Source organism: Vigna unguiculata, chromosome 3 (genome assembly GCF_037176805.1).
Source record: "Vigna unguiculata cultivar grain cowpea cultivar isolate G323 ecotype 2 chromosome 3, ASM3717680v1, whole genome shotgun sequence".
NCBI classification, from domain to species: Eukaryota; Viridiplantae; Streptophyta; class Magnoliopsida; order Fabales; family Fabaceae; genus Vigna; species Vigna unguiculata.
In genome coordinates, this window is record NC_140794.1 from 63957308 (window position 1) to 64087226 (window position 129919).

At 30.3% G+C, this 129919-nt stretch overlaps 11 protein-coding genes across 12 annotated transcripts; 6 read left to right on the forward strand and 5 right to left on the reverse strand.

Annotated features, from left to right (window-relative positions):
- Positions 1-15967: 15967 nt before the first annotated feature.
- On the reverse strand, positions 15968-17433 carry LOC114175551 (uncharacterized). Its single transcript, XM_028060304.2, has one exon. It carries the CDS (start codon positions 17154-17156, stop codon positions 16395-16397), a length of 762 nt encoding a protein of 253 aa, XP_027916105.1. The 5' UTR covers positions 17157-17433; the 3' UTR covers positions 15968-16394.
- A 3929-nt stretch (positions 17434-21362) lies between these two features.
- Positions 21363-21974, reverse strand: LOC114176185 (histone H4). Its single transcript, XM_028061137.2, has one exon. It carries the CDS (start codon positions 21909-21911, stop codon positions 21600-21602), a length of 312 nt encoding a protein of 103 aa, XP_027916938.1. The 5' UTR covers positions 21912-21974; the 3' UTR covers positions 21363-21599.
- Positions 21975-30331: 8357 nt separating this feature from the next.
- On the forward strand, positions 30332-32650 carry LOC114177447 ((DL)-glycerol-3-phosphatase 2-like). The gene is made up of 6 exons (XM_028062785.2): positions 30332-30522; positions 30685-30909; positions 31708-31768; positions 31849-31996; positions 32074-32153; positions 32257-32650. The coding sequence occupies exons 1-6, from the start codon at positions 30444-30446 to the stop codon at positions 32372-32374; spliced, it is 711 nt and encodes a 236-aa protein (XP_027918586.1). The 5' UTR covers positions 30332-30443; the 3' UTR covers positions 32375-32650.
- A 1064-nt stretch (positions 32651-33714) lies between these two features.
- Positions 33715-39094, forward strand: LOC114176329 ((DL)-glycerol-3-phosphatase 2-like). Its single transcript, XM_028061340.2, has 6 exons — positions 33715-33941; positions 34118-34342; positions 37058-37118; positions 37287-37434; positions 37624-37703; positions 38797-39094. Exons 1-6 carry the CDS (start codon positions 33863-33865, stop codon positions 38927-38929), a joined length of 726 nt encoding a protein of 241 aa, XP_027917141.1. The 5' UTR covers positions 33715-33862; the 3' UTR covers positions 38930-39094.
- A 2345-nt stretch (positions 39095-41439) lies between these two features.
- Positions 41440-42559, reverse strand: IAA33 (indole-3-acetic acid inducible 33). The gene is made up of 2 exons (XM_028061618.2): positions 42055-42559; positions 41440-41710 (listed from the first exon to the last, which is right to left on the reverse strand). Exons 1-2 carry the CDS (start codon positions 42366-42368, stop codon positions 41629-41631), a joined length of 396 nt encoding a protein of 131 aa, XP_027917419.1. The 5' UTR covers positions 42369-42559; the 3' UTR covers positions 41440-41628.
- Positions 42560-45518: 2959 nt separating this feature from the next.
- On the forward strand, positions 45519-47370 carry LOC114176547 (putative small nuclear ribonucleoprotein F). The gene is made up of 5 exons (XM_028061620.2): positions 45519-45659; positions 45871-45958; positions 46101-46138; positions 46255-46319; positions 47131-47370. Exons 1-5 carry the CDS (start codon positions 45654-45656, stop codon positions 47198-47200), a joined length of 267 nt encoding a protein of 88 aa, XP_027917421.1. The 5' UTR covers positions 45519-45653; the 3' UTR covers positions 47201-47370.
- A 6687-nt stretch (positions 47371-54057) lies between these two features.
- Positions 54058-59423, reverse strand: ATR2 (P450 reductase 2). Its single transcript, XM_028062986.2, has 18 exons — positions 58947-59423; positions 58762-58821; positions 58598-58674; positions 58432-58489; positions 58261-58347; positions 58132-58168; positions 57276-57345; positions 56993-57184; positions 56823-56915; positions 56497-56722; positions 56306-56389; positions 56053-56204; positions 55662-55758; positions 55383-55532; positions 55211-55288; positions 55002-55124; positions 54811-54924; positions 54058-54516 (listed from the first exon to the last, which is right to left on the reverse strand). Exons 1-18 carry the CDS (start codon positions 59286-59288, stop codon positions 54436-54438), a joined length of 2121 nt encoding a protein of 706 aa, XP_027918787.1. The 5' UTR covers positions 59289-59423; the 3' UTR covers positions 54058-54435.
- A 16418-nt stretch (positions 59424-75841) lies between these two features.
- LOC114179465 (Afadin/alpha-actinin-binding protein) lies at positions 75842-81178 on the forward strand. The gene is made up of 16 exons (XM_028065813.2): positions 75842-76024; positions 76098-76126; positions 76221-76332; positions 76427-76524; positions 76615-76711; positions 76903-76992; positions 77098-77160; positions 77315-77389; positions 77474-77539; positions 77631-77708; positions 78357-78467; positions 78550-78627; positions 78714-78833; positions 79915-79958; positions 80040-80067; positions 80919-81178. Exons 1-16 carry the CDS (start codon positions 75992-75994, stop codon positions 80931-80933), a joined length of 1137 nt encoding a protein of 378 aa, XP_027921614.1. The 5' UTR covers positions 75842-75991; the 3' UTR covers positions 80934-81178.
- Positions 81179-85735: 4557 nt separating this feature from the next.
- On the reverse strand, positions 85736-86592 carry LOC114179780 (uncharacterized). Its single transcript, XM_028066235.2, has one exon. It carries the CDS (start codon positions 86527-86529, stop codon positions 85990-85992), a length of 540 nt encoding a protein of 179 aa, XP_027922036.1. The 5' UTR covers positions 86530-86592; the 3' UTR covers positions 85736-85989.
- Positions 86593-88804: 2212 nt separating this feature from the next.
- On the forward strand, positions 88805-95351 carry LOC114176889 (replication protein A 32 kDa subunit A-like). 2 transcript variants are annotated; one of them, XM_028062078.2, is made up of 11 exons: positions 88805-88918; positions 90895-91065; positions 91235-91345; positions 91415-91512; positions 91619-91660; positions 92309-92386; positions 92565-92643; positions 92760-92852; positions 92931-93007; positions 94871-94939; positions 95016-95351. In XM_028062078.2, the coding sequence occupies exons 2-11, from the start codon at positions 90958-90960 to the stop codon at positions 95095-95097; spliced, it is 837 nt and encodes a 278-aa protein (XP_027917879.1). In that variant the 5' UTR covers positions 88805-88918; positions 90895-90957; the 3' UTR covers positions 95098-95351. The 2 variants fall into 2 exon arrangements, with proteins under 2 accessions (XP_027917879.1, XP_085526881.1); XM_085670755.1 differs by having other exon boundaries at positions 92958-93007.
- Positions 95352-111408: 16057 nt separating this feature from the next.
- On the forward strand, positions 111409-115221 carry AIL5 (AINTEGUMENTA-like 5). The gene is made up of 9 exons (XM_028065321.2): positions 111409-111804; positions 111904-112225; positions 112329-112411; positions 112952-112960; positions 113177-113265; positions 113384-113457; positions 113546-113596; positions 113710-113786; positions 114071-115221. The coding sequence occupies exons 1-9, from the start codon at positions 111657-111659 to the stop codon at positions 114790-114792; spliced, it is 1575 nt and encodes a 524-aa protein (XP_027921122.1). The 5' UTR covers positions 111409-111656; the 3' UTR covers positions 114793-115221.
- The last annotated feature ends 14698 nt before the right edge of the window (positions 115222-129919 follow it).

Consider the following 129919-nt stretch of genomic DNA (forward strand, 5'->3'; position numbering starts at 1 on the left):
CCCGATACTCGAAAATGGATATTAAATATCCAAAAGCCGACTTAAAGTTTATGGGCCCAGAAATTGAGCCTACATCCGTCCTATATTTAAATTGCCTTAGGCTTCAACTCCTAAGTGATATGGAGAATGGCCGTTCATCCCAATGCCCAATGGAAGGCTTAAGGAACCAATGGTTCGTCTTAGAACCTTGTTATTAGCTGTAGGTCAGCAAAAGAATTGAGTTTCTTTTACCGAAGACAAATACGAAGAACCCTTTTGACCTAAAGTAAAGTAAAGAGCACTAAGGCGAAAATAGTTTTGTTTCGTGGCCCTGGGAGTTAGCATTATATTTATAGGTAAAATAGTTACTAATTGTTTTTGTTGAGAATAAAGAAAATAGGGATTGAGATTAATCTCCCTTGTGTATAAACCACACATAGGGTAATCTATTTATAATAGAGAGAGGTACAAGTAAAAAAAGTAACTGAAAATAAAAAGATTAAATAGAAGATATTGTTTGATATTGTGGTTATCAATATCTAACAATATCTTAATAATATCAAACAATATCTAACATTTCCCCTCAAGCTGGAGCATACAAATCGTATGTGCCAAGCTTGTTACAAATATAATCAATTCTAGGCCCCCGTAAAGACTTAGTAAAAATATCTACTAACTGATCACTTGAGTTAACAAACTTAGTCTTGATGTCTCCAGACATAACCTTTTCCCGAACGAAATGACAATCAATCTCAATGTGTTTGGTCCTCTCATGAAAGACAGGATTAGAGCTAATATGAAGAGCAACCTGATTGTCACACACAAGTGTCATTTGAGTAACATCTCCAAATTGTAACTCTTGAAGCAATTGCTTGAGCCAAACAAGTTCACAGGTAGTTGAGGCCATAGCTCTACATTCTGCTTCTGCACTGGATCTTGCTACAACACTCTGTTTCTTACTTTTCCACGAGATCAAGTTACCACCAATGGAGACACAATACCTAGATGTAGACCTTCTATCAGAAGGAGGTCCTGCCCAATCAGCATCTGAATAGCAAACAACTCTTATATGGTTATTAGAACCATATAACAATCCTTTTCCAGGAGATTTTTTAATATACTTCAAGATGCAAATGACTGCATTCCAATGATCTACACATGGAGAATTAAGAAATTGGCTTACCACACTGATTGCAAAGGAAATGTCAGGACGAGTAACGGTAAGATAATTCAATTTCCCAACCAATCGTCTATACTGCTCAAGATCAGATATAGGCTCCTCCTGATTTGGTAGAAGTTTAGTATTGGAATCCATGGGTGTATCAACAAACTTTGAACTCATCAACCCAGTTTCCTCCAAAATATCCATGGCATACTTTCTCTGAGATATAACAATACCATCATTAGACTGTGCCACCTCAATACCCAAGAAATATCTGAGTTTGCCAAGATCTTTGGTCTGAAAATGGTGACAAATATGTTGTTTCAATTGAGAGATGCCATGGTTGTTACTTCCTGTAAGAACGATGTCATCAACATATACTATCAAGTAAACACATCCAGCACTCGAGTGTTGATAAAAGACAGAATGATCTGCTTCACACCGAGTCATACCAAATTGCTGAACAACATTGCTAAACTTTCCAAACCAAGCCCGAGGAGATTGTTTTAGGCCATATAGGGATTTGCGAAGACGACATACCATCCCAGAAGACTCCCCCTGAGCAACAAATCCAGGAGGTTGCTCCATATAGATTTCTTCTTGCAAATCACCATTGAGGAAAGCATTTTTAACATCTAGTTGATAAAGAGGCCATTGTTGAAGAGCAGCCATGGCGATAAATAAACGAACGGAAGTCATCTTTGCCACGGGGAAAAAGTATCTACATAATCCAACCCAAAAATTTGGGTATAACCTTTGGCCACAAGACGAGCTTTGAGGCGATCAATAGTACCATCAGGTCCAACTTTGATAGCAAACACCCACCTGCAACCAACAACAGATTTCCCAGACGGCAACGGGACCAGTTCCCAAGTTCCACTATTATGAAGAGCACTTAATTCATCTGCCATGGCCTGACGCCAACCAGGATGGGCTAAAGCATCACAGACAGTTTTTGGAATGGTCACAGAAGAAAAAGAGGAAAGACATGTATAAAAAGGTAAGGACAATCGATGATAACTTAAAGCAATATAATGGGGAGAGGGATTACGGGTAGAACGCATACCTTTTCGGAGGGCAATGGGAAGGCCAGACTCAAGTGTCAGAGCCGGAGGAGACAGAGTAGTTGGCACTGGAGTGGAGTCACATGGTGGTGGTTGTGATCGATTACGGCGACTATAAATCTGAAGAGGTGGTGGAGGAGCAGGTGACTGTGGAGCAGGAACCGAGGGTGAAGAAGACACAGTAAGAGGGTCACAAACAATAGGAACATTAAAGGTATTAGAAGAGTTGTCAGGATTGGATGGAGTCAGAGGTGAAGATTGACTTTTAAAATAAAGGGAGAACTCATTAAAGGTGACATCTGCAGACACAAAATAACGGTTAAGAAAAGGAGAAAAACATTTGTATCCTCTTTGTGATCTTGTAAACCCTAAGAAAACACACTTATGTGATCTAGGATAATACAAAAACAGAAGAATATTTTAGTTACAAGGATAATACAGAAGAACATTCCTGTCCATCATCTTCTAGTATAGGGTTGGGCCTTTACTTTTTCCCACACTATCTTTAGGTAAGTTTCTCCCTTTTTGTTAGCTTTAGTGTCTGTCTCTAGCTGCCTAAGTAATTCATGGTCTGATTTACTTTGTCTACAAAATAAACAACTTTTTTGTTTTGTTTTAGCTGCCCAATAACAACCTCCATTTGTGTTGAGCTTGATTTAAACTGACTTTTTAGGCCAGTTTCCAGCCAAGTTGAGTTAGTTGCTTTAAACAGGTGTCCCCAAGCTGAGCTTAGAGTTTATGGGTCCAGGAATTGGATCTAAATCCGTCCTATATTTAGTTTAAATTTTATTAACAAAAAGGGAAATCTTATATGTAGCTATTATCTTTTTATCTTTATCTTTGTAATTTTTTTTTGTTATTATCCTTGTAACTGAAATATTCTCCTATTTTTGGAAAATAAAAACGATTTGTAATTATTTTACCTATAAATAAAATGCTAACTCCCATGGCTGAAGGACAGAATTATTTTGGCATGAGTGCTTTCTACTTCACTTTAGATGAAAAGGGTTCTTCATATTTGTCTTTGGTAAAAGACATTCAAACTTTCTGCCAGAACAAAGGTTAATTAAAAGTTTCAGCTTGACTTATTTAGCTCATTTATAACTTAACTAAGTTTGCTTTATGAATATTTTCCTATATTATTTTTCAACTTTATGAATATAACATCTCAAATTTTTTTAATTCTAATCTACTAATAAAAAATATGTATAAAGTATTTCTCAGTAGAGTAATTCATATTAAAAGGAAGTTAATGTTTTGCACAAACAACTCAATATTAGCTAATAGAACCTGAACTTTGAAATAATAATGCCAATATTCTAATAAAATATAAACTACTGAACTTTCTATTATAAACTACACAGATACAGAAATGAGTTATTAGAGTCAAACTCTTAAAAGTTTGGACTCAATTCATTTAAGTAATCAAACATTGCAGAGAGATTGGGTATGTCTATATAACTTAACAGACAAGATTAAACAAGTATTTAACAAGCCTAGTCTGAACAGTTCTGGAATAGTTTTGCTTGTTTAGACCCATAACAATGAGCAAAAAGATCACCATATACATGGTGGATGGTGTGACGGCCTATGGACAAAGCTGTGATGAATGATAAAAAGTGTACAAAATCTAAATAAAATATCATTAGTCTCAAAAGAATGCTTTGGGGGCAATGACATTTCCCTATAAATGAAAAAAACATGGGAACATCGTAGGTTTAATAAAAAAAGCAAAGAACATGAAATTCTAAAAGACAAAGAACTAAATTCTGAGTTTCTAAAACAGAACTAAATCCTTAAATTTTGAAAAAACAGAGGGCAAAAACATTGAACAGTCGAAGAACAAGAATAGCCACACTTAAGTGCTGCCCACTGGGTTGTCACTAGAGAAGGTTCTCCAGAGTTGCTTGCTTAGGTAGTTCCCAATAGAAAAGACAAGTGAAACCTAGATTTCACAGTTAAACACCAGGGAGAAAGAGTGAACACAAAAATGAAATGGGGGTCCGTTATGTTTCAAAGAATGAAGTACCCCTTAAAAGGGAATTTTTAAAACTGGAAAAAAGCATGGGATGTTCTGCCATGGGTGTTGCAGTGCTATGGCATCCGTGGCATTGCAGTGCCATGGCAGATGCCGCAGATGGTGCCATTCATTGGCAAATAACAGATGGTAAGGGGTCCACAAAGACCACGTTATGGTGTTATGGACATCGCTAGGAATTATGGATTCCTGAAGACCTGGTGCGAAGTACAATTGCTACTTACCAGTATTACCCCGTGCTGCATTTACTAGTTCTTTTAAATGAGCAGTTCTGAGCCATATATAGTGGGTACAAATTATTGCTGTAATATTTAGATTGGCTAAGAAAGGTTTCAAAAACTCTGACCGTACTAAGCAGGGTATGTTAAATTTGAAAGTAGACATTGTAAGTAATGGTTTGGTTCGTTGGAGGGGTGAGAGTGGACAGAAGAGAGTGAATTTAATTAGGTATGTTTGGTAGGAAAGACATATGGTGCTTTGTAGTCTTTCTTTATCCTTTTATTACCCATCTCATATGATAATATTCGTATATATGGTGGAAATATAAAGATTTATCAATAGCATGCTATAGAGGTGTAGTTGCCCTAGCCACCATATGCACTGCCGTAGTGTTTATTTCACTGTATCAGCCTAAATTGCAGCATTTTGTATTGTACTGATGGTATTAAAAATCCCGTGAATGGCCTTCTATGTTAACTTGTTCGAGGGGGTATTTTATGGAGGTATTTTTTATTTTATTTTGGGTACTAAAATGGTTTTAGCTTGTAGAAAATTCTTTCAAAGTTTATAACTGTACCTCAATTGTGTCTCCTCCTCTTCTACCTTGAGACTGTTGCACAAACCCAGTGCAACTCTCTGACAATCACTGTGTGACCTCTGGTGACTGACTCTCTCAGGCAATCAATGCTGCAGCTTGCTAGTTTTTTACTTCCATGTCTCATTCTCATTTTTTTTTTTCAGTTATATCTTGTAAACTTGTTCTTTTATTAACATTATCTTTGTCCATCAGTCTGTTCTCTGTTTATTATTATTCTCTTTGTTCCATCAGTTTGTTCTTTGACCATCTATCGCCCAAAGACCCAAATCCATTCACTCTTTTGGTTAGTCATGACATCCTTGGGTTAAAAATGAGTCAAAAGAAGTGGGTTAAAATATTATTGTCCTATTTTTAATTATGAACATGTCACTATTTGAGCCTTTTTTATTTTAAATTTTAGTATTTATATGCTTTTACTGTATTTAGTATGATGAAATATGAAATATATAGACTGTATAAAAGATTTCCAAATGTCCATCATTGTGCCATAACATTTTGTAATTAGTCGCTAGGTGCCACTATCCGGGATTTGATTACTATGACTGAAGAAATTATTTTTCAAGGACTGTGTTGTTGAAACTAGTTTGCTTCACTTTTCAAGTATTATGATATGATCTATGGTTAGTTTGAATTTCTTATTATTTTAGAACTAGTGCATTTTCTCTAGGTCCTCTCTTTGGTGTTTGAAAATTTAAGAGCAAGCCTTTTTTCCAAGTCTAGTCAATCAATGCATTAATGATAATGTGTCTAATTTCAAATTGTCGTGTCTTCCTTTAACGAAGTTTCTCTTCCATGCCCCCACTTTGTTGGACAATTGATATTTTCACTTAAAAAAAATATATTTTTCAAAATGGTGTTTAATCAATATGCTCTCCGTGGGCCAGTATATGGAAGAATAGGTGTCATAACGATCCTCTTTCAACAGCAGCAGTTTTTACCTACAAAAATGTCATCAGTTGTTTGTGAAGTATCTATCACCTATTGCATTTCATTAAGCTTCCACAATGATGGAGTGAAGGTATTTTGAAGAGTAATCTTAGATACACAAAGACATGAAAAATTACAAAGACATTAACATGACCAATGAAATGCATCAAAATATAGCATCAGAAATTAATACCTTTAAACTAGCGAAAATTTTGAAAGACAGTTGTTTGGAACTAACTACACATGATGGTTAAGCTGCAAACAGTGTGATTTCATTTCTTTATTCAATAGCAAATGTTAGGGACCAAAATACTGAGACAGGAAGGAAAGAGTGGGACTGTAGTAAGGTGGGGGAGAAATGAATACACTCTTTGTTATGTTTGACATTATTGAATATTATAATTATATATGGGCCTCATTTCTAAACTAAGGGAGAGATCATTAAATGAGAAGTAGGATCTACTGAAATTGTTATTTTTAATAAAATCAAAACACAAGAGGACGGGGAAAATGGTATGAAGCAAAAACATAGAGGAAACTAAAAACATTGTTGTGTTGTAAGGGAGAAACCGTTTGAAGAGTAATTCTTTCTCTTGAAACCTGTTATCCTTGTATTTTTCATTTTGGGTTTCTATCAATAATCGAGATGGGAAGTCAAGTCTTCCGGTGAACAAGTGCAAATCAACCTACAAAAGTAGGGGATCCAATGCCTCAAAGATGCAAGATAACTTGGACTGCGTTTTGTTTTTGGTTTGTGTTACTCTAAACCTTGTAATATGCACAACTTTTTATTATTTTAATCCTTTAAAAAAAATTTAAGTGCGTGTCATATTTATTTTATTTATTTGGCTTTTGTTCTTTTTGTTACTTAGTGGACACTATACTCTTTTTGGGTTTTTTTAGGATTGATTGATTGAGGAGTGAAAATGAGAAAGTTAAAAGAGATCAACAAAGAAAAAACGGAAAAACGAGAATGTTTCAATTAAAAAAAATAAGTAAAATGTGAAGAAAAATAAATAAAAAGTAATTTAATTGATATGATAGAATATAAAAAAATTAAAGTGATATATTTATGAAATGACCAAAGTATCGTTGGATTAAAAATTAAATTAAATTGAATCTTGAAGAGATGTTTTAATACATACTATTTACGTAGTTCTGAGTAAGGTACTTACGAGATAAATAATCCTTCATTATTTGAATGTATATAATAATGTAAAATTAGATTTCTAAACACAACCTGAAGTTAAACCTAATTTATAAATGTCATATATATATACATATATATATATATATATATATATATATATATATATATATATATATATATATATATATAAGAAAATGTATATAAAAAATCAGTAAAGCAAAAATCTATATATATCAGAAAGACTTTTTCATAAGTGTGGGTATTTAAAAATGTAAATATTTTATATATTTTTTTTACAATTGATATAAAAACATTTGTTAATCTACATTATCATAAATTATAAATAGTAAATTAACATATTATAATTACCACAATATATGATGCATATAATCTACATTATCATAATAAAATAATAATAATAATAATAATAATAATAATTTGTATTTAAACAAAATTTCAAGTCATGAACTATATAATAAGAAATAAAACATATACAACAAAACATGTTATGGAAGGATAAATAATTACCTTTTTTTTTTGAAATAGGGGTATTAAAGTGAGTTAACTCAGCTTACATAAGTTAACTCATCATTCGGCCCGATCCATTACAGATTGGTGAATTAGTAGATTAGCTCATTTACAAATGTTTTTTTTTTTCTTGTAATTTATTTGATATATTTATTCCATTATAATGAGAGTGAATTTTGTAATACTAGAATCAAAGTGTTTACTTAATTCTCCAAATATTATTATAAAGAGCTAAAGATTAATGTATCAACGCATATAACTTGAAAAATAAATAAATCAAACATTTAAATTATTCAAATATTATTGAATAATATTCTACTATTTAAAATATTAAATTATGAATTTTTATAATTAAAAATAATAAATAATTATAATTAAAAAAATTAAAAATTGTAAAAAATGTTAGTTGATTAAACAAGTTGAATTAACGAATGGTATAATCTTAACTTTTCTGGAACCAAATGGATCGTGTATAATTTCGAAAATTGATATAAAAGTTCGCTTAAGTTCCATATATGTTCTTATAATTGTGTTGAGGGGTGAGATACTGCTCTCATACATGTTCTGCAAATATTATTTGCTTGATTGTGATTACGAAAATTTTCAAAGTAGGTTTTGGTCAATCATACTTTATTTGTCATAATTTTGCAATTAGTGATTTACTTTAATTCTTTTCTCTGTAAACAACAGCTAACAATAAAGTAGAAATAGAAAAAGAAAAACTAAATTAAATTATTCTCACTTTAGAAACTAATTTCTTTTCTTTTTATAAAATCCAATACTAAAGCGCTAAGGCTCAGAATATCAAGAACTTTATAGAAAATTGCTCTACATTTTATATTCCCGGTCCAAAAGGAATAATTGCTCAAAGAAGGTATGAATTAACTTCTGTTCAAAAGTTTATGACTTGATCTACAAAGAGCTAGCAGAACGTTGATCATATATATACTTTTTTTTTATGTTTTTATTTAGTTCTTAGTCTTTGTCTAGTATTAAATTTATTTATATATTATTATAAATTGGAAAGATAAAATTGAAAATCTTATAATCATTTTATTAAAATTAAAAATGTTAAAAAAAACTTCAACAATACTTAAAAAACCTGATGACAGTTATTGTAGGTTTATTACATTTTAGGATATTAATTTCAAACACTACTGTGTATAGCTAAAAAATAAAAGTAAAGAATGAAGCAATTAAATATTGTGCTGAAAAATAAAATAAAATTTCAGAATAATGTTGATTTTGCCACCTCAGTGATAGACATTGGATAGAAAATAGCAAAGTTTGTGTATTTCTTTTCCTGCTTTGACCATTAAGAAAACAATCGATGTGCATTCCTTTGATTTGTAGACAGACACTATAATATTGGTCGTGTTAATTATATATACTGTGTTCATTGAGTGAGAATCATTACCTCTGAAGAAAGGAACAGTCCCAAAGTTATCATAATTTACCTTTTATCATTTTCATTCTTCAACAAGCCAATGCTGAATGAAGTCACACTTAAAATTGAATAATATCTATGTGTTCTCATCATCAATATAATTGTGTTACAGTTTGGTTTTCACTTCACTTAATCTTAGGTTGCTTACTTCAGGGTTAAGCATCTCTTAATTACTCTAATCCAAGGAACACTACTCCCTTAATTATGATACAAATTGAATAAAGAATCTAATTATGCCCATAACTCATCTCAATTCATTTTTTTTTTAACTGTCTTTTCTCACTTCACATGAACCTAATGTTTTGTTTTTTACATTAAATAAAAACAAAAGGTTCATGTTATATTACTCTTTCCTTTTTATATTAATTTATTTTCATTATCCGTTTAGGTCTAGTTATTAACTTGTCCAAAACTGATTGGATCAAGTCAATCACAAGAAAATAGACGGATTATTATATATTTGCATTTTCAAATAATATAATAAAAAATCAATTTTTAAATTATCTTTTATTTTAATTTCTATTTAAAAAAAGTAGAATGAGGTATGTCAAATTTTGAGGACCGAAAAACCAAACTATTAAATCAAACTCATTTTATCATCATTAACTTCGACTATAGAGTTTAATTATAAATAATTGTATTTATGTAATGTTCCTTTGCGTGGACGACATCGTTCATGCCTATTTGCACAGATGGATTTATGGTAATGTGGTTTTTTTTAATGGATGTGCATCGATGTGTAGGATTGAGCGAATTTGCGAAATTCCTTTCATATTTCATCTTCCATCTTCGCTTACATGTCAGGATTTGAGAGTATTTAAATTTATCAAATTAACCCTACAGTTAGTGTGGGTGTGTGAGTGAACCGGTGTTGGGTGGAAAGATTGGGAGGTGTGTGAGTGGGAATACTGTGAGGGGTTGTGTTGTGTGGCACCGGTTACATAACCGGTGTTGTGTAGTGTGTAATAGTGTGTATATATATATATATATATATATATATATATATATATATATATATATATATATATATATATATATATATATATATATATAATAAAAAATATATATAAATATGTATAATAATTAAATATATATATATATATATAATATTAATATATTAAATCATATATATATATATAATTAAATAATAATAAAAAATAATATATATATATATATATATATATATATTTATATAATAATTAATAATAATATTTTAAATAATAGTAATTGTTATAAAAATAATAATAATTTAACGTAATTTATATTTTTATTAAAATTTATTAAATAATATTTTTAAAATTTGATATTTTTATCTAATCAAAAAATCATTTCATATATTTTTACCATCAAAGGTATTTTAGTAATCTTCAAATTCTATCCATTAAAAGTTTTTTTTTTAATTTATCATATCATTCAGCGTTTATAAAATTTATTTCCAAATTCACCCACTTTACCCTCTAAATCTACTCCAAAAGTACACATATTTATCCATTCAAATTTACATAAATTCATCTTCACACTCTCTCCAAATCCATCCTACCGAAGGATCACACGTTCCAGTTATACCATTTATAACTTTTTTTATTAATTTACAATATACAAATATTTTACTCATACAATGCATAATAATTAAATTATTTTCTAAAACTATCGTTAGAGGACCAACTTTTTTTTATGAATTGCAAGGTACGTAATCGATTTTTCCACATTGATTTGGCTTTGAATTTTATTTTTACCTTAACAACAAATATAAACTTAAATATTAAATTATGGAATAAATATAGAAGAATAAAAAACCTAAATTTTTTAATTTGGGATAACTATAACAAAATGAAATTGCAAACTCCTCAGTCTATAATTATTTTCAACGTATTTTAATTTTTTTTCTATATAAAAAAAAATCTATAATTGTATTATTACTTCTTAGCTTAACAATGAATAAAAAGAACAATTTGAGAACACACAATACCCATCCAAATAATAACAAGTAATGATATACTTCTTAGTTAACCCGAAGGCAATAATGGAATACCATGTGTGTCTCCCACTCCAACTTCCCAAAAGCCATACTACGCTCCATTACAATAATTCATACTCTAATTGCATTCTATTATTTCAAGATTACATTCTTTTTTGTCTTAATCAAATGTTTTCTAAAGGAAAATTATTAATTTTCTTGAAACAGTTTATTGCCATAGTTGCAATTAAAATACATTCAAAGACTCATTTTCCAAAAAGATAAGTCATGCCATGAAAGGAGACATGTTCCAGTGTCTTCGTAATTTAAAACTTCATTGGATTTAAAAAAGAATAAAATTTAAAATTATTAAATACTCTTTATTTTAAAGTAAATGAAATTATATGCTTATATAAACACACACCCTTTTTACTTAACTAATTGAAATTTTATATAAACTAGAGACAAACTCAAATTATAATATATATATATATATATATATGTATATATATATATATATATATGTATATATATATATATATATATATATATATGTATATATATATATATACATATATATATATATATATATATATATATATCATTTTACAAACTAATTTTATGTGAAGAGAGATTGAATTAGACTTAAAGTTTATTTCTTAAAATGATATCAAAGTAATGAATTAAAGTTCGTCAAAACCCAAATTTTCAGCCCCTTAATCTCTCTTCTCTCTCTGTCACCCACACCACATAATTGCTTTACACTTCACTGCACCCCTTCTCCCTCTTCTCTTCCTCTGCCCTCTCTCTACCAAAAGAAATTATGAATCACTCTTCCTCTGTTGCAGAATCCAAACCTGAGGCCAATTCAGGATCTCCCCTCTTAGCTTCAATTCCTCCTTTTCCTCCATGTAAGTTACTTCCAACCTTTACATTCCTCTTTAATTTAAAATTGGTAGAACCTCATTCCTGTTGTTGGGAACCCTTCTCATACTTTGAACCTGCATTTCCAGCTCACTAGGTGTTACAACTGAAGTGCTCTTGGGTGGGAGGATTATAGCTAGTTAGAAATATATAGAGGTAAGGGAAGCTAACCAATCTTCTTAATTTGAATAGAAAATTCGTAGATGAGCTTGAATTACGTGTTTGATAGATGAATTAGTGTTTGAATTGCATGATTTGGTGAATAATTGATTTGTGCTTGAGGCAAACTGATTCACTGCATGTGGGAACAGGTTCGTGACCTGGTATTTTCGCCTAGGCGAGTGACGCTCGTCTGAGCGAAAACACCAGGAGACGCACCTCTGTTCCTGCGCGAAGTCTCACCTAGGCGAGCTGGGGTCGCCTGAGCGAGAAACGATCTCGCCTAGGCGAACCAGCCTAGCCTGAGCGAGAGTTCGCCCAGGTTTTCTCTTTTTGCCACTGTTAGTGTCTCGCCTGAGTGAGATGACCTCTCGCCTAGGCTAGACTTTTTAGCCTGAGCGAGAGCTACTGCAGTAGTAGTGCTCTAATTCTGTTTTCTTTGGTGGAAATGTATGTTTTAATGTATCCTTGTGCAACTTAGGCCATGTATGGTTGGAATGCTACCATTGATGTATTGTATGATTAAATTGGATGAATACAAATTATGAGAAGATGAGGTTGAAATGGAATTTCAAGGGAAATCCAAGTGGAATTGTAGTGTGTGTAAGGATGTAAGGAATCTATAATGGTTGGTATCCTGAAACTCCAATAATCATTCAAGCTCAGATAGAGCATAATGGATTATGTCGTGAGGAGTAGCAGGAGGTCCTCGTCGTTGGACTTGATCCAGTTCTAGACGTGAAGGGGACTTACCCTGGAAACGATCGAGTGAATACTCCATGTGTCCAGACTCTGCAAAGTCTGGGAACCGTTACAGGTGCAAGCCACCAAGAGCTCCAACGTCGCTTACACAATCCGGATATCGAGTCTAGAACTTATGATTGAATTATATGCTATAAATGATATTTCTAATTGTGAAGTGTATCGATGTTTCTCTTTTCAGTTAGCTTACCCTTCTTGTTTGTGTTGTTTGCTTTTGCATATTATCCTTTTGCAATGATCACCTATGGTTGGTCTGAGCAGAGCAGAAACCAGATGGAGATACCCCCTCCTGAGAAGGAGTTGGAGCCTGGCAAGGAGTGTCCGCTGTAGTTATAGGTTGCTGCTGTATATTTTGGGGTTTATGTAGTTTAATATCTTTTCCACCTACTCTTACCTTGTATATATAGATGTGGCTTTTTGGAGGACTGTACTAGATTTACATACTCTGTGTGTATGACTGTTATTCCTACTATCTGTTATGTTTGATTAGGATATAATGTTTTGTTTGATAGTGTGAAAAACTATTAAATGGAATGTTACAAGGTCAATCTTAATCAAATTAATAAAATTTGTGGTTGGATCTAATGTTATACTCACTATTAGATCATCTATTAATGTTTAGTCTTATACACAAAATATATATATCTTAATACAAAAGTTGAGTTAAAAATGTCACATTAACTAAAAATAAATTAATTTATATATATAAACCTTACTTTCCAAACTAATTTTTGAAGTTAAATTAGATTTAAGTTCACTTAACAAATGCTCTCCTCCATAAATTATGAATAAGCATACAAGGTATTTTCTGCCAAGCTTAGAATAACGTAAAGAGTCAAGTATGTTGATTACTGAAGCTTTTTGCGAATGATTATTTTGTGATTGTTGAATTCATTATCAATGACTTTTATTGTATTTAGAATAATAAAGTTAGGTTGATTTGATAAGATTAATTTTAGTCCAAATTGATTTAACAGGGATGTGATTTATATTTGAATATTCTTATCATAAAAGCAATCAATAAAAAAGTTCAGTGTTGATTTTGCATTTAACAACACATAAGATATAAGATTGGAATATGTTGTTTAGAGATATAAGTTTTATATGATGAAAATAATCTATAAATAAATTATAAAAGATTCACTATATATTCAATAAGTTTTATTTCTTTGCCTTCCAAATATATTTTATAAACTCTCTTTAGGAATATAGTTTTGATAGATCATTTGTTTTCTTTACATAGTGTAATCATCGAGGAAATAGCTATGTTAGTATAAGTTGATTATAATATTGATTTTGATAATTTATTATTTTTTAACTATCGGTTCAATTATTTTTTTCTTGGACCTAAAAGGGAATTGTGATAGTGGTTTAATCGATGGAATATGTTTATTATGTACAATTAAATACTTCAAAATATTCTCAACTTAGTTTAAATTTGAGATATTTTAAAATTGTTTAACTAATGAGTTACAATTAATTAGAGGTTACAAGATGAATCATGATTTAAGATAGGTCAGATTACAATTTTGAACCAATCAATTCATTTTAAGTAAACTCACTTAACTCGCTTAATTGGCAGGTCAATTTGCTTCGATCAATAAATCCGTTTTTATTTTGTTTAATTAAGAAAATAAAAAATATTTAAAAGACTAAATTTCTTATATTATACTTTTTTAAATATGAATATGTAATAGTATTATCTTTTGAATCAGTTATAAATTAAGTTCCAATTATTAATTATAATAAAGTAATTTAACAAATTAAATTTTAATTATTAGTTATAATAAAGTAATTTAACATGTTAATATAACAATTATTTTAATTTATTTAATTAAAAATATTAATTAATTAATTAAAAGCTCATAAAATACTTATATAATTAAATATATTTTTAATATATATATATATATATATATATATATATATATATATATATATATATATATATAAATCATCTATGTAAATTAGTACGGAGACAAAACTGGAAGTAAAAGGATGAAAACAAATTAATTAATAATTTTTGGATAATTAGAAATGTAAGGAAATTGTGGTAATTGAAAATGAAGTGCATCTGCTTAATAATGGAATTATAGTTGAAAATAGAGCAATGCAAACGTGGGTTATTGTTGATGAGTGAGAACGTGGCACTTGAGTTAATGGTAGGGTCATTAGCATGTTTTGTTAGCACACGCAATATTCATACTCCATTTAAACCTTCTTTCATCAATTTCACTAGCCCATCCCATCATAAAAGGAAATTGCTACAAATTAAAATAACTCAAAGGTCAAAAACTATATTTAACAATCAATAAATTTTAAAATATCATCCTCTTCTTTTTCAACTTTTATGTCCCCATCTTCTCTTGTTCGCAAATGACAAACTATGTCGGCGACCTCGAATGTATATGTTTGTCTTCTTGTATGGTCATTAAAAATCTGCTTTTCTTATTAATATCATCACATTTGAGGACAGAAAACAAGAGTAAATAAAAACAAATAAACAAGAACGGTACCATATTTAAAATGTTGTATTTTAATGTTTTATTTAGATGTTTATCTTCTTACTTTGATCTTTAAAACTGACGCCATTAGATTGTGGAAAGACAAATAATTGCAAGTCCTTTTTGTACTTGTCTTATTGTCCTCTATTAATTCTATTAATTAAGAATCATCCACTTAATTAAACAAAAATATAATTGTAATCACATGAGTGACAGGACTGCATATTCTGTAGCAGCCAAAGGAGGTAAGACATTAAATTCATCGAATTGCTTCTAGAATTACCTCCATATCATTTTTATATAAAACAATATTGTAATACATGTTTAGACAATTTATTTTTAAAATAAAAATAAATTTTCGTATAACATCTATATATGTATGTAAATTAAAAATAAAAAATTAGAAAAATTATACATAAAATATTTACAAATAAAGTAATTTAAAATTATAAATAAATTTGCATCAATGTTTACAAAATGACATGGAAACATGCTTATAAGAAGATCTGTAATTAAATTGACATTGTTAATCGGAAGATATGATGATGATTTAGCTGCAAAAGAAAAAAAAAAGTTGCATTATATTTGAAAAAATAAAATAAAAAGGTAGAAAACAATTACAAGCAGGAGCAGCCATTGTTTGTTTGTGTGTGTTGTCGGGTTTCTCGTGATTGTCATTGAGTCCTATAATCAATAGCCACCAACCTAAAGAACAAAAATGAACTTAGAATTCACCAAAAATAAATAAACAAATCCTATAATCCACTCTCGGAGGAAGCATGGTCCTTTATGCATCAGTCCCCAACTGTACATATACCCCTTCTAAGTGAAGTCAATATTATATTTTCCTTTTGCTCAAGCAACAACCCAATTACCATAATACCCAACCCATCCCTAACTTTCACCAAAACCACAAGCCCAATCACGTCAATTCAATAAAAAACTCTCGTCACGTCTCCCTCACGTGACTTCCACCCTACGACGCTTGGGGCAATGGAAACGACGTCGTCACCGCAACGCTGCTGTGATCTTTGCAACTCAGTGCCTTCAGTATTCTCCACGACACCTTCCCGGTGCTACGATTCCCGCCCATCTTCTCCGCCGCAAGAAACATCGTGCTCGATGCGTTCCGCCGAACCTGCCGATTCTTCATGTCGCTCAGCTCCATCTCAGCCGGCACCTTCATCGTCCCGAACATCAGAGAGTACCAGCGCGGCTTCGTCGTCTTCTTCGACGCAGCCTCCTGCAGTGTGCCGCTCCTGGCGGAGGAATTCCGGTCAACCTCCGGATTGGAGGACTCTCGCAGCCTATTGTAATCCAAACTCTTGCTGTTCCTCATCATGAGGCGGCGAGAGCCGGTGCACGTGCTGACACTGTTCGATCGCGTCACGGAGGAGAGAGACTCCGATCGACGACGGCGCGCGGGCGATTTATCCTCTTCGACGATGAGGTTTTTGAGCGGAAGGAGTTTGCCGCAGAAAATGATGTCATCGGCGGGGCACATGTCGGAGCTGCTGCTGCTGCTGAAGCCGTTGAAAATCTCGCCGGCGTTATCGTGTAACGACGAGGGTCGGAGTATTTTCTTAAGCGAGGTTTCGTCGAAGCTTGGAGTTCTGGAATCGGGGTTAAGTGGAAGGTCGCAGAGCGAGAGTGCCTCCTCTTGCTCTTCTTCTTCGTCTTCTTCCGGAGATTCCATGTATTGGGCGTCTTTCATTATGTGCGTTTGCTCTTCTTCCATTGTTGAACAAAATTATGGGAACAATGGTTGTATATATACGTGTGCGATTTTCTTGGATGCGGTAAAATGGGGTTTTACTTATTCTGTAAGGAGATTTGGGAGTGAAGTTAATAAAGTAGTTGCGAGTTTGAGTGAGAAGCTAAAAATGAAAAACCGTGATTATTAGAAAGGGAAAAAGAAAAGGAGTGGGGGAAAAAACAAAGAAGGGTGAGGAGAATTATTAGTATCTATCACACTTTAATTTTTGGGTTGGAGTGTATATAACGAAATTTATCTTCTAGGTGCGGTGCTTGTGATTATTTTGGCGATGGCTTCTAGAAAATTTATAGGAATAGTGCAGTGTCCATTTCTACTAAAGAACGGGCCACTGTGTCCATATAAATATTCCAAATTAATTTAAAGATTTTTTTCAGTGGTTGCTATTAGGCCTTATTACTGGCTGCTTTGGTGATTTAGGCCCACTTGAAGGAACCTCCTTTGCAAATATAAACACAACTATTCATGATTTGTCATTGTTCTTATTAATTACCAACATCAACACAAAATCCTCATTTCAAAATTCAAACATACCAATTAAGGTTTTTAATTAGAACATAATGAGCATTAAGTATTAATATCAAAACAGTGCATTGTTTCCTGTTTCCAGTAGTGATTTTAGTTGGGATTAGTGATGAATTTTGATTTAGGCAGCGTATGATTCGCTGCATGTTTTGTCCTGAGGAATGTAGAAGCCCCACGCCATGGACACAACCTTCCAATTATAATCTTTTATAACATACATAACAACAAACCATTAACGCACATAAAATGTTCAGTTTACTACTTTGGCTTTATACTCCAATATTTTAGAACATAAATGTCTTTTATTGTTATTATTTTCAAACATATTTTTTATTCACTTTTCTATTTTAACTCTATTTCTACTTTATTTTAAATATTTCAAATAGATATACTTTACCAATAAAAATCAATCCTTATATAAAATTATTGTATAATAATACTTACCAATAATTTTGTGAAACAAATATAACTTAATCCCAATTATAATTTAGAGAGTTATATATTATGGACTTGAATTTTTAATTAGTTTTCCATCTTGAAGCTAATTTTAATAAACAAAATCTAAAGTCACTCCCAAAATCTTAATCAAATTAATTCATTTTGTAATATTCACATGATATTATCATACTTACAAAAAGATTTCTTAAATATCAATTTTAGTGACAAAAAATATATTTAGAGACCAATTATATTGATAACCAAAACCTTGGTAGTTAATGTTAATAATCAATTTAGAGACCAATTCATAATAAAAACTATTTTAGTTACTAATTTAGAGACAAATTATAATTTTTTTAAACTATTTTAGTTACCAATAATTTTTAGTTTATAAATTGTCACTAAAATTGATCATTATTTAAAAATTTTATTGTAGTATATTAATTCAAAACATTTATATAAAACTAGGTAGATATAAATTATATTATCACCGGGCTATAAAAATATGCATATATTCTTAAATTCAAAAGTTCTCAAAATAAAATATACAATACATCATATGATGGTATATATATATATATATATATATATATATATATATATATATATATATATATATATATATATATATATATATATATATATATATATATATATATATATATATATATATATATATATATATATATATATATATATATATATATATATATATATCAATTAAAAGTTTGCTTAGTTCCATTACCACTTACAATAGAGTCTCTTCTTATACTAGTACGACCATAGAAGTTAACATACACTTAAAACAATATAACAATAAATATCAAAATAAAATAAAAACATATTATCATGTACTATATATGAATGAAAACATCTCGGACAATATAGTGTGACACCATCTCAGCAGAGATTAATAAGGATTTAACATTTCAGTCAAGACTAATAAGGGTTATACATTTTCACAAGGATAATAATGATCAAGCATAATTAACCAAGAGACATAGACATAAGTAAGATTAACAAAATTCTAAAAAAAAAAACTTAAGAAAGATAATCACCTAGACAACCATGACCCAGGTAAAAGTCCACAAATATATTATAAATAACACTATTCAGAAGGTAAATATTAATACTACCAATTCATTACATAATTTATTATTATTTGATACACATACCTGACTTAGCGTCGAAGTGTTTTTTACACGCACGTTCACATCTCGGACATTGTCAATATCTTGAACCTTGTACATTTCAGGCTATTTGAAAGTGAAATGAGAATATATCGACGTGAGTACTTAATAGTGTGAAGAAGTCTCTTATAAAAAGTATTTCGACTATATAAAAACACATCATATAAATATTTATTATTATATATGAATACTAATGAACTCACATTTAGTTATACATGATGTCATAATTTGAAAAGATCTTCTAAAAGATTTTAAAATCACAATAAACAAGTCTCATCAAAGACTAATACTTGACTTATCTTGAACCAACCATATATTCTCAATCTTTAGGCAACATAAAGCATCTACTACCATATCCGCTGTATATTTGTTACTAAGTCTCATAACCCAACCCCACACTTTTAGTTCAATTTCATGTCAAAGACATCCATAGTTTTACTTTATGCCTAAAAAATTTCTAGCTTGGATTCACACTTAGAGCATCTGAATTTGATTTCACATCTTCTTATTTGTTTCTGTAAATTTAGGTTCTTTAATTCAATTTCGTAGCTAGAATATCTCTAACTTAACCTATGTCTTAAGAAATTATTTACAAAATCAATGTTAGTTCTTACAAATTAGTTATAGGATTTAATCATCTAAAAATAAGGACAATTACACAAAAATAAGTTATGGGAAACAATCACTCAAATCAGTGACAATTAATTAAAGATGAGTTATATGATATAATTGTTTGAAAATGAGTGACAACCATTAAAAACAGTTATATAATACAATCACTCAAATATGAGTGATAATTAATTAAAAATAAATTATATGATATAACCATTCAAACATAATTCATTACCACTTGAAAACAACTGCTCAAAAATGTGTTATATCAATTTTAAATTATAGAATTTTATCAAATATGTAAGTGGAAAAAATGTTTAATGAAAACTTCAAATTAATGATTTTCAAACTTCATGACTGTAAAATCAAGTTTTTTTTACTTATTTATATTTCAAATTATGTTTAAACTAACAAAGTATAAACCCTTGCAAAAATTACTCACCTAATTATATGCTTATTTTACTCAAATTTCAAATTGAAAACTTGTGTTTCTATCCCCAAAGAAATTGACTTGAACTTGAAGATTAACATTATAAAAAAATTATGATAATATAAATTGTTAGTTATAAAAAAAAAAAAAAAAAAAGACGAAGTTAATTATCAAATAGTACTGTGAACTTAGTGATCAAGAAGGCTTTATCATGAGGATTTGGATCCGTTAGCGAGTGATCCACAAGTTCATCAAGTGGTTTCGTCATCTTCTTTAGTTACTAGCAATGTCAACAGAAACAATTTACACACAAATTATGTAATATAAAAATAAAAAACAGTTTAGACATATTTTTATTTTTGTTTCTAAATTTAAGCCATACAAAATTACTCGTTATGTTCTCTACGAAGATCAGGCTGTTCCAGAAGATCATTTACTTTTTAACTCATCAAAGTGGCACTAACCTTTTTCGCAACTCTAGAGATTAGGTAACCTATGTTCATTCAAATGAACTAAACCCATCTTGTAACCAGTAGACAACTATTGAGAAATTGAAGCCATGAATGCTACTTCCATTGTAGCCAAGCCAAACATCATTTTAATACAATTCTCCTCGGTATTAGGTGGTAACAAAGCATTTTAAAAACCTTTAAAATTTACCAGACGGGTCTGTTCAGAAAAAATAAAGGAAAGTAAAGCATCCAGCGCTACTTCGTTTAAGAGCAACAAACTTTTATACAATATTACCAGCCTGCAAGAGAGATTTTCAACGCAAAACAATCAAAACCAGAGGGCTTGCACAATCAATTTTAATCTAATCTTAACAAAACTTAAACACAACAGAATTCTTCTACAGCATAATTATGCCATTCATGCATTAACTACAATGGCAAACAAAGACTTAATTCAATAATGACACAGCCAGAAACACTTCAAATCCTAGCCGTAGGTTCAAGAAAACTCAAGAACCAGAAAGAGCTATAACAATACTTTTAATTTTTAATTTAGTGCTGTTTAGGTAACAAGAAAACACAAATGCACAACGAATTTCCCTTCGAAACGTCCAATTCATACTTACTAAAACCAATAATTCCCTGGGCTACAACTCAAAGCCAAACAAGAACAGTTCTTGAAACACTAAGCAATATCGACAGCAAAATTGACATTATAAGAAACCCTAATTTCCGAGCCATTGTACAAACCCCCAATTCTCTAACCACCGAAACCGTAGAGGGTCCTGCCTTGCCTCTTGAGAGCGTAGACAACGTCCATGGCAGTGACGGTCTTGCGGCGAGCGTGCTCGGTGTAGGTGACAGCGTCGCGAATCACGTTCTCGAGAAAGATCTTGAGAACACCACGGGTTTCTTCGTAGATGAGACCACTGATACGTTTAACACCACCACGTCTAGCAAGACGGCGAATAGCGGGCTTGGTGATTCCCTGAATGTTATCCCTCAGAACCTTACGGTGTCGTTTGGCACCTCCCTTTCCGAGCCCCTTGCCACCCTTTCCTCTTCCAGACATGGCTGACGATTTTTCTTTCTTCTCTGACACAGAACTGAATATGCAAGCAAACAACTTGGCGGGGTAGTGCGAGAATCCAGGTGTTTATATAGATACGGGAAAAGATCTTTGGCCGTTGGATTGGTTAGCGATCCGTGTGAATACGTAATTACGCCGTTGGATTGAAATGGTTGATTTTTATTGGCGGAAAGCGTGTGACGCGGATAGTGAGGTTTGAAATGTGTATTTCTCTCGTTGGGAATTGTGTCTGTGAGAAAACACATATTTTTTGCGCGGGTGCGAAGTGAATCCAATGGTGAGCGCAATTTAATTATGAAATTTTGAATGAAAATCCAACGCGCTCGTGTGAAAACGTAATCACATTTTGGGTAATTTCGGATTTGGCTTTGCAACGCGGGAAAATGTAATTGAGATTTCAGGCACTAACCTAGATCATAATTTGTGCATGCCCAATCAGCAAAAACTTTAAAATGTTTCGGTTGTCTATTCTCATAAAAAGAAAATTAAGAATATAAATTCCTTCAAAATTATGCAATCGAACAAATCACTAACGGCGATTTAGTTGATAATGGAGCATTACTTTAACTTTATTTCCACTCAAGCAATCTATAAATTTTGTGATTATAATTATATATTATAAAAAGTGATAAATTATTAATTTATCATTATAAGTATATGTCATAAAAATAAAAATAGAATAATAATAATAATATTTTCTGTTGAGGGAATAAATATTAATTCTTTCATAAATTAGTACTACAAATAAAAATATAATGTATCATATTTCAAATAGCAATTAGATGAAATTTATGCTCATTCCAGCATATCATAGGTTCAAGTTGGAGCAGAGTTAAAAATTAAAATTTTTCCGACTATAAATGAAAAAGGAATGAATTTACTTAACTCTCAAGTTATGCAAATTCAAATCGAATTAGATTAAGTTAACCATCAACCCACTTCTTTTTTATTTTTGAATAAAAAAACTGATTTAATTATATTTATCTATATTTTTTGATGTATTTAAGATCATACAAATTTAAATATCCAAAAAATGATAAAGTTGTTTTCATCCTACAAATTTAAATATTTTGCACCCTAATGAGTAATCTTTTTAATATATAATCTTATTGATGGAGCTCCATGAATATGTAAAGTATTTTTATCAACAAAAATAAATATACGTAAAAAATGAATAATTGAATTATCCTAACTTTTATATATATATATATATATATATATATATATTAAAAAAATTGTTCTTCCTTCTTCTGATAGTATTCCCTCTTCTATCGAGGAGTGATAAAAGATAGTTTTTCAAAAAAAATTATATTGTTAAAAAGTAGATTTTAAAATTTCTAATATATACATTTCGAGTATGAGATTATACATTAATTTTATATTAGTTATACTATAAATCCTCTAACCTATGACTATGATATCAAGTTAAGAAATGAACTTATAAATTTAATTCAACCTTACAAAATTGACTTATAATGTAAAGTTTGTAACTACTTATATATTATAAAGTGATACACATCTATTTGTTAAATAGTTATGCAGTATTGAAGTGTTTTCACTTAAATATTTATTGGAAGTGATTCAACTAGGATTGAAGATTGTTGGTGAATAATAAAGCAAATTTTAATTTGGTTAAGAAACCAACAACTCATGAGAGGACCAATTATATTGAGATTGTATATCATTTTCTTCATGTTAACTTAATAATGAAATATATATTCACGCAAACTAAAAATATCTTAGAAAAATCTATATAAAATGAAACATTTAAAAAAATGTGAAAGGTGTTGGACATGGATTTTTAAAAACTTTGAATTAAGCAGAAGAATATTCTAAGTTAATCACAAATATAAAAATGTTTAATTGAGTTAAATGTGTGGTTAAACACAATGAATGTATAATCATGCTAATGGAACTTACTAAATATAGTATATGGTAATAGCTTTTGTTATACTTAGACAATCTTATAACATATAGATGGACTAATCGGAATAATCTTATTTGTTAAGTTTGTAGATGGTCTAACCTAACAATAATAATTATGTTTTGATTAAATAATATTTTTTTAAGTATGTCAAATAAAAGCATTGAGTAGTCACATATTCGACACACTATCAAACTCTAAATGTCTACCCTTCAAATTCATTTAAGAAAAATCTACATATTAAGCTTCCTAAGATGAAATGCTCAATATACATCTATCGGTACAATATACAAATTCATTTTAAATTTGTTATAATATACAAGAGCTCATAAAATCGATTCGTGAGACTCCATATGTATTTTAACACATTATATCAAGATTATGTGTACTAACTTTTGAGTTCTTAGTACAAGAAAAACATGTTAAGAACAAAAACTATTTCAAGAATAACAAATTGGGTGCTAGAAAGTGTGTTGTCATCTAAAAGGCTGCCAATCTTTAATGAAGATTTGACATGTGAATAAAATATTTGAATGCAACGTACAACATCCAATGATCTTATTCAAGATGTCTATAAATAAAAATCTCATAGTGAAAAAATAAGTAACACTTTTACGGTGAATCACACGACATGTTGTGCATGTTAAATATTTTTCTTATAGTATTAAGTCTTGAGAATGTATGGAAGACTAGTTTTAAAAAGTGTTATCTTCTTAATAGTTATGGTGTAATTATTTCTACTTAACAACACTCACTACAACAACTCTGATTTATAACCGGGGTTTATTAGGAGGGGTTAAAATAACCTCAAGTAATTTGTTTATAGGGTAGAGGTTTTTTAAAACCCCGAGAAGTGTTGGAGTTTTTTTAAATGAACAGCAGGAAATCTTATTTCTCACAACTTTTTCATAATTCCTCTTTTCTTACTTTTAAGTTATATTCTCTTTGCGCGACCTAACACCATAATCTTTTCTCACTACTTCATTTCTCAATCTCAGGTAAAATTTTCTTTTGCAATCTTTGAATCTTAGTAAAAAGTTGAGTTTCCCTCTCTTAATCGTAGCTTCTCAATTGTAGCTTTCAATTTATCTGCATTTCTATTTCTAAATCTTCATCGGTCAATGGCAACTGTGAATTGGTAATGGATTTCAATTTTTTTTTCACTTTCATGTCAATTTCTTACTTTCCCTCTTTAATCGAAATTTGTCCTGCATTGCGTTCAGTGGTTCTAGTTTGTTCATTGTAGCTTTGGTAGTTCGTGTTGCTTAACAGTTGTCTCATGTGTTCAAAATTGCTTCACAGGTTTGTTACTTAACCTAATCTAAAGTTGTTACAACAATTAAACAATACCTATTGTGCGTAGCGAGGTTTTAAAATTTGCCAATGAAGGGTTGAGCATGCTTCTTAATAGGGGCAGAGTGATTCAATGATAATTTTAATTTGCTTTTAGTTTGCTTTTCCTACTTTAACTGAAAGTGAATACGTTATTTATTAAGCAGTCACTCAAGAAAATTCTGGCTGGAATCCCTTCACTAATTGATGTTCAAGTTCGAAAGACTATGATATAAAAAATAACTTAAAAAATGTTCTTCAATTGTTAAAAAAAAACTAGGACAAAATTGAACTAAAGGCACAAAAGTGGGGACTAAATTGAAACAATCAGGTATATATGGGTACTAAATTGAAATCAGTACAATGACATTTGTCACACGGGCATTATCCTGTCATGTGACACTGACATTGCCACGTGTCACAACAAGGACTTGACACGTGGCAACAAAAAAAAATTGCGAAAAAAAAAATAAAAAGTTAAAAAGGTTAAAAAATTTTAAAAAATTTTAAAAAACCAAAGAGTGCCACATGGTGTGCCGTTATTTTTTTCTGAAAGGACCTGATTGAGGCACTTTTTCAAAAGTGGGACGCAATTGACACTGTTTTTCCTGCAGGTACCAAATTGACACACTCCTACTAAAGTGAGTATCATCCGAGTAATTAAACCTAAAAGTTAGAATACATCACTTGATGAAAATGACGCAAAGAACAAATAATAAACATAATAATAAAATTTTAACATAGATCTTATATCTTTTGAACTCCAATATATGTTTGATGGTGATAAAAAAATATTCATAGCAATTACATTAAATTTTTATATTGTAGTAAATAAAAATTATTTATACAATTATAGTGAAAAAATTAAAGTATGATTGTAATAAATTAGAAAAGAAAAAATAATTAGATAAAATATATCGAAATCATATTCTACATGATTAAAATAAATAAAAAATAAAAAAATAAAAAAATTAATAAATGTGTGTCTTATAAACAATTTGGAGACTATTGAAAAGAATCGCACAAAGAAAAACAAATGTATAATTAAGGGTATAATAAGATGAAAAATATCTTAGAGATCTAAAAAAACTTTTCAAATATCAACATATATACTCAATGGTTGGAAAATAACAAAAATTATTTTAGCGAAATAAAATAGTTCTTCAAATGAAACAAAAATTAATAATAATAAGTAATTTTTTTTATATTACCTAGTAAATGAAAGGTTTATGCTATTAAAAACTTAAATTGTTAGTATTAAACATTCTCATCTTAAAGGAAAATATACAATAAATAAAAATATTAAAAAATAATAGAAATATTAAAATGTTAGAAATATTTTTTTTAATTGACATACATAATTTTAACATAATTACATAAAGGTTATGATAAGATAGAAAATATATTGGAGATGTGAAAGAGTTTCGTAACAAACCAAATAATTAAAAGAAATAAAAGATATATATATATATATATATATATATATATATATATAAGATTACTTAATTAATTGTGAATATTTTAACAATTTAAACGATGATTGAGATATGGTGGGGACGAGTATTATGGCGGGATATGTACATCCTCATCCCCATCCCCATACTCAATTGAAAAAATTGGGAATTCCCCATACCCATACACATACCTAGTCAATGCAAAGATTCCCCGTCAAAATGGGGACGGGTTCGGGTAATACCCACAGGGACGAGTTTATTTGCCATCTCTAGTACTAACACAGTTAACTTTACAAACTCCTCAAATATGATCCTCTTTCATATCATGGTCTCATATGTGAAGCCTCTTCAACTCTTACCACCTTATTGTCCTCTATGTGGATGTGAGTTTGATATAGTGGAGTTAGGATAGTACCAATCACAAATCTCCTTAAATACACTTGACCTCATCCTAGATTAACATTTCACATTTCCCCTCGAAAAAAAAAAAGTTAACGTGACAACCATGACACACTAAACTTTCACAAGTAATGTCATGCATGTTAAAGAGATGTAAGTGAATTTGTCATATGACTCTATATAGATACTCTATTTATAGTTTAACTGTTTTACTAATAAAATATTCATTTTTTCTGGTCTTTACAAACATAGTTTAACTATTTTTAACACATAACACAATATAAACTACTTCTAGTATAAACAAAACGTCACAGGGTTACCACCTAGTGGCAAAACAATTTTGATAAGGATTTAGAGTTTTCTCAAGTTTACATTATTTACACACATACAACTTCTAATAAGTAACCCAATATGTCATATTTATTATTATGACATCAAATTTAATTATCCATCTTTTACTCTCACAACATAAAGAATCAACACTTCAGTCATGTTCCCAAAAGACTCATCAATTTAACATGTTTCAAATCATATATTTTAACTAAAAATTCACTAAACCAGTCCAATACTCGTAAATTCACAATTTCACAAAATTAAAAGTTTCAATCAACTTCACATCTGATGTGAGGACCTAACAAAATAAAATAAAATAAAATTATATATATATATATATATATATATATATATATTAATATTAAAAAGTTAAAGGTTTAATATGGTTACTCCATAAATCGTTTCTCAAAACCCCTTCCAATTTTAATTCGCACAAGCTAGATTCTTCTATCCTTCTTCATTCTTCCTCAAAAATTTGATTTTCTTCCTTGTTTTCTTGAAGATCCAATGTCATAGAAGTGATTAGTCCGAAGGGTTCTACCATATAATTCGATTTCATCTTATAAGGTAAGTTCAAGTTTTTACCATCTTTGTAAAACTAATATGTTTTCTTATACATGTAGTTTTTCAGGACTACATGTAATTTATCTGTTTCCTAGATGAAACTTCATCTCGTCGTCATTCTAAAATTATGTCTTGATTATTGATAAGACTTTTTGTTGTGTAATTATAACAATTCTAAGTGGTGGAACCGTGTAGGGAAAAAATGATGAATATATCGAAAATGGTAGTTAAATTCCTTTCAAATTTTAAAATCATATGATTAAATTTAAATATTAGGGTATGAATCTGTACTTGCATATTGACTTAAATATGAGAAAAATAAGAAATTATTTAAGAAGTATTTCTGATAAAAATGATATATATATATATATATATATATATATATATGAAAAATTCTGCATTCTGGTTTATAAGTTTACTTTTTTGAATTAACATTTTCTAAAATTTAACTATTTTTTTATTTGATAGTTATATAACTAATTATTTAATTACAAAATAAATAAGAACTATTAACAATAAAATTAAAAAAATCATTTTAATTCTATAATAATAATAATATTATTATTGTTTTTTGTTATCATAAAAGATCCATATAAAACATGTAAACGTATTTTTACTAGTTTAATATTATTACTAATAATAATATAATTTAGTTTTGTGTGTCGTAAACAAAATAAAGATTTCTTAGTAAATTCTCCATTTTTATATGTGTAGTATGCAATAAAAGAAATTCAAAATAGAAATCGGTCTTGTGATTTACACAATTGTATTGTACCGTCCCGTTTATACAACATCACTCTATACATATCAAACGAAGTCGAAAGACAAAAAGAATAATATTTCAACGTTTCTATTTTCTTAGATTAAATTCTTAAAAAATCCTATATAAAATTGAATCATGAAAGTAAATGTAGTTTTTAAAGACTGAGACAAATTACCACATAAACAAACTATTCAACAATCAGCTAAAAGTGACTAAAGTCAGTTCATTTAAAAAATTCGGAGACTAACAAAAGAAGAAAAAAAATGGAAGACAAAAAAGTTACAGATTTAAAGGAGTATATTTCAGTTTAATTTATATATTGAAATATATTTATGTATTTTTAATCATGTAAATAAATATACAACTTATACAATATATTCAAAAACTAGACATAAATGTTAAATAGTTAAAAGAGTTTATATCATAGTTATTGCAGTGAAATTTATATATAATGTTTCAAAATTTAGGCTCACTAATGTATTATTGGTTTGGTCAATCATATATTTAGTCAATAGAAAACATTCTACATAGTCCTTTGTCACTATAATAAACTGAAACTGAATATTTAGTGACATAATAAATTCAATTAATTTAATTAAGATAGATTATTAATAACTCTCACACACACACCATATTAAAACATTAAAATTTAATCTTAAACCTCATCATCCACTTATATATATTAGTTTGTAACGGAGAAATTCCAACCCTGTATATAAAGTTGGAAAGTGTTATATATAATTAAATATGAAATAGGTTGATATGGTTATCATCTCCTAGAGAAGAGATATGAAGAAAAGAATCATATTCCCATTTCTGTTATCTGTTGTGTACCTTTCATGCAGCAAATTTGAAGCACTGAGGATGGATCTTATCACCAAACATAAAATATTTAGCCTATATTATAAGCAAAACTGGTCTGAGCTGAAAAAGCCCTTAAGTGGTGTCCTTATAAAATGGAAAGGTGATAAGGCCATGAATGAGTTTTTGTAAATTTTGTAAAGAATGTGTGACTTTGATGGGTTGTTACTGTTATTGATATGATATACTATTGTTACATAAACAGCCCTTGAGTTAAAAGTGAAATGCTGTAAGAAAAAAACTTTGTATTGTAGTTGAGTGCAAAGGTGAAGGATAGGGACTGGACATGATAAGGCGTTTAGCATCTCAAAGCAATAGCAGCACGTGACAAGAACACCGCAAGATGCACCAACGCCATTCCAATGTTTCCTGTGCTTCTGAAAATAAAAGGACAATGCATGCAAGAGTGTGAACAGAATCCTTGCTCACGTGAGTGAATATGTCGTGCCACCTCATGCTTTTATTATCCATGATGTCTGATCCACTGACACCACACATTTCGAAATAACACACCTCCCTAGCTCCAAATTATAGGCTGAATATTAATCATTGGATTACTTCTTATATCATTGACATTAGCTTCAACTAATCCCACTATTAATTATTAATTTCCACTACAGTTTGCCATCGTGCTTCTTTAATCTTATTTAAGTGTTTTTGTAACATGACTATGTCTGTCCTACTGTAATTTTCTCCATTTTTATCCCCCTCTCTTTGACAACAGCAAAAAAAAGTGAGAGAGAGATAAGTGATAGAGACTTGACGCAACATATTCGTGGTGCAAGATCAGTATTAATAGATGCGAACCCTTCAATCTGCAGATGTAGATTTGGAAAAAAGGAAGTAGGGCTTGCATAGTTGAATTCCTTCGGCTACCTCAAACCATGGCCGACCCTGCCGGATTCGTCTCCATTACAAAGCCAATCACCCATGTCATTTTCGACATGGATGGTCTTTTACTAGGTAATGCCATGCACACCTTGCTGGTTCTTTTTCAGACCACATGTCTATAACCATAATGTCCCTTTATTCATGATTTAGTACAACTTCATTCTGCTGGGTCCAACATTGGAGTAACATTTTCAAAGTCACTCACTTTTTTTGTTGTTGATGATTGTGTTGCAGACACAGAGAAGTTCTGTAATGAAGTCCAGGAGATCATACTTGGTAGATACAACAAAAGCTTTAACTGGAACGTGAAGGTGAAGATGTTGGGGAAGAAAGCATTGGAGGCTGCAAGGATCTTTGTTGAGGAAACAGGAATTAGTGAATTTCTGAGTGCTGAGCAGTTCCTGATTGATAGGGAGGACATGCTGCAGGTTTTGTTTCCCAAAAGTGAGCTTATGCCAGGTATGTGGGTTGAACACCCTTACCTTCTTAATTATCCTAAGATTGACCAAAAGACCAAAGTCGTAGGTTGCTACACTTACAGTACCGTTGGATCAGGATCCTTCCATGAGACAAGGAGAATCTAAATCTCACGCCGTTTGTTAATTATTTTTTTAATATTTTATATTAAAAAAGTAGTTTATGATAGAGATTCGTCTAGTTTTGAGAGAAGACACGTGAGGATTGTAGACATGTGATGAGTGAGAGGAAGGAGCTTTGACCAGGCACCACAAACTGAGTTTTTTAAAAGAGGCACACCTACTCATTTTCTTAAAAGATTTGAACCCTTAAATAATTTAAACACTCTTATCCGATTTTGAAGGACAATTTTTTTCAGGTGCAGAGATGTTCACCCTGTTCCCAACCCCCTCAATATATCATGTGTTCACACTGAGTTTAGATGGGAAGATATATATTTTTTTAATTATTTTCAAGGTAATAATAGATAAACATCCTAACTTTTATTTAACATCAAAAAATATTTTTATTTTTAAATATAAAATAATTTAGAATAAATGAACTTAATTTTTTTTATTAGATGTGAAACACCCTTACTGAACAGTTTGTATTAATTATATTTTGACATCAAATTATAACTCTGGATTTTAGAAAAAAAAAATGTCCGCCATAGAATAATTCAACATAATTTATGGTGAATCTAATAAGAGACACTCAAACTCGACATGCTTAATATACAAATTCTGAGTGGTATGCACTATCACCATGTTTATATTTTGATGTCTTAGTGATCTATTATAGGTGCTGGTCGTCTAATGAGGCATTTACATGCCAAAGGAATTCCAATTTGTTTGGCAACAAGGTACCCTTCAATCATCTTTTGTTTATGATCTACTTATTTTGAAGGATTTATTGACGCTTGTTCTAACACTTCCCTCACAGTTCTCACAAGCGACACTTTGAAATAAAAACTCAAAGACATCGAGAACTATTTTCTCTGTTGCATCATGTTGTTCTTGGCGATGACTTTGAAGTTAAGCATGGCAAGCCTTCCCCAGATATATTTCTTGCAGCAGCCAAGAGATTTGAGGTGATGAAAGTGGACAAAATCATCTGCAAATTAAACAATGTAATGATTTTCATTGACCCTGAATTGTTTGTGAACAGGATGGACCGATAGATCCTGGTAACATTCTCGTTTTTGAAGATTCACCCTCTGGAGTTCTTGCAGCTAAGAGAGCAGGAATGTAAGAGAATTCAAACATTGAACAATGTAGTTTCATGTTTAAACATATCGATGAATTGTACGATTGGAATATGATGTTTAATTGGTAAATGTTTGGTGGTTAGGTCTGTTGCTATGGTCCCTGATCCAAGGCTGGACAAAGGTTTTCAGAAGTTAGCAGATCAAGTTTTTAACTCACTATTGGACTTCAACCCAGTGGAGTGGGGTTTGCCTCCCTTTTGAAGATACCAATGGAAGATGGATGAACTTGGAATTCTGTTACTGTTTTGCTTCAGTCACAGAATGTTTCATATGGTTTTTAGAACTACTTTTATGAGTTAATCTGTTTTTTGTTGAATAATTGGACCCCTGTTGACTATCCCTTGCACATTGTGTTCGTGGAAAGATGTTCAACGGTAAGTGGGTCTCAAATGTTGCCACTTCAAAATTTCCGCTTTATGTTCTGTGCTCGTGTTTTTTCTCTTCTTAAGAATTCCATCCTAAAATTTTTGTGTTCAATTCTGCATAATTCTTTCTTCTTCATCTCTATTTTTATTCTGATTTGATTTTGTCCATATATGCTCTGATATCATTCTAATTACAAAACAAAAGAAGATAACAAGTGAAAAAGAAAAAAACAATTATAATATTAACCCTAACAAGTAGTTTAAAAACAATAAACACAAATATATAAATATAACAAAACATTAAAATTAAATTATTCTCTACTATGTGTATAATATTATTTAATAATTGATACATATATGATATAAGAATCCATCGTTCTTTAAAAGATAATAAATAATACCACCGTGGACTTGGTGAATGCTCCTATATAACTTGGTGAATGCTCCAGCACTCTGCAGTTTCAAACAGAAAACCAATTGAATTTTGGAATTCTTCTTTAACCAACACGACGAAGGTCTGTATAAGAATCGAAATATAAATTCGTTCATACTTCGTTTGACTGAAAATGGATAATACAAGTAATGTTTTGATGTTTTATTAAAATATAAAAGAAATAAAAAATATAACATTTTAATAAGTCCAGATTTTCCTTCTAAATACACTTGATTACAAAAAAAATTAGGTTAGTTTTTTAATTTTAATTGATTATTTTTTACCTTTTCCAACTTTTATGTTGTCTTCAAATAATTTCTGAACCAAATACATAATTTTTTTTTCTTAATGTTTTAAGGCATGTTTTAAAGAAAAAAAATATTTTAGAAAAAGTAAAATTATATTTTTACGAATGATTTCTTGCTTTTTATTAAAAATTTGAAGCCTCACATAAAAACGTTTGTTTTTTTTTATAAATTTAGTCAGTGCTAAAATTCATTTCATTTTTTGAAAAAAAAAAGTTTTCAAACAAACTTTATACTGTATTTTCTAAAATTAAAAGAAAGTCAGTGTTTTAAAATGTTTTTTTATTAGAAATCATATTTAAAACAATTGATTTTTTTAAATATTTTTTAATCGGCGTTATATGAGTGTTTTTTTTGTTAAATTTATCTATTTCAGCAATTTAAATAAAAAAAGTACTCAGAAATGCAAAAATTCCTGTGTATGAAAAGGGAAATCCAGAATAAATAACTAGTCCGAATTAGATTCCCGCAATAACAAAAATTGATATATTTGCATCGAGCAAATCAAGGACGAAGATCTCAACCCGCGGTTGTAGATCTGACACTGGAGAAGAAGTTTGCACTGTTCCTTCAGCTTCGTCACGCAATGGCCAATCTCTCCGGTGTGGTCTCCGTTAGAAGGCCAATCACCCACGTTGTTTTCGACATGGACGGTCTCTTGCTCGGTATTCCATCAATCTTTAATCATAGCGTGCCACATTCTTGATTACCAACATGATTTTTAGACACACATACATACACTATTATTGTTTACTGGCAATGCTCTTATTTTGTGATTGTTATGTTGGGTGATGTTTCTGCTGAAACCTTCTGTTCATTTGGAAATTCGATACCGTTGCAGATACTGAGAAGTTCTATACAGAAGTCCAGGAAAAGATACTTGCTAGATACAACAAAACCTTTGATTGGACCCTGAAGGCAAAGATGATGGGAAAGAAAGCAATAGAATCTGCTAGGATCTTTGTTGATGAGACTGGAATTAGTGATTCTCTTAGTCCTGAGCAGTTTCTGGTAGAAAGAGAGGATATGCTGCAGTCGTTGTTTCCCACAAGTGAGCTTATGCCTGGTATGTGGATTAACTAAAGGAGATTGGACACCCTTATCTAATTAACTTAAAGATTCGTGTGGCTATAAACCATGGTCTGGTCTGGTCTGGTCTGATGGAAACTGGAACTAACATACATACATGGGACGATGGAGCTTATGTATGTATCTCTTGTAGATACTTGGTTTGTTCTAACTTCTAAACATTAGTTCTTCACGGAGGGATGACCTGCTTATTTGTCAACGGTTACTAAATTTTTTATTTTGTTTTCTTTTGTTTAAATATACCAGTATGAATTAGTTACCTGAAGTTTGAAAGTACAGAAATCTGTCTGATGATGATGATGATGATGATGATCATCTATTCAGTATGACTCCTGTGAATGTTTTTGGCTTATTTCTATAAACTTCTTGGTAATGTTATCAAGATAAACCCTTTTCTTCTTCTTTCAACACGTTTCATGACTAAATTGGTGACTTAAGCTCTCATGAGAGGTGTTTGGAATTATATGGTGCTTATATGAACTTTTAAAAATAGGTCATAACTCCTAGAAGATCTTTTGAGCTTATTTCTGTAACCTTCTCGGTGAAGATTATCAAAATAGAATCCTTTTAACTTATTCTGACGAGTTTCAAGGCCAAATTTATGCCATAAACTCTTATGTGACAAGATTATTGAATAACTACTCAATTAAATCTTTTATCGAAACACATCCTAAAGCTTAATTGAGTAACTGTTTAATTAAGCTTTTTTACCCAAATACACACTGAATATTTAATTAAATATTTGAATGTCTTAATGCCTTACAGAAAGCTTTTAAAAACAACTGATGCATGTCTTATTATGTACCTGTGTCTTATTATTAAACGAGTTCATCTCATCACCTTTATTGATCACAGAAACTCATTCAAATATGTAGGTTCCACTAGTAGCTTGTCATTCTCAATGTAGAGAGACAAATAAAACGGGTTGATTTGTGTTTTACAATAATCTTTTAGAAAATATAATTTTGGAAAACTGAAAATCATTTTTAGGTAGAAAAACAAGTTTACACCAAGGGATAACGTCAAGTTTTTTTCCTGTGAAACCATCTGACAGTGGACACACTTAAAGGATGACAGTCTCTTAGAAAAACAGAGTTTACTATACACAAAACTATGTTTCCTTCATACACAGGTTAGGAACAGTAAAATATATACAGATAAAAAGAAGAAAAGGGGAAACAAAATTTTACTTTGGACTATGTTCAAATAAATTTGAACAATAACTTCGGCAGCAATCTCTTTTACTTTAGAGCAAGTAGGATGTTTTTAAATTTGTAAAAATAGTTGTTGGAGGAAGTCTTCAGTTCTTCAGAAGAGAAATTTTATTTTAATGCTGAAGGCCATCGAATGCAGGCATTAAATGTTATCTCCTCGCAACTTGATAGTCAAATGCGTAAATAGGTTGTCTTAGAGAACTTCTTGTATTTTATCTGTGTATTAGGTAAAGTTTCCATTATGGTGAAATATATGCTTGCTTTCTATGAGCAATTGTCTTGTCCGCTATTACATTTATATGTTATCCATTTTTTTTTCGGATCTTTCACTCTTTTTATGTAGTAAATATGTAAATTTATTGGTTTGTTCTTCTTACTTGTTTCACCCTCTTCGTTTAAGTAGTTCAGTTATCTTTCTTCAGTCTTTGATTAATTAAGCTGTTGTTATGCTTAAAGTTTCACACTTGATCATCACTTTGCAGAATTGAACCTTTGAACTTGTAATTAATCTTTGTTTAATGTCTGCATTCTTGTTTAATATAATTGGGCATCTTCCATCCCTTTTATAGACAAACGTGGTAAAAACTTGAAAACATTCATCTCAAAATGGATGTACTTGGGTTGGGATGAGAAGAAATTATATGGTGATATATGTCTGCATCTCAAAATGGATCCTTGTTCAATATAATTGGGCATCTTCCATCAATTTTATAGACACCTCGTAAAAACTTGAAAAGATTCTTCTCAAAATGGGTCTACTAGGGATGAGAAGAAATTATATAGTGATATATGTGGATTGAACATCAGAACTTGTACCTTCTTTAGTGTAGTTATAAGTTTTGAATTCATAAAATTCTTATTAAATGTATTTCTATCATAATTCTGTAGCTGGTGGATGCTTTTGTGTGCTACTGATATTACTGGCTTGCATCTTATTTCAGTCTTCAAGTAGATTTGTTTTAAAATGCTTGTATTGGTTTGATGGTTACGTTATTGAAAATTTGTTTTTAAGGATGGATAGAATTCCTTCCTTGTGCCATTTTAGCTACATTATATTACTACATCTCAGAATATTCGGCATGGAAGTATTTTTTTCTCAAGAGATATTCTTCATTTTCAATTGGAAATGTGCATACTTGTCGTGTCAAAGCTCCCAATTATTCAAGATCCAATGTTCTTGTTAGGCATGGGTTCTCTAAGGGGTTTCCTCCACCCAGCGCACCCACTTACTTCATAAATTTGGTGTCATTGAACTATAATCATAGATCCCAAACTCAAACTCAGAAACTACCTTATGTGCTCAAAGATTATTGTTAACTAAACTAGTCATTTTATTGTGACAGCCTTAATCTGTAGCAAATTTGTCAGCCTCAATAGACTACACACACGCACACACTCACTCACTCAAATATACAAGTTACGTGTTATTTGCAATCATGTGTATTACTGATGTCATGTGCCATTTTTTTCTATCATAGGTGCCAGCCGTTTAGTCAAACATCTACATGCAAAAGGAGTTCCAATTGCTGTGGCAACTGGGTACACTTCAACCATCTTTTTTGTTTATTTGATTTTATTTGTTGTAAGCTATTTACCATTTATTTTATTTTTGTCGAGAGGAGGGGTTAAAAAGAAGATATTTATTACCTGCTATGCTAATATCTGTTTCTAAGGATTTTGCAAAGTGTTTTGACATTTGCCCCACAGTTCTCACAGGCGACATTTTGAATTGAAAACTCAAAGACATCATGAAATCTTCTCTTTGATGCATCATATTGTCCTTGGTGATGACCCAGAAGTTAAACAAGGGAAACCTTCTCCGGATGGATTTCTTGCAGCAGCCAAGAGATTCGAGGTATACCAATTTATGAATGTGGTTACTTCTTGACTAAATTGTCCGAAGATTAAAAGATTACAAATGCCATTTTTCTTTTCCTAGGTTGAATATGGGATTTGGTTTGTTTTACTATTGTATTTCTGACTTTGTTAAGTTTGTAGTTACCCATGGTGATGTTTTAGTTTATGATGAATTGATGTTCAACAGGGTGGACCAGTTGATCCTTGTAACGTTCTTGTTTTTGAAGATGCACCCTCAGGTGTTCTTGCTGCTAAAAATGCTGGAATGTAAGTGGATGAAAGCATTGAATGATATTTTATATTGTCATATTTTTAAATTTAAATGCAACAGACTGTGGTTTCCAAAATATGTCAGCATCTGATAGAATGGATAGATAATTTTGTGCAAGATTTAGCAGTTTCAGATCCTGCACTATTACTCGCGCGGTATGTGGTTACAAATGTCTGCATGATATATATATATATATATATATATATATATATATATATATATATATATATATATATATATCAATGTTCAGGCTGGAATTGATGAAATCCGTGTTCTGTACTCAACAAATTCTTCAACCTAACAATTATGACAAATTGCATCTTTCTATTGTATATATGTTATTAGGCTCTTTTCATTCTCACTCACTCTCTCGTATATTGTGTACACGACTCTGCACATATAATATCTTTATTACATGTATGTTTGAGGAGTAAAAAACGTGGCATATGAATATCGGAAGCTGGGTAACAGATTCCACTGTCTTGCATGTTGTTGCAATAGCTAAGTTTGAATGTTATTTAATTGCGGGTGGCGGTTGATAATATTTTACAAGCAAGATAGTCAGCGAAGCATGATTGCTTGTCACAATTTTCCTGTTAACAAAATGATATTCCTACCATTTATGTAACCTCTAGGTCTATTTTTATCTATAAAATTTAACATTTACTAGGTTATAGACTATGGCTAACCTCCAAGTTTCAAGGGTGATTGATTTCCCCCCTAAAAATCTCTCGTACTGTTTTGGTTTACTGATAGATAGAAATTAGCAGAGATGTTAGAAAATTCAAAACTGGAGCTAATTCACTACTTAGTTTTGGATCTTATAACTTTCCTCACAGCAACAGAACTATCAGTCTGACTGAGATGAGCAAGTAATAATATGATTTGAAAATGGTAAATCATTAGGTGACCAGATTCTACAGCGTGGTCCCTTATAACACCCATTCATGATGTTATTTACACGTTCCTATTTCTTATGATTCATCTCTTATCCATTAGTTACATATTATTATGATTAAACATGAACACATTGTTCAATTAGAACATCAGCTTCAATTTGTTAATCTTTTCTGGTTACGTATCATTCAGGTCTGTTGTTATGGTCCCTGATCCAAGGCTGGACAAATCATTTCACGATGCAGCAGACCAAGTTTTGAATTCACTGTTGGATTTCAACCCTAGTGAGTGGGCTTTACCTCCTTTTGAAGATAATGCTAGCTAGCTGAACTTAGTTTTCTCTTACTTGCCGTCCATTTTTACAGCGGACAAAAAGGGCTGCATTTGTTTTGTACAACTAAATGACGAGTGATTAATCCATTCTCATAGATTATAGAACCTTTATGTTATTGTTCTGGGTGAATTACTAAATCAATATCGATTTATGAGATCTTGAAAGTCCACATCGTATACATATTTCTCTCGTGGCATGAAGCGTAAAACGTGATTGATTCGGTTTTGTCACTGCATTAAACCTTTAACTTTGAAGCTAATATGGAGGCTCCATATTTAAAATTCTATTACTAGTCATTGGAAACAACCGGTTACCAAAAGTTACATCTGTTAAAGATGAACATATCTAGTTGTTAGCAGGTATGTATTACGTGAAAGGGAAACATGAGGAGAATATTTGTTAAACGGGAAACTATAATTTGCACATATGAACAGTTACACACTAACATATGTTACTGAATAACTCAATGTGTAAGGAATTTATACAATTTTTTTCATGAAAGTGACAATGTCAATGTTTATACTTGTCCCATTGCACGTGAATACCATATGCAAGCAATGAAAGGTGGTTTAAGAAAAGGATCGTCCTCACCCGCTATTAAAATTCATTTCAATCAAGGTCGATAAATACAAAGAATTTGTGTCCACAAACTTTCAATGAACACTCACATAAGAAAAATATAAAAAGGATAAATAAAGCAATTTTAAGAGTTAAAAATAATAATGTATGTCTTAACTATTATTATTTTTTTGGGAAAAATTAAGAAGATTTTTTATATTAAAATTTATTAAAAAACTTATTATACTTTATAATTTTTTTAATTTTTTTTCTATGAACATTAGGTCTTAGAAAAATTGTTTGCATTTGAGGAGTTTAATAAAGGTCTACCTGGAAAGCACTTTTAAGAAAAAAAATAATGAAAAAAAATTAGTTTATGCATAAGTTAATGGAACTTTTTTCTTCTCTTTTTTCTACAAAATTACAGATTACCAAAGCAGGTCCTGTTTTTCATATGGCTCAAGAAAAAAAAATTAGGGTAATTTGATTTTCCTTCTAATTATAAATTCGAGTTTTGCGTACAAAAATGTTTTCTATGAATTGTTAATATAAGTTTTTTTACGGTATTAATAAACAAAGTACTTATATTCTATTAGTGCATATACACTGCTCACTAAAAAAAAACTCGTTTAAAGAGTTACTTAACCATGTATGTTCCGAATTTAAATAAGAGAAATTTCCAAGAATGATGAAAAAAAAAACACACAACTATAACAAATATTGTTAAAATATGCTAAGAAGTTTATTTTCGAATATAACTTATTTCGAACCATGATTTTAAGATGTTCTATAAAGTCAGGTATGAGTTAAATTTGTGAATATCAACTTTAACGGCTATTGTAATTGTAAAAATGTTATATTGAATATTTTAGTAATATATAACAAATTTTAATAGCTCTACATATAAAAAAAAAGTCATTTACTAACAAATAGAGATGTTAGGCATTTTCTTTATTAGTATAGCTTGTCTAAAACATAAAGTAACCTGTTGTTATAGACATCACTGGTCTACACTAATAATATAATGCATTACAAATAACCTCATATTTTATTTTCTAGCTAGACAAATATGCTAAAAAAAATTAATCCAACATCAAGACTCAATTTGAAAAAAACAATTCAATAAGTACAACATTTCAATAAACTAAAATCAATGTTTAAAAATAAAACATGTTTTGTGAATATTGAAAAATAAATTCAATTTTGGGATTATAGTTTTAAGACGCATGTATTGAAAAAAAGAAAAAAAAAAACAATAGCAAGAGATATAGATAATACACGCTATGGCGTATACATGAAATCAACCTTTTAGAGTTCAAATAACGAAAGTGTTTAACGAATATATTGAGGCTGGTCCTCATCAACTTGCTTTATTAGTTAAATGTTTAATTATACCAAAAGCTAATTAAACAAAGCAAGGTGTCTTAATTCTCTTTAATTAGTTGCTGTTTTACACCATTTGAATTTAAGGTTACTTTATCCTTTATGGGAGCAATTGCAACAGATAACAGTATAGAAAAAGTGATTATTGAATATCCACAAACCTAATCGACACCTACTGAGAAACATAAAAGATAATTATAGTAAAACATAGAAATCGTGAAAAATGACAAATCTTGATCAAATGTTCAGATAAATAAAATGTCCAAAAAAACATTGTTCCATTGAAGTGTCGAAAAAAAGCTCAAGTCAAGTGTATATATGTTTACTAGAGATAAAGTTGAACAAAATATAATGAAAATCATTCATCAACACTTGCTTAGAAAAACAATCCTCGTACATTAGGTTGAAAAGGTTAATTATACCAAATTTTACACACACACATCAATCTTGTGCATAAAAAAAACTAAAATTGTTTTATGAAAACCTACACTCGCACCAATTTGTGGAATCAAAATCTATTTTCCTCGGTGCCAAGAGTAAATAGTACTTGTAGTCCATGATACCATGAATTACTAACCGGGGCTTTTATTCGTACAAGAACACAAAGACTTTACACAAGAACCAGCATTTCTTGCTAACATTATCGCACGTTCCTGATCTTAAAACACATTTTCTTCTCAAATCCAATTATTTCATTAGTTTCTATGTTTTTCTCCTACATCCCCCATATAGTCGCAGGTTTTCATTGCTTACGCCGCTCTCGTTGAACCTTTTCTTGAGTTACCCTTGGTTGGAATTATACGAATTCTCTTTGCCACACGTACAAAATCCCTAATTAATAATATATCTGAAATTAGTCGCTGCATATATATGAACAATAATTATAAGAAAAGATGAGTTCATGTTCTTTCCAGCAATCTATCATGAAAAAACCAGATACACTCATTTGACATTAATTTTTTTCCAAAATTTTAACTGTAACTTGTAAAAAACATCATCTGAAAACCTGTTTAAAAAGAAATAATGTTGGTTTTCCTATGTGGCCTGCATAGTATTAATAACGAGATGAAAAGGTAATTGTAAAATGAGAAACATAAAAGCTCATAACTAAGGAAGAGAAGTGGTACTAGGGTAGCAATAATGTTAATAAATATGAACGTTAGAGGTGTGCTTACTTCCAGCTAAGGTCACCGACTAGAAGAAGATCGTTGTCCATGTCTTCATAGGCAATAAGGTAGCCAGGAATGACATTGGAAAGGTCAAGATCATCACTGTCTCCAGCGTTTTCCACAAACATTTCGCGTAGGGCTTTGGCCATACTTTCGTAGCTACCATGGTTATGGAGGCTGATGCGCTGGCAGATGGAACGACCCTCTACCACAACTGTTACAGCGGGAACCACAGTGGACACAACATCATCGTCCTCAAACCCTGGGAATCCTCGGAATTTGTTGTTACAATTGGTGGTGTTACCAGCATAGAAAGCCATATAGAAATGGAGTTTGGTAAAAGTTCAGATCATAAAGAGGTGGTGATCAAATCTGAGACCTTGTGGGGTTTCTGGGGCACTATCTTTGATGGTGCATGAATTTGATGAAGTGTTGTTGAAAAATGAAATACATATAGAAATACAAGAGAGAGAGAGAGAGAGATAGCACAAATGTCACCCCTAACTCTTAGTTTCTTCCTGTCAAAATATCTCAGTCACTTTTCATCTCTCGGTTCTTAAATTCACTTTATGTTTGTATCCCCAACCACCACATTTCTTGCTTTCAATTTTCCCACTTAAGTAAATTGTTACTGTTATGTACATTTTTTTTTCTCCTTTTTCATTTTTTTTCATAAGTCACGAATTCAGTTAGACAAATGGGTGGTAGGAAAAGTACGAGATTGAAAAAAGGGTGGGGATGTTTGCTTGTGATCGCAAAAGATGGTGTTGCCATAGATTATTAAGTTCATCTCAACTATATTTTATTGTACACAGTTGAGGAGTATTAAAATATTAGTGTTGCATTTAAATTTATGGTACATCTTGTTGTGAAGATGATGCAATTAATTATAATTATGCAATTGAGATTGCAATACATTGCATTGGTGTCATTATTCTATTTCTGAAAGCCAGATTCTGCTTAACTGGTTCACAATGTGAGGATGGGGTGATGAGAACACAGTTTGATTTGAAACTGGAAATGGGCAGGGACAAGTTCCAATGATTAGCATGATTTTGTTGACCTTAATCACTTTTAAGAGTAAAAATGAGAAAGTCTGATTTCATTAACTATTATTTTTAGCATATAGCATTTAAGACTTGCCTTCAAACTTCGATGCTAAGCATATAGCTAGCAAAGTTTGGCAGGGATTAATGAAAAAAAGAATTCGTTAAATAGCAGCAACTCAGCATAAAATTGTCATCTCTTTCTATTGTTTTAATTATTGTAAGTTGCAGAGTTAACTCACTGCCTCTCACATGTAGCTGCAACTTGGGATCATAAATTCCTAACTTTGGGATTCGATGTTAAGCGGAGTTTGTGTCACTTGTCTCTGCACAGACACCAGAGTGGTTGCATTATTACGATTATGGAAGGTTGGTTCTAGAATGAAGAAGAAAAAAGCGAGTGTGAGATGGAGAAAAAAAGGTAAAATAGGAAATGCAAATAAAACATTATTAGGGTTTGTTGTGTGTTTGGGATAGGTTAATTCTATATTAGTTCAATAAACAATTATACATATAATCGATTACAATTACAATCATTTTAGAAGTTATTTTGAGATAATTAAATTTAATAGGATGAAAAAAAAATCTTTTACGCACAAAAAGTGTGTATGAACGTTAACAAAATGTTAAAAAATAGCAATTATATTATAAATTTATAGACGCAAGAAAACATTTTTATTTTCAGGAATTTTTTGTTACAAACACAAAAATTTATTTTGCAAACAAGCATCTTAGAATTTAAGTTCTGCATACTCTAATGTGAGAAAAAAAAAGGGAGTTTCTCTCTACACCTCCAATAATCTCTCCTCTACCCCAAAATCAAATTTTTTTCCATGTTTGTCCATGGTAAAAATTAAGAGTTACTATCTCTTTTACCGCATCTGCACCCCAAAACCATACAACCTCACCCTGCACCCCCAAAATGCACCCCAATAAAGCACTAAGAATCAGATTCCATGCACCCCCAGAAGAATCTTTGACCTACGTGTTGTGCTGCGCGTCTCTTCTCCCACAACTCTTCTCCCACACCGCCTCCACACACTCTTCATCCCTCTTCTCCCACATTCTGTTCTTCTCCCATTCTCCCACAGAGCTTCCGCAGGCTCCTTTTCTCCTTTTTCCTTTCTTTCGCGCAACTCCGCAGGCCCCACCTTTCGCTCTTCTCCGTTTTGTTATTTTTTTTTTTTACCGAAACGGATTGTGAAATCCGTTTCGCAGAAAGCTGAAACGGAATACAGAATCCGTTTCCTTTTTTTTTCATTGCAACGGATTCTGGAATCCGTCTCGGAGGAGGCTGAAACGGAACCTAGAATCTGTTTTGGTGTTTTTTTTTGCTTTTTCACCGAAACGAATGAGGTATTGGGTGTGAGAGAGATTGAGGGTAAGGGAGCCATCTGCGACACACGAGATTTCAAAACCAGGGCTCCCACAGTAAGGTTGTTGCGTTCCTTGGATGTAAAAGGGAAAACTTATAGATTGGTTGTTGTTGGGGCAGGTTTTGAGTGCACATGCAGTGAATTTAGGGTCGACTTAAGAGGAAGTGATTTGGGCAAGGAGGTAGAAGATGATGATGTAGGAATTGGTGATGCGAAAATAGAGGGGTTTCAGGATAAAAAATTGGGTGTTTGGGTTCATCATCTTTGAAGGGTTTTTTTCTTTTTGTAGGTGAGGATGAAGGAAATATGAACAGGGAGGAAAAGGAGTGTACATTCTCTCCCCGTTAACTTTTAATTAATAATCTCAACAAAGGATATTTCTTCATTAATTAGAAATGGTGCCTTCCAACAGGCAAGTCGTACAAGTTGACAAAATTATTCTGAAACAACGGTGTTTTTAGCTATTCAAAATTGGTTGTGACATATAATATTCAGGTTGGGAGCATCTTTGGTTATAAAAAAAGTAAATTTTTTTTGTGAAACTGATTACAGAATCCGTTTCACATTTTTATGAAACGGAATTCGTATTCCGTTCCACAAATATTTCAAATTTTTCGTGAAACAGAATACGAATTCCGTTTCAGAAAAATGTGAAACAGATTCTGTAATCCGTTTCACAAAAAAAAAATTGAAAATTTTGTGAAACAGATTACAGAATCCGTTTCACATTTTTCTGAAACGAAATTCGTATTCTGTTTCATAAATATTTCAAATTTTAATGGATGCACAGTAATGAGGTAATGAAACGGAGAAGAAACGGGAGAAGAAATAGTATGAATGGGGTACAGAGGAGTTGGCACGGAGTAAATGAAATCTATACCCACTTACCCACTTTTCACCTATATATTAATGAAGGATATAATAACAAATTTTGGGGGTGCAGAAGAAGCTTTAGAGGTACATGGAGAAGCCTTGGAGGTACATGGAGAAGCGCCCAAAAAAAAAACAAGTGAAAGAACATATATAAGCCCAGTGGGCTGCTAAAAGGGCCTGAATCCCAATTTCATTTTACACTTCGCTGGCCCGGGGTAGAAAACCCTAGTTACCAGTTTGTGCCCTCGCAGCTTCACGGTACCAAGTTTCAGCGATTACGATCTCGTAGAGCATAGGATAACATTCTACTATGGCTGTAAGTACCTTCTTCTTGCTCCCTCTCTCCTTCATCATCTTCCATGCATTTCATTAACATAACCCGCATCTCCATAACTGAGTGATTTTGATTTTCCCTCTGCTTCTTGCACTAAGCCATTGTTGTTTGAGCATAGAAGATCACAGTGTGTGATTGATTGTGCCTTCTTTTCTAATTTGTTTAAGTTTCTTTTTTACCTCGTGTTTTGCAGACTATACCAGTTAATCCCAAGCCTTTCTTGAATAATTTGACCGGAAAGCCAGTAATTGTGAAACTCAAGTGGGGAATGGAGTACAAGGGTATGTTTCTTTGTTAGGGATCATTTTCTCTACTGTTATTTTACTGCAAAACGCTTCGTTTCAGTGTTTATTCCTTAGGCCGTCTAATACTGAATGAATTTCAGTTTGTTTATCATGTCTTGAATGTGTTTTTTTTTTTCAGGGTATCTTGTTTCTGTTGATTCGTATATGAACTTGCAGGTATATATTTAAGTTAAATTCTGAGGTTTTTGTTCCCGTACAATAATCATATTTTCAGCCTCTTGTCTTAGTTGATTTTTTTTTAAAAATTTCTTAATATCTGAATTTCTCTGTAGCTGGCAAACACGGAGGAGTACATTGAGGGTCAGTTTACTGGAAATTTGGGAGAAATTTTAATCAGGTAATTGTTTTCCACATTAACCATTCTTTATGTCTAGTGGTTGTTGTGTTTTGCTATTACATTGGGGTGTTGTTAAACCCCTTTCGATTTTGTTGATTGAATTGAGAATGTGAAATTGTGTAAACATGAAAGCTAACTAGTCATGTTAGACTCTAGAGGTCCTCAAGTCATGAGAATTGAAAACTAACAGAAAAACATATCTTCCCTGCAATTCACTTTCATAATATGCTGCATAAAAATTAATTGTGTATCCTGTATGACCCACCTCATTTGATGGTATTCATATATATGCTGGAAATATAGAGATTTTTCAATAGCATGCTATAGAGGTGTAGTTGCCCTGGCCACCGTATGCACTGCGCAGTCTTACATTTCACTGTATCAGCCAAAATTGCTACATTTTGTATTTTACTGGTGATAAAAATCCCGAGAATGGCCTTCTATGTTAATGTATATCAGAGGGGTATTTGATGGAGATATTTTTTATTTTATTTTGTGTGCTGAAATGGTTTCTGCTTGTAGAAAACTCTTTCAAAGTTTATAACTATACCTCACTTGTCTCCTCTTCTACCTTGCGACTGTTGCACAAACCCAGTAGAACTCCATGTCTCATTCTCATTTTTTCAGTTATTTCTTGTAAACTTATTCTCTTATTCCCATCAATCTTCGTTTTGCTCTTAATGTTCTCTTTGTCCTATCAATCTTCGGTTTTGCTCTTAATGTTCTCTTTGTCCCATCAATACTTGTTCTCTTTGTCTCTTAATGTTTATTTCTTGTAAACTTTCTCTTATTTCATTGTTTGTATTTCTAGATGTAACAATGTTCTCTACCTTCGAGGTGTCCCAGAGGATGAAGAAATCGAAGACGCCGCAGAAGAATAGATTGATAGAAATTACTAATTGTGATGACAAACAGAACTAATATTCGTTACCTGCTTTTGTATCTACGGTGTATGTTTTTGAATCAATGATGATGCCTCGTGAATATTGGGGTGCCTTTGTGCAAGTTGTTAGCAATCCTTCTGGTGATTCTATATAAATCTGTTACTGCACCATGTTTCTCAAACTATTACAATACTATTAAGGACTGGGCTTAGATTTTATAGAATCATGCATCCCAATATCGACAAAATGAGTAATTTAGTCTTATTATTATCATAGAAAAAACTGACATTGTTATTGTTAACTGGCATTAAGGGAGTTCATGCATAATACATTATCACCAGGCACATCTAAATAGCATAATAAGGCAAAAGTCAAAATGAATTACAGTATTTATGGTGGTAAAATCATGAATTCTTCAAATTTAAAGATGACTATGTCATCTGTGTACCTAAGATGTAACTGGATGTGATTTTGTTCTATGAAATTATAATTTTATATTTTGTAGTTCTTGAATGTATACCCTCTTTCAGTATAGTCCTCGAACTAAAGACTAAAAGTACCAATACACGACTTCGATCTATTACATTTTTCTCTTGAATGCAAAAATTGGGCTTCGTAAGTGCCAACCTAATATCAATCATTTCCCTTTTTCTTGAAAGCAAAATTGAGTTTTATTGTAAAAGAAAATGATATTTTAATTATTTTTTTACTCACTTTTAACCTATTGCTTTAATCACCATTTAGAGATATTACAGGTTTTGCAATAAATAGAAAAAGAAAACATTAAAAGCTAATACTTGCTTTCTATTTTTGTTAAAATAAGTTTTTAACAATATTTATATTGTGCTAAATTGATTCACAAGCTTACTTTTATACGATTGTTTTGAATCCAGTTTTTATAAACTTTTCTCACACTACAATTTGATCGAATACATTATATATTAGATTTATCAATGTTTATTCACTTTTGTTTTATTAATTAAATATCAATCATAATTCTTCGCAAATCATTATTTTCTTACTCATTTTGTAGGGATTTATTTTGTAAATTTTGTAATTTTAATTTTAAAAAATTTGTGTTGTATTTTATGTATTTATAATTATATCTGTTTAAAATAAATTATATTAATATTTATATTTGTAACACTTTAGTGTAACCTATCAGTTGAAAATGTTAAATTATTGTAGTATAATTGTTTCCATAAATAATATTCATCATTATTTATATGTACACCGAACAAGTTATTTAAAGTCAAACATGGTATTACTCGTTGTTTTGTTTGAAAGAAAAAAATTAGAAATGTAGTGAGTTCATAATAAATAAGCAAGATGTTTAAAAAAAAGTTACTTATTGATCATTAACCTATCTATACGTCCACATAAAAAACAAAAAATTGTAATGTTTGGTAATTGTGCCTGAATTGGTTTTTTTGTGAAAATTGATGAAGAACTAACATAAAAGGGGCGAATAATAGTTTAGCAAAAACACCCGACAAATCAGGGTTAGGTGAAGATTAAGACCAATAACAACTTCCTAATGTGGACTTTCACGTGGGAACAAAGAAGCGTAAAAAAGAAAAGGAATAATGGACCCACAATTTGTGTTGTGTGGGTGAAATTTTGGGCATGTGCACTCAAATGGTAGTATGGTATTGGAACTTTAAAGTTGGGTAGCCTCATGCTTCATGCATCATAAATTTCTCTACCAACTTCCACACCTTTTCATACATCATAAATCTCTCATGTCTTAATTAATTTTATTTTAAACTTTAAAAAGTAATAATTAAATAAAATTAAAAAAAGAACTCTTAAAATTTGTATTGTCATAAATAGGTTAAGTTACTTTCTTTTGTTATCGTTTTTATTAACAAGTGTCGAATTGATCATTTAATTATTATTTTTCTTGATTTTTTTTGAAAAGTGATTTAATGTTCTCATTGTCCATCATTTTTCATGAATGGTGTTAAAGTAAAAAAGAGTTACATATTAACACGTAACACTATTTTTAATATTGTTTGTGAACTAATAGCTAAATTAAATTGAATATTTTTAAAAAAATTAGAATCAAATTGAGATATAATAAACTAAATGATCAATTTAACACTTTTTAACAAAAAAATAATTTAGCCTCATAAATATTGGAAAACCTTGTTTTGGTATCTAATATAAGGAAATCAGTTTAAGGTTAGGAATAAATATTAGTTTATTAGAAAATTTGAGATTATATAAAATACTAACTGATCTCAATTAAACATAAAAAAAATGAAGCTTTTGGTCTGAAATATGAGCGAAGATGTCTTAAAATTAATTTTAAACCGATTAACAATAATAGATAAATTAAAATAAAACTTCCATAATCTAAAAAATGTTATAAAAAAAGAAGAAGATATGTTTATATTTTTTAAATGAAATAATATTTACAATTTTATATTTTACCAAACCCATAGAAATATAAGTTAATATCCAATTTGTAACCTTATTAATTATAAATAGGAAGTAGGTCTAAACACTTAATTTCCTCACTTGATATGACCAAATTTAGTGGACAATCCTAATCTTTCATTTTAAATACGGTGTTCTTTAGTTTAGCATTACTTTGTACTAAAACAAAACTGAATTATTATATAAGAGAAAAATATATTTTTCTTTGATTTTTTTTACCTAAGTAAATAAGCAATACAAGATTAGTTAACTCTTATTTTGCGGTAAAAAAAATATTTTTCTTTTAACATTTCAGGATCACGTGCATTGCCCTGTCATGGCGAGGACATATCTATGCAACATTTAATATTTCTACTGTTCCCTCTCTCACATGCTACAACTACATAACATTATTGTGTTTCTTCTATTCATATTAACAAGGAAAAAACTATAGCATCGATGGAGAGAAGCATGATAAAAAGAATTGTTTAAATTTGTTATGAAATTGTTGAACTAAATTAAATGTGTTTTATTGCTTATGCTCCATCGCTGCATCAAGTGCGCCACTAATTGTCATCATTATTGGTGTGGAAGCTAACAATTACTTTTTCACTGTGTTTCAGTTTAGGATTAAATTTTTATGGAAGAGCATAATAAACATTTTTAATGTAAAACTAACTTTCTGTTGTTGTTAAGTTTTGGGTCAGTTAGTGAAAGGTCCAAGTCAGTCACTTGTTTTCTCACATCCAATTTTCCCCTTAGTTTCATACTTAGTTTTTTTTTTTCATTTATCCAAAAATCAGTTCTCACTCTTGCTCTTCTTAGAAAAAAAAATTTAGAAACTCAACTAGGACAATTGCGAAACCATCATTCCAAGTAGCGGAACGTTCTTTTCCCATGTAAGTTGAACAAAAATCTCTTATAGTTTTTTTTTTTTTTTCAGTTCCGAAGTGTTAGTCTATTCCTGATTCGTGATCATAAACCTCATTGTTTTTTCCCTTTGTTCTTGTTTATCAGCTTCTTAAGCTACATTATTACTGTGGTACTCTTCAGTTAGGGCTCTCTCTCCGTAGTTTGTTTTCAATTTTGAGATAAGAGAAACTAGGGTTTTAAAATTTTTAACTGTCTTGCATGTTGCTATTTCTAGTTCTGATTCGTGCTTAAAATGTCGTTTTGATGTCGGTGAGTGTGTGAATATAAATTATATGTTGTTTCTGGCTGGATTAAAGGTATGCATGCGCGAGCAGGTGAGAATCGGCTAATATCGCCAGGTGAGAAACTTCTAGCTTAAGCGAGAATAGCAGAAAACTTCCCTTTGCTGGTGCTCAAGTTGTCACTCAAGCGAGAACTTTCGCCCAAACAAGAGTAGTCTCGCCTAAGCGAGAAAGTCTATTGAGTTTGTATTGTCCTTCTATTGAGTTCTAGCTCAAGCGAGGAGATTCTGGCTTAAGCGAGGGGACTTTGTCGCTTAAGCGAGATCTCCTAGCTTAAGCGAGAGTGAGACAGAGTTGTTTTAAATTTGTTGATTTCGCTTGTGGCTGATTGAAGTATTCTTAAAAGCATGAATATGTGAGAATGCATGTATGATGAGATATTCTTAATTGAAATTGCTATGTTTGGTCTGAAATGATAATGAATGTGTGAGAATATGTATATATTAAATAATGATCGACAAGAAAATGTGATCAACAATATTTCATTTGGAGCATATGAGTTTGATAAGTTTGATAAGTTTGATAAATACTTAGTATTTAAGCTTATTAATCTTTCTTATTTGCCTTTATTTCACATGTCTTGTGTTTATTTTTTGAGAGAAGCCATTAGTGTTATGTGTTTTGTTTAGTTAGGAATATTTTTTTTCTTGAGTCATTGTATAGGAAATGGAAGACTAAAAAAGACTAGAAAGTTGTCTGTCAGGACCATCTCGTCCGCCCAAAACTCCACCACTCGCCCAACAAGAAGTATGTCTCGTCTAACGAGACAGAGTAGTTGGACTTGTGTGTAACGGCTCGCCCAACGAGCAGATAGTTTCTTGGTTGGTTAAGTGTCGAGAATGAAACGAAATGAGTAGTTCTTTGGTGTGGAAACGCAAAGAAACTCGAAAACTTCGGTCAAGGGCACTTTTGGGACAAAACTACAACAAATTCTTTCATTTACTCGTGTGAATTCACCAAATTCGTATGTTCTAGATGATTAAGAGTAGTTAATCTCCATTTTCATTAGGATTTGATGTAATGAATTCATACTCTATGTAACTTTTCTTATGCAATATAATCTCTTTTGTATTCAATTGTTCTATCTTGATTATTAATGTGTATGATGGGAATATCATGCAATTTGTTGTTACCGGATCATTGGAAAATGAATTGCAACTACACATGGATAGAACACCTAAGAGTAATGGTTCTACGCATAGACATCATCTCTTGGTCATTCTAGAAATTTGATCTTAATGCAAATTGTATGTTAAAATGGCAAAGGAATTAGAGTTTTAAATTAACATATGGTTTAGAACTTGGTTCTAAAGAATTAGAGTAGGTATGCTTTTAACATGAGTGTGAGTACGTTATATATATATATATATATATATATATATATATATATATATATATATATATTACATTAATTTATTCATGAAATTCAATCCTAGTGAAGCTTTTTACCCAATCACATACTTACTTTTATAATTTTGCATGCTTTTATTTTAGATTGAACTAAAAATATTTTTAACAATTGCTAAAATATAAACAATCACAAGTAGATTAATAAACACAAATATCTTGAAAAAAATGATATTTAAACTATCATTTTACTACTTAGAACGAATCGGTAGATTTGTCTATATTAACAAAATCTCAAGCAACATCCTAAATATCTTGATTGTTTAAGTGTTAAAACTGATAATGTTATATAGTTTTAGAGTTTGTGAGATCATACAATTATGAGCAATGACATGACTCCTCAAATGTAGTGGTAAAAATAATATCTTATTTATTGCAGGTGATATGCTACACTAATTCATTCAATAATGAATATATGTATTGTGGATGATATTAATTATATTGTGAAATAAATCAAATACATTACACTACAATTAAATTATAACTATAGATTAATATGTATGTTATTAAGTAGAAAGAGGTGCACCTAGTTTAGGTATAAACTATAAGTGTTGGCCTAACAATATTATATTCAAAATCACAAAAATTAAATGTCACGTGGACGAAAAAATATTTTATAAATTTAAATCATTAACTTTTTTATAAAGAATGTCTAAAGTTCACTATGTTTAATTAGTTTTAAATTGTGTAGAAATAATAAAAGGTTATAACTATTTTTTATGTTACTTATAATTTAATATAATATAAATATTATTATTAATATTTTGTTTTGTTTCTCTTTAGAGATGTTCATGACATATTAATAAATTGTTTTATACAAATTCAATAATATAGTAGAATGAATAAAAATAATACTGACTGTTACCTCTTGTATAAACATCAATGAGAGATAATATTTGAAAAAGAATAAAATTGATTGGTGAAGAATATTTTATTCTTTAATGAACTCCTTATTTTAATGAATATTATATGATTTATTAGAGTAAAATTTTAATTTTAATGAGAGAAAATTTATAAAAGAAATCATTATGAAGTATTCACTTTTAATTTTAATTTTTTTTATTTTACGTTAGAGACGTCAAAATAATTTTAAACCTGTAAACCACTCTGATTCACCACATATTCAAATATAATTGGGTTGAAAAAATTTTAAATTTTTCTTAAATACTAAAATTCTTATTTGTTCCTCATATTAGTTTTAATTATTCAATTGAATTTCCTTATTTTATTTTGGTTAAAAATTAAGTTGTAATTTTTGTTCATATTCCTTTTCTTCTGTTCCAATACATTTTACCTTTCACGCTTTTATCATAATAAAAAAATTTAATACATCATATTACATTTTAATGAAGGTTCTTCTAATTATCAACAATAAGTCACTGTAGGATTCTTACGTCTCTAGATTATAATTTATACACAAGTCGAATGTTTTCTTTTGCGAAATAAACGATATTCAAATTACATAACCTGAATTTTTCCTTATGTAAAAAGTAACTCTTATAATTCATGAGTAAAACACAAACATATTTAAAATATACATTTCAAAAACTTTTTTCATGTAAAAAAATTATGTAATTCATAGTTCCTTTTTATGTAAAAAAAAAAGGATTATGTGATTCAATAGTTAAAAGAACCTTCTGAATTACTCAATCCAAAAATTACACTTTTATGTAAAAACTACTTAATTTTCATGAAATAAAAAAGTATAAGAGTTCCAAAAGAAATCCTGAATTGGGAAATGAAAACTGAGAATGATGCAGTGTCGTCAATTATGTGTGAGATTTTTGGGACATCTAAATCTAATAATAACAGTTGCACAAAATAATTTCTTTACCTCCAAACATTTTGATAGTTCATACGATACAATACAAGGAATTGTCTGCGTCTGAGAACCTTTTTTTCAGGTTCATCATACATTACAAGAAAGCTAGAGTAAACACTTCATACATAGTCTACTACTATAAACAGTATATAAATTACAGGAACCAAAAAGAATCCATTAGAAAATATAATAAAAAAAGAATTGTAGGAAATGTTGTTGTGGCAACAGGGACCCCCTCAATTTTGAGGGCATTAATGAAAGCTGGCGCAAATGAGGCCCTTTCAATAATATCTTCTAGCCACAACTCTACGTTTACGCAAGTTTATTATTATCTTTGTCACCCCACGGCTTGCATTCAGATATCGTCATCACCATACATCGCGCAAATACCTGCCAGTTGTTTGTAGATTCTTTACCATGCTCTCAGCCTGGGAACTATCCATAGAACCCTGATATACAAGAAAACTCGATTAAGACACATACTCGGTATCATATGGAAAAGAAGATTTCATTATTCACACAAGACACATCTCTTGTGCCCTCCCGGAAGAGACAATCTCTAATAGAGACATAATATCTATATGCTCTAGGTAACAAAGATATTTGGAATTATGTCCACCGCTACAAACCCATTAAAAAAACAGCCACTTGCAGAAGCAGCTATTAATAGAAGACGCCAAATTCGCAATCACCAATGGCATCAATTTAAGGAAATTCAAGACTTGTTATATTAAAAAATGTACCTGCTCTTGCAAAATTGTGTGCAGGGCGCGGTGTACATCCCTAGCCATGCCCTTGGCATCACCGCACACATATAAGTAAGCTCCCTGAGATAACATACTCCAAATTTCGGAAGCCTGGCACATGAACCGTTGAGTAAGAGAAGGCACACATCTTTGGTTCGTAATTAATTAATCGTTCAAGAGAAAAGTACCTTCTCCATCATTTTATGTTGCACATACTCCTTCGTGGGTCCCTCCCGTGAGAAGGCAACAATGAGTTCAGAAAGTGCGCCAGTATTAATGAAGTGATTCAACTCGTCTTCATAGATGTAGTCCTTTAATAAAATTATTAAAAAAATATTAGTAAGCTGATCTAAATTATATTTAACTCAAAATCTGCATGATAGATAAGGTAACTCACCATTTTACTGTTCCTGCACCCAAAGAAGAAAACAGAAGGGCCAAGTTCAGCTCCTTCTTCTTTCAGAGCTAATCTTTCCTGAAGGTGCAAATAAAAAACCAACTAAATAATTGGAATAGATAGATGGATGGAAAAAAGAATTAGGAGATAAAATGTCTAGTAGATTATATACCTGCAGGAAACCCCTGAAAGGAGCCAATCCGGTGCCAGGACCAATCATGATTATAGGCACTTTATTATCAGCAGGTAGTCTAAAGTTGGACGTCCTTACAAAGATAGGAGCCCAACTGCAGTCCGTGCTTTTCTCCAATGGCACAGAATTCTGGACATCAAACCAAATGGTAAGGTTTTTTTTTTAATGGAGAAATAAACACTTTAGCTTAGTCACATAAACAAAAAGTCCGCCAATCTTAAATAGTTTAACCATAATCTATGAAACAAATATAAGTACCTTCATCCACGTAGAACACACTCCTTTGTGAATCCTTCCGGTGGGCATTTTATCACATACTAATGCACAAGTAACATGAATTCTGTTTGGCGCCATTCTGTTAACAATTACAGCAAACAGCCAAACTGTAAGTACGAGAACATAAGTTTATATGATATCCTGACTAAGGAAGTAAAGAGAACAGAAAACTACAATGGCAGTTTTGAGACCAATGAAAACAGGCGCAGACTTAATAATGTTAAGGGAAGTTCAGGATTAAAACGGCTGGCTAAGAAATCAAGACACCACCAAGACATTGAAAAATTGGTTGCTAAACATCCTCACATCACAGGGACACACACATGCCTACACATGTACAGACAGTAATACAATGCAATGAAAATAAATTAACCTTGGAGATGAGGAGATTGAATAAAATCTTGGCTGCAGACGAGGAGCAACTGCCGCAAAAAAGACACCAAGTGGAGGTTTGGCTGATGGAAATTCAGCCATGACCTCAAGGAGACTTCTCTGAGAGGCAGTCACCCACTCTGAATATTCATCCTACAAAAGTAGACAAAATTAGCATACAAATGAGAAACATAAGTAGAAATAGTTACTTTAAATCCCCATGGTATAAAATAAAATTAAAAAAAATATTAAACCTTTCCGGCAGGTGAGGCAAGATGCCTTAGACGATCAGCTTCAGATGCATCAGATGCATGAGCAGCTAAGGCAAGCAAGACAGACTGAAAAAAATGTTCAAAGAATTATTAATTGTTAGATAAAGTGAATCTCTCGAGAAGATAAAGAGATGTGGTTGAAATTAAGGGTGTATCAAACCCAAAACAAGCACCTTTTTGGGTGAACTCAAAACATCCGCATATCGTGCAATTGCAGTTCTTAGAGTACAAGGTGGGAATGGAGGTGGCAAGGAGCTTCCGCTAAGTGGTTTCCCATCTTCACCATCAGCATGGATAGAGAAATAGGTATCTGGTGACAAACCTAATAACCTTAATGCCTCTTCCACAGTTTCAGACAAATTCTCACAGTAAACACCAACATGGTCCCCTGTTTCATATCTGTGTAATAAAAAAAAAGGCATAAGAACATGGAAAATGTAGGAAATTATATAAACAAGTGTGTATCACCATAGGTTTATTCTCACAAGCAAATACTTACGTAACTCCAGTTCCTGAAGTCTCAAATTCCAAATGAGTACAAGATCGATCGGATGCAGGAGTGTGAAGCTCCTTACGCACAGCCACATTTGCCCTGCACACGCATAGGAATTCATGTCAGATTATAGTAAGGCATAACTGATTTGCACCTCAATAACTATCTTAATGTACCTGACTGGATGTTGAGCATCCACAACGGCGTGACCATTTACATTATGCCACTTCTTTTCATCAACAGACACTTCCAATGGATCATGAATAACAACCCGGTACTCCAAAACAGCAGCAGTATAAGGCGTAGAGACAGTTGTATCATCCTCATCTCTAAGCAGTTGGTCCAATGCTGGCCACAGTTCTTCTTTCCTGCAATAGTAGTCATATTTAGTGGAGGAGAAAGAGTATAAAAATAGATTCATGCACCAATACATTCAAGTCAACTTGATTATTTCAATACCATGCAGTAAAGTCATCCTCAATACATTGATCATCGTCTCCAAGACCCACACGCAGAAGACGATTCCCACCTTCAATGGCAAAAGACAGGTCAGATCATGCATTGCGAGAAGGAGTACTATTAAAGTGTGAAAGAATAACGTAAATAACAAAATTTGACAACTATAATATAATTAAGCTAGTAATGCATGAACTTTTCTGTGTAGAGTATTTATCTATATGAATAGTTTTAAATGACAACCCAAGCAGAAATCAAATTCATTAAAAAAGTTACCCACTTCTGTTACAACACTTCATTTAGTACGTTAATTAATTACCATTGAATCTGGAGAATGAACACAAAGGTACTGATCAACCAACAAAGTTTAATTATTATCGGAATTCTTATTAAGTATAAAGATTTGGGATCGCAATCCCCCTTGTCAAGTTTGATGATCACGTGAAGAGAAAAAAAAAAAGAGAAAATAAAGTCTGTTAGGATTGCGGAGCCCTTTAATTTAATACACCTAGTTCGTCTGAATATCTTCAAAAAAAATTCACCAGTGAGATCTTCATGTGAGATCCAGATCCAAGAGTAATATTCATCTAAAACTCAGGCAAGGAGAGAGATTGCGCAATGCCCATGCAATTACAGTTTTTAAGAATTTCAACCTTTGGAAAACGATTACACAGAAGTGCAGAATACGAAATTGTTGAAAACCATGTGGACGTATTTATAAGGAATTTTTTTTCTATTATTTAAAATGTCAATCGGCAACAACAGTGATTGTACAACTTTACCAATCAAATTTAAATCTACCAATTGCCATGGAAATTCATCGAGGACTGAACGAAATAAAGAGAAATGAAGAGTATACCTTGCTCAGCAAACAATTCATCCACTTCTATAGCCACCTGCGTTAATTCCCACAGCAACCAGCAACTCCGTGGTTAAAAGCAAATTGAAACCTTAGAAGAAAAAAAAAGTGTAGGAATTAAGTACAAACCTTGTTAAAATGCTCATACTGCCTGTTCCCGAGGCCAAACACACCATAATGAAGATTCTTAAACGACCCTTCTCCTTTCTCACCCCCCTAATCAGAGTGACACTCAAAGTCAAAACATAATCCCATGATTTCACTCAACAATAATGCCACTGGAGTCAGTATCAAACTCACCTCCGTAAACCACTTATAAAACCTTGCCGCATTATCAGTAGGCTCACCATCACCATATCTACAACGACACCACAACATAAGAAATCTCAAACTACACTACACAGAGAGAGACGAACAGAAATAAACCATAAACAAATAAATATTAAAAAATGGCGAAAATACTCACGTGGCTAAAAAGAAAAGAACGTGCGACTCCTTCTTGAACCTTGCCTCGTACTCTTCGTCATCGGCCGCGTAATCATCCTGCTCGGAAAATCCACAACGCGTAAGCATAAAACGGTGGTAACAAACAAAACGGAAATAGAATAACAGTTACAGTAATAACGGTACCAAATCGACGACTCTGAAAGTGGCCTTCTCGTATCGCGCTTTGGCCTCTTCCGCTATGGCCTGTTGTAACGCGAAATTCAAATTCGAGTGAGGTTCAGAAGAGAGAGATACCTTTAATTAATTAATTAATTAATTGATTGATTAATTAGTTAACGAGTTTCGGGATGAATGGATTGAGAGATTACCTTGGCGAAGCCTTCGGCGGTGCCGGTCTGAGTGCCGAAGAAGATGGTGACCTTCTTGGTACCGTCGTCGAGCTCAATCTCAGGAAGCTTCTCGATGACGCGCTTGGGAGGCTCGAGAGGCTTGGGCTTGGGGGCGGCAGATCTCCGCCATATGAAGACGACGACGCAGCCGATGAGTACGGCGATGGAGGTGGTGAGCATCATGACGAACTCGCGGTTCTCAAGAAAGACGGTGGCGGCAGAGGCGTTGGTTGAGGAGATGTTGGAGGGGTCGAGCGTGCCCTTGATCATGGCGGACATGAGATCCAGAGGGGAAATCTTCATGGAGCTTGAATCTTCCATGGCGATGGCAAAGTGGACGAATGTGTTGAAGTAATTGAGCGAGGAAGGAAGAAAGAGTATGGCGAGTCTCTCGTCTCGGGAAGTTGGTGCGTTGAATGCAAAGTAGTTGGGAGTTGAGAGAGAGACTCTGAAGAAGAAAAGGCGTGGCTGAGGGGGTTATATTGTTGGGAGGGAAACAACAACAACAACAACAACGACGCCCACCAACCCAGACCGGTCAAATCCACCTACCACACCTCCCCTTAACCTTAACCCTGGTTAATCATAATGCTCTATTTCTCTATTTCTCTATTTCTATTTTCACTGTCTCTTCCTTTCATAAATTTATGTTTTAACGTATCACACTGTCACCACCAAAAATTCAGTACAATTCCTTAATTTATGTAATTACCACTTTCTTCCATAACATTGAATCTTGTTTTTCTGATTTAATTTTACAATTTATCATACCTAAAAGATTACTAATAACAATAAATTTATACTTTCTAAACTATTTTTATCATTATAATTAACTCTCCTCATGGTTTACGACTATAATTCCTCTCTTTCTGATTATATGTGCTTAGTCTATAGATAATTTATTTAGGAAACGTAATAAATTTAGTTCTTTAAAAAGTAAACATTGTTTATAAGATGAATCCTGTAAATAAAGAACAGATGATAGTCTTTTCAATGACTTCTAATGAAATGAAAGTAATGGTTGGACCTTTGACTTTGTTATATTTTCTTTTCTATTAATTCTATATTAAAATATTTAATTAGATAGTTGATTTTATAATTTTTTGTTGGTTCTTGATTTTTTTTAAAATCGTCTAACAATTTTTATTTTCTGAATGTCTGGAGCATTATGAACCCAACTTTAATAATTACAGCAAGAAAACAAAACTAACTTTGATAACTCAATTATAAATTATTACATCATCAATGACCTAATTGTATATTTCCTGAATCACTTGTATCATGAAAGAGGCAATGATGTTTGAATCCTATACAACTAATCCTAGAGACCAAAAAATTCTTCAAATGTTTAACTGAATTGTATTTTAAAAAATTAAACTTGAAAACACTTTATTACAGTGATACAATATCACATCTAAAAAGTAGCTTACTTTTATAAAATAATCATTTTAAAAGTTTGTAATTGCGTATAAAAATTGTTTACTTATTTAGAAGTAAATTCTTAAGTATTTTAAAAAAATACGATTAGTGGAATGATATTAGCACATTCCTAATCTCTATCAGAAATTTCAACATCGGTTTACGAATTTTGGTCTTACCTAATATGACCTATATATCACTTCCTTTTTCTGCCATTTGCCTCATACTGTTTACTTCTTTCTTGCTACTTGGTATTTTCCATCATTGAAGAGAGAGATCACCGTTCAATCTAGGGTGGGGTCCACTATAAATATAGCAAAACTTTAATTATGATTTTTAGATATTATTTAATTAATAATTAGATTAAATATAAAAATTTATGACTCATAATGGCTACATTTAGTTATGCCTAATCTTCTATATGATAATGATATAATAAAATTAAACAACCTTACGAGAAAGAGAAAACACATAGCTCCTAAAGGTGAAACTATAACGAAAATAGTCTCACTGTTCATAGTTGCTATGTAATTATACGAAACTAAAAAAAATATTAAATAATTCATCTGTTTTTATATATTTTGATTAAAAAAATCTTAAACTATTATTATATTATTGAAATGTATAAAATAATTCCCCACGTGTCTTGCGCTTCCCATCTTTCTAGCTACAATTCATTATTGCTCAGTTTACAGCGTAGGCTGTTTCATCCGGTGAGAACGCGAACACGTTTTGATTTCTGCTAGCGGTAACGATGCAAACACGTGTATAGCCAACCACTTAGCCGACAAGACAATGCAGAAAAGTTATGGGAGAATGTTAACATCAATCCCAATAATCTATTTTACGTAATGGGATCATTAAAAGTTTTTTTTTTTTTTAAATAGTAAAAAAAATCTGGGAAATATATGATATTTATGAATATGAAATTTTGTCTTGTTTATATTTTCTATAAGGGTTTATCATAGAGATTTTTTCAATACAAATACAATTTTAATAAGCTTTATAAACATTTTTTTCTTGAAGTTAAAATATATTTTATTGATAAAAATAATTATATAAACTACTCTTTCGGACAAATTTTGAAAAGAAATTATTATTAACGTCTCATATGTACTGAACATATCTTGATTAAATTAAATTTTATTGATATTTTAACATTCGTTTTAAAATGTTATTTTTGTAAAACAAAATTCTTATGATGATGTAATAAAAGGTTATATATATATATATATATATATATATATATATATATATTAAAATTAGAAAATTAGTCAATACATAAATTAAAAATGGTTAATATTCATTTATATTTGACAACCATAAAATTTATTGATTTTTTTAAAATATATGAGAACAAGGTGATAACTCATTATTATATTTTATTATTTTTGAATTGCTTCCAACTTTATACATACACCTTACATTGTTAGTAATTATATTTTATTTTTGGCAATATTACACATGCATAATGCACTCATCCTCTTTTTTTATTCTTGAAAAGATGTTGTGATAGATCCACTCTTATTTTGTTAAGAGTTGACATAAAATCATCATGTGAGGTGCACATGCTTATTTAATGTTACGTAAATTTTTTTAATATATGTCAACAAATATTAGAAATGACACACTCTTAATTTATTTTTAAATAATTATATATATATATATATATATATATGAATGATTTTAGATGATAAAATTAAATATATAAATGTTTTAAATATACATTCACACATGATGTACATAAGAGATTTGATGAGATCTTCTCTATGATAAAAATTGCGTGGTCCACCCTAAAATTATTTTTTCTACATCTACCAAAATTAGTTACCCATTCTCAGCCAATAAATTATATTTTTGTTTTATTTCTTATGCGGCTATGAATGTCCAATTGAAGTGTACCATTGTAGGATTTGCATAAATTTGAATAAAATGTCTACACGGTACAATCTCGTGCTAAAATCAAAATCAGGCAAAATAAACTGTTTTTTCTATGATGGATTATGGATCGATATAATATTTTTTATAAAAACTAAACCCACCATAAAATGATAATTTTGATTTAAAAAGGAGTGGATTTTTTTTTTTATTTCTTGAAAGCGGAATGTGATATAAATCTTTTAAATTTGATTAATTATAGTTATTTATTTTGTCTGAAAATGTAAATTTGATTTTCTCTTGTTCCACAGAATGAATGATTGAGGGGCAAGAACTGAATATGATTAAATTGAATGTGGAATTTAAATGTTTGTGTGGGGACAGTGAAGGGAAATTGGTCCAGAGGCATGGACAGTGATGATTAAATGGGGATGGCAGAGAGGCCTGAGATTCACAAATTTGATTTTAGACATTATTGTTTCAGCCATATATAGTTTTCGCATTGTGACCACAAATTACAATCTCCTTCTGCCTCTATTTGTCCATTCTTCCTAACAAGAAGACAATCAACTTCTGGTACTGTCACTCGTGAATTAGAAACGGCCCAATGTACTTCTTCTTCTTCTACATTTTTCTTCGCATCAAAATTTCATTTTCATTTACATCTACATCTCTCACATTTTCAATCACTTTATGGTTATAAACTCTCATTAACAAAATCAAAAAACGTCTTAATATATAAACCTTTTCAAAATATGTTATCTGACCAATATAAAACTAAAACCTTTTTACAATAAAGAAAAATTTTATATATATTTTTTCAATGCAATTCTTAACAAAGTGGATATGAATGAGTATAAAGAGCACTATACATGAAAAAAGAAAAAACTCACAGAACCTACTATTTTGAGTTGGGTCCTTCTTACATGAAATGATAACCAAACAAAATGGTACACTGCATGTAGAACAAACATGTGAATAAAACCTATATTACATTTACAAAATATTTTTTTATGACTATATATTTGTTGTCAAAGCACTGCAGAAAAAATGTGCTGTTTAATATGTGATGGGAGATAGATTCTCACAAAAATTGTAATAATTAAAGTATTTTGTTATAATATAGAATAAAACACATGGATGAAATTATGAAGTAGCATAAAAATAGGTAATACACATTTATGAGATAAATAATGAGACTAATAGTTAAATTGGTATTTGACAAATGGCTTAATAACTGAGTGTGTTTTTTTAACCAAAGGTATGATTTAATGTAAACCAACAAGTGATTTTACATCATATTCAACTTAAAATTTCAAGTTCTTCCCACATAAATTGTATATAGATCCACGTGTCGGGTTGATTGCTTTGGTGGTAAAATAGTGTAGGGTCAAATGTTTGTGAGTTGAGCACGTTGAATTTGGATTTTGTGATGATGGTGAAGTTGGCTCCAAAGTGAAGCATTGTGACACAGGGTTCACAAATTTGGTTTGGACATTATTATTTCAGCCATGGCTCTGCATTCCGCCACAGAATAGTTAGTTTTCTGGCTCCACCTCACGATACTTCTTCATAAAATGACATTAAATTTGAGTGTTCACATTGAAATTTGTCCCTACATCAGTTACATTACATATACACTTCTCATACATGTTCGTTTTTCATATTTTCTTGACAGTTACTAATTGCAACCACAAGCTTTCACTTGGTTGCCTCCTATAGCTGCCAACACTAAATACAACTGAGATGTTGCAATTTTTAAAGAATCAAACTCTTTTATAATCGGTCTTTGTATTCGAAACATCAATTTCTTCTGAGTGATGATCACTCTTTTAATAATGAAGTTTCAACGCCAATAGCCTGAAAAAAGATGGACCTTCAATCATGCTATTCATTGGTAGATCAACTTGAATATTATAATTCTTTATATTGTTTGTCTTCAATTTTGATCTTGTCATAACTTATGTCTCTATAACTTGCATGTTCTTATCTTTTGTAAACCTATGTTGTCCATGCTCTTGTATTAAGATCTCATATAGTGAAGTTCATGATTCTATTCTCATTTGTATTCATAATTTGATTTAGAATGAAATATCATAACAATTATTTTTAGAAAAAGAAAAAGAAAAAAAACAGTTCGTGAATTTTGATGTTATTTTACGTTGCTCGCATTTTGCTCAACGTTGCGAAAATTAAGTTATTTTAATCGGCGCGTCACGATTCCACGTTTAGGTGAAAGTTACGATACATTACTGTAAAGGTGTCGAAATTTTCAATATAAAATTAAGATTTTGTGGAATAAGTTCGTGATCTCACATCATACCATGCAAATCCAAGTGTACAAAATTTTATTTCTAGAAGAAAAATCATAGATAGGAACCCAACCTCCATTCAACATTTTAGTGGTATTAATTTTTTAAGTGACTACAAAATAAACAAAACAAGAATACTAAGAAAATAATAAATAAATGTACCTATAAGGTAGGTGTTGTTGGATGGTTTGATAAAAATGAGTGTTAGGTGTATCATCATCGTCCTTTATGAAGTTAAATTAGTTACTAATCGGTGAAAGAAAAAGGTAATGTATAGTTTAATATGACCAGAGATAAATTTGGATGAATTATATATATACTTCTCATAAAAAAAGTATATTTTATTATGATGTGATATATGTTATTATAGAATAATATATAACAATTTTCATAAATTAAATTTTAAATTAAATTATAAATGTCAAGATCCATTTTATTTGGTTAAGTATAATGATATTTTGACCCATATTGTTTTATCCATTTTTTACATATCACTCCAATCACTCTTTAATTATCTATTTTTATTTTTTTTAGTGATGTGATGTGATGATCAAAGGATAATTGGAGTAGTGAATTAAAAGTGGATAAAAAAAGTGGGTCAAAATATCATTATCTATTTAATTAATTTATACAATAGATATAGAAAAAAGAGTGAAACATGACTTAAATTTATTTGGAAAATTTATAGCTTTTTCTATTTTGATTTGAGTTCGTCTTAGTTCAATTTATCTTTACTTACATTAAACTCAATCTAACATGGGTTTACCCAATGTCGACTCAAATGACTTATATGCTCCAAACAACTCCATCTCATTTTAACTTATATTAGACCTAATCCAACCTAACCTTCTTGGGCTCACCGCGAATTAGCCTAACTATTAATCTAACCCAACCTTGCATGAAATAGGTCCAATATGACCTTATCTTTTCTTATTGGGATCCATCTTGACATAAGTTAGACTCGACTTAGTCTAATTTAGGTCAAGACCAACTTGTATTGACCTTGGTCTAACCATACTAGATCAACCAACCTAACCTAGTTGAACGCGAGCCGACATTGTCCAATGTGGGTCTTACTTAGTTTAAGTTTTGGTCTCTCTTAGTCCTGACATAATATGGTTAAATTTGGACTTGACACATCTCAATACATTGTGGGTCAACTGAACTTGGCTTGATCTAGGCCCAACTTGACTCGGCTCGACATGATCTCAAGTTAAAGTGTTATCCTGACTTAACTTGATTTAGGTTTGACTTGACTCTACACATACTATCATGGTCCAATCCATCTCAATGTGACTTGAACTCTAACCAAATTAGCCAAATCTAAACTTGTTCTGTCTCAACCTTACATGAACAAATCTTACCATGGTCCTAATCCAACTTGATTTGACATAATTTTGATTCTTCTTGACTTTATACTTAACTTGACTTGAGCCTAACTAGACTATACACATACCAATTAGTATAGATTTGTATTGAATAAATGTTTTTCATATGTATACACATATTTTAGGTAATTTTGAAATAATATTTTTTTTATTTTAAAAAGAAAACACCTATGAAATGTTGTGGGTATTTTGGTCATAAATTTCTTTTTTAACCTGAACTTTTTAGCCAAATATTGTGGGGGCTTCTTTCTCCCCCTCCAACCATTTTTTCACCTCTCCTAAAATTAAAAAAAAAATCCCAAAATAGCCTCGTAAATGTTCAATCATATTTCGATTCCGATAATTTTATTAATCAGATTTCAAAATTTGATAATTTTCTTATCCAAATTTCAAAATCAGATATAAATATTTATTGAATTTGGACATATATATTTAATGTTATTTTTATACAAGGTATTAATATAAATAAATAAAATTATGATATATTAAACTTATTTTATTTATTTTTAATACATTGTCTAAAAAAACAAAATTAAAAAATAAAACTATATATATATATCGGATTTTGAAATTCATATATAAATATATTATTTTAGTTTTAGTTTTATTTTATATAAAGTATAAATAAAAATAAATAAAATTAAAAATAAATAAAATTTTGTTGTATTAATTTTAATTTATTTTTAATATGTTGTATAAAAACAATAAATATTTTTGAAATCCGTTTTAAACATTTACGAGACTATTATGGAAAATTTATAAAATTTTAGGGTGGTAAAGCAATTGTTGGAGGTTGAAGAAGAAACACCAATCTTGTGGTCTCTCCTAAATTGACATGCCTAGTCTTTTGACATCCACACATTTCTTTACCTTAATCGACAACATTCAAAGAAAAATGTCAATTCAAGTTTTCATATAAAAGGTGTTACCAAGGTATTGGTGAGGACCAAATGAAAAGGTTAATACTCTTAAGTTTTAGTACTCACCTTTCATAACCATAAACATATTGTTGGGAATAGTCTAAGTGTGAGTCAAAATCTCACATTGGATAGAATAAACAAAGTTAAACACTATATAAGAATAAAGATCCATAACATTATTGTCTTAAGGTTTTTTATAAAACTAGTGTCAAATTCTTTATATGTGAATGATTATATCCATAAATATGACTATAACATATGACTATAAACTATATATATAAAAAAATATAACCTACCGTTGTTTTTCCATTTGTTTATTTGGAGTGATAAAAGGGAAATGAGCTCTTATATCTGACTTAGACATTATATTAAATTAGCTGTATCTGAGTTCATGTTGTTTTACTTTACATACGAATTGCATACTTTTGTTTTTGAAAAAAACACCTTAATCATTATTCATTCACTGTGTTGAAACAGTCTCAATTATTCATTTACATGCGTTTTTTTGTAGAACCGAACACAAAAACAAGACCCAAGGAAGTATTAGTACATGGTCAAAAAGCAAACACGATGTACCGTTCTTGGTTTCTGTCCCAAAGCAGAGTTCATTTTCATAAATTAAAAAGTTCAGCAAATTGCACTAATATTGAAAAGGAAAATTGACTAGAGTCAGAAGGTGACTATAATCTATTAAGTATTTCAAAGTGTATTGGTCAAAGTATTAACAATATATTTAGATTGAACGAAACGAGAAGTGGCAAAGAAAAAAAAAACTGAAAATGCATGTTAGAAAGTACCTTAATGTCAACACGTGCGTGCCACCTGCTGGTTGCCATTTTAAAAATTAATAATACTGAGCTAGTAGTTCTTGGACGATGTCAAAGCTCATTATGCAACAATATGTTATATTTTGGTGGGTTGACGAAGAAAGTATTTCATATTTTTTAGTAAATGGAAATAAACTTTCAATTCAAATTAAGAAATAAAAATAACTTAAATATATGATTTTGTTCTCGTGTACGAGAATGATATAATATCAACTTCTTTGACGTAATAATATCTCTGTAGTCAATTACCATATTTCTGATTTTGTATGAGAATATATTTAAATATGATTTTGACTTATGTAAGATTTTAATTTAAAGGTTGAATTTATAAGTTTTTTTTTATATACTTCACCTTAACTAACAAGATACCTTGATAGAAAAAACATACGCGAAATTATCAAGTTTCAAAATAAATATAGTTTGATAAATTCTAGCACATTATTTAAAAAATTTGAGATTGAAACATGGTTTTGTTTGATGTTTGATAACAAAGAAAACATCTTCTATTCTATTATAATACTTGTGATTATAGTTTTATTCTACAATTAGTGTTTTCTTATATATATATATATATTAAAATTTGAATAAATGTCTTCTAATTGCTTTTGTGAGATAGTTTAATTTGTAAGACTAGGTAGTCCTTATCATTAGTATATTTGATATTTGTTTATACATTGAACAACATGAAGTACGTTCACCTTTAAAAATTAAAAGTTTTGAATTCAAAAGAAGTAAAACAAACAGAAAAAGACCATTTTCAGCATATAATAACAAATAAATACATAGATGGAATAAATAAATCCCACTAATTTGACATTCAAACCAGATTGAGATTGTTGAAAGAGAAATTTTCGTTACGATCAATAATATTGACCTTTTTTTATACTGGTCATGCGTTTCTATTGCAGAAAGGAAACAAATTCATTAGTCAATAAATAAAATCAATGTTTGATGATTCTCCAAATCTCTATTTACACCTATGCTTAGAATCACATAAAAATATAACAGAGAATAAATAAGTTCACAAGTGATCAGAAAATAAAATATTTACTCGATGTTTCCTAGAAAAACAGTGTTTATTTGTTACTACCGAGCTGTACTGTAGTGACGATATGTATTAGTATATATTTTTAACACATTACTTTATCATAAATACTTGTTAAATAATAAGTGAGATAAAACATATTATTTCTAAATAAATATCAGCCAATGAAAATCATAGATATAGTTTTGGGTATAGGGTCAAACAATTAAAATAATTTTTTATTCTTTATGGTCAGAAGTCAATAAAATCACTCACTTTAGACCTAAAAAAATGATACTATTAATATTTTTCTATTAATTAATTAATTATAAAATTATTTTTAAGAAACAAAGCTTTAAAAAATATTTTTTATTAATATACCTCTATTAAATTAACTATAGAATTATGTTTGAGATAAAAAAGGTTTCAAAATAATATTTTATTACTAATATAGCTCTATTACATTAATTATAAGTTTACTTTTGAAAATAAAATTTAATTAAATTATTATTAGTGTATGTTTATTTTTGTTAGTATTAAAAATAATAATTAATGAGTTAAAATCTTTATTTAGTAAATTGTAATTTTGTTTACGAAGAATAGAGTAATTAGTAAATATTTTTATTCTCCTTACTTTTTTTCTCTTATAGGGTTTTGACATATTACATTTCTTAAATCTCATATTATTCGTATGTATCAATTTTTCTCCCTCATTTTTTGTTGGTATGTTTTGTCTTTCTATTTGAGTTGTTGTAGTTTTTATTCTGTTTTAGATTTGTACTAAAATTATAAATGTGTTTCTTTTATCCAGTTTAGTTTTTTGGTACTTTTCGATTTACAACTTCCAAGAGTCTTTTAGTATATATTTTGACGAAAAACTGAAATTTTCTACAAAATTATTAATTAAATTAAGGATTAGTCTTTTGGTAGATAATAGATTAATTGAAGTGTTTTTTTGAATTTTTTTATAGAAAGATAATTTAAGTTTAGGAAAAAAAAACTTAATATCGAGTTGAGAAGAACCTAATTAAGTTTATTGAAAAATGTATTTTATGCAACAAGAAACAATTTAATAAAAACATTGAGAATGAAATTGTCAAATATTTTCAAGAATCGTTTAGAATTGAATTCTTTTTTGTATATTGTAAATAAAGAATTATCACACTTTCGAGTAGATTTGAACAATTTAAAATATATGAATATATTTTTTGTTTTTTTATGTAGTGTTAAAAATGAAAGTTACTAGATTGAACATTTTTGCAAGAAAATTGCTTAAATTTTGGATAATCTTTAAAACATAATAATTTGTTGGATAATAATGAATTTGATTTATTTTCATAATTAAATATCTTAAGAGAAATTATAGGTTTAGAAAATGATAAACCAATTAATATTCTTAATTATATAAAAAAATTAAATTCTTTTTAAAATGCATATGTAACTTATAGAATAATATTAACAATTTGAGCGTCAACAATATGCCAAGAAAGATTAAATGGATTAGTCATATTGTTTATTGAAGAAGAAATGTTAAATAAAATTAATGATGACAATTTAATAAATAATTTTGCATTAAAAAAGATTCAAAAATAAATGTTAAATAAAAAATCTCAAATTTTAAGTTTGCTCCTCTCAAACTCTTGAGTTGCCCCTAATTGTGAAGAGTAATTTGTTCATCAACCAATCGAAAAAAGTATTAAAGATACTCTAACGTTAAAATCAGTTTTAATTTGATTAAAATAGTGAATGTTGAATAAATACACAATAAAAATTCAAATAAAGTTATCTTTAACATGTATTTATAGTTTTCTCCCATTCTTTTTTTATTATAATTGACCTCATTACAGGCTAATTTCCTTTAAACCTACTTACTAACCTATTTATATTAATTATATGTTTAACCGATTTTAATAATGATCGATAATTTTTTTCCCATCCAAGCATTCGATTATACTTCATTTGCACGTTTGTATAGATGATACGTACAATACAAATATAAATAAAGATACTTACGGTACGAATATAAATAACTTTATTAGTATTTTTTTTTCTAGTCTAGAGTTTCACCTCTAAGTTCAAACAGAATTAAAAGTAGTATTTTAGAATCTAGAAATAGACAATATTTTTGTAGAAAGAATGTTTATAAACGTCAAAATGATTAAGGCGAGATAAACTGATTTTTTTTTAATCGGAGAGGAGCTGATGTAGCGATAAGTATTGAGTTGAGCCTCTTACGTGAACAAATAATTTTATTCACTCTTTTTAATTTATTTTTGATGATGAAACGGGCCTGTCTCGCTCAATCACTGTTTTACGTTATGGGGCCTATGTCACTCAATCACTGTTTTCGTTTATGGGGCCTAGCTTACTCAATAACTTTGCTATTTACACCGGTCTATTTTACCCTCTTCGTGTTGTTGTTGTTTTTTCTTAAAAAAGCTCCTTTGGTAAAATTAGTTTCTGTAGTGTAGTCTGCAGTCAATTTCATTGTATTGTTAATATATATTTTTGAATTTGGGTTTAATGTTAATTTTTATCAAATAATGTAATGATTACTGTGAGTTTAATAGCCCACTTTAAATGAAATATTACTTAGTTAAGTAAGCTTTTATTTTTTATTTCTTTTTCTTTTGCAATTTTAATAATTGACTATATTGATACAATAAATATGGTGTGAAAATCTTCAAACAATCAAAGTCAGTCAACACTAGAAGAAAAATACGGCACATTAAAAATAAAATAATTCAAATAATTCAACATTGGATATAAAATAATACAAATGATTATTAGGAACATGTCTTCCCCTTTAATAAGCACGTTTTGTCATAATATTTAATTGTTCTAGTGTCACTGTGTGTCGTATGAAAGTGTGTGTGTGTGTATTAATTAAATTATGCAACCATGACTACACTTTAAACTATATTTAGTTTATTGCTTTTAGAAAGCTGTGTATATACTCCCAAAAAGACTCTTAGAAAGAGCATAAACACTTCTCTGGTTATAATTTTGATAAGTGATTAAGGTGTTGGTGGATAATATGCATAATCACAAGAAGCAAGAGATTACAAAAAACACTTGCACTTTTATATTATATATATATATATATATATATATATATATATATATATATATATATATATATATATATATATATATATATATATATATATATATATATATATATATATATATGTAGTTTGCTTTTAAGTTTTTTAAATATCATTCATTTGATTGTGATTTTTTTTAAATAGTACTATTCTATTTTTTTTAAATGATATATTAATCATATTTTGTATCTTATTATTCATTATTACAATTTTATGATTTTATTAAGTAACTTAATTTTGAATAATTTTACAAATTTATTAAATGTCATAATAATTTTAAAAAACAGATTAAGTTAATTATATAACATGAAATGATATATTAAATTAAGTAGCGACGTTATTGTTCATAAAATAGTTTGTTACAATTATTTTTTATTTTTAAATATATAATATTTTGAAAGATAATACTCTTTTTTTATAATGAAATTCGTAATTTAAAATTAATATGTCACAGTTATTCTTATTTTAATTAATATAAGATATAATATTTGTACAAAATACTACTTAATGAAATTTCGTGATTTAAAATTAATAACATTTAAGTTAATATTATGAACTTACATTTATTTAAATGTATGATAATTTTTTTTTCTCAAATAATTTAAATTTAAAATAAATATTAAAATACTATTTATTAAAAGATTCATAAATTCAAATCATAAAATGAAAAAATAATACATACAAAATACATAAATAAGTTTATAATTTTTTTAATAACAAAAGACATATTAATTACTTAATAGTTTATATAAGATTTAATTACTTAATAGTTTATATAAGATTTATCAAAAGTACAAATTTTGAAAAGAAATTTTCTAATTTTTTAATTACGACATCCATTTAATAGATAAGTCTAATAAATAAAAAGTTGCATAATAAAATAGAGCCAAGGCAGAAACGTACACACACCACACACCACGCACACACACCACACACAAATATATATATATATATATATATATATATATATATATATATATATATATATATATATATATATATATATATATATATATATATATATATAACACTCAAAACAACGCATCAATTACACCAAACTTAGCAATATCAACTAACACTCTATACTCAATTATCTTGATCTAGACATTGATGTATGATTCTTGGTGGTTTTTGCACTTGTGGTGACCTCTACTACCTGCAGAGTCATTGTCAATGGATTTCACTCTACCACACAATAAACCTCTAGTAGTGATTCTTTACATCAATGAACACACTACTAATTAAATCAAATAGGATCTCCCTTATGGGATCTCCTATATTCTCACACAAACATTTGAAAACACATATATTATAAACCACATAACATATGTCTCTCTTGGAAAATAACTCATTCTTATAATTTGAATCCAATCCAACTTAACAACACATTATGCAAACGATTTGAGATTTTAAAAATAAAACTGCAGCTTGTGTAAAGTTCGAAAAATTTTGTATTTATATTCAATTATGAGTAAATATATTAAATATATTTTTCAAATCATTAAAATCAAATAGTATATAATAAATCTAATAATAATGATAAAATTAATAATAATAAGAATAATACTATTAATGAGATAAATAAAAAAAATAATAAAAAATAATTGTAACAATAACCATAAATATAATAATATTAATAAAAAATATAATTATAAATATAAATAATAATAATATTTTATTTTTATCGATAAAAATATTTTTTTTAATTTATTAAATCTATCACATCAGTCACTCACTTTTATATCACTTTAACTTTAACGTAAAATCAAATTCTACATCCTAAAAAAATTACTTAAAATAACTTCTATGGTTTCGTACCTAAAACATGAAATCGATATTTAAAATTCCAAATCAAGCACTTCCATTTTAAATTTTTAATCATACGTGATGGAAGTGAAGTTAGTGCAAGACTTTTCAACAAAACAATGCGTATAATAGAAGATAACATAATTGTTTTTTTATTTTATTTTGTGGACATAAAAATAATATATTCTATATTTTAAAATTAGCAAACATAGTATAAAAAAATAATGTTCACTCAAAAGAAGAGGTTATGAAGCATTATAAAAAATAATTATGAACCAATTCTTACGCAATCAGCTTCGTGGTTTTGTTGCTTAATCTTGACAAGGATTCATGAATGCCACTTATTTGAGGCTGTGCTGTTGTTCCTTGTCTTAATAGGTTTTTATGTCTTAGATCGGTTTATCATGTTACTTCTGTCCATATGTATCTACATCTCGTTAAGAGATATCATCAATTTGATATCAATAATTCATAAAAAGACAAAAATAGACACCGCATTCTAAAAAAAATTAATTTTGCAAATAAAAGAAATTTATCTGAAAATTTTATTTTAAAAGGTCACCATTTAATTAAATGTTACCACCTACTTGAAAAAAAAAAATCCCAGTTCTCAGATATTTGTGTTTTCTTAATTCACCATAAAACAATTAAAGAAAACAAAAACACATTAAAACAAAGTTGAATGCCCATTAATCAATGAATGATGTTTGGTAGGCGGCTTAAAGAGCGAGATTTTTTTATTTTATTTTTTATAATCATTATATTGAAATTGATAGCTGGGTTAATCTTTTAATATTGTGTCAATGTTAGCAAGAAAGAAGTGAGATTAGTTTTTAAATAGACAAATAACAAAGATTATATATTACATAAAACTATTGTTTGTAAGTATATATAACGTAATTTCATCAAGCATCACAATATATGTGATAAAAAATAATAATTAATAGAGATGTCAAAATGAGTTTCAATTCGTGAGGTAACTTGACTCATCATAGGTTCGAGTCGGGTTGAGTTGAGAAAATTTCAGATTTTTTAAAGGTAGATTGATTTCAACCCGACTCACTTAACCCACGATTAAACTGGTTCGAGCCGGGTTGAAGGTGGGCTGACCCACTTAACCTATTAACATTTATTTACACGATACTTTAATCTTTAACTATAATCTTTATAGTAAATTACTCAAACAACCGTCTTACAAACAAATTTTTATAAATTTGCATGACAAAAATGTGTAGTTCTTTTATTTATATTTTGTTGAATACCAAAATGTGTAGTTTTTTTATTTATATTTTGTTGAATAGTATAGCAGAAAATGTGTAATATTAGTCATGTTTTATTGGACTATATGGACATTTTTTTAGAAACAATTTATCATATATTGGTGGTAAGCACGGTGAAGACATTGGTTATTGATTTTACTGTGATTTTCATTTCATGGATTGCTTAAATAATTATTTAAATATTTGAATATTTAAAAATAAATAAATAGGTAATTTTTTTTATGTGGGTTAGTGAACCAACTCACTTAATCCAGGTTGCAAAATTTATGGTTCACCATAATAAAATGAGTCGGGTTGAATTCACTCATTTTTAACCTGATTTGTGGTTAACTAACATGTAAATCGAGTCAGTTTGACATGTCTAATAACTGATGAGCTTTCACAATAATTTTGTAGGGATTCATGGTAAGTGTAATTGAACCAAATATAGATTATTGCCACCATTTGATTGAAATTTTAGTAACGGATGTATCAGAAAAAGAAAAGAAGTAGCTGGAGGAGTTAAGTGCGTTGGGACATAACAAAACAATGGACATTGATTAGGAACGGAGAAGTATATATAACCCGAAAGATATATCGTATAAACATTGATTATGAGATGAAAGTCGCATCTCAACCAACAAAAATAGAAAACAAAACCCTGCACGTCTAATTCACGAGATGTTTGCTTTCACTTCATTTCTTCCCAAACCCAAAATCCAGAGTCAAAACGATTCTCTAGTTTAGGCGCCATAATCACAACCAAAAATAAAGTTCGCGATTGCCACCTTGGATCTTTCTAACCAATCAAGAACCGCCACGTCACTAGTCTCTCAAAGAAAAAGTGCACGTGAAGCCAGCTGTGGAGGTTTAATTGGAGGGTACAAAGACAAATATCCAAGATCCGAGTGCAGAGTATAATTCGCAGACATAATCATAATTCAGAATTCAGCATCCCCAACCATAGCAACCGCTTTATTGATTGATTCCACTTCAAATTTGGGCACCGCTTAAAATTCTCAGAACTTAGATCTAAAACTGATACTACTCACTCCAACACAAGCTCTTTCTCACTCTAACAACAATGCCTCCCACTGAAGGAGACTTCGATCTTAGGGTAAAACTCCGAGAATCCCTATTCACGTTTTTCTCCGTCTCTATTTCTCTCACCCTATCTCTTTTCTCTGCAGCAACCTTCTCAATCTGCCTTCGCAACCGGGTTAGTTTAGTACCTCAGAAAACCCTATGCTCTTCAATTTTTTCTTCCACGGTAATCCATTCGTAGGGTTTTCGATTTCCTTTATTTGTTTCAGAGAGTACACGTTCGCCGATGTGGAGAATTTGGAGCATTGCGCTAAGTATCTCAACCAATCGCTCGTAACGTTCGGATTCCCTGCTTCGCTCGATCTCTTCGCAAATGACCCCGTAAGAATTTAACTGATATTCACTTAACATCGTTTTTTTCGCCAATGTGTGTTTGTATGTTATGTGAATGGTGTTGTTTTGGAAAATGTGGTAGGTTTCCATTGCGCGGACGTGCAATTGCATTTACTTTCTGCTCCAACAGAGACAGCGCGATGTTGAATTTAGAGAGTCTGCTAATGATCAAAGACAACGGTAGTTCCTATATGGATACTTGTTCGGTGTTTCCCTCGTGATTCATTATCTGAACGAGTTCAATGTGTTTTGCCTTCGATGTTGTTGTAGACTGTTGTCTGACATCTCGAGGTTAGAAGCCAAAGTGGAGAGGCTTGAAGGTCAACTACAAGTCAAAGACAGGGAGATAGCGACTATTACTAGAACAGTAAGTAGATGCTTGGATTTCTGGTTTTCACAAACGTAAAGCATATTATTGTTTTGCTTAAATGAAATGTTCAGAGGCGTGTCTCTATTATGCAAACGGACAACAATTTCCTTATTTGTGCACTGATGCCACCTGAATTTATTTGTTTATTTATTGTTTTATTTTAATTGGGGTTGAGTTCCTGTGTATAGGAAGCTAAAAACACGGCAGCTTTGAAGGCTCAAATTGAGAAGCTGCAGCAGGAGAGGGATGAGTTTCAGAGAATGGTTATTGGTAATCAGGTTAGAATTTGATATACTTTGCTTATTCGTCTTATTTGGATTACCCTACTTCAAAATGAATAAGCCTCTGACTCTTGTCAATCTGACCATTGAATGGTGTTAAAGCAAGTAAAGACTCAACAACTGCATGAGATGAAGAAGAAGGAAAAGGAATACATAAAGTTGCAGGTGAGGTATCTTTGCTTTTGTATAGTTCGATGAAAACTAAATTTTGGTGATTGGTGCTCTTGCATCGGAGGAACTTTACCGATGATTGATTGAATGATTCCACAGTTCATTAGATTTTGGAAATGATGAAAGGCTGTTATTTTTGTATTTGCAGGAGAGACTAAACCAAGTTTTAATGGAGAAGAAAAAAGAGTCTAGGTCAGGCATGGAGATAATGAATTTGCTTCAGGTACGAGCTGTCCATTTGTTTTGGACTTTGCTTGGAAGATATTCAGTTTCATGATGGTTTGGTTTTTATAATGTGTGTAAACAGAAGGAAGGGAGGCAACGTGGAACATGGAATGGGAAGAAAGCTGACAATGATTTTTACAAAAAGATTGTATGCTGAATAATAAGCTTTCACCTTGTTTTTATAGTTTTTGCATTCTGTAAACATCCTCATCTCCTACCCTTTAATTTAATATTGAAAGGTGGATGCTTATGAGGCAAAAAATCAAGAACTGATGGCAGAGAATACTGATTTAAGAGCATTGTTAAGATCAATGCAGGTAGGTTCATGATTTATAATTATCGTTATATGCTGAAATTTCTAATAGCATGTATTTACGAATGCAAACTGTTTCATTTTTTCACATTTCACTGATTGTCCTTGATGTAATTTTTGTATCTTCATAAACTTTTGCTATGATATAATTCAGTCACTATGTGCTTCCTTTTTATTGTTTTCATCTTGCCTTCAGTTTTAGATAGGTCTCTTTTCCTGTTATTTCCTTTCTTCCCAAGTGAATATCTATGCGTGAATGTGTGTGTGCACACCTCTGCTGTACATGAATGGGTTTGCCTGTTTCTTCTATTATCTTTTCCATTATTAAAAGTTTTATGTCTTTGGTTTGGTCTCAAAGTCAATAATATAAAAAATTTGATGTGTTATGGGAATCAGTTAATTTGTCATTCAAAGTGCAAAATGATGGATGGCCATTTTAACTAAGCGGGAAATGGAAGAACATTGACATGATAGTGTATTTGTGATATTGGTGGCTTTCAGCATTTTTCTTTTCTGATTTCATCCAATATTCTAATTTATGTCTCCTACAGTCTTTGTTTTCCCCTGTATAAAGGCCTGTATTCTGTAATGCACCCCTCTAAAGCATGTTCCTCAACCTAGATTATGAGATTTGTGAGTATACTGATTACAGGTGGATATGCGTGATTTCTTAAATGCGCCTAACGGACTACCTAAGCAATCTCTCACTGGCAATGAAAGAGTTGAAAGTGATCCTTCACAATCTCCATTGGTTGGGAAAATGGTAAAGAAGCTTATTAAATTTTCATACTTTGTTCCCCTTTCAAACTACCCTTGGATATTGTTAATGAGTTTGTTACTTGCAGGACGTATTTGACCTACCTTTTCATATGGCCAGAGATCAAATAGAAGAAAGCCTTCGTAACAAAATGACTTCTATAAAGGTACTTACTGATTCTTTTCTTTAAGTATTTACATACATGAACTGTTTGTCTATGGTTGTTAAGTGCTTGAAAATTGAAATATGAAGGAGCGCATGGTTCAATTGCAAGATGCTCAAAAGGGAGCAGAAGTTACTTCGGAGGCTAGTGAGAGGGAACTTGAGCTTGAAGCTCAGCTTGTTGAAGCAAGAAGCATCATACAGGAGCAGGTAATATTTTGTGTTTTCCCGAGTTAGGTCACAGGCATTTAGAGCCTGTTTGATACTTTGACTGTGATGTAAACCAACACAAGCTGCTTTTTAGTCAGAGAAGCTCTTCTTTGTTATGTTTCGTACGTAGTGTCTAGCCAAAATACAAAATGATCTTTAAAATGACAGGTGGTGAAAAACAGATTTGTTAGAAGAAGCAAGAATAGGTGCTTCGCTTGTGTACATAGCGAGAAAATGGAGGGAAAATAGAAAGAAAGGAAGTACTGCTGTTTTGAGTATTTCTGTCTACATATATGCTAGGTTAATTGAAATTTCCACAGATACTCTAAATTTTCAACTTTTGTATGACTATATCTGCTAAAGCAGGTCTATATCTGCTACTAACAGCATAAAACTACTAATTGAAAGGCTTAAATCCATTTCTGGTTCCCATAGTTGTGAATGTGCAATTTTAGTTCCTATAAAATTTTAATGGCACGTTCCGTTCCCTAATTTTCCAAAATTAAGCAATTTTAGGCCACTGCTATTACATTATGAATTTCCAAAATTCTCTAGTAATAATAGTTTGTTACTTATTTATACAGGATAGTCATAGTAATCTTTAAAAATAAGTTTTAATATCTTTTATCACTGAAAACACACAAGTAGTTTTGTTAGCAATTGATGATGTATTTATGTTCGACCAAAATTGTTTAGTTTTGGAAATCTTAGGACCAAATGTGCAATTAAATATTTTTTAGGGACCGAAATTGTACATTGACGAAATTATGGAGATTGAAATTGGATTTAAGCATAATTTAAATCTGTGTAACTCCTATTTTTCATTAACTGAAATTTGAAAAGCTCGTGGATCAATATATATGTGGACTCTAATTTTTCTTTTTTCTGGGGGAGGTGTGTCATACTAAACGAGTGTCTCAATTCAAACACTTCTCTCTTTCTATAAATCCAAGTACTTTTCCTTTTAATCATGCCTTTTAATATAATTGCCTTACAGTATTTTTTAGCATATGTTTGTGTTACGTTGACACCGCATTACAAATTTTTTAATTTATTAATGTGATAATGTGTCGTATCGCAGGCATCAATAATGTCTAAACATCTTGCAAAATCTGATAGGCCAAGGTACTCTATACTTTTGATTTGTTAACAACTATCTAATCATGAAAAGATGCAGTATGTTTAAATGCTTTTCAACCTTTACAGGGATTCTCTCATTCCAGCACCGGCTGAGGTATGTATTTATGTATATGTTGTTTCGGCGAAGTATTTGTTACGTCCATTTAGCAGTCAACCTTGTTTCATATAATTAAGATTCTGAAGGTTTTTCATATTGTGATTGGATTTGTGGTAATTGGTTGTTAAGTAGCTTTGGAAAATTATTTGTAGCGAGGTATACTTTATTTTATAAAGTTATTATGGCCTTAAACTATCTTCATGGACTTCTCATTACTTGAATATCCCAATCTGAGTCTCTGTTTCTTGAGTTTCTTATCGAGATAGTTTATAGTTTTCACGTGTGATATAACATCTGACATTTGTCTATCCAAAAGTTCTCACGTATGAACTTTACAATGCTGAAAATATATTCAAAATGTATTCTGTCTAAAGCCATGAAATTCTGAAGCTAAGTTGTTAGTACTGAGAATTATAGAAATATAAAGGATAATAGAAATGGATTTCCATCATACTTACGCCGCTACTGGCTGCAGAAGGGATCAAATTATTAGTGTTGGCATGGTCTTGTGTGCCTTTGTGGTGTTGGCGGGATTTTGGTGTGGAAAGAGGGGTGTGGTGGTAACATTTAGAATTAACCATTTTTGTGGCCTCCGGTGCTGATTCTTTTAAATGGTGTTTTAATTCTCTTCGCTTGAAATGTTGATTAACATATGATTTAGGATTCAATCATAAAGTCGACATCATTATCTTGCATAATTATACTGGTAATTGGCAGCTTCTAATATGAAATGAGGTAATATTATTGTGTTCATCGTGTCACTTTCAGCTCTGTAGATTTATTGTTACTTCTCTATTGATCACATTGATGGTGCCAGCGTTGTGAAGTTGTTTTTTCTTGATTTGCAGGCAGTATGTAATTAACAAAAGCGAGGTTACTCATATTTGATGCATCGCATGATTAACTGAGTTGGTCTGCAGTATAACAGGCATGGGCATCGTTCTTTTAGACTATTTAACTAATCTTGCTTGTTCATCCTGCACTGCCGTAGTTTATGTTAGCAGGCAGGGTATGGTTGAATGTCTTTGTAATTACTAGAATGATGTTGTAATTAGTGTTATTGTACCCTTGAAACTGGTAGAAGAAAATTTAGATATTTATGTCACAACTTCACAAGGACCATTCAAACTACGTAGCATTTAAGATCGACGGTTAGAGTAGAGAGATTTTCTGATACCACTTTTGTCTCTTCTAAAATTCGTTTTCTCATTTATTCAGAGGAAATACACAGTTCACTTAGATTTTTTGAAGAAATGGTGGTGATAGCTTTCAAAGATAAATGCAGAGGGAGTAGTTGGGGACCAGTGCTCCGTAGAGCCAACAATTACTAGAAAACATTTATTCCATTTTAGGATCTTTCGTGAACCCCCGCCCCCCTAAAGCATTAAAAGTTATTTAATGCGGTGTACTTTTTATTTAAAATTAATAATTTATTTGCGAAATTTATTACATTTGAAGTGTTGAGTAATATTTTTCGGTGGGAGATAGTTTTTTTTATTGGATTGGGGTTGGGGGTGGAATGAGAAAGAGCGAAGAGGAAAGATATGAAAAGGAAATTGTTTGGATGAGAGGAAAGTGAATAGATTTCGTTAGAAAGAGAAATGTGATTATAAAAAAGTAAAAGTTACAATATATAAAAGATACTAAGTTTTTTGGATAATTTTATTAAAAATGTCCGTAATAGATTTGAATAGTGATTTATTGTATGAATAATGAATTGCAAATAAATATTTCTAGACATTTATTATCTTGGAATTATATTATATATTGTGAATGAATGTGTGTGTAAAAATAAAAGCAAATATATGGAATTGGAGATGAATTGATACGAATATAGTTATTTGAAGACTAAAAGAAAAAAAAAAGCAATTAATGTCGTAGGAAAATCAAATCTATTTATGCATGAACCAAATTCATGTCAGCAACATTTTTTGCACTGTAATTGGATGAGGTGTCCACCGATTTTGCATGCAACTTCAAGGATTGATTGATATTATTAATTATCATTTATATTTTGGTTTTGGTTGCACGTTTTGGCGTTGCTATAATTATTGCATTAAAACCAATTTAAATGTGGTTTAAATGATAAATTGAATGATTGAGTGTTGGGAATAAATTTAGAACCAATTTTTTGAGGATTAATACCCAATTCAAAGACAAATGTGTAACTGTATTGATGACGTTTATTTCAACACAGCCTATTGATGACGCCTTTGAAGGTTATATGCATATATGTTATCAACTGAACAATAAGAGTAGTTAACTTTAAATTTGAGCTTTTGCAGATACATTTTTGGAAGTGGGAGGATTTTTTCTATAGAGTAAATTTATGATATGCACTATAAATTAGTAAATTAATCAAAAGTAAAAGAATATGATACATAAGCAAAAAGGAGAAATGCGGAGGTACATGTTTCTCCAAGTTTGGGTATCTATAATCAATAATTTAAGTTCAAGTATCAATAATATAAAACAGTGTAGAATATTTTTTTTTTATCAGCAATAACAGCGTAGAAATTAATGAAATTGTGATACACAATATACAAGTTGAATGGCTGGAATGAAGAAAAATATAAAGAATTTTTGGTGACCACAAAGTACCTTAGTTATTGAGAGTTTTAATTTAGTGTTTTATTTTCTTATATTACGATTGGGTTATATTCCATTATATGAATATTAAACATAAAAGGGAGAAGAGAAAACTATGATTAGTATTAATGAGATAAAAGGGATGTGACCATACAATGTGAACCAATTGTCTGTGAAGTGATATTGGTATAGTAGTATCAATTGAAGAAAAAAATAACAATTTAGATTAAGATGATTTGAATACATAAAAAAAAAAAAAGGGCCATTAGAAGCAATGAGAGAGTGGGGTGATGTATGTAACAAACCTTGCTTAATGGCACTTCAACTGTTATTTTGAATTTGTTTTTTATGATGGATTTCGATGAATGACAGCTGTTTGAGTGAACATGTGAAATTTCTTACAGCTATGTAATTTATAAATAGTATTATATATTTTTTAGCAGGACTTCTTACCTTTTTTTTTCTTTGCCAATAATACGAGTTGATTAGGTTATTTGAGTAGAGAGGCTTGACAAGCGTTGTTTTCGGCATGTAGGCCCAAAAGGCTTTTAAATGTATGGGTTGAGGTGAAGTGGCATGGAAAACACTAACTCCAAGTTACTTGTTTATGAAGAGTGATGATGAGGGTGTAGGTTACATGTTATAGTTACAACTAACTAGGCCTACTATGGCTCACCAAGACACATGGATGTGATGTGATAGCTTTTGGGTTTATGATGAAGGGGAGGGGAATGTGCAAAAGTTTGGTCACCCCATCTTACCAATCTACACTGCTTCACACAAAAATCGACTTTAAGGAATGTTTCCCAAACAGTTCTTTCCAATGTTTTTACTCTTATCGGAGAAAATACGTTACTCCCACCACTTTATAACTCCAACATATGCATCTTGTGTCGTCGTCCATACAAGAAGATACATAATTATTACTAGAATTTTATCGACTGAAATATATTGATAAAACAAATATTATAAATAAAATTCTAAATTTTAATTTATATTAATAATGGATTAATCGGTAAAATTTGTCAATAAATTATAATTTTTATTATTGATAAAAATATTTATTGGTAAAGTATTTTAATAAAAATTGTCGGTAAATTTCATCAATAAAATATGTGTTAAAGTTCCAATTCGTTAGTTACAAATGTATTTTGAAATTTGTTAGTAAATATGTTAGTAATAGATTTTCTTAAAATTTGTTGATAAATCTGTGACCAATTGATTTATTTGAGAATGCAGGGATAAATCTATTAGTAAATGTTTTTCTTAAAAGTCAATTGGTAATTCTGTGTGTAAAATGAGTATCTATTTCCCTATCAAATTTGACAAAAATATTTGTTATAAATTAAATTGAGATCAATGAGAAAAAGTAAAAAAAAAAAAGAAGAAAGAGAAAAAAAAGACGAAATGCAACATTGGTAGCGACGAAGCCAACAATGGTGAAGGTGACACTATTAATGGCAAACGCGACACCAACAATAACGAATGTAATGTCGATAATGGAGAAAATGACGTCGATAATAGAAAAGGTGAGGCAAACAACAACATATATGCAGGGGAGAGGAGAAGTTGAATGCGACAAACGTGACTATGACAACAACAACCAAGGACGAGAAGGAGAAAAACGAAGACGAAGACAGAGAAAATAATTACCAATGTATTTTTTTATTCATTGGTAAAATTTATTGATAAATATTTTATCGATACATTTTTTGCCATCAATAAATCGTCAATAATTTTAATTTATCTACAAATTTTAATGATTACTGTAGTTGTAGGCCAAAGACTGATATGTTGAGGAGCACAAATGTCGATTATGTTATTCTTTGGGAAAATTCTTTGGTCTTATGCTTTTTTTCAAGTTAAGGTTGAGGGGGGTGTTTAGTGATAGGTCAAAGGTGAATCTGTTGAAGAGTCCAAATGCTAATTGAGTTTAGGATGATCACCAATGGAGATGCTATGCTACAATAATGGAATAATAATTTAGATATTTAAAAAAAAAAATTATTCAAGCAACTGTTCCAGACATGTTAAAGGGTACACTTTAAATGAAAAAAGTTATCGAGTAATAAATGAGATGGTTTTAAAAGACTAAGAAGATAGGAATTTAGGGTGTCTCAAGGCAAAAGATAGAAAAAAGGGAGAAAAAGACAACTTTGAATGCTATGTTTTATTAGTCTCTTACCTTGTGGGTAGAATAATTATCAACAAATTTTAATCAATTTTATTATGTTTTAAAGAGTTAAAGTTATATATATATATATATATATATATATATATATATATATATATATATATATATATATATATATATATATATACGGTAAGTTTTTCTCGTACCATAGTGTACATGAAGAGTTATTACTCCATTAAATTCATTTTATAATTATTTCAGTTTATAATTTCATTTTCAATGTATTTATTTCTAATTGAATAACTCAATTCAACTATTTTTTACTATTTATTTTTATTTTTATTTATTTAATTTGTCTTAAGGTTAAGACCCTTCAAATTTGGCATCAAATACATATATGAATGTGGATAAAAAAATAATAGTTAGAGGGAGGAGCGTTGAAAATCTCTTATTAACTATAAATAAGATGAATTTATAATAAATAAGTAGATTTTTTAAGGTTGAATTAGATTTAAAGTCAACTCTTTAAAATGTTATCAGAGTGATGCCAATTCTATCTTAGCAAAAGTTATATTTATTGGACATATTAGCCTGAAAGATCCTTAAAAGTTAGTTTTGTAAGGTTGAGTTAAATTTAAAATATATCTTTTAATCTAAAGTCTATGATAGCAAAAATTGTGATTTGTTTGGTCTATCAACGTGAGAGATATGTTGAAGTCATATCAACTAAAGATAGAAGAATTTACAATATATGAAATGAGCGGAAATTTTATATACAAGTTGATTTTATAAACTTTAGTAACACTTAAACTCGTAGGAGAGACTTTCACAAAAGTGATTTCTTCTACCAAAATTAGTCTTCAACACTATATACTTCATAAAAAATGCATAATCACTATGTGCACGAATAAAAACGAAAATCTAGAGCCAGTTATCTTTCAAGTTTTCCTAACCAGAGTGAGCGAATTTTTTACATGATCGTCATAAAGTAAAGAATAACAATGTATGTGTCTTCGTCACAGCAGTTGAAGTGGCTGCATTAGACTTTGCCGAGAGGCTCTGATCGATAAAACTATTATTAGATGATGAAATTTTTACAAAATGAAAAATAATGTGAGTGTGTGCGCGAGAGAATATACCATTCTAAAGTAAACAGAATTAGCAGAACTAACTGCATATACAGAGAGTTATACATTTCAATCACGCCTTGCAACAGAAACGAAAACTCTGCTAACATGCATGGGGAAGCAACCAAAGCTCAAAGGCTTTCCATACACTTCTCTCACAGTAGTCGTAGGACTCTTCACGAATGACATAGACGACCAAGAAGAGAAACTCGAGCCACGCGAGGATGCCACAGACTCAGAATCGGAGCTGCAATCGAACCTTGCTAACATCTCCAAACCAATAACATCTTCTTCGTGGAAACAATCTTGGGATGACTTTTTGCTCTTTCCGCGCTCAACCCTTTTCTTCCAAAACCTTAACCTTGACCGTGATGAAGGTTTCGGGTCTGGAACGCAGGGTTTGGGTAGCCCCATGCTGAGAAGTGCTGGTGGGGGACTCAGTGGAGGAAGATCATCTTTTGGTCGTTCCTTTGCCACCCCTGGTTGCATTTCCCATTTGAACGGAACCCCTTCCCCACTCCTATAGTAAGAGTTGCGAGAGGAGCACCCCAGAGAGGATCTCCTTGAAAGAATTTTGCTCAATGACATCTTCTCGTACTCGAAATCCATCGTAGCTTTTCCAATAAACAAAGTTAGACGAAGTTGTGTTTATATAGGATGAAGTGTGTGGTGTTTGGTTTGGTGTAGTATTGTTTATATACGTAAACACTGTTTTTGACCATACAGACACTCATAATTGTTAATTACATTGATTGGTCATAGGTTGTTACTTCTAGTTTGAGTGACTCAAAGCCTTTTTGTATTGACAAGGAAACGAATAGTGAAGCAAAAGATGGGTACGTAGTTACTGTCGTTGTTTCTAAGGCTGCTGCAAACCAATTATTATTGTAAGTTGGCCGGCCTCTGTTGCATGTGCCATTACCATACCGTAGGACTTAGTCACCATCACATTTATATATGAATTAGGGTTTGTGATGATCACTGAGATTATTTATTTATTTATTTATTGGCTTGTGTTATATGTGATGCACATGTCAGGGTTGCAGTGGAAAGTAAGGCTAGGCTTTTTGTGCTTGAATTAAGTAAAATGATATATTAATACGTGTGACAACTAAGGGCCATCTTCTTATCTTCACGGCTTTGATTGGAACATAGATAACTTTTCTCAATTGCTAAGAAAGCAAAGTCCATTACTTGGAAATTACCTAAGGTTTCATTCATTGAATTTGAACCAGTGCAGATGCCACTGGCTAGCTACTATTTCATTATTATGAGAATGAAGAGGACTTTTCACAATAACTTCTTTTTAATTGTCTGCCATATACCCTTTAGTTTTATAATTATAACTTCTTAAAGAGTATGATTTGGAACTGTTAACCGAACTGTGGAAGATAATTTGGCCCAGCAGTTCAAATATTATTCTGTGTATATGTATGACTGAGGAGACAAGATCACGTTATGTTCACACCGACTTCAAGAAAATTCTTTGGTACGATTGAGCTTCACTGTTATTAATTATACCCTTTTACTTGGTCCAGCTCTGAAGTCCAAGTGAATGGTAAAGTTTCTATATTTACCCAAACAACAGCACTTCTTGTGGTTTGGTATCATTTAATATATCTTTTTGACAATGCATTGGATATGGATGTATCATTGTATATGAATAAGACATTTACATGTTATCTAATCCTAAAACATTAGGTACCTTTTGGCGAACACCCTATATAAAGCCGAGCAATTATACTCCGCAGGATCCATTTGGTTTATATTTTCGTGTATAAGGGTGGTAAAAAAAATCTATTTTTTTTTTATCCCAAAAAAATCTAATTTTTTTTATCCGATTTCATTTTACTTTTGATTCAATCCATTTAAAATTTATTTTATTAAAATTTCAATCAATTTTATTAAATTTGAATTGAATATTCATTTTTTAATCTAGATTTTTAATTATGAAAAATTCAAAATATTTAATCTAAACTTTTAGTTGGGTTGAATGGAAGGTCAGGATGGGTTAGTCCAGACCGAAGATCAAGACGAGTCGATACAGATCGAAAGTTAAGACAGATCAATATAGACACAAGGTCGAACTAGGTAGGCCCAAGACGAAGGTCGAGTCAGACTAGCGTAGGCTCAAGGGCGAGACGTGTCGGAGGTAGAGTGAAATTCAACCACAACTAAAATTTGGTTAAGTCGGTCCCGACCGAAATCCAGTCGAAATTCAGCCGAATCATCCTCGACCGAAATTTGGCTGAATTCGATCGAGTCGATCCAGATCGAAATTTGGTCATATTCAACTTGGTCTGTCCAATCACCCCCAAATGAAATACAACCATATTCAATCGAGTTGATCACGACCAAAATTCCGTGAATTCAACCAAGTAGGTCCAACTAAAATTTGACCATTTTCATCCAAGACGACTCCAATCAAAATTAGACCGAGTTAGTCTCGCCCAAAATTCGATCTCGTTAACCTAGCCTAAACTAAATTGAATCGGTCTCTACCAAAATTTGGCGAAATCAATCTCGATTGTATTCGATTGAGAAGGACATAATCTTAAAATAATGATTATTTTGTTACGTACGTGGAATGTTATTCACAGTATTAACTCTCGTAACAAAAATGTTGATTAAATTTAATATCTTGTTATAAAAAATTATTAAATTTCAGGCAGCCAATTAAAATATCTAAAATATAATCTAATTTATAAACTTTATCAAAATTAATTTGAAACTAATAGTTTATCCAAAATTCGTTTCTTCGTTACTATATAAATTTAATATGTACTTTTTCAAAGAGCTTAGAATTAACATATTTCTGGTAAATCCGACTATTCCCATATTTATATTCTCAAATATTAATTATATTTCAATTATTCGTAAATATCTTCATTCGCCATATTCCTGATCCATAAACCTCTTAATTTGAAAATTCTTTCACGCGCTCGACCTTTGCCGCGCTCCCGGTTCCAATCTCAAGCTACCTTTATCGTAACCTTAGGTTCGTCTCTCTCCTTTCTGGGGTTTTTGTTTCTTAGTTTTTCCCATAGGGTTTGATTCCTTTGTTGTTCCCATGTCTTTCTCTGTTTCTGCACTGGATTGTTAATCCTGTGTTGGACTGCTGGCTGTTACTGATTTCTCGGATGAATGTGTGATTGAGTATTTACTCTTCTAGATGTTTTTCATTGGAGTTCAGAGGATTGGATGAAAATTAGAAAAAAAAGGTGTATTTTGCGTTTGGGCACAGATATAGGTACAGCTGAGTTTGTCTGAATCCTGAAAACGCAAACAAATCCCACAATTAATTAGTCTGGAAAACTAAAATTTAATGACCTACCGTTAACGCGACCAATTTGGTTCACTCATCCAGTGGATGTCTAAACAACGGAAAAGAACACAAAAAATCCTGATTAAATGAAAAATATTCTACATTAAAAAAATATAGCAATAGTTGATTGACTCTGTTCCAAGACTATCACAATTAATTTGTTGAATCACAAATTTGATTTGAAGGTTTGGAAGTACAGAAGACCAATTTATTGCTGTTCACCAGAATGAAGAAATGCTAACTGTATTTAATACACCTATTTATCTGTAACATTCTAAATTCCACTCAATGACTGACGAGGGTGGCATAGTGTGTTGCCTTTTTCGGATGGCGAGTTTGTGAATATCGTAGGGTCTGAAGATGCGTGTGAAGCAATGTTTTATATTCAATGTTACAAAGCTTCTGTTTTTTAGATTCACAGTTGGAGATGTCTTGGAAGGACTAATTTTCCTTGGTTCAGATTTTGAGTTGTTGGTTTCTTAGATTCCTACTACCTCTCTACCACTTAAAGCTTCTATTTGTTTCTCAGTTTTCACCTCTCTACCAGATTCTTCTTGTGGATGGTTATGTAGATTCTGAAGTATCAAACTCCACTTATTTTCTTTTTCCGCTGTTCTGTCTTCTGATAAATATTCAGCCATTGACTCGTTTCAATTTAGATGTCCTGGTTGTCATATGATATAACTTATTGATTGGTATTTCTAATTTCTACTAATGATTTTTTTTGTTGTTTAAAGATATTACATGATTTTGTCTACTAGTGCTAGAATTGGAAGTTTTTATCTTATAATTAGCATATATATTATTTAATGGTAACTTACTGAGGTTTTGGCTTTATTTTTCAAGAATTTTATTTGCTATTCACTGTTCTGCTGCAGAAATGGAGATAGATGTGCTATGGTTATTTATTTGATTATTTTAATTATGAAGTGGGCATCTTTTATATGCTCTCATGTGTTCCTTAACAGTTCTTATATACATCAAATTGTTTGCATTCGTATATAGTTAGAATCCTTTATGTTTCCTGAAATAGTTTAAAGGTGGATCACTCATATGGTTACCATCCTTTGTCTTCTCTTTTCTAAACGAGCTTTGTCTTTATATTAGTTTTTTTTTTTGTTAAAATAGTTTGTTTTCTCTTCATTTCGTCCCTAAACAATCGCAAGTGATTTGGGTATTTTTTTCAGTGGATGATGTAAACCAGCTACATAACCACGACATGTTGTACTGTTTTGTTTTCATCAAGTTACCAACAATAAGGCAAATAAAACATTTATCTACTTTTACATTGTGTTCTTTTTGGGTGAAAAGGGAAGAAACATTCAAAAAAACCATAGTTTAGCCAACAACGGCTAGGTCATGCATGTAAGCATCCAAAAAAAAAATGGTGGAATTTTACAGAGGTTGTTTGGTAGACCATTTTTTTTTTATTTTAAAAAAGACAATGTCTAGGAGGAAAGAAACAGAAATAATGGGGGGAAACCAACTTTTGTATTTCCATATTATTATTATTATTTTTATTTTAAAAAAACAATTTATAGGAGGAAATAAACAGAAATAATGGGGGGAAACCAGCTTTTGTATTTCCATAATAATATTAATATTAATACTAAAGACTAAACAGAAAGGGCTTTTTATATAAGTTTCAGTTACAGTACGCACACCAAATTTTGAAACTTGTGTATGCATATCGATTCTACAAGTGAAGAAGCATGTATTCGAGTCCGAGCCAGTTCGATGGCAACGCAGCCTTCTCCGGCGGCGGATTTATGCCTTCTCAGGCCACTCAGGGCACTGATCCTTCATTGGTTACCTCGAAGGTCTCTTCTCCTTTTTTCTTTTTCTTTTTCTTTTTTTCCTTTTTATCATACTCACAACCACATTCAACACTAATACATTCCTAGGGTTTTGCTCTTCTTTTAATTAGAAGTTCTTGAGAAAATGATGTGGTTTGAAGTCATATTTTATGATTTTTTATTGTTTTTGTAGAATCGCGATGCTCAGTCCCTGCTTCCTCTAACAGTGAAGCAAATACACGATGCACTTCAATCGAGCGATGATAAAGCCAATTTGATTATTGACGGTGTGGACGTTAATAATGTGCGTTCTCCTTGAATCTTTGTTTGTTAATTTGGTTAAAGTTTGGAGGTTCTGACAATTCGAGTCCAGGTTACTCTTATAGGAAGGGTGTGCAACAAAGCCGGACGAGTTACTGATGTTACTTTTGTGCTTGATGATGGTACTGGGAAGATTGAGTGTAATAAATGGTAATTGTCGTTAAATTTGTTATGTCTAGATCATGATTCTTGATTTAATCTTTTTTTCTTTTGCGCCATTTTCTTTTAGCAGTGACGAGTTTTTGTTCATGTGCAGGTTTCATGAAGCTGCTGATACAAATGAAGCAGAGGCTATCTTGTATGCTACTGCAATATTGTATTGGCTGTGTGGATTTTCATTTTGTATTTAGGTTCTGTTCGAATAAAATTCTCAATAAATACTTATAGGAAAATAAAATAAAAAAGATGAAATTAATTAAATTTCTTTTATGAGTTTAAATTAATTTTTGTGTATGCTAATTTAAGAAAGGTTCTTTAATTTTTAACTTTTTCAAAAACTAATTTTAGTTTATTAAAGAAGTTTAATTCATTTTAGTTTCTTATTTTATTCTCTTATGTGTGTGTTTACTGATAATTTATTCAAATAGGGTCTTAAAAATCGATTTTTAGACTTTTTTGAGTAAGTATTGAGAATAATGGTTTTAATCACTCCGTTTCTCCATTAGAATCTTCTTCTCAAACTATACGTGTTTACTTGTTTAATTCAGAAAGGAAATGACATGTTTTGAATTACATCTTGCTGCTGAAATAAATAAAAAAAAGGTACAGAAATATGCCCATCTTATTTATTCTTCTGCAAGAAAATTAACAGCAGATACACTCAACTGATCATTTTGTTCATGTTTTGTAGAATTGTTATTTGTCGTCACACGTATATGTTTGTATTTTTTTTCAGACAATTCAGTTCATATAGTATGTAGTAATGATGTTCTGGTTTCATTCTTAGGGACGGAATGTATGCGAGGCTCCATGGACACTTGAAAAACTTCCAGGGTAAAAGGACCTTAAATATTTTCCATTTCAGGTGTGGTACTAAGTTTACCTATCACTTCTTATTTTAGCAGTCCAATATTTTTAAATTGTCTTGGATGTCTATCATTATCTTAGTTAAGGATGGTTATCTTCTTGTCTCAGTGATTTGAGGCGGACCAGTTACTGCTTACAGTTCAATATTTAATCTCACTCCACTGCATCATTTTCAGGCCCGTGACTGACTTTAACGAGGTTGCGAGTCATTTCATCGATTGCATACATGTGCATCTCCACAATTCCAGGATTCGGGTATTTGATACGATATTGTAACTTTTTTTTTTTTTGAGTTTGACAAATGTGGATATATCGTTATGAAGACCATACGTACATGTGTATTCTAATGTTGCACGTGGCAACATCTTCAGAGCAGTGTCCTTAATCAGCAACATGTTATGAATTCTACGCCAATTACTCCCGCAATGGGTTATCAAGCTCAAGTTGTTCCACCAGCAAATGACGTAAGAGAGTGAACCATACTTTTCTATTTTTGTTGCATTTTTATTTTATATCATACTTTTGCTACTTTTCATCTGTAGTTCTCTGATCAACATGTCAATGGCCAGAAGAGTGCTGAAAATATGATCTTAGATTTTCTGCATCTTCCCGCCAACAGGTACGTTTTATAATTGATTTATTTTATGTTACCTATTTGGTTGTAATTAAACATGTAATCAACTATTTCGTTTTTCTGAATGTTGGTTTTATCCTGATTTATGTGTATGCGTGTCCAAAATACCTTTCTTAAATAGTGCCAAACTTCTGCATTGTCTGCTGTAGAAGTAGAACACGGAGTTTTGTAATAGTTCAATTCGGAGCAAGGTTGTAAACAAATTTCTTAGGCTAAAATAGTTTTTATTCTTTTTGTTCAGCTTTTGTTTTTCTGTTGTGAAAATGCTCAGTGTGGTCCTCTAATTGTCAAACAATATGCAATGTCACTCTTTTCATCTATTTTCCCAATGTCCCAACGTTAGTATGATAGTCACGTGTCTGTTTTTCATTAGATTATTAGGTTAACATTGTAAGTGAGAAAATAGGCAGAAAGTACCACATTGCATACATTGGCAATTAAAATACATATTGATCTGTTAGGATTTCAAGTACAAATTTAAAAGTAGTATGTAAAAATGAAGACTTAAAGACTTATTGACTTTAAGGTTATGAATTGATTATAGTGTCTTGATTTCTTATGTGGTTTGTTTAGGGTTCATTGGTACTAAATCTTCCCAGCTCTTCCTCTCTCAAAAACCTAACATGAACATAATCATATGTTTCCCTTCGCATCTTGTGCTTACAAAGCAAGATTTATCTCATGATTTTTGGTGGTATCCATCAGTTTCAATGGTGTTGCGCAATGTATCCTCATATACTATTGTGATTAAAATAAAAATCCAAGAATGTCGGATGTTCTTTGTTAGTGTTCTGTTTTGAAAACTATTGGGAGACTTATTTGAGATGACAATGTACCTAACACACAAAGGGGAGTGTTATTATGCTACTGTATATCTTGTTATACTCTGGGAAAGTAAATTTCATGCTTAAAAGGAACAACGAGATAAAAGTTGTGTGGAAGTAGCGAAATGAAAATATTAAAATAGATGTCTTTACTCAATAGGAAAAGTTCAATTACAAAATAGTTGTATACGATGAGATATTGACGTGGCATCAATTAGGAATGTGATATAAAATCAATCAAGTTGGTTTTGCACTCATACATAGAAGGTTGTAGAAAAATCTGACTAGAGAATTCCCTAGATGATGAATAATTTGGTAAAAGTTAGAGTTAAAAAAGTAAGACCTCCTCTTTAAACATTGTAGAACAGTATTTCTTGAATCACTGTATATCCAATTCTTAATGTAGAATTAATCTTCTTAAGTGCAAAATATTTTCAAAAAGAAATTTCGTTTATACTGGTTTAATTTTTTTCTAATCTACCGATAGTTCAATCCAATCAAATTTGAGACGGATTATTCTACTATTTTAGAAAATAAATGTTACAATCACTAATTAAAGCACAGAGAATAAGGAAACTTCTCCTAGAACCTCAATGTGATCTTGATGCGAGATCCACTTTCTTGCTGGAAAAATTCAAATTGCTTTGACTCTGAGAAGAGGAAAAATGAACTCTCTGAATTGTAAGTATACGATCTGAATGATTGTTTAAGATTTGAATCCAATTGTAGAAGAAGAAAAATGAATGTTTTGTTCGCAAGTATCACAAACATTCATGCAATAGCAATAACAAGCAACCTTGTGTATTATTTGTTAAGTACAAGTTCATCTTGAAGATGCAGAACACAAGTGTCTTGACGTGTTCAACTAAGGTTACCAAAAGAACTTGTGAGAAATGAAAATTGCATGGATTTTAGTCCTATGAAAAAAGAGAGCGGAGAATGAAGTTTGCACTTGTTCTTTTAAATTCATGAGTTGAATATTGTTTGGTATTCATGGTTTAATGTTCTGATATTGATGTTTCAGGTCAAGGAATGAGGGAGTCCATCGTGATCTTATTGCACAGCATCTTCAAATTTCTTTAGAGAAGCTCATGTCTCTCTCTTTCTCTTATCTCTGTCTCTCTCATATTATCCAAATCTTGTTGATTCTTATTGAATTTCCTTTGCAGGCTGGCTATCAAAAGTCTTATCGATGAAGGTGCCGTTTATGAAACCATAGCTGATCACTATAAGTCAATAATCAATGGTTGATATATTGTTTGGACAATGACATCAATTATGTTGGAGTACGCTTAACTCTACGTATGCATTCTAGCGATGCAACACAAGCAAAACAGAAGTTCTGCTACATTTTGATCAAATCGTCTTTCTTTCTCACGATAACTATATTCCAAAATTATGAACCGGTGATAGCTGACAAATTGAACTTCATATAGAACTTATCTATTGTGCGAAGTGTTGTTTTTGTATTGACAAAGATTAACCAGTTTCAATTGTTATCGTTATTCGTTACTGTACTGACCCGTAGTTGTAAATTAGTGTGGGGAAGCTTCCTCCTTTCTTTCTTTTTGCACCCTATAAAAGTTGTACATCCAAAACTACCCCTCATTAAACATAATAAAAATTTCTATACCTAATTATTTTTAATGTTTTCTGGATTGGATGTTTGGATGTTTCGGAAGGTATTTCCAAATTCGAAAAATATCTTCCGAAACATCTTTTACGGAAACTTTTTTTCTATATTTTCTTGTTCCATACGCAACTAAAAGTCCATGTCTAAACGAGAGGTGTTGAGGGAGGCATGGTGTGAGAGGAAGTGTTGTGTGTAGGAGAATGAGGGAAGGAAGGAGCATAGGGTAGAGGGAGGGAGGTCATGTGGAAATGAGAATTTCAAATTAGGATCCGACTAAATATTGACCGAAGGTAAAATGGGATATTCAAATTTAGGGGGTGCAGTAAGAAAAAATGGTGGCGCAGGAAGGAAGAAGCTAATGGGCTTATTATTGTTTGAACAAGTGAGGCGTAATTGTTTGAACCAATTTCATAAATATACGTTCACTTTTTGTACGAGTAAAAGTAATATGAAATCATGCTGAAACTTGAAAGAAGTTCAGCTTGGACATATTATTGTCGAATTTTTCAAGTTAACAAATAGATGTATAACGTAATGTTTTTAAAATAAGGAGTTAATATTGGTTTGGAAAATGAGTCGCAAGAAGTAAAGTAACAAGGAGAATAATACAAGAAAATATATATATTAAGGTGAGAATCTAATTAAAGTTAGGAATGCAGAAGGGTGCAAATTATAAAGCAGAAGTAACAGATTACGATGGGCACCAGCATCACGTGTGGTTCACTCCAGCACAACTTCCACCGCCCTCGCGGTGTTGTGCCTGAAATGGCACGTGGAAACAGAGCTTTGTTCTCAAGTCACGTGCTGTGGTGGTGGTGGATCATTTTTCAGCGTAGGGCAGAGCTCTCAAGACGCCACGTGCAATCTCATTTTCTCTGTTTGACCCTCATATCATGTGGATGCACCGTTCTCACTCTGCCTCCTTAATTATTGGTTTTAGTTTTTTAGTATCAATCAATTCTCCATATTCAGACACTCATGCCGAATCCGACTTTATGTGTTGAATTCATAATAAGATCCCATGTGTCTTAGTTAATTCATTCTAGAACACAATTCGAAAAACGCCAAAAGAAAAATATTTGGTGGTTTGAAATTGGAGGTAAGGGTCTTCTGGATACACTTGTGATATCTCTTATTTTGTAAGAGAATCGCAATCTTCATGTCTCAAATCAGACACCGAACCTTTCTCCCACCCGAGAATGTAAGAACAATAATTTAAGCAACACAACTAAACGAAGCAAAGGCAAAGGAGAATTGGGAGAGTTGAGATGATAATGATGATGATGAAGAAGCAATAATAGTAATAAAATAGAAATGAAGACACAGAAGCGAACGTGAGAAATGATTCGGTTCTCTGACCCCAAACTACACTCTGCAATGCCTTTCTACAACAAAGTTTGACTGTGTTTGGCAAAGTATTGTGGTTGGAATTAAAGAAATTGGCATTTAGTAGCCAGCTGTCCACATTAGTGGGTGTTTTTTAAGTCCTCAATTATTAGTTTAATCAGTCCCTTTTCCTTTTACTGCAGATTTGAAGGGAATAATGAACCCTCTTCCACTCCCACTCCCGCCGAACTCTCTGCCAATCCCACAAATAAACCTTTTTCTCTTTATTTTGATGCCTTTCTGCATTCTCATTGCTTAGTGTAAAAGCATTTTTAACTCTTATACGTGTTTTGAGGACTACTATGTCTGCTGCTCCCCACATTTTGTAGTAGTAAATTCAATTGTTTTCACTATACCTAATCTCTCTTCCAATGTTTCTCGCTATCTCCTTTGTCCTCTTCTCACATGTGAACGTGAGCTTTGCTTCCTTTGCAATCTGGTTTGGTGAGTGGCGATTGGTGGTGTTGCTGAGTCACTATAAGACACATTTTTTTGGTTCCGATTGCGACAAGTGTCCGCATGGTCCGGGTCAAACTGTCCTTTCGGGAGCCAGCCACCATATTTGTTGCACAATCCTGCTTCACTTTTTCTATAATTGCCTCTTCAATCCATATGTCTTATTATTATTCTAATCCTTTGGTTTAAAAGGGGTGTGCCAAATATCAACACTGCTATCTTAATCCAATTTTCTTTCTTCACCCTTCACCTTCCTCAAGTGTCATTTATGTCATGTCGTTATCGAATGCATGCCAACTTAGTCGTATATAACAACCGAAACCTCATTCATTTGCTTCATTACTTTTCTTTACTTGCTTAATTATGTCCTTTCTGTCTCTTCTTTTCACTTATAATAATAATCCTTTACTCTTGTTTTCTATGTCAAATCTCACCAACAAAACTGTGAATACGTACCATTTATACTAAAATAAATTGCTAACATCATAGTGTAAGACTTGAATACTCTATCTTATGCAGCTTCTGATGATCATCTGTGAAGGATACGCATTATTTATACCCAACAAATAAATGCTACAATCTTTTATTCTTTCTATAAATCCAATTAATAGATTTTTTTTTTCTTTTAAAAGAGACCTTCACAAAACTCTAAATATAAAATCTTATATTATATCCATTTCGGTACTTGTCTTTATCTTGAATCAATTTTTCTTATATCCATTTATACTTGAATTTCTCATCATTTTTCTTACCAAGTGTGAGTGGCCTCAAACATTGCAAACTTTCTTTTATCTTGGAAGTTTTCCACCACAAGTCATTTATTAATATAATACTTTCCATAAATGATATAAACTATTGGTTTCACAGCAATAAAAAACAAGAAAATGCGAGAACAAATTGAAAAAAAAAAATTTATTAACACTGGAAGTTTCTGCACACAGACTCTAACATAATATATTGCATTGTTGGTATACATAACGGTCTTCATATACAAAATATAAAATTTTAATCGTTTTATATTTTAACACTATTAAACAGTTTTTACTAGATAGTTATTCTCTTCTAAAATATGGTTTAATCGTTGAACCGGATTCTTAAGATGATTTAGAGACACTCGTCACATTTTTGTTATTATATTTAAGGTGCTACCTAATCTTTCAATTGAAGTGCTTATAAAAGTTTAATTATGTCAATTTTTATGCTTTAAACGTGGAATCATGCACCTAATTCTAATAATGGATTGGAAGTAGTGAAGTGGTTATAGAAAAGTTACGGATATGCCAAAATGTGGAACTGATAATGAAACTTTAGTGAAAATTGAAATAGCAGAGGACAAATGTGCGGTTTAGTTCTTTGACCCTGTGCTGAACTGTTTAAGCATGACTAAATACCGAGATAAAGAAAAACGGCTTGAACCGAATTACACTCCATTAGAGAAGATAAATATATTATCTCAATTTCTATTTGTTTTGATTGAAAATCTCCGCAATAATTAGAAGGGAGAATTTTAGATTTATTCAATTAAATATGAGAATGGGTATGAAAATGTACACATTTGCTTTGTTCCTGTCTTCATATCTACTATAATACCGTCTTGATCATGTTCATATTTTCGTTTAAATTATTAAAATATTTAAAATTAATTAAGTAATATATATATATATATATATATATATATAAAACGATTTGGTTGTCTTCTTTCTTCTTATTCTCTTCTTCTTCGTTCTGTCCTCCTCTTCCTTCCTCTCTCTTGCTGACCCTCTTCTTTTTCTATTATTGGTGTGTTGTATCTCCCTAGTGAAACCCCTTTATAAATCCTAATAAGTGGTATCAGAGCCGATGGTTAAAATCGGCTCAGACGAGTACAGTATGGTCCTAGTATCGAAAGTCTTCCTGGTAAGGGTTCTAGGTAAAGCGTGTCCCGTTAAAAAGAACGGCGGTACAGAAAAGGGCAGTTCCAGGTAAAGCGTGTTCCATTAAGAAGAACGGCGGTACAGAAAAGGGCAGAAAAGGAGTACTCGTGGTTGGGGGTTGAAGGGACTCACCCTTAAGGAGGAGATTGTTAGGAATCCAAGTGTGATTATAAGTCTCACATTGACTAGAATTGAGAAAGTGGAACACTATATAAGGATTAAGACCCATAAACCCATTGGCTTAAGGTTTTGGGTTAAGAGTGGTGTCAATGCCTTATGTGGTTGGACTCAGGTCTTATTGGTGTGTTGTATCTTCCTAGTAGAGATGGCAAATAAACCCGTCCCCGTGGGTATTGCCCGAACTCGTCCCCGTTTTGACGGGAAATCCCCGCATTGACTGGGTATGGGTATGGGTATGGGAAATCCCCGACTTTTTCAGTTGGGTATGGGGATGGGTATGGGGATGTACATATACCCGCCATAATACCCGTCCCCGCCATATCTTCATTCTCGTTTAAATTATTAAAATATTCACAATTAATTAAGTAACTCCTATATATATATATATTTTTTTTTCTATTTTTTTTTCTTTTAATTATTTCATTTGTCATGAAACTCATTCTCATCTCCAATATATTTTTTATCTTATCATAACCTTTATGTAATTATGTTAAAATGATGTATGTTAATAAAAAAAAATATTATGCCTCACATTTGAATATTTATATTATTTTTTAATATTTTTATTTATTATAAATTTTCCTTTCACATGAGAATGTTTATACTCTAAATTTAAGATAATATAAAAAAAATTCTTTACTTATTATTATTATTATTATTATTAATTTTTGTTTAATTTGAAGAACTCTTTTGTTTCATTGAAATAATTTTCGTTATTTTTCAACCATTAAGTATATATGTTGATATTTGAAAAGTTTTCTTAGTTCTCTAAGATATTTTTCATCTTATCATACCTTAGTTATACATTTGATTTCCTTTGTGTGATTTTTTTCGATAGTCTCTCAAATTATTTCTAAAACACACATTTGTTAGTTTTTTAATATTTTTATTTATTGTTTTTATTTTTATCATGTAGAATAATATTTCGATATATTCTATCTAATTATTTTTTATTTTATAACTCATTGTTAATCATAATGTAATTTTTTCACTTTCAATTCTGTTTGAAGTGGTTAAAATTATATATATATATATATATATATATATATATATATATATATATATATATATATATATAATGATATTTAGGAATAGTATATGATAATTCACTACAAGAAAAACATGAAATGGTGACTGATTTAGTCAGTAACCCATATCAGTCACTATTTTTCGTCATTGGTGGTAGTAGTTGATTTATTGTCTGAATCAATGACTAAATTAGTGACTGATTCAATGATCGAATCGATACTTGATTTAGTGACCAATTTAATTACTAATTTATTTGTAATTTAATGACAAATTGTTTTGTCACTAATGATATTTCTATTTAATTTTAACCACTTCAAACGTAATTTAATAATTAGTTCTCTAATGTATTTTTCATTTTATCATACCTTAATTATACATTTGATTTCCTTTGTGCGATTTCTTTCGATAGTCTCTCAAATTATTTCTAAAACACACATTTGTTAGTTTTTTAATATTTTTATTTATTGTTTATTTTCATCATGTAGAATAATATTTCGATATATTCTATCTAATTATTTGTTATTTTATAACTCACTATTAATCATACTGTAATTTTTTTCACTTTAATTGTATAAATAACTTTTATTTACTACAATATAAAAATTTAATGTAATTGCTATGAATATTTTTTTGTCACTATCCAACATATATTGAAGTTCAAAAGATACAAAATCTATGTCAAAATTTTATTATTTGTTCTTTGTGTCATTTTGATCAAGTGATGTATTATAACTTTTATTAGTGTATAAAAAAGAGATTTATTATAATTTAAAAAATTGAAGTAAACAAACATTTAAAATATATTTTAATTTGAATATTTTTTTTCCTTTTATTATTATGTTTATTATTTGTTCTTTGTGTCATTTTGATCAAGTGATATATTATAACTTTTATTAGTGTATAAAAAAGAGATTCATTAGAATTTAAAAAATTGAAGTAAACAAACATTTAAAATATATTTTAATTTGAATATTTGTTTTCCTTTTATATTTTTTTGAAATATTTTTTAATTTTATCAACTAAGTTCATCAATGTTGTAGTTTGCAAATTTAATAAATGTTTTGGTTCACATGAAATTTTATTTGGTATTCTAATATAAAATGTAAACAATTATAATTTATTTTAAGGTATTTGACATCGAAGAAAATCCTCCTAATATTGAATATTTCATAATATTATGTTTTTTTTACCGTAATTTTTTTTCTTTTATAAAAATTAATATTAAAGTAGTTAGAACACGGGTACGGGTATGGGTACGAGATTATACCCGTTACCCGGTGGGGATGGGGATGGGAAAAAAGTTTGATACCCGTTGGGTTTGGGTATGGGGATGGGGATGAATTTTTTATGCGGGGATGGGTATGAGATAGCGAAACTCGTCCCCGCCCCGCCCCGTTGCCATCCCTACTTCCTAGTAAAACTCCCTCTGTAATCCTAACGATGTTCAACGTCTTACCTTCTTATTACTGTTGTCTCCGTATTGACTTTAGTTGTTCTTTTTCATTTTCTTGTTTCTTTTTTTTTATCACTCATCCTTAATATATAAAAAAATATTATTAAACTTGACAAAAAGTTTCCATGATGAAAAATTTATCAATAATAAAATTATAAATCAATATCTTTTAACAATATAATTTTTTTTTATTTCTTGTGACTAGTCTCGAGAAACTCCTAATAATATTTTGCTTTTTTTTATATACTTTATTGATTTATGGTGTGAGGAAGAACTTTAAATAACAAACCAAATAAAGAAAAAGAAAGAAATAAGTATTCTTTATAAAAATTACTTTTTTCTTGATTTTTTTTAATAACAAAGTTATCCTTGAGGATAAAAGGAGCCTATTTTAATAATTTAAGAACAACCCATAACTACATTAGAATTTTCAATCTGACAACAATCAGATTAGCACCTTTCAATTTAAATTGTTATATAATTATACAACCGAATATTTGATTAAAATAATCCAACCAAATTTAATTGGGAATTATCTCTTTACTTTTGTATTATTTTAGTAGGTTTGTACTTAAAAGAGATATAAAATTTATATATATTTTTTAAATCAATGTTGAGATAAATATATTTGATCAATTAAATTATAAATTTATATTGTAATACAAAATAATTAATCATATTATTCGCATATTTAATTTCACTTACAAAATATACATGATTTTGAAAGGTATGTTGAAGATCTCATATCCAATAAAAACAAGAATAATTCATAACATACATATGAGTGATAGATAATTGTCACCTTATAATTTAAATGATATTATTTATATTTTACCTTTTATTGTATTACAATTTAATATGATTTTTTTTCTTCTCTTATTGTATATTAAATTGCTTTCAAATATTACATAATACAACATTAATATTTAAATTTAAATTGAAAGATGTATATATGTTATTTCGACAAAAGTGTGTTTAAAATTTGTATTATTCACAATAAAGAAAGGTTTTACTTTGCACAAATAAAAGTATTGACCAAGATTAATTAATTAATTGATGTGAATGTGAGTTTAGTTAAACTTAATTTATCCAAATACATAAAAATATATTAAACAATAGTAAACTTTATTTTAAGCTATTATATTTTTTATTGTATATGTATAAGTGAGTCAAATCAATTATTTTTGGGGTAAAAGTTTGTTTTTTAAACTATTTTGCTATCATTTGAGAATTTGTATAGGAATAAAGTAATTTTAATAAAAGTTAACTTTTATATTCGGATATCAAAATAATGTAATAATGTTAATAATGTAATAATGTTGTCTTGTGTCTTTAATATTATTCAATATTAGTGATCAAAATTCATAGAGTTATTATGATTTTAAATTAAAAGGGTTGTGCTTCTTAGTTTCAGTCCTTATACATAATAGGTTTTGAAGGAAAATAATTAGAATGATATTACATGACTTAGAGTATTACATAATAAGATGTTACGATCAATACTTCTTCTATTTGGTACAATAAACTAGACAATAGTATGCACACACGAATTTTATGTTATGATCTTAAACCAGGACTGTGCTTCTAGTTGATGATGATAATATATTTTGATATAAAAAAAAGAAGAAGAAGAAAAACTCCCGAAATAATATTAATTAATATTGTCATGTGGAGAAGGCATCGTCAATATTTTCCACTTCTGGTATGATCCTGTCGGTACATTTATTTGGTGTTGTGTTCATTTGTTTGTGATTCATTTGGTTGTTTCTTAGTGTTGAAGAATTATTGTTGACACAATTGAGAAATATTTTTGGTGGAGAAGGAGAAGTCTCTCACGTAATTTTGTTTATACAATAATGTCATTAACTATGAACATTTACGTCATGCACCTAATAATACAAACCATCCTTCAATTTATCCAATAATGCTATCCCAACACGTGCACTTTTCATTATTCTTCCTATTCTCACTTCTAATAATTCAAACATTTCACTACTTCAAACGCATTATGATAAGCGAATTAAGCTATTAAAACTTTTCAAAAATAACCATTATCACATCTCTTCAAATCATACCTATCTAAAACAAAAGTGTTATCATTTAAATTATTGTCTGTGAAACTCCAACAAAAAGACAAAGCCACAATCAACCTAGTGAATGCATGTCACTTACTACCACGCGCACTTAGATTTTAAAATGTTAATTATAAGATAATTTAATTTACTAAGTTTCTTTTATTAAATTAATTTCTTTCAACCAAGAATTACGTGATTATGTAATTTCCCATCAGAAAACTTCGACCTTCTTTGGGTGTCTTTAGTTTGTTTTTTTAGTTAGCCTAATCGAAATTAGACATTAACGAGCTGAAAAAAAATTTTAGGTTTAATTTCCGTTGAAAATTTTAAAATTCAAACCTGATATTTCATTTGAGGAATTGTAGAGCGGTTTTTAACTCGATGCATTAAAAATATTTCAAAATTTATTTAAAAAATATTTTAACTTGGTTTTATCTAAACGCAATTTGTTTTCATTTCTGATAGAAAAATTGTTGAAACTCACAATCCAAACAACATCTAATTTTTCTGATATAAACATTTTACTTTGTCGAATATTATTTAATGTTAATTTGGAACTACCAATATAATTAGCTATGTAACACACTAAAATTTAGCGTAAATTTAAACTTTATCGTGAATTTATATTTATATTTTTTTTATAACGCCATCATATATATATATATATATATATATATATATATATATATATATATATATATATATATTAGAATAATGGGAGATACAATATTAATATTAATGAGATGTAAACATAATTTACAATATATTTATAAGTAATTGATATTATGTCTACTCAACACTTTAATATATATATATATATATATATATATATATATATATATATTTGGGAAAATCATGGGAGATACAATATTAATGAGATGTGAACCTAATCTACAATTTATTTATAAGAAATTGACATTATCTCTATCCCAACACTTTAAGATAAAGAATTTAATTCTTATATGGTGCTAAATTTTTTCATTCTTATTCAATGTGAGACTTAGGTCGTGTTCTTTTGAGACGAATGATAAGAAGAAGAGAGAGAGGGAGGAAGAGATGAGAATGATTAGATGGTGAAGTTTATGTTGTTTTTTTTAAGGGATTAGGAAGTGATTTTAGAATAGATTAGAAAGCGAAATTCAAGAAAGTTTGTGATTGAATTGAATGATGTGACATATAAAAAATAATTAATAGATAAAAAATGAGATTATCAAAATATCTCTAATGTTAAAAGTAATATAAAATGTTATATAAATCATTTAGAATAATTTATTTAATTTATATTGATTGTGTGAAATAATAAAAAATATATTTATAAAAAATGAATAATAAAATTTATTTGGTATAAAATTAAATTTGACATTTATCAATTTAATGTTTATATAAAAATAATTTAATTATGTTGTAACAAAAAATAAATAAGATATATATATATATATATATATATATATATATATAGATATATATTGTTTTTAAGTCTTTGAAGTATAAATTTTTTTCTTATTTGATATGAACATATTTTTTTTAATTTGATTATGTTTGTTAATAATATAGGTAACAGTTTTTAATAAATTTGTTTTCTTTTCTTCCAATTTTATAGAATTATATATTGTTTATATATTTTTAACTTTTATATTTTTAGATGTTTATTAATAATAAAATTTTTATTTATTTTTATTAATAAATTAAAACTAAAATTACATATTTATTTTTTTTAAAATTAAAATTGGTAAACATTAATAAATTAAGCTATCTAAAAATTTAAAGTAAATAATATTTTCACATGGCACGTCAAAGAAAAACATATGAAAATTGAAAGACTAGAATAAATTAAAATTATTTTTTTACTATTTCATTAAATGATTAACAAATAATTGAAAACAAAATTTTATTGAAAAATGTATTAACAATAAATATAACGAGGATAAAGTGGTAATTTCTTATCCATTACATTCTAATCTTTCCAGCAATAGTGGGATGAAATCTTTTAGCAATCCCTCTATTCTATCTCTGTCATTTCCTTGCATTACCCCAAAAAGAACAAGGTGATCATCATTTATGTCTTCCTCTCCAATCCTCTTGAAACATTAGATCGAGTCAAAAGAATATGACCTTACCTTAGATTTACAGTTGGACTCCGATCCATTTTTTAATCTTTCAAAAGAGGATTACCGAAAAGATATATCATCAATGAGACATGAGTTCAACATACAGATAAATGGTTGATACTACCTTTATCCCAAAACCATAAGACAATGAGTTTATGAATTTTATCTTTTTAGTCATTGTCTTCCTCAATTTTAAACAAGGTGAGACTTAAACTCACAATTTGTTGTACATGGTATTGAGGGTATAGTAAATAGATATAAAATAATAGATATATTTTGTTATGAACATGCTTACTAAGAAATATGTTGGTCAAATCTTTCGGAATTATAATTCATTTTTTGTATTGTATTTTTAGCTTGGGTTTAAATAAACTTATATCACAATTAAAATTTATATATCTTGAAAATATCTCTTGTATGTTTTTGGAATCATGAACAAAAGTTACTCGAGGTAATGATTTTTCATATCTTTTACTAACATTGGATTAATTTTTATGTACTTTTATATATAAATTTTCTACATATTTTAAAATTATATTAGTATTTCATACGTTATCATGTACAATATCTCGTGATTTTATTACAAATATTTTAAAATGACAAAATTTCGCCCTCACGTGCTAATATATAAAATTTTCAAGACCTAAGATGCTCATATGAGGCTAGAATTACATTTAACATGTTGATTAGTTTCAAGGTAAATCAATGATAATAAATAATAATTCATGCATCAAAACTAATGATGATTTCATCAACACATATTCTTTTCAATTTTTCCATTTAACCATACATTTTAAAAGAACAGTGGTTGAAATGCTCAATATCTCACATGCAAGAATGATAATACATTCTTTCTCAATGTATAATTTCACGCCCTTTTTATTATAAAAAGTATTTAGTTTTCTTTATTCTTTAGATTCTTGTAGATATTTGGGTTTTGGAAAACATATTGAAATACCACACCACAAACATTTTTTTATCATTTCAAACTTGAAACTCTAAAAATTATAATATCTCATAATCAATCTCCAACTCACAGTTTAATGAAAGAAGAGCTTACATATTCACACCTCCAAATATTCAGACTTGATTCCATTAAATTTTGTATCCATGCTCCAAGTAGGGTAAACCCTGCTTTTTATTTGTAAAATCAGAATAAATTTTTATTTGACCATAAATATATTGAATTAAAATTAATTAAAACACTTTCAAAAACGAATCATTAATAGTCTTACGCATGCTTCAAGAAACCATTTAAGTTTCATAAAACATATTTTGATATTTATTTTGACATGTGTCACTAGTGTAATGACAACAAAGTGAATTTATTGTGGAAGGTCCACACTATAGTAATGATTCTGTGACTACCAGTAATGTTTTTCGTTTGCATTCTCTATCAACTACTCCCTTTCTTCATTTTAGCTCTCTTGCTTCCCAAGAAAAAACCACTTTCTTTTCAAATATGTTTTAGAATCTCGACAAAATATTATTTTTCTATCATATTTTACGTCGTTTTATAAATTTGGAATATATATTTATTATAGTAGATGGAGAGAAATAAGTAGAATAAAAAGTGGACAATTATTTTATTGAAATCAAGATTTTTTTATTTTTATTTTTACTTTTGCGAAGTAATCTTAAGTGTATCAGTAAAAGAAATTATTGGTGAGAAAAGAAAGTTTTTTTATTTAAAATTTAATAGAGAAAATCCGTTAAGTTGAGAATTATATTAAGGTGACTTGTAGAAAGAAAAAAAATGGTTATTTAATACTATTTTGACAATTATTTGACCATTCACACAGAGATAAAATAATAATAAAAAATATAAATTTTTATATTAGCCAAAAAAGAAAAGAAAATAAAAGATAGTTAAGAATAACATCAAATAAATGTATAAGAAATTTAGATATCAATAAAAGTTGGAAAAAAAAGAAGCAAAAGATAGAGACCAACACATGCATGATAAATAGATAATAAATATGTTATGAAGCATCTAACAATTATTTTCTATACACTATGAGAAATAAATCTCAAGTATGTACAGAATCGATCTTCTACAGTTTAATCTCTCTAATACCCAACATTTCAAATTCAAAACTATTGATTAATATAATAAAAATAATAAAGAGGAATCAGGTCAATGTCATTATTATTGTTACTGAAAAAAAATTATGCTGCAGAGGCAATAGATGATCCGTGTTGTAAGTATATGATTATTTATATTTTAGTATACATGATAAATATTTATTTTATATAATTAAATTTTCTAATGAAAAATAGATCCTATTTTCGATGGTTAAGCTCATAAGTACGCATAAAGAATAGATCCTATTTGACATTATTTTATTAACTATTTTTAATATATATATATATATAATAAAAATTTACATATTAAATATTGTTATTTACGTTTAGCTTATTTTTAATTAGAATATTGGGAGCCAATAACATGATACAGAATCGAATTAATTCGACAAATCTATTTTGTTAGAAGTTTGGATTGTTGGATACATTTGTCCACGTTCAGAATTTTGTCCAGGTCGAATGTCTGCATTCGTCACCTTGTACAGTATTTTTAAAATATAAATATATTTTATATAAACATTAAAATAAGATTTAAAATAATATCTATATATACTTGTAAAATATATTAAAATATAAAATCTTATTTGAAATAAATATTTATTTACACAAAAAATATAAGATATATGTAGATAATAAAAAATATGATTTAATATTATATAATTTTTAATCACCTAAGTTTATATTTTAATCTGAATTTGAGATCTAAGTTAAAATTAATAACATAATTACTGCATGTAGAGAGTAAAAAAAGTTAAAATACTCACATAGCTTCATATATTTTTCGACAAATGTTAAAATTTTCTTTACTATAAACATTAAAATATTGAGTAGACATCCATAGAGTGACATGCACAAAACAGTGTATGTCTATTCTAAATACACGATAAAACTACTCTTATTTGTACGTTCCCATCATGTTCTAAAATGACTAAACTAATATTTTAGGTATTTTGAATACCTTAAGTTAAGTTTAGGCAAGTTTTATAGAGAAAAAGTTATGTGATTGACAAAAGGCTCGTTTTCACCACTGTAATTTGATTTTACTCAAATATTATATTGAGTAGACAATTTTATACAATATTTTTGGTTCTTAACTTTTTTCTCTTTTATGGTTTTTCCGTATTTAGATTTCCTATTTTTTACCGACTTATTCATTTAAAGTTAGTTATAATTTTATTTTTCCCTAAAACATCGTATTATTTTAACCTTTCTTTCTAAGAGAAAAACTCAGAAGATTTCATTTGTTCTAAACTTTATTTGGAAGACATTTGACAAAAAAATATTAATGTACTTTAAAATTTTTGTTAGACTTATAGGGTTGTGTGTCGTAAAAGTTTTGACGTAAAATGTCTGTGATTTTCAACTGTGTGCTTTAAGTTATGGTGAAGAAAGTTCTGAAAAGGAAAATTGTGAAATTGATATAAAGATTGGTAAAAAAATGAAAGTAGTAGGGTTTGGGAGGAGTATGGGCGGGAAGAGGAGACGTTGAAGGAGTCAAAAGAAAATGTGTTGCTGCGCTTTATAAATTCACACAAACAAACACGCCAGTTTATCTTCCCATAATATTTTATCATTATTTGGCTTAATTTATAGAGACGCCTTATTTGTATGGAAAATGATTTTTTAATTATTAAATTTTAACAATTTTATATTAAAATCTTTTCTAAGTGGTTTTCATTTTTTCTTTTTTCTCATTCTTAATATTTTAAAATCATTGAGAAGATAACATTTCATATTATAAGAAAAAGTTGTCAAAATTTAGTAGTTAAAGTATCATTGTCCCAATTATATATTGTGTTGCTTTGAATGAATGTATTATTAAAAAAAATAGAAAACAATGATTAATAAGTGAGTAGAATGTTATTTTAAAAGTGATACAAGATCACATCATGTTGTAAAAAGAAATTATCAAAATTTAGTAGTCAAAATATCATCATCTTCAAAGAAATTCACTGAAGATCTAATCTCACAACCCATAATAAAATTAAAGAGAGATACTACCAAATTACCCTTTTACTTATATTCATTCTCTTTATTATGAAAAAATAACATAATAAAAATTAATAACGCAGATCATAATTTATTATGGTTATAGTAAAACTTTATTACTTCTGAAATTAATATTAAAAAGAAAAAAGTCTCAATGTGAATAAATTATTTTTTATCTTATATATTAAATTTATTTTCATACAAAATGTATATATAAAATATATTGTATTATTCTTTTATAAATATTTTTTTATATTTTCAATTCTTCAATAAAATTTATAAAAATAATTTTATATTACATATAACAATAGAGATATTTTAATAATCTAACTTTTTAATATGTCACATCAATCCGTTCAAAAATTTTACTTCTTAATTCATTCTAAAATTATTTTCGATCCTTAAAAGAAATGATACTAATTTTACCATACAATTCTTCTGTTTTATCCCTCTTCTTCTAATCATGGTGTTAAAATTTTTTGTAAGAGAAATAAATGAATAGAGAGAGAGCAGGCATGTTGAAATCGAAATGGGTGATGGGTCAGCGTGTCCCCTCTTCTTCCCTCTTGCTTCCCTACAATCATACACTAAACATTACTAACACAAAATGGTGCATCATCTCTTATACACATGTCTATGTATTTCGATCTTTATATTACTATATCATCATAACTTAATTCACCCATAAATATCTCTCTTATACCCATACTTTTATTGCATCAAAATTTCCATCTCTATCCCAACCAATGCTTTTTCAATCTTGGGACCGCCCATTCTTCCTCCAAAAACCATCCTCTTTATTTTTATCTTTTCTCTCCCTCCTCCTTCATTTCCTCTCATCAATTTCAATTTAATCACACTAACTCACTCACATATAGCGCTGGAGATCAAATCAAAATTTACATAAAACAAAATGTTGTTTTTTTTCCCTCTTCGCAGTATCAGACATGCATCGTATAATAAGATGATACCGTATGCATATTGACACAAATTTGAACAGGAATAGATATTTGTCGGTTGCGGGAGTGAAGATTATTTTATGGATATGTTAGGAAAAGATATATATATGCACACATGCACGGAAGGCATGGGCGTTTTATGCATTCATGGATCATATTTAAACATATTTGGTATTATTAGAACGTAATAGTAATAATAAAAAAAAAAGGTTAATATATATATTTATAAAATGATAGCATAGAAATGTCACTGTTGTGTGGCATATCTATCTACAACAGCCATCCTAAGAGAAAGAACCTCGTTTTTGGTGAACCCTAAGAAGCAGCTGAGTTGAGTCGAGTTGAGTCTCTCTCTTGGAGCACCTCTATATCTGTGTCATAATCTCACCCCTTTCTTCTTCAACCCTTCTCCTTCTCTCTCTCTCTCTCTATCTCTCTCTCGAATAGATTCTATAAGATCGCAGTTTCCAAAGACCCCAACTGAAGTTCAAACCCCATAATCTCTCTTTCACGCTCATCGAAGACAACACAACACACAAACAACATGGACTCTTCTTCATCACCGCCAAACAACAACAACTCTCTCGCTTTCTCTCTTTCCAATCACTTCCCAAACCCTTCTTCCTCTCACTCTACCTCTCCTCTCTCCCTTTTCCACTCCTTCACCTCCTATCCATCTCTCACCCTCACAGGTTCCTTTTTTTCTCTCTCTATACTCTTTAAAATATTTATTTTCTCTCACTTTAAGTAAAATCTTCCTAAAATATTTTATTAATATTCCATAACTTCAGGCAACAGCACGGTGGATGCACCACCGGAGGCAGCAGGCCGCGGAGGGGCCACCAACCTCTCCATATTCACCGCTGCTCCCAAGTTCGAGGACTTTCTAGGCGGTTCCGCCACAGCAGACACCACCGCCACGGCTGCACCGCCACAACTCCCGCAGTTCTCCACTGACAACAACCTATACGAATCGGAGCTGAAGACAACTATAGCCGCGTGCTTTCCTCGCGGCTTCGCCGCAGAAACAAGCACCGAACCTCAAAAGCCGTCTCCGAAGAAAACCGTGGACACCTTCGGCCAGCGCACTTCCATCTACCGTGGCGTCACCAGGTATCTTTTTCATCGCCACCTTTTTTTCGCCGTCATTGTTTCATTTCTAAATAATTGTTTTTGTTTATTTATCTGTTTTTTTTTTCTTGTTTCTTATTTTCAGGCACAGATGGACCGGGAGATATGAAGCTCATCTATGGGACAATAGTTGTAGAAGGGAAGGACAGAGTAGGAAAGGAAGACAAGGTAAAGATACTATTACATGCTAGTTTTAGGTATTATTTATTGTTGTTAGAGAGGGGTTGAGGCTAACGTGCACCGGGGAGGGTGCAGGCGCGAACCGGGTCCACGAGATCTGGAACTGAGTGTGAAACGGTCCACTGAATGTGACCGGAATAAATGGGAGTAAAAGAATGTGGCTCACCGTGTATATAATCCCAATGAAAACCCTTCTCAATGGTTCAGATTACTCTGCCAGCCTCGCAGGAGCATTAGATTGCTGAGTTTGTGTGTGTAGTAACAGTGCGACGAGTGTCATGTCTGTCTAGGTTTTACGAAGTGAAACAGTGAGTGGCACAGTGCGTGCTTTTTTATTTTTTATTTTTCTTTTTCATTAGTTCATTAGTGATATTAATGATATTATTTTTGTGTGATGACTGATGTGAGTGAATGGAGGTGGTGGTGTTAAAGATTCTGACCGTGCTTTGTTTTGTTTCTTTGCGTGGCTTTTGTACCTGGGGAATGATTGCTGACTCGTGGGATCTTTTGCTCATTATGTGGTTTCAGTTTATTTGGGTGAGTATGATTATTACTTTGCAGCATTACATGACTTGGTTTAGACATTGACCTCATCATTTGTTTTACCGTAGCAGCACATATTCTCTTCCATCTCCTGTTCATTTATGATCATGAGTTTGATTGCGCATTTCTTAGATTCAGATTCTTCCCAAGGATCCTAATCATTTTAGTCAAAAAATGACTTTTTTGTTTCTTCCTCCTTTCTGTGTTTAGGTGGTTATGACAAAGAAGATAAGGCAGCTAGAGCTTACGACCTCGCTGCTCTCAAGTACTGGGGTCCAACCACCACCACCAACTTTCCGGTTAGTAGAAGACACGGTTTCATTTTTACCTGTATTATGTATTACTATGCACCCGTTAGCTTTTGTGTGCGTGATTCAAACCTTTCTATAGTTGATAATCTTATTCTGCATTTCACAGATTTCCAACTATGAGAAGGAGCTGGGGGAGATGAAGAACATGACGAGGCAAGAGTTTGTTGCTTCTCTGCGAAGGTAAAATTAGTTATTTTTATTAAAATGTGAGGTAGGAGAATAGTTTTATGGGCATGTTTAATTTATTTTGGCTCCCTCCATGTTACAGGAAGAGCAGTGGTTTCTCTAGGGGGGCCTCTATATACAGAGGAGTGACGAGGTATTTGTCTATGTTGTACTTTTAGGTTTTAACGTTTTGTGGCCTCATTTTCATTCCTTTTGACCGCTAGCGGATATCTATTGATTCTGAATGAATAAAATAATTTGATTCAGACACCACCAGCATGGCCGATGGCAGGCGAGAATAGGCAGAGTTGCCGGAAACAAAGACCTCTACCTTGGCACTTTCAGTGAGTCATCAAAATCTTCCTTATATTCACATCAATTATTGTCTACTTTCTTGCTTTCCATTCCTCTACACATGTCCTTTTTTTTGAAAAGGAAACAACTTCCTAAAATTTTGTACACATACACACAAGATGCTGCTGCTGGCAATGAGGTGTTTGTTAAAACTACCCAAATGGCCAAAAATCCCTTGCCACTTGCCAAGTTGCATATTTTTATTTTTTTTGTTTTGTTTTGAAGTTTATGATTTGATACTAACTAAAAGGAGTAATTTTCTTAAAAAAATTAGGCACTCAAGAGGAAGCTGCGGAGGCCTATGACATTGCAGCTATCAAATTCAGGGGGTTAAATGCAGTGACAAACTTCGACATGAGTCGCTACGACGTGAAGAGCATTGCGAACAGCACACTTCCCATTGGGGGTTTATCCAGCAAGAACAAAACCTCCGGAGATTCTGCATCTGAGAGCAAAAGCCACGAGGCAAGCCGATCCGACGAACGAGATCCATCGTCAGCTTCATCCGTGACCTTTGGATCACAGCAGCAGCAGCAGCAGCCTTCCAGCTCTACCTTAAGCTTTGCCATCCCTATCAAGCAAGACCCTTCAGATTACTGGTCCATCCTGGGGTACCACAATCCTACCCTGGACAACAGGGGGGTCAGGAACACTACCAGTGTTACTACAACTTCACCCTTCCAAATGGACCTCTCAAGTGCCCCCTCAAGTACCGGCAGTGAAAACAACGCCGCGTTTTTCAGTGGAGGAGGCGTCTTTGTTCAGCAACAAAGTGCTCATGGTCACGCTAATGCTAATGGTCATGGTCATGGAAATGGAAGCAGTGGTTCTTTAAGCTGTTCAATCCCATTCGCCACGCCCATCTTTTCTCTAAATAGCAATACTAGTTATGAGAGCAGTGCTGGTTACGGCAACTGGATTGGACCTACTCTGCACACATTCCAATCCCATGCAAAACCAAGTCTCTTTCAAACCCCAATATTTGGCATGGAATGAGCTCATGCACGAGGTAGGATGAGAATCTGTGCATATAATGATGAAAGGGGAAGGAAAGAAGTGGTGATGGGGTTTTAGCATGCAACACAACGCAATGCAACGCAAGGACGAACGGACCAGTCTCTTTAGCTGATGCACCATTTCAATGAGTTGGACTGACACTCATAATTCATCACAACCGTAGCTAGACCTAGCTGACACTGTACTAACTCAAACTTCCTTTGTTGTGTTTTCTATCATTTCTCTTTCTTTTTTTCTTTTTTTTTTCTTTTACGCCTTTAGCTTTTTGTCCCTGTTAATATACTGACATGATTTCATGAGTATAATGGGAAGGAAATCCTTTTGTGTAATCCCTTTCATCTTATTTATTTGTTGGTATCACCTTGCCATCCATGCGAAAAGCATTCAATGCCTACATATATTGCAGCACCTTTAGCACAATGTCTTTTTTACCATTTTGGGTAAATTCGCATCAAATGTGTGGAATAGTTTAATTTTCTGGTTTCCAAATAATTGAAAATAAGAAATTGACCAAGTTTTGGAACAAAATGACTAGGGACGTATGATTATCCGCTTTAGTGTTTTTTGTCCATCGGGTGCGACCAGTGTGCTACGGAAAAAGCTGAGGTTATATTCGTTGAGTTAGTCTTGGAAGAATTTGAAAACTGGCGTTTATTGTGAGTGCTTCTTTCTCTTTCGGCTAGGCTTGTTTCACATGCAGCCACACCTCTCTCTCTCTCTCTCTCTCTCTCTCTCTCTCTCTCTCTGTCTCTCTCTGTACTTTATATATACTCAGTCATTTGCTTTTACTTTTTACTAGGAACAAAATTTTAATGCTTTTTTGTTTTTTGGAAGAGTACATATTTCTTAAATTCTTCATTTTTGTTAAAGGTGTAATTTTTTACTTTAAAATTTGATTTTTAAATAGCCCATCAAAGTCTAAGATATTTAATAAACGAACATTATAAGCTTCATCTCTTGCGACTGATTCATGATGATAATTCTAGAAAATGACGGTGCATAGTTGCGTATGTTTTTATTCAATTTAAACGTCTTGGTTTGATGTAATAACAGTTAGCCAACAAAATTGACGCAACAGGTTTTTAGAACAGAGTCATGGTCTGAAGCTGTTAAATGTAAATGAATTATACGTTAAAATGTGTGGTGTTTTATGTTGAAAGGGAAGTGAGGTTTTGATGATCGTAATGGGAAGAGCGGAAGAAATAAGCAAAGTGAAAGAGTGTAGGAGAAGGTAATAATTGGTCCTATATAGTTGTGTACTAGTTACACTAGAAAGGTAAGTCCGGGGCCACTAATTATGAGGGAGCACAATTTTGACCAAAAGTTGGATAATCGAAATTCAAAAGTGAAAAAATAAAGTATAACTAGCAAGGATCATGATACACATAGGACAGAAACAAAAACCGTAATATTGTTAGTGTTGTTGTGAACTTTTTGCAATGGGTCCCTTCCTTTTAGACTAGTTACAACTGGACTTTAGTTTGGAGACACAAGTTCAAAAATTGAAAGAAAAATGGAAGGAGAAAAAGGAGGGAATAGAAGAAGAAAATAAAAATAATGTGTTTTGGTGTGTGTCCCTTGAAGGGTTATGATCAGTGTCCTGTGTGTACCTTTCGGCGCTTATTAGATCCTTCCCCACCATGCCCTCATCTTTGACCATTGCTTTGACTATTGCATCTTTTTGTTTGAAGCACTACGTTATATGGAAGTGTACTGAAAATGGAACCTATAACACCAATACAGCATTCTTCCGAGTAATGCCATCTCCAACATTAATTTCCAACCCCTTCACCTGAACATCTCTTCTATCTTTTGCCGTGAACCATAACCAAAACAGACAAGAATATTCCAAACTTTTCCTTCTTTTTCTCTTTCTCTCTCTCTCTCTCTCTGTGATACCATGCATGACCACGAGGGTACTATCTTCTTCTCACTGCCCAGGTTAAACACAAGTACAAAACTAACCAAATACTAAAACCTATTTAATTTGCCTTTAATGATGCATAAATTACTCACAACGTGTGAGATCTCCTTCTATAATGTCTTTGCTATCATCATGCATCTTTTTAACTATCATAATCTCTCTCTCTCACTATGTCTGTCTCCACATTCACAGTTTTTGTTTCCTCAAAATATTTTTCATTTTTAAGAAAAGCGTTTGTTATTTCTTATCTAATAATGTCTCCAATTAATTATATCGTAAAATAATGAGGCGAAGGACTAGTACTCGTGTTATACATGCTAATTTGAAACATCCTCAAAATAATTTATATCTGAATCTTATTCTAATCCAGAAAGCAAGCTGTAAATATTTGAAAATATAAAGATGGTTACGATAAAGTGATTTGTAATTTAAAGGTGAAAATTGACAATGGAAAGGGAAATGAAAATAGCAGTATACAAACCTAAATAAAATTTACATGACTTTAAATACAAAAGCAATGTAGATGATTAGGAAAATAATAAAGACTTTCATAAAAAAAAAAAAAGAACAGAAAAGTTGAAAATGCATACTTTTTTCTTCTTCATGAAACAAGGAGTCTTTGATGCGTAGCTGTTACAAGAATATTCGGTGAAAGTATTTCAATCACCAATGAAAAATACAATTCCTATTTATAAATCCCCTAACCTAATATAATCATACATGTAATAACACCTCTCAATAAGGTTTACCAAACTAAAAGTTACACATGTATATATTAAAAGAAAATATATACACATGACATAGATAATACATTTATTTCACAAGATAATAAAATGGAGTTATGATATTATTTTCTCTTTTTCAGATGAATAAGCCCTTGAACATTAATACATATTTGTCCACAAATATAATTGTAACACCAAGTATAATTAATTACAACATGACTTTCATATACCCAATAAAAATATATAGCGCACTATAAAAAATAAAGTTACATTATATTAGTCACCAATTTATAATTATAAAGCAGAAAAATTCTCTCAATCATTCATTAGTTATGTACAACATCAATCTATATAACAAATGATTATTCATTAACAAATATATCACTAAAAAAATCCTTAAATCTTTAAATAAAGACAAATTTTAATAACTATATATAACTAGTTATTATATTGACTAATTTATATATTAATTTATAAACTAAAAATTATTGATAACTAAAATAGTTTTTATCTTGAACAAAAATTATAATTATAGTTTTTAAATTGGTTGACAACCAGATAAATTGGTTTCTCAATAGGAAATTAAAGTTTAAACATATTCTTTGTTACAAAAATATCATTAATTATGAATTTTCTTAATATTAGTATCAGCTTTTTTTAGGAAAATTTTTGTCAGTTAGTTGGAGTCGCATATAATTATATATAATTATATGTAATATTGTAATTGTTTGCGCTCACCAATCTTACGTTGTCTCTGGAAATAAGCCCTTATTAATCATTATATTACATAAATTCCTTCTAAAAAAGTGACTTCCCAATTGCATTATTTGAACTTATAGCTACCTATAATGGCTAGAATCTACCAAAGTATGAAACAAAGTCCCAGATATTTGTTCTCGTTGTTGGGCAGATGAATTTTAATTTCGCAATCCGAAAATACATTTCTAGCTTAACCTTTGCTCGGTTTCTTGAATTCATGAATGAAGTTGTAGAGGGAGGAAAACGTGGTTGAGCATGGAATAATTTGGAAGCAAAGAAACTAAGTGATAATTTGGTGGTAATGGTAGTTTATGTGAACATATAGGTAGGGGATTAAATTATGTGTTGAAAGGAAGTTGACAGGCACATGCGATTTGAAAAGGCTACACTTTGAAATGGAACAAAATGAATAATGATAGTCAAATGTAAAACTGCAAAAAGCTCCCAACTTTTTCTTTTTGTTCTTAAATTTGAGCGTAGGGACATCTTTTTTCTGTTTTCTTTCTGTAATGCTTTATTTTTTTTCTCTTTTGAGTGAGTTAAGTCGCAATCTATGTTCCCCATATGTTTTGTCTCAAAACAAGTTATGTCGGCCATAGGATAATACAAACATCCACCTTAACTTTATTCATTTATTCCTAATAACTAATTAATTAATTACATTTTTTTTTTCTTTTTGGGTGAGTAGCTTTGGTTTGACCGAGCAACCAAACCAACCCACTATTTGTTTGATTGTGTTTTCCTTTTACGTTAACTTATAATGATGAAGGATTTAGAGGAACAGTGGGTTTTGGGATGCGAACAAGAAATGACATAATTAAGAAATTACTTGTTTTGAAAATATTGTGTGGAAGGAATTATAATAATGATTTGTTAACATTGTGATTTTGATAATCATGCGTGGACGAACCCTCACGTGCTTTTCTGATCGCACTGCTACCGCAAAGCGTGCGGTTTAACGTCAGAATTAGATTTCATAAATCTTATTTATTCCTCTCTCTGTCACTTTATATATTTCCCACTTCATTTCATATCTCTCTGAGTTGAATATTAAACTTAATTTTCTAAGTAGAAATTAACACATGTTAATGCATGCATTACTTAATAATTACACTTAAATTATAATTAGTAATACTCTATTTCGAAAGTAATTTATTGAAGGCACGATCAGTTGTAATTGTGAAAACATGTTCTAATGATAGTGTAAAAGTATATATATATTATAATTGAATGAAATAAAAAATAGAATCTATATTTGTTTTGGACAGTGTGTAGGACTCTAGATTTTTTACTATTCTAGAATCACATAGTACAGTACCATTTATTTCAATGGTGCAGTGAAAGTAATGTGGTATACTAAGCATAAATATTAAGAGGAAATAAAATATCTCCTTTGAAACAAAATATTCTTTAAATAATGTATGAGATTGAGATGGTAGAGCAGTACAAAGAGCTTTTATTAAGTTATTAGGAACTAAGGTAGCTGCGCTACTATACTATGGTGAAGTGAAAAGACATAAATACATAAATAAATAAATGCAGATTTATGAGGAACAGCAATGAAATATATTATATAGGGGTTAGCATCTATGAAGTTTTAATGACAAACTTTTTATGAAGTGAATGCATTCCACAGTTCAGCCATAGGTTTTATGACCTATCTTCTTTTAACACTATTCTCAGTCATATGTAACAGACCTCATCTGGGCCAATTATAGGTACTCCACAAAGCCCAAAACAAGTTAAGGTGTGTAAAATAAAGTTATTTACAATAATAAGTTTTAAGTGCACAAATATTAACAAAATGAAGGTATTATTGAGAGGAGAACAATAAAGAATGAAGAGAGAAAAGATTTAGTGATGGTTCAACTTGAAATATCGCCAACACCCACCTACCCAAGCTATGGGTACTTTCAAAGTTTTAGGCTTTTGCTTGTACATGAAGAGCTTTTATAAATTAAATTGTAGGTGTACTATGCAAGCAACTTTTAAGAATAGATAGGAAAAAAAATTATAATTAAGTTACTTGAAGTAATAAGATGACTAAAAATAAATACGATATCATAAAAAAAAATACAAAATATTAAATTGATCAATTTCTCTAAAATAAGGTATAATGAAGATTTAAAATTTTTTATCACCCGTGTTAATTTTCTTATAACAACAAACTTTTGATGGTGAACTCATGCCCTTTTCTTTCTATAGGTAGTTACGCATACGAAAAACAAAAATATTAAGAACATGTTAGAACATTACTAAAATAATGATAATATAACTATCTAGAGTGATTGCGTTGTTAACAAAGCAAAATACAAAATAAATGAACTATAATGTCAGATATGTGATTTCAACCAAAATTTGTAACAAATAGCGTTTTTCAACTATGTGATAGGTTGACATAAAATAAGTCTAACATATTAAGTTCACGGTTTCTTTTTGGAATACAAAGGTTAAATAGTAGTTTGAAACATTGCATCCCAACAGTCTAAACTGACAAGAGATAGTAACAAATAGTAACTACAATGATAGCTTTGTCGTATATTTGGGTTCGACCAGAGCAAGAAAAGACTTGGGTCCAAAAGTAAACAGATAATTAAAAATAGGTATTTCTTATCGGATTTTGCTTCCTGCACTCCCACAAATTTTTTGTTCACCCTCTCAAATCTTCAAAATCTTCAATTTACTGTTTATAGAAATGACTTCCATATTACATGTTCCAAAAAATTTCTGGAACAAGTTTTTCAAAATTCTCAGAACAAAATTTTCATAACAGGCTTTTTGAAATGAGATTTCCGGAATAAAATTTTCAAAATAAATGAAATGTATTCTTCTTGCACCTTTCTAATTTCAACCTACACCTCCATAAATTTTATTGTATTTTGATTGTATAATCTAAAATATATTTTATTTTTTGAACTAAAATAATAAAAAATACATTACTAATTGTACAATCCAAAATATACTTGTATTTGAAATTGTGTATTCTGAAATAAAGAATTATATTCTGAATTATATATTTCAAAATATAAAATTGAAAAATACTTTCATAAAAAAACTTATGGAGGTAGAGGAAAGTTGCCTTAAAATGGTTATTGATCGTGTGTTTGTTTGAATTGGACTAGGCCCATATCTAAAACTATATTATGGACAAGGCCGTATCTCATTTTGAAAACACGTTGTTTTGTAGGAATGGTGGCTACAAAAAATAAGTAGTCCAAACGTTGAGTCTCGTATTCTGAATAATGAAGAACAAGAATGTTAGGAAATTGAATTTGCAGAAGGAATTAAAAAAACTTGTAATTGCACATAAATTGTGTATTCAGCTTTTGTTACAAACAGTTAGGTATGCATGTTTTACATAATATTATGTTGTAATTTAGAAGAAGAAACTGGTGAAAGTTGCCAAGTTGCCTGATATAGCAGACACTATTTTGGATAATCTTTTTATTGTTGTTACCTTGAAACTAAAAGCTAATGAAAAAAAAAAAAATTGGTAAAGTTGATAATGACAATACTACTGCAGAGAAGGAGGAGGAGAGTGTATATATCACGTGAATAGTTTGGTGATTGTGTTGTTGCCATCGATAAACTTCACTCAAATGTCTTCATCTTAAGCTTTTTTTGGCTTTATTCTACTTCTGGCTACCAACTTGAACTGAGTTCTAGTGATGCTATCTCAAATCGCACTAACTAATAAATACTATTTTTTTTTTCACAGTCAATCACATTTTCTTAGGACTAATGTGCTGGTGGTACACAATTTTAGTAGACCAAATTGAGAGCATTATTTTTGTTTTACTTTTTTAAAAACGAGTGTTACTTTCAGCAGTGCTGGAATAAAAAATTTGAAAACCAAACTGAAAGTGTGGTTTTTAAGATTATGAGTAAAATTAAAGAAAGGGGAAAATATTTTGTGAGTTTAATTTGAAGTCGTAGCGGGCAGGGCACAGAAATATAAGGAGGGATATAGCATTGAATTCAGTGAATTAGGTATGAGAGTACTTTGAGGCAACATAGTACGATAGAAATCATCGAATCGAATGAAAAATGAATCGGTTTCTTTAACTTACTTTTGTGAATAGGAAGTGATGTTGTTTGCGGATACTTTTTCTTACAAGTATGCATGCTTGTCTCTGTCCTAACTAGCAACAAAGAAAGAAAGAAAAGAAGAGCATGAGCATGCATTGCATGCTGCTGCTTATCACTGAAAACTAAAAAGTAGTCTACACTTTTTGTTACCAATATTTTATTGTAAAAGTGCTTATCCTCAACTTCCTATTTTATTCAGAAACAGGACAACTACAATCGAACACCCTTCACCGGACACACAGGTTTCTTTCTAAGTACTCTGCTTCCACATCAATGCTACCCAGACACTCAACACACACACCGTAACAGAGAGTGGATAAATTAAATGATGATAGTACTATTTGGGAGTAGTTTTTTTAATGAAAATAAATTACTTATTAATCATTGTGCAAGGACATTAAAAGCAAATACTATCTCGTGAGTTCACTCACCGACAATGTAGGTAAGGAGAAAGGGACATAACCCTTTTAAGTTTTAACAATAACACATGTATTAGGTTGTCCAAGGTCTCCTCAACACGAGGGAATAGTGCCACACTCTGATTTTCCTTATTTATATATTTATAAACATTACTAACTATGCATGCATGTATAGCTTTAGATTCTATACATTCGTGGTGGTATATCTATGTAATCAAAATAAAAAGAAAAACAAAATTATATAAAAAAAAAAACTAACATATTAATATGCAAGTAGGCAATGACACATAATGATTTAAGAACATTTATCGGTCAACTAAAATAATGTCGCATGTCATACTTTTATTAAATTCATATAAAAAGTCACCGACTTTTGTTTTTATGCCGAGAAGCAACGTTCCTAAAACTTAACCCATGTCATATGGCAACCGGCAACCCCAATCAATGGTTTTTATTATCATTGAATAGTGATTGAATTAATTTGAGTTACTTTTGCTGCAATGACACACTACTTAGGCAAATTGGAGAGAGGAAAAGTAGATGCAGACAAAAGAAGGTAGCTGGACTTAACCTAATTTTTATCATACTTGGACTTTTCTCACAACATTGCATTCAACACAAACGCACCTAAAAAGTGTAACTAGAACACCATTCTGTGAAATCTTTTCATCACATCCAAAACCTGCTGCAGAGGTACCCAATCAGAGCCTGGGTTAGTAGCCACACTGTTCATAGATGCTTTTTTGTTTTTTTAATTACCCTTTTATATTATGGACCGACTAAGACCTCAACCATATTAGCCTTTGTCATTTTCAATTTTAACCATAGTTTAAATTCTACTCAAATAATTAATGTATTTGTAGTTTAAATAAAATAAAATTGGATTTAATGTTGTACAAAATTTGTAAGTAATCACAAAAATCAGTCATAAATTAAAATTAAGGATGGTTAAAGATTTGATGGTAAAATCTTCATAGAAATTTTTTAATAATAGATAAAAAAATTTGTTGGTGGTCAATAATTATCTGTATGTAAATTCCTGGTTGATAATTATTGACTAAATATTTTGAATTAGTAAAAGTTATTGTTAAATATTTTGATTTAGTTTATTTTTTCTTTAATTTTTCTTTTACTTTCTTTTCCGCATTCTCTTCTTCATTCTCTTTCTACTTCTTCCTATTCTTCTCCTTCATTTTGTTTATTCTTTTTTATTGTCGTCGTTGCAAACACCACCACCATTGTCATCGTTGTTGTGTCCACTTTATTTACTTCATTTTTCTTATTTTCTTCATAATTGTTATCATAGTCGTGTCGTTGTTGTCATCGTCATATAGTTCTTATTATCGTCATTGTCACCTCTTTTTCTTCCTCTTCCTCTTTCTTTTTCTCTTTCTTTTTTCTCTTCCGATTCTCACTATCTCCATTTAATTTATAATAAATATTTCGTTAGATTTAGTAGAAAAGTTGACATACATTTTACCGTTTAAATTAATAAAAAATTTTGAAAAAAAAATTACAAAAAGAAATTTACACTAGATTTATCAACATATTTTAAAATTTTCAAACCATACATACAATTACATACTGATTTACAAAAAAAATCAGTCACTCAAAAATTTATTGACGTATCATATGATCAAAACCTAAAACAGAAAATTTAGTGTCAATTTCATTTGTCAATAATAAAAATTTTAAATTATAATGATAATAAAAAATATAAATTATCCACTATTTACCAACAAATTTTACTGTCAAATATTTCTCTCAGTAACTAAAATCCTAAAACTTTATCGATAAGTTTTGTTTTACCAAAAATTCTTTTTGTTGATAAAATCTATTAATAAATATTATTTTATTGGTGTATTTTTCTGTCAATATATTATCATTAGTAATATGCTATTTTTTAGTAATGACCTCAAGAAACTCTCTTTTGATAAAAAGTAAACTAATAATGCCTCATCCATAAATAATAAAAACTATGTATAATATTTTTGATAAAATGGAATGCGGGTAGACAAATTGTTTCGAATCATCATTGATAATCAATATGTTAGTAGAGATAATTTGAACAATGGAGAAAGGTATAAAATCTAAAGTTTCAAAAAATAACTAAATTGTTTATCTTTAATGAAAAGTTCAAAAGTTTGAATAGACAAGGATTGCTCTTTCTAACGTAATCTTTATCTAATCTTTATTTTACTTTCACACACAAAGATACAAATTGCTTTCCGTAGTTTCCCCACCGTTGCTAGAAATTCCATGCAAGAATATAAATATATTTCTAGTTTTTATATAAATTTTCTTTACCTTCTTTTTTCCTTCACTTAAAAACTAATAAAAATAATAAAGCAATGAACACAAGATAAATGAATTATTTTTATTTATACAAATAAAGTAACAGATTTTGTACAAAATGATTTTGTATATTTTTCTTGGGCTAGGATTATCTTTTATCACGTTTCAGATCATATTAGTAATGCTGCGTATACTTATAAATTCATTCACGGTGCATAATGCTGGAAAATATATTGTATAATTTAACAATTGATTTGATTGAAAATCATGTGATTTGATTAAATCGACTCATACATTGAATCGTTACATTTTACTTCTGATATGTTTATTTATCATCTTGTTGATATTTTATATAATTGTGTCACATCAATATATATATATATATATTTAAAACGTGGAATTTTGTCACAGTTTTGTTCTTAAAATGTGTGTTTCATTCTTAAAAGGCGTCTCATGGAAGAATGAAAGAGTATTTAAAGCTCCCAGTCGAGGGCAATGAGAGTTGTTATTCTCATAGACGACGCTAATGTTCCGATCGCAAGTCTGACAATATCGTTAACATCAACAACCGCGTTTTCGAGGTATTAGTGTGGAGCTTCGCCATAATTTCTTCCTTAAAAGACGTCTCTGAGGGTGAAAGAGGAAAGAGTATTTAAACTAGACAAGCCCCCAGTCGAGGACAAGGGGAGTTATCATCCCACAGACAGTGTCAATGTTCCAACCCGATCCAAGTCTGTCCGGCAGCATTAATAGGAACACCCACCGCGTTTCCGAGGTATTGTCTCCCTTGGAGTGTGGAACTCCGTCACAATTTTTTTTGCTTAAAAGGCGCCTCGAAAGTATTGTTCTCGTACACCCAATAAGCTCAACATCGCTTAGGAGCCAAGGTCAAACGCAATTTAAATACTTATTCCTCCCTCCATCCTCCGAGGGTCGAAACAATATATATATATATATATATATATATATATATATATAAATAAATTTTTTATTCATAATGACAAATTAATAAGTTTAATGGTATTTTATATAACTATTTATCATGTATATTTTAGAAATGGATGGAAATTATTTTTTTTGTCTTTTTATGTTTTTTTTTATAAAACATAACAATTAATGTTAGTAGATAGTAAAATATAAAATTAAATATATACATCATATTTTAGATTTATGCCAAGGTTTTAGACGAAAATAATATTTTTATTTGAATCCCATATGTTAGCTATTTTTGTGGAAATTCTCTTTCAGACAATTGAACGTTGTTATCGTGCATTTAATCTATATTTCTCTCTTCCAATCCATACAATCTTCAGACCATTTTGGAATTTGAAAAACTATTTAGGTTTAATTAATTTTTTTGTCACTGTTTTCGTCAAAAAATGTCAAGTTGGTCCTTAAGTATTTTCTAATTTCAATTTGGTCCCGACTTTTGCAAAATTGATGCAATTTGGTCTTTACCGTTAAATATATTGAAACAGATAAAGGATTTTCATCAAGTTTGACAATTGGATTATGTTAATTACACCAACAAAATAAATCATATTTATTAACAACTTCAATTTTAATGAAAAATTATTGATCTGTTTCAAAAAATTTAATGAAAATGACCAAATTACATTAGTTGTTCAAAATTTAAAACCAAATTGAGACTAAAAAAAAGTACATGACCAACTTAACATTTTTGAACAAAAACAAGAACAAAAAAAAGTAATTAACCAAATATTTATCAAGATGTTTTTTTTTTTCCTTTTTGATTGTCTTGTTAGTTTTACACAAATTGTACTCATCTCCTACTCTTATAAGTTTTTGAAGAAAAAAGGGAATTAGATATAAACTCATTTTTTCTCTCTATCATTTCTCATTTGTTCTATTTCTTTCTTGAAGAAAAAAAAGGTAACTCTCTTTTATCTTACTTGATAATAAAATATTAATTTAATAGTTAACATTATTTTTTAATCTCATAAACCTTTGGTATATTCATTTTTTATGAATATAGAAGAAAAAAAATAATGTATTATGTGTTTTTTCATAACCGATTTTTAATTGTGACTCAATTATAATATATTTTTCTTTTTCTAATTATATCTCTTAAATTTTTATTAGATTATGATAAATTATTTTCAATATTATTTAAAAAAATGTATATTGACAAAGGATAATAAAATAAATTTATTATTTAAAAATAAGTAAAAAAAGATATTGATAAAGATGAAAACAAGATAGATTATACTTCTTAACAACGTAATATTAATAATCAACTTATTCGGTCAATGAAACCACATTTTTGAAACATTATAATAATGATCCAACAATTTAATAATATTACTTTTCAACGCTTTTTTAGATCTGGTAATATGTATATTACGAACTATTTCCCATCAAGTCGACCTAAGAGTTTATTTATTTTTTTTAGAAATTTTGGATCGTTACAAATTGAATTAACGTAGTAAATATCTAGTATGTTAAATTTATTTCTAATTGTTATAATAAGTACTTATATTGATTGGAGTTAATAATTAATAAAAGAAGCTTTACATTTTACATAATTATACTATCTTATTTATTGTTATAGGAAAATTAAAACTGTCATAAAAAGTTTTCATGAATTGAGTGTTGCTTTTATTAACATAAATTAATCTGAGCTTATCAAACATTTTAAAGTCTTAGGAACAAGAAAAAATCGGATATATATATATATATATATATATATATATATATATATATATATATATATATATATATATATATATATATATATATATATATATATATATATATATATATATAAAGTTGAAATGTTCAAATACTCTAAAATATATTGTTACTAACTTCACACACACACACACCTCAACCACCAAGTAGAAAATGATTTATGACCCCTTTAAAATGGTCATGTCACAAATTAATTGGCAAATGGCTTTTACTGTATTTGGAATTCTAATAATCTGAAACAACCTTGACTTTGACTATTCCGAGTTTTCTATTTTCTTTGGTTTTTTCTATATGTTCTACCGACTCTAGATTAGTTCGATTTCACATTTGATCCCACTACAAGACATGACTTCACTTCTTGTTCATTAATTCTCGATGTTTCTATTAAGAAAATGCTCCTATGATCATAACAATTAATCATTTGAAGAAATGTAATTTAAAGCCAAAGTATTTTGTAAATATTGAGATTGTGCAACAGGAAAAACCATGCTTATAAGTCCAACATAATTCACGAGACATGGGAGATGAAGTTGAAGTTAGGTGGGGCACTAGAGATATATATAAAAATATTGAAGTCAAAACTTCCTCCTTACAATTCTTTCTTTCTTTGAATCATTGAGTGTTGTAGGAATCATAATTCGTTGGTGTTTAGAAGAACCTTCACGCAGTGTGGCTAATTATTTCAAAGTTTAATTTGGAGTAGTAACATCGTTTATCAACAATGAAACTTAAGCGATGATATAGAATGCAATGATTTTCATGTCATCATTGATAACAAGAAGGACCACCCAAAAAAAAAAAGAAGGGAAAATGAAAGAAGGACCACAAAAGGATAATAATAATTGTTGGTGAACGATGGCCACTAATAGAAAATTCTTTATGAAACAGCAACACCAATAATAGCTGATAATTAATTATAACACCACTAATAATTATTCCCGATCGTACGTATGCAATGTATCTAAGCCTTTCCAATAGCTATATGAACAAGATAATATTCCTTTCATATTTTTAATTCATGGAGATGCACAAATATTATATAAATAGCTTCTTTGTTATTGTTACCCACTTCCAACGCTAATTTTTCATTTTTAATCTTCTTTCAAACGCACGGCTCTTGCCAGCTGGAATAACCTAAATTTTTCTTCACTTCTCATCGGATTTTACGTAAATTATCTTTTCATCATGATTTTTACGTAACACTATCATCATTTTCAATACATTTCATCGTAATTTTTAATTCTTTATACTTTTAATAATTGTTCAATAAAATAAAATTGTTACAGACTTTTTACGTATGGTTTGTTTATTCCAGTGCAGAATCAAAATAAAGAAACAGAGCACACTAGTGTAGCCCTTGTAAATAAACTGTTGCTTCAGAATAAAATTTTCCTCCTCTGTTTTATTTTATTAGTGTTGGGAGTTGGGATGGTAAGCACGTGGGACACGTGGCACATTCACGATGCCGTAGGATTGTTACTTCTTTGTGCATACATAGGGGTCAGAATAAGTAAAAAAAACAAAAAAAAACAAAACTCAAAAGTAAATAAATAATAGAAGTGGATCTGGAAACAGACAACTTCAAATGATGTTTATGACTTATATGATCAACACGTTTGAAAGTACTGATGAAAATCTTATATCTTCATATGTTTGTATGTCTTGAGATCTATCTTTTGTAAAAAGATTAATATAAATATTTGATATTAATTATTGTAATATGAGAAGTTCTATGTTAGATCTTTGAATACGGAGTCACCCATTTTATAATTTTATTTATTATAATAATAATAATAATAGGAATAATGATAATATATTTGGTTGAATGATCTATGAGATAGATGATTCTACAAATCTTCTGCTAGATAATCCCACAAAAGTTTGTCATGGCCATAATCATAACAAAACAAAAATCCCATGAAGACAACTTTAACATCCTCTTGTAGATAACAATCAATGTCTTATCTAGAAAATTAGAAATCAATAGGCATTTATGATGAAATATCTCTTCCTCCTTCTTCCATACATGCAACACTAATAGAATAGACACTTATATATATCTATCTCTTTCAAATATATAACTTTTTACAAGTGAGATTATGAAAAGATTAGAAACACAAAAATAAATCACATGATGAAACATGTTCCTTACATTAGAGTCAATGGCTGAACTTAATCCAATG

Excerpts from the sequence above, each read along its gene's own strand:
- LOC114175551 (XM_028060304.2), bottom strand. The coding sequence starts at position 17,156 with ATGGAAGAAGAGCAAACGCACATAATGAAAGACGCCCAATACATGGAA.
- LOC114176185 (XM_028061137.2), bottom strand. The coding sequence starts at position 21,911 with ATGTCTGGAAGAGGAAAGGGTGGCAAGGGGCTCGGAAAGGGAGGTGCC.
- LOC114177447 (XM_028062785.2), top strand. The coding sequence starts at position 30,444 with ATGGCCGACCCTGCCGGATTCGTCTCCATTACAAAGCCAATCACCCAT. Across the intron at positions 30,910-31,707 it reads CAAAAGTGAGCTTATGCCAG|GTGCTGGTCGTCTAATGAGG; the intron begins GTATGTGGGTTG and ends GATCTATTATAG. Across the intron at positions 31,997-32,073 it reads CAGCAGCCAAGAGATTTGAG|GATGGACCGATAGATCCTGG; the intron begins GTGATGAAAGTG and ends GTTTGTGAACAG.
- LOC114176329 (XM_028061340.2), top strand. The coding sequence starts at position 33,863 with ATGGCCAATCTCTCCGGTGTGGTCTCCGTTAGAAGGCCAATCACCCAC. Across the intron at positions 34,343-37,057 it reads CACAAGTGAGCTTATGCCTG|GTGCCAGCCGTTTAGTCAAA; the intron begins GTATGTGGATTA and ends TTTCTATCATAG. Across the intron at positions 37,119-37,286 it reads CCAATTGCTGTGGCAACTGG|TTCTCACAGGCGACATTTTG; the intron begins GTACACTTCAAC and ends TTTGCCCCACAG.
- IAA33 (XM_028061618.2), bottom strand. The coding sequence starts at position 42,368 with ATGGCTTTCTATGCTGGTAACACCACCAATTGTAACAACAAATTCCGA. Across the intron at positions 41,711-42,054 it reads GTCGGTGACCTTAGCTGGAA|GGATTTTGTACGTGTGGCAA; the intron begins GTAAGCACACCT and ends ATTATTAATTAG.
- LOC114176547 (XM_028061620.2), top strand. Across the intron at positions 46,139-46,254 it reads ATTCGTATATGAACTTGCAG|CTGGCAAACACGGAGGAGTA; the intron begins GTATATATTTAA and ends ATTTCTCTGTAG. Across the intron at positions 46,320-47,130 it reads TTGGGAGAAATTTTAATCAG|ATGTAACAATGTTCTCTACC; the intron begins GTAATTGTTTTC and ends TTGTATTTCTAG.
- ATR2 (XM_028062986.2), bottom strand. The coding sequence starts at position 59,288 with ATGGAAGATTCAAGCTCCATGAAGATTTCCCCTCTGGATCTCATGTCC. Across the intron at positions 58,822-58,946 it reads CCGCCGAAGGCTTCGCCAAG|GCCATAGCGGAAGAGGCCAA; the intron begins GTAATCTCTCAA and ends GCGTTACAACAG. Across the intron at positions 54,517-54,810 it reads ACACAATTTTGCAAGAGCAG|GGTTCTATGGATAGTTCCCA; the intron begins GTACATTTTTTA and ends CTTGTATATCAG.
- LOC114179465 (XM_028065813.2), top strand. The coding sequence starts at position 75,992 with ATGCCTCCCACTGAAGGAGACTTCGATCTTAGG. Across the intron at positions 76,025-76,097 it reads AAGGAGACTTCGATCTTAGG|CAACCTTCTCAATCTGCCTT; the intron begins GTAAAACTCCGA and ends TTTTCTCTGCAG. Across the intron at positions 78,628-78,713 it reads ACAAAATGACTTCTATAAAG|GAGCGCATGGTTCAATTGCA; the intron begins GTACTTACTGAT and ends TGAAATATGAAG.
- LOC114179780 (XM_028066235.2), bottom strand. The coding sequence starts at position 86,529 with ATGGATTTCGAGTACGAGAAGATGTCATTGAGCAAAATTCTTTCAAGG.
- LOC114176889 (XM_028062078.2), top strand. The coding sequence starts at position 90,958 with ATGTATTCGAGTCCGAGCCAGTTCGATGGCAACGCAGCCTTCTCCGGC. Across the intron at positions 92,853-92,930 it reads TTGTTCCACCAGCAAATGAC|TTCTCTGATCAACATGTCAA; the intron begins GTAAGAGAGTGA and ends TTTCATCTGTAG. Across the intron at positions 94,940-95,015 it reads ATTTCTTTAGAGAAGCTCAT|GCTGGCTATCAAAAGTCTTA; the intron begins GTCTCTCTCTTT and ends TTTCCTTTGCAG.
- AIL5 (XM_028065321.2), top strand. The coding sequence starts at position 111,657 with ATGGACTCTTCTTCATCACCGCCAAACAACAACAACTCTCTCGCTTTC. Across the intron at positions 111,805-111,903 it reads TCCATCTCTCACCCTCACAG|GCAACAGCACGGTGGATGCA; the intron begins GTTCCTTTTTTT and ends CCATAACTTCAG. Across the intron at positions 113,458-113,545 it reads TTTGTTGCTTCTCTGCGAAG|GAAGAGCAGTGGTTTCTCTA; the intron begins GTAAAATTAGTT and ends TCCATGTTACAG.